The 116,541-nt window shown below is 46.4% G+C and overlaps 2 protein-coding genes and 1 pseudogene across 2 annotated transcripts; 2 read left to right on the top strand and 1 right to left on the bottom strand.

Moving 5' to 3' along the window:
• Positions 1-16,113: 16,113 nt before the first annotated feature.
• On the top strand, positions 16,114-50,655 carry LOC119536586 (annotated as a pseudogene).
• Positions 50,656-84,578: 33,923 nt separating this feature from the next.
• Positions 84,579-87,268, top strand: FTH1 (ferritin heavy chain 1). The gene is made up of 4 exons (XM_037839162.1): positions 84,579-84,861; positions 86,288-86,434; positions 86,726-86,851; positions 86,947-87,268. The coding sequence occupies exons 1-4, from the start codon at positions 84,748-84,750 to the stop codon at positions 87,109-87,111; spliced, it is 552 nt and encodes a 183-aa protein (XP_037695090.1). The 5' UTR covers positions 84,579-84,747; the 3' UTR covers positions 87,112-87,268.
• A 60-nt stretch (positions 87,269-87,328) lies between these two features.
• Positions 87,329-96,057, bottom strand: BEST1 (bestrophin 1). The gene is given in 9 exon segments (XM_037839164.1): positions 87,329-88,772; positions 88,774-89,409; positions 90,991-91,142; positions 92,918-93,077; positions 93,384-93,454; positions 93,811-93,965; positions 94,407-94,640; positions 95,073-95,167; positions 95,906-96,057. Coding segments are annotated over 9 exon segments (1,809 nt in total). The 3' UTR covers positions 87,329-88,618.
• Between the last annotated feature and the right edge of the window lie 20,484 nt (positions 96,058-116,541).

The following is a 116,541-nucleotide window of genomic DNA, read 5'->3' on the forward strand; positions in this document are numbered from 1 at the left end:
CTGGCAGTGCTCACTTTTGAAAACTGATTTGAAACACAGGCAAAATCTGAGCTCTGTAACTCTGAGTGTTATGAACTTGGTATAAATTATGCTTTTCCTTGAAAACTTTAATAAGTTTCCTCATCGGTAGAACTGAGATAATAATACCTTGTTTTGGTCGTGAGATGATGAATGGAAAGCCCTTAGAGAGCAGCCTATAACTTAGTAAGCCTTCACCCAATGTTAGGGTGGTTTTTTTTCTTCATTTTTTTCATTTTTTTATTTTTTTTAAGTGGAGTTTCCAACAGTTTATTCTAGAATAACATGTGACAGGAATTATTTTTATCTTACTATTTTCTTCTGCTGCTTTTGGGACAAAGAGCAGCTCAACAGAAAAAATCTGAGTGTCAGCAAATCATTTTGTAGACATGCTCAGCACTGGGGTAGTGGTAAAAAGGTTGGTAGTAAATTGCAGTTTGGTGCAATTAAAAATATTCTCATTGTTGCTTTTTTTGATAGGAATTGTGGTAGGCAGACAAATGCCCCACCCCCCCCCACCCCCAAAGATGCCCATGTCTTAATCCCTGGGATTTGGGACTATGTTAGGTTACATGGTGATGAGAAATTAAGGTAACACATGGAATTAAGGTTGCTAACAGGCCCATCTTGAATTAGGCAGGTTATCCTGGATTACCCAGTGGGCCTGAAGCAAGCACAAGGACCCTTATGTGTGGAAAGGGTAGGCAGGAGAGGAGTTTGGAGTGACAGCTCTCAATTTGCCATTGCTGGCTTTGAAGAGGGATGGGAACCATAGCCAAGGAATGTGGGCAGCCTCTAGAAGCTGGAAGAGGCCAAGCAAGGCATTCTTCCCTAGAGCCTCCAGAAAGGAATGCAGCACTGATGACACTTTGATTTTAGCCCACTGAGACTTTTGACCCACAGAACTGTAAGATAGTAAGTTTGTATTGTTTGAAGTCACCAACAATTTGCTGATTTTTTACAGCAGCAATAGAAAACTGATAGAGGAAGTAAAACCTTTTAAACTATTTAAGGCAGTAAGGTAAAGGTAATTAGTTAACATTCTCCTGTACTAGTTTCTTAACTAGTTTGCCAACTTACCTATAGGATTGTTCCACTTACCTACAGAATATCCCATTAAGCTTCTTCCCAGAGCATTAGAAAAATGGATTCCTTTAGAAAATGAGATTTGCGTGGTTTTAATCCTGAGTTAAACTATAGAAGAAATTTTTACTGATTCCTACTCATGTAAATTAGTAAAGCCCAATCTTAGGGGAGAGGATGGGGGAAGGGGTAGCATTCTTATTCTAGATTCCCAGTGGACTTCTAGAAACAAAGTTGGGATTCTCCATAGGTAGCCCTTGCTAATTTTAATCACTAGAGACTTCTCTAAATCTGTCTCTCTTCTTATTATCCTATTAAAGGCCAATATCTCTTTCCAAGCCATCCTTCCTGGCTCTGCAGTGTCCTATCTCTTCTAGGGTTACAGTTGGAGATATCAAGTGCTCTTCGTCCCATCCTTCAGCCAATCTTTCTGTAACCGATTTCCCTCTGTGAACTAGAGAGATGAGCTTCCAGTCAATGTCAGAAGGATTTTTAACCCCTACTCCACTCAAAATCCTCCTGGGCCTGTGCACTGAGGGAGTGGGGAGAGTAGAGTCCTTAGAAAGGTCAAGAAGAAATTATTAGTCAGCACCATGCCCAGGATTTTTCCTAGGCTCTGCTGAGGCAGAAACTAAAGAAAAATAAAATATGACATCATGTTCCCCATCCCTAGGAGCCCATTTGAAACCCTGGATGTGAGTCCCCATCAGAGATGGGTCTTTGTATACACAACAGCATTGACTTCCAAGAAACTTTGCATGTTCTCTTCTTTCAATAGCATCTGATGAATGCTCATATTGTTCAATGCACAAAATATAAACTCAGTGGCTCAGTCATAAAACCTAAGATCTGTTGTTGATACCCTGCTTGACTTGTTCCACACATCCAGTAGATCAGGAAGTCTTGTCACATCTATCTCCAGAACACATCCCGAATCCATCCTCTCCTCCACAACCACACACTGGTCCAAGCTGCCAGCACCCCTCTCTTAACTCATCTCCCTGCTTCTACACTTGCTCTTCTGCTGCTTATTTTCCCCTCAGCATCCAGAGTGAGCTTTTAAACACATAACTTAGCTTGCACGGCTCCTCTATTTGAAACCTAGTGGGTTCTCCTGACTCTTGGAATAAAAGCCAGGCTTTCTACCTGGTCTCTGATCCCCTGTGGTTTGGAGCTGTGTACCCCAGAAAAACATGTCCTTAAACGCAGTCCATTCGCATGGGTGTGAGTCCTTATAAATTGGACCTTCTGATGAGGTGTGGCCTGGCTGAGTCAGGATGGGTGTTAATCCTATTACTGAAGACCTTATAAGGAAGGTCAAGAGAGAGAAACAAAGCCACAGGAAGGAGCTGAGGTCAACGGAAACCAGAGAAGCCAGAACAGGCCACCACATGCATTGCCATGTGACAGAAAAGCCAAGGGCCAAGGATGGCTGGCATCCAGCCCCAGAAAGATATAGTCTTCTGGGAGAAAGCATCGCCTGATGGTGCCTTGATTTGGGGCTTCCCGTAGCCTTAAAACCGTGCACCATTACATTCCCATTGTTTCAGCCAACCCATTGCATTGTGGTTGCTTTGGCAGCCAGGAAGCTGGAACAGGCCCTACGTGACCCATCTCAGTCTCCTTCTCAGCCCCATCTCCTACCACTAACTATCTTGCTCCCACTGTTCTGGCCTCTCTGGCCATCTTTCTGTTCCTTGCATGTGCTAAGCTTGCTCCCAGCTTAAGGCCCTGCTCCTCCCATTTCTTCTGCCTGGTTGGCTCCTTCCCAGCACCCAGACTTTGGCCCAAGTATCACCTCTGCAGAAAGGCCTTGTCCTTCTAAATCTAAAATAGCCACCCAGTCCCTGCACCACACATCCCTTTATATTTTCATCATAGCCCTTACCATGATGTAGTCCTTTATTTGTCTAAAATGTATTATCCATTGCCTCCCCCTTGAATGTAAACTCCGTGAAGACAAGCACCTGCGCTGTTGTGTCTACAGGACCTCAAATCAATGAAAAGGATCATGTCTTGGGGAGATTTCCCATTCTCTGGTACAGGCCGGCTTCCATCTCCTTTCTATGAACAGTGGCCAGTTGCCTTATTCTCAAACAACCGACTATAAAATCAGGAAGAGAATTCACCTTTAAATTAAAGAGAAAGTCCCAGCAAAATATTGGCAAATCTCTCCCCATTTGACTCCCTCAGAGAGTAAAATGGCGATAAATGTTAGCTCCTTGTAGATGTGGCGCTGTCAAATGGCTCGTCTTGAAAGGCGTCTATGTCAGCTGTGACCTCCCCATGTCCGGGGGTGTATTCATTAAGGTTCTCTAGGGAAACAGAATCAACAAGAGATATCTATAAATATAAGATTTATAAAAGTGACTCACACAACTGTGGGTGTGCACAAGTCCAAATTCCATAGGGAAGGCAGCAAACTGGCAACTCCAATGAAGATGTTAGATGAACTCCTCAGGCAACGAATTGGCAACTTTGATGAATGTTTGATGAACTCAGGAAATGAACTGGCAACTTTGATGAACTCCTCAGGAAACGCTTCACTGGTCAGCTGAAGAAGAAGTGAAGGTCTTCTATCTGTCTCACTTAGAAGTCTTCAACTGATTGGATTAAATCCAGCTGACTGCATTCTCTCATTGTGGAAGACACACCCTTCATTGACGTCATCAGTCACAGCTGCAGATTTAACAAACCAGCCTTCTGCTTTATCAAGCAGGCACAAACATCCTTGCAGCAATGATTAGGCCAGTGCTTGCTTGACCAGGCAGCTGGGTACCATCACCTGGCCAAGTTGACATATGAACCTGACCATCATAGTCCACTCCTTGTCAACCTGGCAATTATACACATCACCTAAAACCATACTTTATCTCTAAGTAGAGAACAATAACAGACATGTATATTGCATAACAATACTCCACTGTCCCGTGTACAAGCAGAAACGCACTAAATCTCTCCAGAATAGGGTGCAAGTCCTTGGGTGACATTAACTCTTAAAATTGATTTCCTTTAGCTTACATACAGCCAAATGAACAACACAGCTTATGTTATATGATAAGGGGATAAGACAGAGAAGAAAGCAAAGATATTTGCTTTACAGACAAATAAAAACATAATCATAACAAAACAAGGAGGAAATATTCATGCCATCATAGTCCTCATTTCTGTAACTGGTTACATGGCTGTAGTTCATATTTATCACTACCTTCTTCCACTACCCATTCCATGTTCCCTTTACCCTCAGCAAGCACTTCAGCTGGCCATGGTTCTTTGCCTGGTAGGGTGACCCAAACCTTCATTCCTGAAGTTTCTTGGCCATTAGTAGTCCTACCTGGATTGGGTTGTTGCAGTTTTCCATTGACTTTAACCACAGGGCATGGTAGTACTAGGAGATGCCCTAGGGGATCTCCTTTATTCCAGGAAAACTCTTCTTTACCTCCATTGTGTAGCTGCAGTGCTATTTCCCTTTGACAGTCGGGATCAATCATCCCAGCCAATACAGTAATCCCCTTCCTTGCCTGTTGATTCAGAGGCATAAGAAGCCCAAAGTGGCCAGGTGGCAGTCTTAACTTACAGTTCAATGGGATTATTGTTGTGTCTCCTCGTGGAAGCACTCCTCCTTTTGGAACAAAGACTTGTACAACAGCAGAGCTTAAGCTTGCAGGGACAGGAAGCAAAAATTTACTTAGTGGATCACTAGACGTGATAGTGGTGCCACTCCTGTTTCCACCCCTTGATTCCAGGACCCATGAATCCTAGCTGTGGGAGAAACAGCACCATAGAGTGAATGCTGATTCAGAGCATACACAGCCTCCTGGAGCTGCCTCTGGATGATGGGGAACATGGTAAGACCGGAGAATTCCATGAGCATGTGCCCATCCCCTCACTTCATTTGCTGTGAAGTGGGTTCCGTGGTCAGAAGCAATGCTGTGTGGAATACTATGATGGTGGATAAGGCATTCTGTAAGTCCATGGATGGTAGTTTTGGCAGAAGCATTTCATGCAGGGAAGACAAACCCATATCTAGAGTATGTCTATTCCAGTGAGAACAAATTGCTGCCCCTTCTATGATGGAAGTGGTCTAATGCAATCAACCTGCCACCAGGTAGCAGGCTGATCACCTCGGGGACTCGTGCCGTATTGGGGACTGAGTGTGGGTCTCTGCTGCCGGCAGATTGGGCAATCAGCAGTGGCTGTGGCCGGGCCAGCCTTGGTGAGTGGAAGTCCATGTTGCTGAGCCCATGCACAACCTCCATCCCTACCACCATGACCACTTTGTTAATGAGCCCATTGGGCAATGACAGGAGTGGCTGGGGAAAGAGGCTGACTGGTATCCACCAAACAGGTCATCTTATCCAATTCATTATTAAAATCTGCTGAAGTCACCCTCTGGTGAGCATTCACATGGGACACAAATATCTTCATGTTTTTTGCCCACTCAGAAAGGTCTATCCACATACCTCTTCCCCCAACTTTTTTGTCATCAAACTTCCAATCATGTTCCTTCCAAGTCCCTGACCATCCAGCCAAACCATTAGCAACAGCCCATGAATCAGTATACAAACGCAACTCTGGCCAGTTCTCCTTCCAAGCAAAGTGAACAGCCAGGTGCACTGCTCAGAGTTCTGCCCACTGGGAGGATTTCCCCTCACCACAGTCCTTCAGGGACATCCCAGAAAGGGGCTGCAGTGCTGCAGCTGTCCATTTTCAGGTGGTGCCTGCATGTCATGCAGAACCATCTGTAAACCAGGCCCGAGTTTTCTCTTCCTCAGTCAACTAATTGTAAGGACCTCCCTAAGATGCCATAGCTGTGAGCTGGGAAAGAGAAGGTAAGGTGGGAGGAGTGGGGGCCATGGGCATTTGGGCCACTTCCTCATGTAACTTACTTGTGCCTTCAGGACCTGCTCAAGCTCTATCTCGTATATACCATTCCCATTTTATGATGGAGTGCTGCTGTGTACACCCAACTTTATGGCTTGGTGGGTCAGACAACACCCAGCTCATGGTAGGTAACTCAGGTCATATAGTAACTTGGTGGCCCATGGTTAAGCGTTCTGTCTCTACTAAGGCCCAGTAGCAGGCCAAAAGCTGTTTCTCAAATGGAGAGTAGTTATCTGCAGAGGATGGTAAAGCTTTACTCCAAAATCCTAAGGGCCTGCGTTGTGATTCTCCTATAGGAGCCTGCCAAAGGCTCCAAACAGCATCTCTATTTGCCACTGACACTTCCAGCACCATTGGATCAGCTGGATCATATGGTCCAAGCGGCAAAGCAGCTTGCACAGCAGCCTGGACCTGTCACAGAGCCTCATCTTGTGCTGGTCCCCACTCAAAACTAGAAGCTTTTCTGGTCACTCAGTAAATGGGCCAGAGTAGCACACCTGTGTATTATGTCCCCCAAAATGTCATTACCTTTGATGTAATCTTGTGTAGGCAGACCTGTCAGTGTTGATTAGATTGTAATTCTTTGAGTGTTTCCATGGAGATGTGCCCCACCCAACTGTGGGTGATGACTCTGATTGCATAGTTTCCATGGAGGTGTGGCCCCACCCATTCAGCATGGACCTTGATTAGTTTACTGGAGCACTATATAAGCTCAGACAGAAGGAGTGAGCTTGCTACAGCCAAGAGGGACACTTGAAGAATGCACAGGAGCTGAGAGAGAAACTGCAGTTTACAGAGACATTTTGGAGTCGGCCTTTGAAAGCAGACTTTTGATCCAGAGAAGCTAAGAGAGGACAAATGTCCCAAGAGCAACTGAGAGGGACATTTGGAAGAGAAGCTGAAGCCTAGAGAGGAACATCTGGGGAGAAAGCCATTTTGAAACCAGAACTCTGGAGCAGATGCCAGCCATGTGCCTTCCCAGCTAACAGAGGTTTTCTGGACACCATTGGCCATCCTCCAGTGAAGGTACCCTATTGTTGATGACTTACCTTGGACACTTTATGGCCTTAAGACTGTAACTTTGTAACCAAATAAACCCCCTTTATAAAAGCCATTTCTGTTTTTTTGTATTCTGGCAGCCTTAGCAAACAAGAACAACACCCAAATGAGGAATATGTTGTCTCCAAAATACAAAGAGGCCAACTAAGCATTGTGCCTCTTTTTTTGGTTGTAGAAAGGACCAGATGCAACAGCTTATCCTTCACTTTGGAAGGGATACCTCAACATGCCCCACACCACTGGACACCTAGAAATTTTACTGAGGTGGAAGGCACCTGTACTTTTGTTGGATTTATCTCCCATCCTCTGACACACAAATACCTTACCAACAAATCTACAATAGTTGCTACTTCTTGCTCACTAGGTCCAATCAACCTGATAACATCAATATAATGGACCAGTGTGATGTCTTGTGGCAGGGAGAAATGATCAAGATCTCTGTGGACGATGTTATGACATAAGGCTAGAGAGTTGATGTAACCCTGAGGTAGCACAGTGACTGTAAACTACTGGCCTTGCCAGCTTTATGCAAACTGTTTCTGGTGGTCCTTACTAATAGCTATTGAGAAAAAAGCATTTTCCAGATCAATACCTGCATACCAGGAACCAGGGATATGTTGATTTGCTCAAGCAATGATACCACATCTGGAACAGCAGCTGCAATTGGAGTCACCACCTGGTTAAGCTACAATAATCCACTGTCATCCTCCAAGACCTATCTGTTTTCTGCACAGGCCAAATAGGAGAATTGAATGGGGATGTGGTGGAAATCACCACTCCTGCATCCTTCAAGTCCTTAAGAGTGGCATTAATCTCTGCAGTCCTTCCAGCAATCCAGTATTGTTTCTGGTTGAATATTTTGCTAGGCAGGGGCAGTCCTAGTGGCTTCCACTTGGCCTTTCCCACCTGTTCTAGTCTCTTCAAAGCAGTTTGCTAATGCTGCCAGAATGCAAAATACCAGAAATGGATTGGCTTTTATAAAAGGGGTTTTATTTGGTTACACAGTTACAATCTTAAGGCCATAAAGTGTCCAAGGTAACACAACAGCAATCCAGTACCTTCACTGGAGGATGGCCAATGGTGTCCAGAAAACCTCTATTAGCTGGGAAGGCACATGGCTGGTGTCTGCTCCAAAGTTCTGGTTTCAAAAATGGCTTTCACCCAGGACGTTCCTCTCTAGGCTGCAGTTCCTCAAAAATGTCACTCTTAGTTGCACTCGGGATATTTGTCCTCTCTCAGCTTCTCCAGAGCAAGAGTCTGCTTTCAATGGCCATCTTCAAACTGTCTGTCATCTGCAGCTCCTGTGCTTTCTTCAAAGTGTCCCTCTTGTCTGTGGCTCCTCTTCAAATGTTCACTCTCAGCTGCACTGAGTTCCTTCTGTTATGTCAGCTCGTTTATATGGCTCCACTGATCAACTTAGACCCACCCTGAATGGGTGGAGCAACACCTCCATGGAAATTATCCAATCAGAATCATCACCCACAGCTGGGTGGGGCGCATTCCAAAGAAACACTCAAAGAATTACAATCTAATCAACACTGATAATGTCTGCCCACACAAGATTACATCAAAGATAATGGCGTTTGGGGGACAAAATATATTCAAACTGGCACACCACCTAATAGCCCTCACTCCACGAGTCAGAGAACCAATGTGAGGATTCTGCCAGTTGCTGAGTATGTCTATCCCAATTATGCATTCTGGCACTGGGGAAATAACCACAGAATGGGTCCGGGGACCCACTGGATCCACTGTGAGACGGACCTGAGCTAAATCTCCAATGATCACCCGACATCCATAATCCCCAACTCTGACTGGTGGACCAGAATGTAGTTTTGGGTCTCCTGGAATTAATGTCCCTTCTGAACCAGTGTCTAATAATCTAAGAAATATCTGATCATTTCCTTTTCCCCAATGTCAGTTACCCTGGTAAAAGGCTGTAGGTCCCCCTGGGGAAGGCTGGGAGGAAGATTAACAGTATAAATTTTTGACACTGTAATAGGGTCCTTCCCCAAGGGTACCTGGCCTCCCCCTCACTCAAGGGGCTCTGGATCGGTAAACTGTCTTAAGTCTGGGAATTGATTAAGGGGCCATGACTCTCCCTTTCATAATTCAAGGTAGACTTTTATTCACTTGACCCGGAATTCTGCTTATATACTTCAAACAAGAATTTAGTCAGTTGCCCATCTATTTTATTACTAGGTACTCCATGATCTACTAGCCAACACCATAAGTCTCTGCAAGTCATATTATTTTGAGTGCTGCTTTGAGCCTGTTTTCCATTATGGTAGCCATGCCCACCTTGTCTATGGTGATTAACTGCAGCCACTTGGCTTCTGCCGACTCAGGACCCGATTATCCCCATTGTGTTTAAGGATTCCAGTTCAGTGACAGCAGTTCCTACAGTAATATCTGACCTACAGAGAAGGGCGACTACAGAGCTCTTCAGGGATGATGGAGCTAGTCTCACAGTCCTGGTAAAAGGTGTGTCCTCTGGACATTCCAGGGGTGTGTGAGCAGGTCTTCCATGATAAATCCACTCTAACATTCCAATCTCTCTAAGCCTTTGAATCCCCTCCTCCACATTGTACCAGGGCAGTTCTGGCATTTCAACCTCAGGTAATGCCAGCCACCTTTTGATCTGTGTTTCAGCCAGCCACCCAAACAAGCTGTTAATGCCCTCTCTAACCCCTCGAGCTACAACACTTAATGAAGAATCTCTTCTTAGTGGGCCCGTATCAGTAAATTCAGCCTGATCCAACTTTATACTCTTTCCACCATTATCCCACACTCTCAATATCCATTCCCACACATATTCCCGTGGTTTCTGTCTGCAGAAGTTGGAAAACTCATACAGTTCTTTTGGAGTATAGCGTACTTCCTCATGGGTCACACTTTGTACCTCACCTTTCGGGGCCTATTGGGACTTTAGTCTAGTTATAGGTCTTGAAGCAAAGACTGGTGGTGGGGGTGGGTCATGAAAAGAATTAAAGTGTCCCTCAAACCATTTACTTCAGGACATCCTGTTGCAGTTCCATCTCGTAAAACAGGATTAATCTCTCCAGACAGAGGAGTGAGGGCTGCTTCCTCAGGGGATGTGATTACAGGTTTAGCAGACACTGAAGGGTTAATCTCTTTAGGTGGAGTTTGGATGGCAGGTTCCTCAGCACAGACTGGAGGTGGGGAAGCTGTTTCCTCAGGGCAGACTGGAGGTGGGGGGGCTGTTTCTTCAGGACAGACCACTACAGGTGTATCTAACAATGACTCAGCAGAATCCAGGGTTCCAGTGTCCTCACTGCCATTACTATCAATCCGCATGTCCCCATCCCAAGTTTCAGGATCCCATTCTTTTCCAATCAACGCCTTTACTTTAACAGCAGACACCCTGAGAGGTGTAAATCTGCTACACACACAATGAGACTCTGGGTCTGGTTTTCAGAAATGGAAAGTCTGTGGCCACAAGAAATAAGATTTTTTTTCAGGGCACACACAGAAACCTTTACATCTGTCATACAGTGCCTAAGTTTCAAATTTGAAGCCTTTAGCTCATCCCTTTCTCTTGATTAGTCTATTTTGGAGCTTGTTTTCTGTCTTTTACCTAGTGGTTTTCTTGTTGGTTGGCTTTGTTCTCTGGCCTCTGTTACTCAGTTCAACTTATTCTAGACCTCTAACTTAGGTTCTATTTAGTTGATCAGAATTTTTCCCCTCTTGTTTTTTCTGTTTCTTGCTCTGCCTCTATGTAACCTTTTTGTGAGTGGGTCTCCTCAGATATGATCGACCCCAGTCAGATTTTCCCAGTCTAATGAGGCCCATGTCTCATTGGGAGGGTATGGAGTTTTCCTGAGAATGAGACCCTCCTATGAGGCCTTTAGAATTGGTGCTTTTCCTCTCCTGTCCAGCAGGTGGTGGTAGCCAGCCTGCAGCTCCCCCACCAGTGGAAGGAGGTATGGAGCCTTTAGTTCTCCTGGTGACTCTGATCCTGTCAGGGACGTGGCTGACTGAAGCCGGAATCTGAATTCCAGCCCCTGGGGTCTGAATTCCCAGAAGGAGGACTGCCAGTTGAGCTGGACCTCCCTCCACTCTCCCAATCTTCAGAACTCCAGTTGTCTCTCAGGGGCACTATTCCCTTCTCCCCTCTCCTCTTTGGGGCCTCTCCAGGTAGATTCCTTGGTCAGCCTGAGTTGCCAATTAAAGACGGGGGTGGAGGCCTTCAGTAGTGAATACGGAACTCAAAGACACTGTGGGTACTCTGTCTCCCCCAAGCCCAGCCCAGTCCCCCAACCTGGGCTTTCCAATAGAAAATAACCACATATATTACTTTTAGATTTAAAAAAAAAAAAAAAAAAAAAGAAGTAGAAAAGAAATCAAGAAAAAGGAGAAAGGAAAAAAAAAAAAAAAAAAAAAGAGTCTCTTTTAAAAGTCTTTCCCCAGCCTGGAAGCTTTGTCAGTGCCAGAATAGAGCATTTAAAGATATGCTTTGGGCTATTGTCTGACAATTACTCTCCAACTGCTTCAGTTCCACCCCTGCCGGGGGCTACTGAAATGCAAAAAGATAAGGGATCAGTGAGAAGCCAGAAGGGACAAAATGAAGGGGGAAAAAAAATGGCTTTTTTGGAGTCTGGGAATGGGTGCCCGCTTTTACGTGCCCCCACTTCTCAGAGCCCAGCCCTTCTTTAGCACCCTAGCTCCCAAAGTTAGTTAATTAATTTGTTGATTAATTCTGCGGTTGAGGCTGGGTTGAGCCTCCCTTCTTGCCCTCAGAAGATTGCTGTTTTTTGGTGTTTTTCCCCCCCTTTCAGGGAGCCGGCAGCAAGACAGTCTGTGAGGTCTGGGTGGGGAGGGGCGCCAGACCCCTGGTCCGGGGAACTTACAGTGTTCGCTGCGATCTCAGCTTTTCCTCCAATTCCAAACTTGCGTCCAATGTGCGACTGGTTACTGGAGACCCCGAAAACACTGTTTCATATAGTTCTTGGGTAATTGCCAGCTGCTCTAGGGGAGAGACGAAATTCTGCTCCTCACCACTCCGCCATCTTGCCCCGCCTCCCATCCCTTTCTCTTATACCTTTATCCAGCATATCTAAGAGCAACCAGCCAACATCAGTACACTTCTTAACTCTGCAAAACTCTGTGAAGGTGTTGAAAACACTGTCACCCAGAGCCTGGCTTCATACAAGAGTATGATTAGGAGAATCAAACAGTGCTATTTTGCATATCTCCATTGCCAACTCACCCCATGGACTGTCAGTGCCATCTTGATTATTGGAAATGGACTCATTAGTGCCTTTGAATCTAATCAGAGTAGGAAACAAATTATAAAAGCCCATTTTAAGATTCTGCTTCTCAAGAACCACTCCCAGTACCAAGTTGTATTAGTTAGGGTTCTCGAGGGAAACAGTATCAACAAGAGATATCTATAAATACAAGATTTATAAAAGTGTCTCATGCAACTGTGAGTATGCACGAGTCCAAATTCCATAGGGCAGGCAGCAAACTGGCAACTCCAATGAAGATGTTCGATGAACTCCCCAGGCAATGAACTGGCAACTTTGATGAACGTGTTTGATGAACTCAGGAAATGAACTGGCAACTCTGATGAACTCCTCAGGAAACACTTCACTGGTCAGCCGAAGAAGAAGTGGAAATGCTTCATTGGTCAGCTGAAGAAGTGAAGGTCCTCTATCTGTCTCGCTTAAAAGTCTTCAACTGATTGGATTAAATCCAGCTGACTGCATTCTCTCATTGTGGAAGACACACCCTTCATTGACATCATTAGTCACAGCTGCAACCAATTGACTGATGATTTAACAAAGCAGCCTTCTGGTTTGTTAACCAGCCACAAACATCCTCACAGCAGTGGTTAGGCCAGTGCTTGCTTGATCAGACACCTGGGTACCACCACCTGGCCAAGTTGGCACATGAACTTAAACATCACAGTGGGCTAAGCGGGTCTTAGAGAATATTCAGATAGCTAGTTATTCAGAATGAAAAAGAAGCTGCCAAATATATTTGTTGAAGCATCCCTTTGAACATTCTTTAAGAATAGTGATAATCACAAAAACCAAGGCACTTCTTTTATTCAAACTTTAACAAATCTTCAAGTCCTTTCTCTGGACTAGGCACAGAGGATTAGAATTGTCGGGAGCCAAATCGCCACATCCTAAACCTGATGGCAAAGCCTCAGGTTCAACAGAAAACATTACTGTGGATGTGCCGCACAGCGGCGGGCGTGGCCCCTCGACGGATCCTGGCAAAGCCTACCACCGATGGACTATTGCAATGCTGATTCTTTTAATCTTTGTGCTTCTGCTTTCTCTTTTTCTTTACTAATGTAATAATTTGGGATATACTCTGGATAATAATCAAAGATATGACAAAGTGTTGGGCACCTTCCGATGATTTTACCTTTCGATGAACCCCCTCCTCCACCTATGAGAAAGCAGCCACCCCGTTTAGCCACCTAAAGCCCCCTTGCCCCTTTCCAGACATCCTCCTTTACACAAGTTCCCCCTTTAACATCCAAAAATATTTCACTGAGAAAGTGATTAGAAGGCCAAAGCAGAAGCAATGTAAACCACGTAATTCATCACCCAGTTCCTTGACAGGCCCCGTTGTTTGCCGAGGTTAGAACTGAATCAGGGTCAACACGCTCCACTAGTGCCTAATGGCTGGCCTCGGGCAGCCAGAGCATACAAGAAATTCTTTGGGCACCCACCCCACGGGCTTATGGTACGAGAGTAGTTCCTCGTATGAGCCCACAGCTAATTTACTTTAGGTACAAAAACAAGCCCTTCTAAATAATTAAAATAGCCAAAACAGAGATCATTACTGAGAACAAGGAAGAATATTATGAGGAACTTGGAAGGTCTGCACCGGAATAGAGTTGTCTTAACATAGGGATGAAAACACACACTGCTCGGTCCCCCCGCCCTGTTCGGACCCCAATGTCCCCTGGAATTGAGTAACAATGGTTTCGTGATTTATATGCTGTGCTTGCCAGCTCTCACCCGCGTGATCCAGGTGCAGAGCTTATGTAACTTTGAGCTATAAAAGAAAATCACTTTTTCATTAAAATTGTCGGAGCCCTGAGCTTCGTCCCAGACACTTTGCGTGTCTGTCTCCTTCCTTGCTGCGCCGACGCCGACCCCCACTTTAGGACCCTGTCACGTTTGCTGAGGCAGGACCTCGGCATAGAATGATACAACTAGGGGAACTCCTGGGGCATCTCAGGTCAACATGTCCTGGGTTCCAGTTCAATGACTTCTCACCACTACCACCTTCCCTTTACCCTGGGCATGTTTCCTTAAAGAGGGAGGCAGTTTAATAAAATGATCAAATACCTGGATTCGGATCTCACTCCCCCTCTCCCCTGGTTTATAGTGTGTGGCCTTGAGCATCTCTTCAACCTCTCTGTGCCTTAGCTACCTCATGTTTAAAATGAGAACAATGGGCCCTACTCCTAGGATTATATAATGAGATAATGCCTATAAAGGCACTGAGCACAGCCAACGCTAACCAAGCAGCCAATGTTGGCAAAATCCCAGTAGATGGGTGGGTAGTGTCTCTCCTTAGGGAATATCCATGAGAGGGTCATTTCCCCTTGATCTTGCATTCCCTGTATATTCGGATATAAAGTCAGTTTGCAAAACACGCAGTTAAGATTTTTTTAAAAAAAGTTAATTTGCTTGGCCTTATCACCAGAAGGACAGCTTCTTGTAAGTGGATGGGCAGGGACGAGTAGATGATTGCAGAACCACTGCAGCCCTCCTGACCTGTGAGGCTGTGAACAAGATGGGGAAGGGGAGGAAAATGTGAGGTCTGGAGCGGGTGGGGGGCAAAACACTGGGCGGCCTTGTAATCTTTGGCTTCAAAAGTCAGAGAATCTTATGTTTCACTTAACTTGTTCCTTCCTTCCTTTCTTTCTGCTCTTTCTTCCTTCTAACCTTCCTTTCCTTCCCTCTTTCTTCCTTCCTCCCTCCCTTCCTTCTTTTCTTTCTTTCTTCTTCCTTCCTTGCTTCCTTCTCCCATTTCCTTCCTTCCTTCTTTCTGTTATCCTTCCTTTCTCCCTTTCTTTCTTTCTGCCTCTTTCCCTCCCTTCTTTCTCTCTCTTTCAGAGGTGGGAAGGACAGTGGATATAATGGATCTGGGAAATGTCCCAGCTCTGACACTAACTAGGCACTGTCTAGCACAACAGGGAAACATGTACTAGAGCAATCAGAAGTGTACCAGAGCAGTCAGGAACAGGGTCCCCAGAGTCCAGCAGAGCAGGGGTCAATTCCTGGTTCTGGGACTTATAACTCTGGGTCTGTTTCTTCATCCTTATAAGATCCTTTATAGGGAACACTATCTCACAGTGTTGTTGGACAGATTCAATTCAGAAAGCTCTTTATGCTGCCTCTGATATACAATGACTTTGCACTGATATTATTATTTACTGTTACTGTTATTACCAAGAATTACTTTGAGCAGATCCGTTCAACTCTGTGACCTGCAGGTTTGTCATCCAAATAATCTATCTGTTTCTGTTGCGTACTTTAAAACGTATGCCTTGAGAAATACATCCTAATAAGCTGAGATATGCTTCTGCTTTCCTTCTTCCTACGAGGCTTCTCCTCTTCTCTATTTACTTTGGCATCTGAACTTGTTTCAGACAAGTGAGGTCAGTTGACATGAGATGGTTACTTGAGCCTTACTCCGAAGAAGCAAATGCACTCATTTTATGCTTCACCAAGAACGCACTGGGTGAAATCATCTCAAGAGAGATGATGATGTTCTTCAAATTCCTCTGAAAGTGAAAGCACTGGCCAAGGGCTAGTGGCATTTTTATTTCATTCCTGTAAGACCAGGAGCACCCCTGATTGGCAGCTGCACCGGGCCTTGAACCTGGGTCCTGACTCCCAGCCCATGGCCAAATTCAGTTGCCTAGTAGAGCACTTAACTATGTCTCACATCTTGGAATTTCTTCAATTCAAAGGAGCTTAAACTATTGCCCAAGAGGGAGACCATGCTGTCATCTACCTTCAGCATCAAGGGAAGAACCTCGGTCATTCTAAGGATGGCTCATAAGGGTAGATGGAGGCTGGGAGTGGAGGTGGGCAAGGGTGGGAGGCAAAGTGATTAAGAAGTCATCCAGGCAAGAGATGGCAAGGGGCTGCATTCCAGAAGTAACAAAGTGGAGGGGACCAATTTGAAAACTTTATTTATTTTGTTACATTCAACTTTCTGGTTGGGAAACACTCCAACTTACACAAAAGGAGAGAGTATAATATAATGAAACTCCAGGATCCCAACACCCATAGTCATCAACATTTATCAATATTTTCCATCTGAGAAGCTGTGGAAGATGAGCGTGGCAGGACTTGGCCAGTGATTTGATGAGGAGGGGAGATGGTTATGAGGGGAGGGAAAGTGAAAGAGAAGGAAGAACCCAAGCTGGCCCCAGGCTTCTGGCCTGGGTTGGATAGTGTTCAGGTTTGCTAATGCTGCCATTATACAAAATACCAGAAATGGATTGGCTTTCATAAAGGGGCTTATTTGGTTACACAGTTACAGTCATAAGACCACAGAGTATCCAAGGTAAAGCATCAACAATTGGGTACTTTCATCGAGAAAGGCCATTGGCATGCGGAAAACCTCTGTTAGCTGGGAAGGCATGTGGCTGGCATCTGCTTGCCCCCAGGTTGCGTTTCAAAATGGCGTTCTCCAGAATGTCTCTGTGCCAGCTTCTCGGGGCAAACTCTGGGCTAGTACCTCCAAAGCAATAGCAAAACTCTGCTTTCAACGTCTTCAAAATGTCTCTGTAAGTTGCAGTAGCAAGCTCCTTCTGTCTGAGCTTCTTATATAGTGCTCTAGTAAACTAATCAACCCACGCTGAATGGGCAGGGCCATGTCTCCATGGAAATTATCTAATCAGGGTCATCACCCACAGTTGGGTGGGTGCATCTCCATGGAAACAACCTACTCCAAAGGTTCCAGCTTAACACTTTTACATCTGCCCCCATAAGATTGAGTAAGACAACATGGCTTTTTCTGGGGACATAACATAAACAAACCAGTACAGGTAGGGAATGTCAGAAGCCAAGCCAAGCTGGAGGAAGACAATGAGCTGGGTGAGCAGGGGCTCCCTGGACTATGGGCGCTGCGTTCCTTGCACGTTCCACCACCCAGTTCCTCACACTGATATCTACTAAATGAATAAGCCAAGTACCCAGCAAGTGTACTCCTAGCCTCTTGTTAGTTGGGGCATCTGAAGACCAAGCAAGAGCGAGCTGGCTGAGCATCTGGTTTAAGCTTTCCCTCTCCAGTCCTTGAAGTTTGGCTTTGCCTTTGGAGGATTTCCGAAAATGAAAACTAACCACCCAGCTTTTTCTCAGACAGAGAAAGAGTTAGCACAGAGGACCTAAGAGCATTCTGGGATGAGACCTGGGTGATGCAGCCACCGAGGCTGGTGGTTCCACCTTCCAAGGCTCTGCTCTGGGGCCTCCCTGGCTGGGCATGAGAATAAAGCTCTCCCTTGCACAGTCACCTACAGCCTCTCCCCGCTGCATGGTGTAGGGGACAGGTGTGCCTCCCCATTGGTCCAGGGGTATCCTAGCAAACCACGGACACTGGAAGGCAAGTCACGCCCAGAGGAGGGCCTGGGATGGAGGGTAGCCAAGAGCAAGCCAATGTCTGCCACCAGGAAGAGCCATCCTGGGGGCCCAGCTCACTCCATGTGTAGGGGGTGGGGTCACCAGCCAAAGCACAACTCACAGGCCCTGCATGGAGCGCCGTTACTTGCATAGAGAAGAGACAAGGCAAGCTCAGCTTCCCTAGTGGACATCACTCCCACGTGGTCAGCAGTCAGCAGGTCTCAATGTGCAGCTGACACAGGGAGATGATCTACATGTGCCCCTCTTTGATGTTATGCTGTTGGGAGGGACCCCAGTGGGGTGGCCAGGTGCCATAAAACTTATGGACTCTTAGCTGAGCTGTCTCCAGTGGATGTTCACATTTGCAAAAGAGGAGGGAACATACCTGCAGGCCACTAGCTGCCAGGGGGTGGGTTTGACCCCCAGGCCCTCCAGGGAAGGGAGTCAGCCCCCATCTACCATCCTGATTAGGAGCCAGGCTAACCCATCTAGTCCCGAGCACCGTGTTTGGGTCACAGGAAAGGCGGCCAGTGGCGGCCAGACCTTCCACCTCCCACCTCCACCCCCGGACACAGTGACGGGGGTGTTATCACCCTGGTGGGCTGATCTGAATAATTCCAAAGTGACCCTTACTTATCACAACTCTCACAGATCTAGGCAACACCAAGGGTGCTCTTTGAGTCCAATTTTATAACCGCTTGGGTGTAAATAATGCTGAGATAGACACCTGAGTCATTTAATGTGTGTTCATTATGCAAGAAGCCCTGTGGCATTCTGGCCAGTCCCAAGGTATTGCATTCTTTCTTTGCATTCTAAAACCAAACAAACAAAAAGGAACAAATGACTTTCCCTCTCTTTATTAAATCCCTGCCAGAAAGTTCCTTCAAAACTCATCTGCGGTCTTCAAAGTAACCTGTCTTTACACAGTAATCTCGCTTGTTAATTCAGATCCAAAGCACCTGTTGCTTTGAGAAACCTGTTGGATGACATTTTTATCCATTGCCACATTGTTGCATGGCACTTCCTGTGCAGCGTTCAGTCTCCCCAGTTGGACTCGAAGCTCCCTGAGGACATGCTTGGTCTCTTCCCCTCCAGTGGCAGGTGTGTAAAGTTCACAAAGGTTTGATTCATTCAGAAGTGGATGATTTAATTTTTGATTTGTGACGAAACTGAAACGTAAGGAAGCAGCGTTTCCCTCGGGCTGCAGTCACAAAGCACACAAACCAGGCGGTTTAAAACAACAGAAATGTATTGTCCCACAGTTCTAAAGCTAGCGGTCCAAGATCAAGGTGTCAGCAGAGCCGGGTTCCCTCTGAAACCCATCGGGGAGAGTCCTTCTCTCTTCTTCCAGTGTCTGGTATTCCCAGCCTGAAGCTGCAGCTCTCTAGGCTCTCTGCTGTCTGTGTCCAAACTCCCCTCTTCTTACAGGATACCAGAGCAGACTTCAGCAACGGCGACCACCGAGACGGCGACAGCAGCCCGGAGGACCCATCTCAGCCTTGGGCAGACGTGGCGCCAGGTGAACCTATTCAGACAGTCTCATTTTGGTTACTAGCACTTTCAACCTTTCAAAGCTTCCATCTCATTTGATTCAGATCTGCCCTCACCCCCTCTAGAAGCTAGGGCTTGAGTTGGGGAAAGGCGGCAAGGGTGGGAGAGTGCAAAGAGGGATTAGGACAAGGGAGTGGAGATCTGGTATTTTTTTATGTGACCGCCCGTGGTGAGTTGTCCATTCTTTGTTCTTTGTGACCACCCCTCACACGTGGCCGTGGCTGCTTCTGTCTTCTCCGGCCACCACTCTTCTTCATAGGGTAGACATCCAAATGCTGCCTCTATGCCACGTGGTAAATAGCTTCCTGTTCACGCCTGAGGCTGATGAGAGGCCTTTGTTGTGGTTTGCAGAGGTGTTTTTATTCCTGATTAGCCAGCACAGAACCTTCGTTGTCTGCACTGTTCCCATGTAGTAGATTTCTACTTTCTCGGGAGTGACACTTTACTGGAGAAGGGCCGTTGGCGTCGGGAGGACTTCTGTTGGCTGTGAGGGCACATGGCTGGCATCTGCTTGCTCCCAGGTTTGTGTTTCAAAATGGCATTCTCCAAAGTGTCAGTGTCAGCTTCCAATGGCTGTTTTCAAAAGATGCCTCTCAGCTGCGGCAGTGAGCTCCTTGCATCTGAGCTTATGTAAGTCTCTAGTGAACTGGTGGAGGCCCATGGTGAATGGGCGTGACTTCTCCATTGAGACTGTCTGATTGGAGCTGTCACCTGCGGTTGGGTGGGTCACATCTTCGTGGAAACACTGAACCACTAGGTTCCAACTTAATCCACACTGGTGTGTCTGCCCACACAAGACTGATCAAAGAACGTGAGTTTTGGGGGACATGATACATCCAAACCAGCACAATCCTGCAAGGACATTTTTCTTTCCAAAAAAGAGGACTTACTTTGTCAGATTTAAGACCTGGGTGTACCATGCATGCATATGGAAATAAAACTTAGTTTGGAAAAACAAAACAAAACAAAACAAAAAACAAAATACAAGCCCCATTTTATCATCAGGTTCACAGACAGAAAATTACTCTGTCAAACTGTGATGAAACTTTCCAAAAAACATCTCTTAACTTGTGTGCTTTATTTTTTCTTGGACTGGGAACAAACAGTTAATGAACCAATGCCTGTTGCTGGAACAATTTGCATGGCACCAGTCTACTCACCTTGAAATCACTTGCCGTGTTTTAATAAAGCACATCATTTCTTATAATGGTACAAATTTAATATAATAATTTGATCATAATGTGGAACAGTCTTTATCACTTCCCGTTCTCTCCCAACACCACCCCACCCCACCAGCTCCACTCGCTTCCCTTTTCCTCTTCTCTCTCTATCCTCCCATTTTCTTTCCCCAGAATCCCAGTCGAGATCTAACTGGGTGGTTTGACCTTTATTATATATATAGGAATTAGTTTATCTCCAGGAGAGCAGGCGGGCTGGAGCAAGCCAAGGACTCACGACTGAGTGGGCGTGGCCTCCTGGCTCACATCTTGGGCAGAGAACTGGTGACAACAGCCGCCAGCCTTGTGGGAAGAGATAAAGGGGACATGTCCTTTGCTGAGCAACAGGAAGGCGTGTTCCCAGCTTCCAGCTTCCGGAGGTTCCAACCCTGCTTGCCTCCATTCCCTCCCAGCGGCAGAGCGTGGGTGTCTGCCATTCCTGAGGCTCCCTCCATCTCCTCCCCACCTGCCTCGACTCTTTCGAGGAGTCCAAATACCCCGGAGGCCCCAATTCTGGCTCAGCCGCTTTGCCGACCTGTCATCTTCCCAGACACCCAGGCCACGGCTTCCTCGGAGAGGCTCACGATTTCCTAATCAGCGCAGTGAGGCCATACCTGCCCTCCCTATCTCAGGGATGGTTGCCAGATAACAGATTCAGGGCCACATTTCTTCCTTCAAAGCCCACTCCATGGCCTGTGATAGACAGAATTATACAGATAAGACTTTGGAGGTGTTTAAAGTGCAGCGAGGAAATAGGCTTAGGGCAGGTATCGCATTTTATCCTTAAGTCATAAAAGTGGGGCCACCCAATTGCATGCTGGGATGCCTTGGGGGGCAGGGACCAGCCAAGATGGATTCACAGCGGACAGGAAACTCAAATAATGTTCTGAAGGATCAAAAAGTGTTTGCTGGATTAGGGGAGAGAGGAGAGCAGAAATGGAATAGAGACTGTGCAAGGGGGTGAGAGCAGGGATGGCTCAGAGACTTGCTCGGGTACCAGTAGCTGGAGCTGTGGATGCCTCAAGGGGAGAAGCAGATGATGTGCCGGAAAAGGTGGTCGAGGCCAGGTTTGAGAAGTTTGGGTCCAAGCCCCTGTCACTCTCATCGGACTCCAACAGTAGCCTTCTACCTAAAACCCACTCTCAGCGACCAGAGTGATCCTTTTTAAACCTAGCTCAGACTTGTCACCCCCTGCTTAATTCCTGCCACTGGTTTTTCTATTGCAGGTAGAATAAAATCCAAACTCCCCTCCTAGCCCCAGTGCCCTGTGCAGTACCTGTCAGATACCATCCTCCCTGGCTCACACAGCCAGCTTGATAGTGGTGCCATTTGCTACGATCTGGAATGGAAGGAAAGGAGAGGTCAGTGTGGCAGAAGGCTCAGGTCCTGTGGCGACCACAGATTTGTCAGTTTCCCCATGAAGAATATGCTCACAGACTTGTTTCCTTGAGAAGGTGAAATTTCACTTTTCCACATGCTGAATTTAAGGTTGGGAAAAGGATTTAAGACTGTGTGTATCTGGTGCTGCTAAAGATGGATTAACCCTACGACCCAACCATTCCACTTCTGCACAAACATTTTTGCATGTGCACCAGGATGCACGGTTAGCAGAGGTCAGCAAGCTGCAGCTGACAAGGAAATCCAGTCCCCAGCCTGTGGTCACACAGCCCATGGGCTAAGAGTAGTTTTTCCATTTTAAAAATGGTTTTCACATGTTTACATTTTTTACAATTATTTTTAAAAATAAAGGTGAATACGCAACAGAGACTATATTTGGCCACAAAGCCTAAAATGTTTACTATCTGGCTCGTTAACAAAAAATGTTTGCCAACCACCAATATATAGGAAGGCTCACGTGGGATTGTTTGAAATAACAAAACACTGGATACATCCCAAATGTCCATCAACAGTAGAATAAATAAATAAATTGTGGTTTGTTGATATAATAATTATTATAGAGCAATGGAAATGAACACACTCTAGCTATCGGTAACAAGTTGGTTCTCACAAACACAATACAGAGCAAATAAAACAGGACACACAAAAAATATAAACACTAAGATTCCATTCACATCAAGATCAAAAACAATCTATCTGGATCTGGGGGAAGGTGCGGATGTGTTGGACATCCTCACTTGGACTGGTGTTGATGTTGTCACAAACATTGGGACTGGCAGTTTGAGGTGCTGAGCCCTCGAGCATGGGACTTGCCCTTATGAAGCTCATTACCACAAAGGAGAGTCTAAAGTTGTATGTAATGGTGCCTAAAAGTCTCCTCCTGAGTACCTCTTTGTTGCTCAGATGTGGCCCTCTCTCTCTCTAACTGAGCCATCTCGACAGGTGAACTCGCTGCCCTCCCCCCTACGTGGGACCCGACTCCCAGGGGTGTAAATCTCCCTGGCAATGCAGAGTATGACTCCCGGGGATGAATGCGGACCCGGCATAGTGGGACTGAGAGTATCTTCTTGACCGAAAGGGGGATGCAAAATGAGATGAAATAGTTTCAGTGGCTGAGAGATTCCAAATGGAGTCGAGAGGTCACTCTGGTGGACATTCTTATGCACTATATAGATAACACCTCTTAGGCTTTAATGTATTGGAATAGCTAGAAGTAAATACCTGAAACTACCAAACTCCAACCCAGCAGTCTGGACTCCTGAAGACAATTATATAATAATGTAGATTACAAGGGGTGACAGTGTGATTGTGAAGACTTTGTGGATCACACCCCCTTTATCTAGTGTATGGATGAGTGGAGGAATGGGGATAAAAACTAAAGGACAAATGGGGTGGGATGGGGGGATGATTTGGGTGTTCTTTTTTCACTTATTTTTTATTCTTGTTCTGGTTCTTTCTGATGTAAGGAAAATGTTCAGAGATAGATTGTGGTGATGAACGCATAACTATGTTATCATACTGTGGACAGTGGATTGTATATCATGGATGATTGTATGGTGTGTGAATGTATTTCAATAAAACTGAATTTAATTAAAAAAAACTATCTAATTTAGGAATGCATATATGGGTCATAAACTATGGAGAAAAGTAAGAGATTATCAAAAAAGTCAAAACTGTGATTAATTCTTGGGAGGAGGGAGGAGGTGATGATTCAGAAGGGGCACATGAGGGTTTCTGGGGTGCCAAGCAATGTTGTATTTCCTCACCTTATTGGTGGTTACACAGGTTTTCCCTGCATAACTAATCTTAATTTGCACAGCTGCGCTTTATGCATTCATCTCTATGTAAGATTGTATTGATTAGCTATTGCTGCAATAATGCTGTGTAACAAACCACCCACCATTCAGGGGCTTGAAACCATAATCCTTTATTCTTACAGATCAGGGGGTTAGCTGGGCCAGTGGCTCTGATCAGGCTGCAGGAGGCGGCACTGCTCTGCTTCTTGCTTTAGGACAGCAGGTTGACCGGGCAGCTTTGACCATGTGTGTTCAGCAGGTAACAGCTACCTGGGGGAAGGTCTTCTCATGGCAAGGCCAGAGACTCAACTGTGGCACACTGTTACTTCCACCGGTGTCATCAGCCAAAGCAAGTTACGTGGCCAAGCCCCAAATCAGGGGTTGGTGGAGTACACTCTGCATGCAGTGAGGCCATGGCAAGCATGTGGGTACAAGGAGGGGTCAAGATTGGGGCCAACAGTGTGATTAGACATCTCACAGTAAGAGCATTAAGTAGGAAATGGAGGTTTCTTTGAGACATCCGGGTGAAAATGCCTAGTTAAGCAGTCAGAAATCCTGATCTGGAGCTCAGAAAGATCTAGAATGGAGACCAAGGTCTGGATCATGCATACATTGGTGGCAACCAAAGCCACATGAGTGACTGAGTTGGCCAGGGACAATGAACAAAGCTGAAGCAAGAGCATCCCCAACATGGGCTGGGCCCAGGAAGAAGGCCCTGCATGGAAGATTTCTGCAGGACAGTTATAGAGGCAAGGGGAGAGCCGGTAAGGGAGGAGTCTAGGAGCTGAGCAAGGCTGAACAGTGTGTTAGGCTTTTGCTCTTGGGAGATCACCTTTGAGAAAGGAATTGTGGTGGCTTCATAGGGACAAAATATCATTTGCAGTGAGTTGAGGCAATGGGAGGCAAAATGGGGCTGCCCTTTCAAGCAGTGCGACTATCGAGCAGTGATCTCAACCTTTTCTTCACTCTCTTCTACGTTGGAGTAGACCCTTACACCCCCATGAGTAGCTGTGGTGACTGTTGACAGTCGTCCTCTTCTAAGCAGCACTGTTTAAAAAAAAAAAAAAAGTCGGAAAAGCAATGACTGATAAAGGATGCTGTGCCCAGAGAGGATGTCATGTTTCCTGTAAGTAGAAGCGCTTAGTCTCTGCTCCACACAGAAGTGAACTCATGGTCAGTGCCCTTGAAAAATGTATTGTCTATGGGGGACATGACCTATAAACACCCAGTGATAATCCAAGGCGGGGTAACGTAAGGGCTGAGTCATGATGGCATTGAGGAACGAGCTACTGATCCTGACAGCAAGGACCAGGGAGGGGGCAGATTTACAAAGGAGGAAGCATTTCAGCATGGGTAGGGCTGGGGCACCGATGAGGAAAGGCATAGACTTATGGCAGCACACGGTGTATCTAGAGTTTAAGGGCCTGAAGGCAGAAGGTAGAGGATGAGGCTAGAGGAAGTTTGGGGCTCCCTCATGGAGAACCAATGTCAGGTGGATTTGGGCTTATGCACTGTAGGCAATAGGGAGCCACTGTGGGTTTTTGAGGAGGGGAGTGATCAACTGCACGTTTTAGAAGATAACCGGTAGCACTGTGAAAAATGGATTGGCTATCAGAATCCCAAGGAAGGATTACTAGGGGGCTGCTGCAATGGATATGGAAGCTCTTTGCAAACTATGAAGCAGGGTAAAGTCTGGAGTTAGGAGGTCTGACCAAGGAATCCTTTGAATTAGCTTCTCCTTGTCCTCTCCAGTATGGAGTCAGCACTGTGGGTTCCTCCAGGTCACGAGCCTTGGGGTGGCCTAATTGAGCCTCCCTTCTCCTCCTTGGTTTCCAGGAAGCAGGGCAGATGCTCCTAAGAAGGAGGACCTGGGCTGAGGGCTTGGGCTGGGAGCAGGCGGAGATCAAAGCCATGGCCCATGTTGGCCAAGTGAACCAGCAGGGGTTCTAAGGGAACTGTGAACTGCTGTGTCTTCTTTATGAGACTCTGGCCATGAGGTGGCACTACCAAGACTCCTCCACCAAGTTTGGCTCTAACACAGTACTTCCCAACCTTGGCTGCACAGTGGAATAATTACCTTTGGGTTGCTTAACAAAATCCTCGGGCCTGACTCCAGCCTCCAGAGATTCTGACCGAATTGATTGGCTGTCACCTGGGCATCAGGAGTTTTAAAAGCTCACCAGCTGTATTTTAAAACTTCAACTTCTGTGTGAAACCAAAGGTAGAAATGTTTATTTGGTGGAGAATCTTTATTTTGTGTAGCACACTATACAATTTAACTTGTATGGTCAGTTTATTCAAACACCATAATTACATGGAAACTTGAATAGGAAGTGAGATCTGGTCTGTTTGTTCAGGTTAGTGTGACGCCCCGATATATCCCAGAGTAATTCGGGCAGAGAATAAAGAAGTATTTAAAAAGCCCCTTTGGGGGTGACAGTATGATGGTGAAAACCTTGTGGATCACTCTCCCTTTATTCAGTGTATGGATGGTTGAGTAGAAAAATGGTAACAAAAGGTAAATGAAAAATAGGGTAGGGGTGGGGATGGTTTGGGTGTTCTGTTTTACTTTTATTTTTTATTCTTATTTTTACTTTTTCTGATACAAGAAAAATGTTGAAAAAATAGATTGGGGTGATAAATGCACAACTATACTATAGTACTGTAAACAGTTGATTGTACACCATGGATAATTGTATGATATGTGAATATATCTCAATAAAACTGAATTGAAAAAAAAAATTCCCCTTGAGGCACTTCAGAAAAATGTGGAAATATTAAATTTACCCACTTGGGGAATTCCTTACCTTCTAGCAAACATTGAGGACTACCAATTTAGTAGGTCAAGCCCTTGATCTTGGGGCATGCCCTTATGAATCCTGTTACTACAAAGGAGAGGTGAAGCCTACTTATAATTGTGCCTAAGAGTCACCCACAGAGAACCTCTTTTGTTGCTCAGATGTGGCCTCTCTCTCTAAACCAACTTGGCAGGTGGACATGCTGCCCTCCCCCTTATGTGAGATATGACTCCCAGGGGTGTAAATCTCCCTGGCAGTGTGGAACATGACTCCCAGGGATGAGTCTGGACCTGGCATCATTGGATTGAGAAAGCCTTCTAGACCAAAAGGGGGAAGAGAAATGAAACAAAGTAAAGTTTCAGGGGCTGAGAGATTTCAAATGAAGTTGAGAGGCCATTCTGGAGGTTATTCTTATGCATTATATAGATAGCCTTTTTAGTTTTCAGTGTATTAGAATACCTAGAAGGAAATATCTGAAACTGTTGAACTGCAACCCAGTCACCTTGATTCTTGGAGACGAGTGTATAAGTACATAGTTTATACAGTTCGACCATGTGATTATAGAAAACCTTTGTGGCTTACACTCCCTTTATCCAGTGTATGGACAGATGAGTAGAAAATGGGAACAAAAAAGTAAATGAGTAATGGGGTGGGGGGAGGAGATGGGAGAGATGGGTTGTTTTGGGTGTTCTTTTTTACTTTTATTTTTATTATTTTTTTTTTTGAGTAATGGAAATAGTCAAAAATTGGTTGTGGTGATGAATGCACAACTATATGATGATACTGTAAACAATTGATTGTAAACTGTGGATGATTGTATGGTATGTGGCTATATCTCAAAAAAATTGCAAAAAAAAAAAAAAAAAAACTCTCTGGGTGATTCTAGTGTGCAACCAGGACTGAGCCCGGCTACTCTGAAGGTTCACATAAAAAGACTATGCCCTCCGCGAGCAGAGTAGGAGCTGTACCGAGGCAGATCTCACAAAGCTAAGGAAGCCCAGACCCCAGAGACGTGACAATTTCACTGGGGAGTTGCCTGCAGCAGACAGTTCCCTGCTGTTCCTTGTGGTCAGAAGCTGGCCTGGTACCTGCACACACAGTGACGTGAACGTCCTGCCTTAGGTGCTGGAAGCGTGGTTTTGTAATATATACGATCGGTCCTCAAATGGTCACTTTTCTGCCAGTCACGGTGGCTGGGTTTCCCCTTGTGTTCGTTCTGTAACTGTTCAGAGGGGTGTGGGCAAAACAAACCCTGTCACATCCTGTGGGTGTCTGCTGACTGCAGAATGTTCTGCTGACTTCACTTTCTCGGTGTCCTAACAAAGCTGTCAGCTGTGCTTCTGCCTGAGACGAAGCCCTCAGTCCCTCCCGTTCTGAAAACCCATGTGTGGCAAGGCGCTGACTCACTTCCTTTGGCCGACAGAGTCCTACTAGTTCCTGGATCAGCTCTCCCTGATGCAACCATCCCCTCCAGAGTTCAGCGAGCAGGGAGAAACGATCAGATGTCACAGCAAGGGACCTGAACTTTGATTTTGATTATCCCACTATGGGTGGTGGTGGTGGAGAGGGTGGGGCATATTGACAGCCAGGTGACATTTCTGGGCTTTGAGGAAGGAAGATATGTAATTACAAAATGTGGCTAACCTTAATTGAGACTTCTGAAGAGAAAACCAGGAAAAAGAAAAATAAGAGAGAGATTGATTAGAAAACAGACTGTTTCTCCCTGCTGTGAGAAGTGAAACGTTCTGCCCTGTGTGTGTCTGTCACTAACTAGCTTTTTTTTTGTTCAGACATTCAGAACGTACTGCTGGCATATGACCTTGTGCCAAGAACTGTGCTGGGTGCCTGGGAAATGGCCGTGGAAGACACACATGGCCCCTACCCTTGCATGGAACTTACCAAGACATGTGCTTGGGGAAAAACAGTCACTGCCTTTGGACTATAGCTAGCAGGGAGTGCTTTCTGCATGCCAGCTGCTGGACTCAGTCTTTGGTTTGAATAGCTATTGCCTTTTATTACAGGGCTCCTACCCCTATCCCCCTCCCCAAACACACACAGCCATCCTAATGTTTTCAATGTGCACCCTCATTTATACGTGTTCTTGGAATTCTAAGTTGTTCTTTTCTATGCATGAATTCTAATTTATCTCTATGTCAGATATGCTTACGTAAATTAGAATATGTGCACTTCTCTCCAGCTCTGTGCTTGTCAGACCCACCGGGTTGTGTGCGTACATCTACCCTCTGGTTTCTCACAGCTACGTGAGTATAGCCGCCACATTTTCCCGGTCACTCACCAGTCTCAGATGCCCCAATTGCCCCCAGTTTCCTGCCCCACAAGTACCTCTGTGCTCTGATAAACAACCTCATGCCTGTGTCCTTCAGCCCCCGAGTGAGGGGTTTCAGGATCTATTCATTCCCAGGAGCGAACAACCAGTAATGTGATATACCTATAGACCGTCTGACTAAATAAGCCAGATTGCTCTGCATAATGGCTGTGCCACCTACCCATTGCCACCTGCAAGAGAGAGGCCTGTCATCTCACCTCCCGGCCCAACTTGGCATTGTCCAGCTTTGTAATTTTTGCCAATAGGTGGAAAGTAGTATCTCACTGTTGGTTTAATTTGCCCTACCCTAACCTTGGAACAATGAACATCTCTTTGTGTATTTGTTTAGCTGTTCAGGTTTCTTGTTCTGCAAATTGCCTATTCACACCCTTTGCCCATTTCCCATACCTTTCTTGTTAATGTATAGGAGTTCTTGCATGTTCTAAACATCAGTCTGTTTTTTGGCATTGCAAATATCTCCTCCCAATCTGTTATCTGCTTGTTACTTTTGACCACTGTGTCCTTTGTTTTACAGAAATCCTATATTTGAGGGGATCGAATTAATCGATTTTGTGCCTTATGATTGTGTTTCGAATTTTTTTAAGAAGTCCTTCTGCCCAGCGTTCATAAAGATATTATCTTACAGATAATCTCTGTAGTAACTTAATAGCTTATATTTCACAGGGCTTCAAACTATCTGAACTCTAGTTTTGCATATGGTGTTTGTTAGGAACCTGGTTTTGTTGTCTTAGCTTTCTCTACTCCCTGAATCTTCATAACAATTCTATTAGGTAGAGGAGGAAACTGAGGGCAAAGAAGGCCAAAATGCAAGCAAACGACAGAACCCCAATCTGATGGTGTTTCTTCAAATACCAAATAGCTGAACTGTCTACAGGTTTCCAGGGTGGGGACCATGAAGTCCAGGGCCCAAAATACAGACTCACTCACGGTTGGCATTTACTAATTACTTGGTGAATGGTTGGGCTCTTGGGTCAGTCTCTCGGACTTAGACCAGAAATGCCAGCACACCCCAGAAAGAAGGGCCACACCCCAGCTCCAGCTTCAGTAGGAAGCCCCTTCCCATCTCTGACCCCTCACCCATCTAGGCCACACCCACAGCCTACTCAAAAGTAGCTTCTCCTTCCTCAGCTTAGGGTCTCTTTCTACTTCTGTCCTAAATTTTGTGCTTATGACTTCTAATAAATTATGATTATTAAGACAGAGTGAGCACTTTATATGTGCCCAGGCACTGTTCTAAGCACTTAACTTGTACTAGCTAATTTAACAGCCACAGCAGCCTTGTAAGGGACTGTGGTGGTTTGAACCTGTATGTTCTCCAGAAAAACATGTTCTTTAATCCATTCCTGTGGGTATAAACCCATTGTAAGTAGGCTTTCTGAGGAGGTTACCCTCAATCAGGATGGGTCTTAACTCCTATTACGGGAGTCCTTTATAACTGAATGAAATTCAAACAGAGACAGAAAGCCACAGAAGCAAGAAGCTGAAACCAGCAAAATCCGGAAGAAAAGGGAGAGGCCAGCAGACACCGCCATGTGCCTTGCCATGTGACAGAGGAGCCAAGGATCACGGGCAAACAGTCTTCCAGATGAAAGCTTTGCCTTGATGGAAACTTGATTCAGATGTTTTCCCAGCCTCAAAACTGGGAGCAAATAAATTCCCATTGTCTAAGCTAACCCTTTTCATGGTATTTGCTTAAGCAGCCTAAAAAACTAAAACAGCTGGGAATTATCACTGTCCCCATTTTACAGATCATAAAATCAAGACCAGGAGAGAAACCAAGATGGCGGCTAGGTGAGACAGGGCTAAGGAACACCTCCGTGGAAAACAGTAGATAAGGACCAGAGAGTGACCCAGAATACTGGTTACAGTGATGTGCCAGCTGGACGAGATCTGCTAGTTCCCACGGGCTGTATACTTGGTGAAACGGAGAGTCTGCATTCTGAAACGAGTGAGTAAGCTGGCTGGAAGTCCCACAGCCGCGTGGCAGTCTGGAGAAGCCAGGGTTTGGTGTCTGGAGACCAACGGGCTCTTTTAATTAACAAAAAAAAGGAAAAAGGGGAAAAGCCAGGAGTGGCTGCAGGTACGATCGGCTGCAGGTGCGATCGGCTGCAGGTGCGATCATGGGAAACATGCAGTAAAACACAGCAAGAGGGGGCTGGGCCAGCCTCTTGGTGTCTGGCCTGGAAGATAGCCCACTGCAGATATCCCTGGGGCCAGGGTAACAGAGCAGAGAGCAAGAAGCCGAAAGAATCCCCGTGGCTAGCAGCTCGCTCCCGGGAGGGCTGGATAAACTCCTGCCTGGGGCCGTGCCCACAGCCCAGAGCCCCGCCAGTTGTCCTGGAGCTGGGAAGGAGGAACTGTGTGAGGAGAGGGGTGTGGAGACGCCCCTTTCGGCCTTTTTTGCATAAGGATGAAAGCGAGCTGGCTCGGCCCGGCAGCCCGGGGCTTCCCTTGAGGGACGTCACGCGCTGATGACGTAGCACTGCATTACCTCAGCAGAGGTCCTGGAGGATCGCGGCTGGGCGGGGGGACCTGCTCGGAGATCCCAGAGACACTACGCCAAGTCCAGTGGTTTGTGGGACATCGAGAGAGAGGGGCTGGGGCTGAAATGAAATGAAGTCTTGGACTCTTGCGGTGGCCTTGAATCTCCGGGAACTGGGGGGATTTGAATACTGAGGCTGTCCTTCCTCCCTGACCACACGTACAAGCGCCCCGCATTCAGGGCGGATGGCTCCAGCAACACACCCAGGCTGAGTTCTCCGGCTGGACCCCACAAGAATCATTTCCCCATATAACACGGGGACAAGGTGGAGAACTGACTTGAGAGGTATAGGTGACTCACAGACACCATCTGCTGGTTAGTTAGAGAAAGTGCATGTCACCAAACAGTGTTTCTGAAAAATCAGGTAGGTTTTTTTTTTTTTACAATTAAAAGAACCCTGTCGAGTGTGATTGTGAAGACCTTGTGGATCACACCCCCTTTACCTAGTGTATGGATGAGTAGAAAAATGGGGATAAAAACTAAAGGACAAATGGGGTGGTATGGTGGGATGATTTGGGTGTTCTTTTTTCACTTTTATTTTTTATTCTTGTCCTGGTTCTTTCTGATGTAAGGAAAATGTTCAGAGATAGATTGTGGTGATGAACGCATAACTATGTTATCATACTGTGGACAGTGGATTGTATACCATGGATGATTGTATGGTGTGTGAATGTATTTCAATAAAACTGAGTTTAACAACAACAACAAAAAAGAATGCTATCGAGCAGAGAAAATGCCAAGAGGCCAAAAACAACAGAAAATCTCAACACATATGATAAAACCAGACGATATGGAGAATCCAACTCCAAACACACAAATCAAGTTATCAGAAGAAACGAAGTTCCTCGCAGAATTAATCAAAGAAATACAATCGAGGAACAAAAGCATGGCAAAGGATTTAAAGAACATCAAGAAGACCGTGGCCCAGGATATAAGCTACATAAAGAAGACCCTAGAAGAGCATAAAGAAGACATTGCAAGGCTAAATAAAAAAATAGAAGATGTTATGGAAATAAAAGAAACTGTTGGCCAAATTAAAAAGACTCTGGATATTCACAATACAAGACTAGAGGAAGCTGAACAACATCTCAGTGTCCTAGAAGTCCACAGAACAGAAAATGAAAGAACAAAAGAAAGAATGGAGAAAAAAATCAAAAAAATCGAAAATGGATCTCAGGGAAACGATAGATGAAATAAAACGTCCAAACTTAAGACTCATTGGTGTCCCAGAAGGGGAAGAGAAGGGTAAAGTTCTAGAAAGAGTATTCAAAGAAATTGTTGGGGAAAACTTCCCCAACCTTCTACACAATATAAATACACAAAGCATAAATGCCCAGCGAACTCCAAATAGAAAAAATCCAAATAAACCCACTCCAAGACATATTCTGATCAGACTGTCAAATACTGAAGAGAAGGAGCAAGTTCTGAAAGCAGCAAGAGAAAAGCAATTCACCACATACAAAGGAAACAACATAAGACTAAGTTGTGACTACTCAGTGGCCACCATGGAGGCGAGAAGGCAGTGGCATGACATATTCAAAATACTGAGAGAGAAAAATTTCCAACCAAGAATACTTTATCCAGCAAAACTCTCCTTCAAATTCAAGGGAGAGCTTAAATTTTTCACAGACAAACAAATCCTGAGAGACTTTGCCAATAAAAGACCTGCTGTACTTCAGATTCTAAAGGGAACCCTACCAACAGAGAAACAACAGAAAGAAGAAAGAGATATAGAGAATTTTAACAGAAATATATAGTACCTTACATCCCAAAGCACCAGGACACTCATTTTTCTCTAGTGATCATGGATCTTTCTCCAGAAGGGACGGACCATAAGCTGGGACATAAAACAAGCCTCAAGAAATTTAAAAAAAAAGAAAAAATTGAATATAGTCAAAGCACATTCTCCAACCACAATGGAAGTCAATAATTTTTGAACTGTAGCTCCACTATTTACTTCCTACATGATATAAATTACACAAACCCTAATGACAAATCAGTGGTTTTGAACTCAATGTAAAATATGTAATTTTAGACAACTATATAAAGGTGGGGGAATGAAGGAGTATAGGAGCATAGTTTATGTGTCCTATTGAAGTGGAGGTGGTATCAAAGAAAAACAAGATTGTTATGGATTTAAGAGGTTAATTTTAACCCCCACAGCAAACACAAAGAAACTATCAGAGAATGTAACCATAGAGACGAATTGTAGAGTTTGGGTTACGAGAAATGGGGGATGGTGCAATGGGGAGTTAAGAAATGAGGGTGGGGTTGCTGTTGGAGGTGAAGGGAAATTTCTAGTAATGGATGGTGGGAAAGAGCATTACAACATTTTAAAGGTGATTAATCCCACTAATGGAAGGCTAGGGAGGGGGTGGAATGGGAAGATTTAGGCTGTATATATGTTCCCACAACTAAAAAAAAAAAAAACTCCAAATAGATGATTGAATGCCAAGGATGAACTTGGATTGAGTTAGAGGATAGGGGACAGGGGGCTCAAAGGGACACAGTTGAGACATAAGGTAAAGGAAATATAGAATGTAAGCTTTGTATCATTGTTGAACCTGCTGTACTTCTTAGCTGCGCTTAATGGGATTGCATAAAAGAATGTTCTTGTTCATGGGAAGTATATACGTGAATTATAGTATATGTTCAAGGGAAAAAAAAAAAATCAAGGCCAGAGAGGTTAAGCTTGCTCAAGGTTCTCATCACTAGTAAGTAGCAGAGCAGGGATATGAACCCAGGCCACAGAGCCCAGGGCCTGCACTCAAACCACCATGACACACCATCTTTCATAAGGTATATCACCATTCAGCTCAGATCAGTGACCACTATGGGAAAGTACAAAATATGAGTAACTAAAATAGTCTCAACTGTTTTATTTTGAGAATCGTCCTAAAAAATCTTTGCCATCGGCTATTCCAGCATCCAGGCTCACTTTGATGCAGACTTGCAGTCTTCTCAATGGCACTGCTAACTCACATCCCTGCTGGACCCAAAGACCCAGAACACCTTCTCCCTCTGCAGCCCACCTAATTCACTAAGGCTGGTGATGTCAAAACTCTTTATGATTGTGGTGCCGCATTTCCAAGACAGCAGGGCCCTTCTCACCCTGTTTGTGTAACCAAATCCTAGTGACTTCAGCTTCCCTGGAGGCTGCCCGGAGCCTTTGTTCTTCTCTCCCATGACCCATTGTTCTCCCGTCCTTTTCTTTCTGCTCTGTCATGTTGTTTTCACCCGTGTTGTTTACGGTTCAGAATCTACATGTCCTCCCCACCCCCTGCCCTTCTCTCTTCATCCCCCACTTTGAACTCTTCTCCTCCTTGCCCCTTCCTCTCTTGTGTTTGAATGACACCTTACCCACTTGTCCTTTCTTTGCCCTTCTTTTTTCTCTAACCTTGAATCCTAAACCATCTTGGCACTGGTTCTGTGCCATGTAACTTCATCTCCTTCCCTCCCATCCCCGTCTCTCTCTCCTTCCAGGAAAGCTCTTCTCACTGGCTGGGAGCCTCAGCACAGGCTCAGCCCCTGCAGCCCTCACCTCAGTCCTGGCCCTGCCATCTGGAGAACCGAGGGAGGAGGGCAGCCTCCTCTGGTTGAGTGTCAGCGGCTCTGAGTTGTCCTTGGCTCGGATTTGAACGTGAGCAGCGCAATAGTTCTGGCTGCTTCTTAAAGTTCCGAAAAACGTCTCTTCTTCAGGGAAGGTGACTGGGCATGAATTCTTGTCGGGGACTCTTTCATTTTCCTGGGAATAATCCCCTTTGCTTAACTCTTCCCATTAACCCTTAACACTTCAGCCTGTCCTGTGTGACCTCCAGTTGGAGCCTTTCCTCTTCCTCACCACCACGACTTTGAACATGTCATTTCCAGGCTGTCCCATGTTATCAGATGTTCCCTCCTCGTTTTCTTTTATTTGGTGCACCTGCCATTGCGAGATGCTGTGGAATGTCTGGAGTCCCGCATCCTATTTTTTTGAGCAGCTCTCCATTGAAAATTGTGCAAGTACTACAGGGGCACAGATACACCATTAAAGGCACACTAGGGTTTGACATGGGTTTAATTTAACGTATTTGGATTACATCCCAATGCAAAACCTGAGCTCCTCCAACAGCTACCTCCAGCCACCATTGACCTGCTGACAGCTGTGTACACCTTTGTGGTCAAGCCTGTGCTCATTCTGTCTTCTTTCCTCCTAGATCTCCAACCACACACACACACACACACACACCATGGCTGAGAATGCCTCCATGTCCCTTCCAGTACAAGTCTTGGGGGTCCCCCAGGACGTGAACCCCTGGCTTTCACTTCTCTGTCTCCTCGTAGCTCTCCCTGGCATGCTTAGGTGATTACGATAGTACCTGATACTGTTAGGAAATATTTTATTTGTCTGTGTTTGTGTCTCCCTAGCAAGATGCCACAGACAGTGTTTTCAGGGTTTGAGGTCTAGGTGGGCAGTTGGGAAATCAGTTTGGAGCCTCAGCAAGTAAGTGAGTGGGTAAGTATGAAACCTCAGCTCCCTCCCTCCTGCCACAATCACATCCTGCCTTGCAGTTTCCCCTGCTTGACTGTCAGCTCCTCAGGTGAGGGGGGCAGAGCGGCTCGGAAAGGACATTGCCCATCTCCCCCAGCACAGTTGCAGTGCTTAGCAAAGAGCTGCTGATTTGGCTTTGAGGTCAGAGAACCACAGTTCACTGCCAGCAACCTCTAGACAGCAGGAGAACAAGAAATTAGAGGGAATGGGTTGAGGGATTTGAGGGAATGGGATGGGAATCCACCTGCTGGAAAATCAGTCTTTTGTAAGGTCCAGAAGAGGAGGCCTGGGTCAAGCCCAGACCAGGGCCGTTTGTAGCTGGGCCCTAGGAGTCCTGGAGGAGTTAGTTGATGAGGCCACCACAGGGTGCTGATGGTGACTGTACCAGTCAGAGGTTTTGGTCCCATGACCCTATTGCATCCTTCCTTTCCTGCTCAAGTTCAAAAGCGCTGACTAGACTCTAGCTGAAGCACAGGCCTGGTGATTTGGGGCTCAGCCATGCCATCCATACCATCTTGGGTTGGAGGGGTGGCCCACTTGGCTTCCTTCCCTGCTTCAAAAAATCCTATCACCACCAACTGGCACAGTTGCTAGCCATGCCTGTGTTAGTTTCCTGTTGCCACGGTAACAAATAACCACTAGTTTAGTGGCTTAAAACAATACAAAGGTATTATGTTATAGCTCTGGAGGTTGGAAATCTGAACTGAGGCATAGCGGAATTAAAATCAAGATGCTGCAGAGAAACCAAGATGGCAGCTAGGTGAGACAGGGCTAAGGAACACCTCCATGGAAAACACTAGATAAGGACCAGAGAGTGACCCAGAATACCGGTTACAGCGATGTGCCAGCTGGACGAGATCTGCTAGTTCCCAGGGGCTGTATACTTGGTGAAACCGAGAGTCTGCATTCTGAAACGAGTGAGTAAGCTGACTGGAAATCCCGCAGCCGCGCAGCAATCTGGGGAAGCCAGGGTTTGGCGTCTGGAGACCAACGGGCTCTTTTAATTAAAAAAAAAAAAGGAAATAGGGGAAAAGCTAGGAGCGGCTGCAGGTGCTGCAGCAAAAGGGGGGCAGGTGCGATTGTGGGAAACATGCAGTAAAACACAGCAAGAGGGGGCTGGGCCGGCCTCTCAGTGTCTGGCCTGGAAGATAGCCCGCTGCAGATATCCCTGGGGCCAGGGGAATGGAGCGGAGAGCAAGAAGCCGAAAAAATCCCCGTGGCTAGCAGCTCGCTCCCGGGAGGGCTGGATAAACTCCTGCCTGGGGCCGTGCCCACAGCCCAGAGCCCCACCAGTTGTCCCGGAGCTGGGAAGGAGGAACTGTGCGAGGAGAGGGGTGTGGAGACGCCCCGCACGGCCATTTTTGCATAAGGATGAAAGCGAGCCGGCACGGCCCAGTGGCCCGGGGCTTCCCTTGAGGGACGGTGTGCACTGGTGACATAGCACAGCATTACCTCAGCAGAGGTCCTGGAGGATCACAGCTGGGCGAGGGAACCTGCTCGGAGATCCTGGAGACACTACACCAAGTCCGGTGGTTTGTGGGACATCGAGAGAGAGGGGCTGGGGCTGAAATGAAATGAAGTCTTGGACTCTTGCGGCGGCCTTGAATCTCCGGGAACCGGGGGGATTTGAATATTGAGGCTGTCCCTCCTCCCTGACCACCTGTACAAGCGCCCCACATTCAGGGCGGACGGCTCCAGCAACACACCGAGGCTGAGTTCTCTGGCTGGACCCCACAAACATCGTTTCCCCATACAATGCGGGGACAAGGTGGAGAACTGACTTGAGAGGTATAGGTGACTCACAGACGCCATCTGCTGGTTAGTTAGAGAAAGTGTATGTCAACAAACAGTGTTTCTGAAAAATTAGATAGGTTTTTTTTTTTTACAAATTAAAAGAACGCTGTCAAGCAGAGCAAATGCCAAGAGGCCAAAAACAACAGAAAATCTCAATGCATATGATAAAATCAGACGATATGGAGAATCCAACTCCAAACACACAAATCAAGTTATCAGAAGAAACGAAGTTCCTCACAGAATTAATCAAAGAAATACAATCAAGGAACGAAAGCATGGCAAAGGATTTAAAGGACATCAAGAAGACCATGGCCCAGGATATAAGCTACATAAAGAAGACCTTAGAAGAGCATAAAGAAGACATTGCAAGAGTAAATAAAAAAATAGAAGATGTTATGGAAATAAAAGAAACTGTTGGCCAAATTAAAAGACTCTGGATATTCACAATACAAGACTAGAGGAAGCTGAACAACATCTCAGTGTCCTAGAAGTCCACAGAACAGAAAATGAAAGAACAAAAGAAAGAATGGAGAAAAAAATTGAAAAAATCAAAATGGATCTCAGGGAAACAATAGATGAAATAAAACGTCCAAACTTAAGACTCATTGGTGTCCCAGAAGGGGAAGAGAAGGGAAAAATTCTAGAAAGAGTATTCAAAGAAATTGTTGGGGAAAACTTCCCCAACCTTCTACACAATATAAATACACAAAGCATAAATGCCCAGCAAACTCCAAATAGAATAAATCCAAATAAACCCACTCCAAGACATACTCTGATCAGACTTTCAAATACTGAAGAGAAGGAGCAAATTCTGAAAGCAGCAAGAGAAAAGCAATTCACCACATACAAAGGAAACAACATAAGACTAAGTTGTGACTACTCAGTGGCCACCATGGAGGCGAGACGCCAGTGGCATGACATATTTAAAATACTGAGAGAGAAAAATTTCCAACCAAGAATACTTTATCCAGCAAAACTCTCCTTCAAATTCAAGGGAGAGCTTAAATTTTTCACAGGCAAACAAATCCTGAGAGACTTTGCCAATAAAAGACCTGCCGTACTTCAGATTCTAAAGGGAACCCTACCAACAGAGAAACAACAGAAAGAAGAAAGAGATATGGAGAATTTTAACAAATATATAGTACCTTGCATCCCAAAGCACCAGAACACTAATTTTTTTCTAGTGATCATGGATCTTTCTCCAGAAGGAACCGTAAGCTGGGACATAAAACAAGCCTCAAGAAATTAAAAAAAAAAAAATTGAATATGCTCAAGACACATTCTCCAACCACAATGGAATACAAATAGAAGTCAATAATTTTTGAACTGTAACTCCACTATTTACTTCCTACATGATATAAATTACACAAACCCTAATGACAAATCAGTGGTTTTGAACTTAATGTAAAATATGTAATTTTAGACAACTATGTAAAGGTGTGGGAATGAAGGAGTATAGGAACATAGTTTATGTATCCTATTGAAATGGAGGTGGCATCAAAGAAAAACAAGATTGTTATGGATTTAAGAGGTTAATTTTAACCCCCACAGCAAACACAAAGACACTATCAGAGAATGTAACCATAGAGATGAATTGTAGAGTTCGGGTTAAGAGAAATGGGGGACGGTGCGATGGGGAGTTAAGAAATGAGGGTGGGGTTGCTGTTGGAGGTGAAGGGAAATTTCTAGTAATGGATGGTGGGAAAGAGCATTACAACATTCTAAAGGTGATTAATCCCACTAATGGAAGGTTAGGGAGGGGGTGGAATGGGAAGATTTAGGCTGTATATATGTTCCCACAACTAAAAAAAAAAAAAAAGACAGTCTAAATAGATGATTGAATGCCAAGGATGAACTTGGATGGAATTAGAGGATAGGGGACAGGGGGCTCAAAGGGACACAGTTGAGACATAAGGAAAAGGAAATATAGAATGTAAGCTTTATATCATTGTTGAACCTGTTGTACTTCTTAGCTGCGCTTAATGGGATTGCATAAAAGAATGTTCTTGTTCATGGGAAGTGTATACATGAATTATAGTATATGTTCAAGGATGTGTGCAGCTTGCTCTCATATGTTCAGAAGACAGAGCAATAGATGATGGATGATAGATAGGGAGGAAGGGAGGGAAAGAAATAGTGATGTGACAGCATGTTAAGGTTGGTGGATTGAGCTATCGGGGGAGGGGGGTCAGGGTATGATGGAATTCTTTGTATGGGGTTAGTATTGTTTTTGCAACTGTTCCTGTAACTTTGAATTTACTTCAAAATAAAAATTTAAAAAATCATTAAAAAAAAAAATCAAGGTGCTGCTTCTTCTGGAGGCTCTAGGGAAGAATCCATTCCTCACTGTTCTGGTTTGCTAATGCTGCTGGAATGCAAAACACCAGAGATGGATTGGCTTTTATAAAAGGGGGTTTATTTGGCTACACAGTTACAGTCTTAAGGCCATGAAATGTCCAAGGTAACACATCAGCAATCGGGTACCTTCGCTGGAGGATGGCCAATGGTGTCTGGAAAACCTCTGTTAGCTGGGAAGGCATGTGGCTGGCATCTGCTCCAAAGTCCTGGTTTCAAAATGGCTTTCTTCCAGGATGTTCCTCTCTAGGCTGCAGTTCCTCAAAAATGTCACTCTTAGTTGCACTTGGGTATTTGTCCTCTCTCAGCTTCTCTACAGCAAGAGTCTGCTTTCAATGGCCATCTTCAAACTCTCATCTGCAGATCTTGGGCTTTCTTCAAAGAAGCTCCTCTTCAAAATGTCACTCACAGCTGCACTGAGTTCTGCCTGTCTGTCAGCTCATTTATATGGCTCCACTGATCAACTTAGACCACCCTAAATGGACAGAGCAACACCTCCATGGAAATTTCCAATCAGAGTCATCACCCACAGCTGGGTGGGGCGCATTCCAAAGAAACACTCAAAGAATTACAATCTAATCAACACCGATAACGTCTGCCCACACAAGATTACATCAAAGATAATGGCGTTTGGGGGACATAATATATTCAAACTGGCACGCTCACCTTTGCCAGCTTCTAGAAGCCACCACTGTCCCTGACTCATGGCTGCTACACTCCAACCTCTGCTTCCATTGTCATTCTCCTTCTGACTCTGACCCTCCTGCCTTGCTTTGTTTGTTTGTCTGTTTTTAAAAACTGTTTATTTCAAAATATTTTCAAACTTACAGAACAGCTACAAAAATAGTGCAAACCCCATACAGTGAACTCCAGCATACCTCCAATCCCCAGAAACCTAGATCCACCAGTTTTGCCACATTAGCAAAAAAAAAAATCTATCCATCTATCTGTTGATTAGTCTGTCTATTTATCAGTCCTGTTTCCTGAAAACTCAAGAGTAAGTCCTGCCTCACTTTTATAAGGACCCTCATGGTTACATTAGGTCCACTCAAATAACACAGTATAATCTCCCCATCTCAAAATCCTTAACGTAATCGTATTTGCAAAGTCCCTTTTGCCAAGTAAGGTCACATAGTCACAGATTGAACCTGGACATCTTCAGGTGACATTTCTTCAGCTTACCACATTGCCCCGTGGCAAGCTACTTTTAATTATGAAATATTTCGAGCTTACAGAAAAGCACGGACGATAATTTAGTAGACACCTGTGTAGTCACCATCCAGCTCTATCCAATTGCAGCATTGCACCAGATTTGCTTCTCATTTTTTTAAGACATCAAACATTGACATAAAGCCTTTCAGATTAAGCTGACGCCCCCTGGGTCATTCTCCCCAACCTTTTCCTCTCTTCAAGAGAACTCAAGCCTTCTCTTAAATTTAGCACTAACATTCCCATGCCATGGTTTTATGTTTTTCTCAAATAATACATAGTGTTGTTTTGCATGTTTTAAAGCTTCATACAGTTTAATATGTATATACCCTCCTACCGTTTGCTTTACTCACTCAACATTGGTTTGCTTTACTCACTACACATTGTTTTTCGGACTACTTTTGTTGATTCTTGAAGCTTTAGTTCATTCATTTTAACTGCTTTATAGAATCCCATTGTTTTTATACACCACAATTTACTTGATGGGCTCACTTGTCTCTTTGTGTATACTGGGGAAGGTTGCTCCAGACAATCTACCTAGAAGACAGCCTGGAGCACTTCATCTTTTGGATGGGATGAAGCCCTTATTCCAGGGTATTCTGACTGAAAATATAGTATCTGGTAGAATAAGCTTCTTCCAGGTAACAGCTTACTTCTCCCTCACTTTTGACTCTTACCCAGGAAATAAAGCTTTAGGAGCTGTTGGCTGGCTGGGTGCACCTGGGCCCTCGACCTGGTACTGCCCAGCTGTAAGGTCATTGCCCCCGTGCTGGCTCCCATCCTCCTGTCCCATGGCTTTCCCAGTCATCCACCGGCTGGTGGCCCCTGCATGTTTATTTCCAGCCACGTTCTCTCTCCTAAGCCCGATTGGCCCAACAACCGCCTATCTGACAACTCTACTGGAATGTTCATCCCGAACTCTTGGTTTTACACCCCAAAGCCTGATCTTCCTGCAATCTTTTCCAAGCCAATAAATGGTGTCTCCTTTCATCCAGCTGCTCATGCCCAAAACTAGGCATCATCTTTGTTTCCACTGTCCCTCACAGCCCATGTCCAAGCCATCGACAAATCCATTTGTCTCTACTTTCAAAAAATATTGTGAATACAACCATTTCTCACCACTGCCAACACCACCAGCCTCCCACCCTGGCTCCCTGCTCCCGCTCCTGTCCCCTGCAAGGTTTTCGCCACCCAGCAGCCAGAGTCATGTTTCACAATTGTAAAGCTGATGAGCGAGTCACTCTCATGATTAAAACCCTCTCAATCTCCTTAAAATAAAAGTTCCTAAAGTATCCTGTGGGCATTTCACACCCACGTCTCATTTGAAATCAAGGGCCAGTGGTGAGTCAGCAAGAACTTGGAGTCAAAACACCAGGCCTCCAATATACCAAAGCTAAATGTGTGTGAGAGGGGGATAAAAGGGAGGGATATGGGATTCTTGGGAGTGGTGTTGTTGTCTGACCTTACTATTATATTGTATTACATGGTATTTCATTTTCCTTTTTATTATTTTTTAAAAAAGTTTTTTTTTGGCATAATAAATATGTTCATGTGCTGATTGTGGTGATGAATATACAACTATATTATGATACCGTGAACAATTGATTGTACACTGTGGATGATTGTATGGTATGTGAATATATCTCTATAAAATTGTAGGAAAAAATATAAATAGGGATAAAAGTGCTGGAGAAAACAGAGAGAGAGGGATGTACGTATTAACTGTTGGTTAGGAAACAGAATGGTGTAGCCTCTCTGGAGGACAGTGTGGTGGTTCCACAAGAAACTAAGTATGTGGGTGCCATAAGGTCCTGCAACCTCATTATGGGGGTTATGCTTGGAATATCTGAACACGAATGGACTTTTGCACACTGGTGTTTATGGAGGTAGTATTCATGATTTGCAATGGGTGGAGGTGGCCTAAGGGTACATCAATTGATAAACGGAATGGTGAACTGTGGTATATGCATACAATGGAACATTGAGCAACTGTGAGAAGGAGAGAAGCTGTGAGACACACAACGAGGTGAATGGATCCTGTAGACAGCATTTTGAGTTAAGTATGCCAGAAACAAAAAGACAAACATTATAATGCCTCACCAATATGGACTAATTACAATGTGTAAACTCAGAATTGAATCTTAGAGCACAGCTTATCAGGGGAGCACTTATTGTAATGGTCCCTAGATTATGAGCTCTTATAACAGTCACATCTATTCCTGAATTGTAAAGGCTATCTCCAAATTCTGAGATGCTGATCCCTTTGTGTATAACCTGATTGGTCTCTGGAACTTTAGGTATTTGTGTGATGCCCAAAACTCAGAGCTAGAGCTCGGCAGATAAGAATGTCAGTATTAGCACATATAGCAATATTTTAAAAAAGTGAAAAAGAGTCTAGACTTCAATTAGAGATATGAATGAAACAGATCTGGTTAAGACTAGGGCAAATCGGGCCAAAGGGTAAAGGACGATACTGACTGTGTTTTAAAACTTCAACTTCTGTGTGAGACCAAGGGAAGAGATGTTTATTTGGTGCAGGATATATATCTTCTATAGCACACTAAATAATTTAACTTGTATGGTCAGTTTGTTTATTCAAACACCATAATTACATGGAACTTTGAATAGGAAGTAAGATCTGGTAGGTTTGTACAGTTTAATGTGAAATAGCGTTACATCCCAAAGTAATTTGGGCAGAGAATAATAATATATATGCAGGGCCCCCCTGAGGAGCTGGGGGAAAATGAGGAAATGTTGGACATCCCTACCTGAGTTATTACTGATATTCTCACAACATTGAGGACTGACAATTTGGTATGCCAAGCCCTCAATCTTCGGGCTGCCCTTATGAAGCTTGTTACTGCAAAGGAGAGGCCAAACCTGCTTAAAATTGTGCCTAAGAGTCTCCCCCTAAGTGCCTCTTTGTTGCTCAGATGTGGCCCTCTCTCTCTCTAACTAAGCCACCTCAGCAGATGAACTCACTGCCCTCCCCCCTATGTGGGACCTGATTTCCAGGGGTGTAAATCTCCCTGGCAATGCAGGATATGACTCCCGGGGATGAATCTGGACCTGGTATTGTGGGATTGAAAAAATCTTGACCAAAAGGGGGAAGTGAAATGAAACAAAATAAAGTTTCAGTGGCTGAGAGATTTCAAATGGAGTCGAGTAGTCACTCTAGAGGCCATTCTTATGCACTATACAGATATCCTTTTTTAGGTTTTAGTGTATTGGAATAGCTAGAAGGAAATACCCAAAACTATCAAACTGCAACCCAGTAGCCTTGACTCTTGAAGATGATTGTATAACTATGTAGCTTACAGTGGGTGACAGCGTGATTGCGAAAACCTTGTGGATTGCACTCCCTGTTTCCAGAGTATGGATGAATGACTAGAAAAATGGGGACAAAAACTACATGAAAAATAGGGTGGGATGGGGGGTGATTTGGGTGTTCTTTTATACTTTTATTTTTTATTCTAATTTTTATTCTTTCTGGCATAAGGAAAATGTTCAAAAATTGATTGTGGTTAGGAATGCATAACTATATGATGGTACTGTGAACAGTTGATTGTACACCATGGATGATTATATGGTATGTGAATATATCTCAATAAAACTGAATTTAAAACAAACAAACAAACAAAAAAACACCAGGCCTCCTGTCTAGACAAGGTCCCTTCTGTGGCTTTGGACAGGTTGTTCAGATTTGCCGGCACTCCCTTCAGGGGCTACTAGGACGATTCACTAAAATGACGTTTGTGCCAATGCTTTGGAAACTATGAACTGCTGTATTGTTAACATCTTCCTTCATGGAACACTTATTTTTGATGATGCAAGGAGTATAGAAGGCATTGCAGCCATCAGGTGAACCAGAGCCTACTGAGCCCCTTAAGCTGGAGGTGGACCCCAGCATCTATTGCCCCCTCATTCTCCTATCACTGAAACTCTCCCCTTCTCCCTGTCCTAGTCCCCAGCCTCACTCCTTTGCTCCTCTCTCTGATTGCTCACTCATGGCCGGCCAGGCTCTGTCGGGGGCTGCTGTGGTCTCAGCCAGCAGCAACCTGCCTTGTGGCCGAGACACTCCATCATGATTATCACCCAAGTATAATCTCTGGGTAAAGTCTGGGATGTGAACAGAGGGGAAGGAGCTGGTCTAGATTCCAATTAAATTCAACATTCTCGAGTTTCCCTTTGTGCTAAACACAAGTCATTGAAGTCAAGTAAGTTACATGAGTTGATCCCACTGTAGTCACCTCCAGGAAGCTTCCTTGGCCCCCACCCCTCCAATCCAGCTCACATCCCAACCAAGAGCATCATCCCAGGTGGTGAGGGGGGGCCTGACTCTGCCATTTCCTCAGGGACAGCACAGTCACCATGCTGAGAATAATTCCAATGCATAACATGCACCTAAATGCAAGTCACCCCCTCATCTGGTGCTCAACAGAAGAAAGGGCAGGTGGGTACAATGCTGGAAGAAACACTGGCTGAGCCAGCTCCATCAAGGAGCAGTGTGACGGCAACCCGGCAAGATTCCCACCTTACCCCTGACTTTGGATCTTCACCCTCACTCAACTTACAAGCAGGAAAGAACTGAGCCTTGTGGACTGATTAGAATTACCCAAGCATGGGGAGAGAGGGGTGGGGGTGATGAGGGCTCTCCAGGCAGAGGGAACAGCATGTGCAAAGGGTGGTGTGGGGGGGTGCAGCATGGCTGAGGGTTTGGAAGGAAAGAAGACCCTGCTGGAACCAGACCCAAAAAGGCCCTGGGTGTAATGCTTTGGAGTCTGGATTTCACCCCCAGTGCCTGGAGACCATCATCCTGAAGTAGGGGGGAGAGTGCAAGAAGCCTGAATGGGAATTCTGGGCAGCCACATCTTGGCCAGTGTGACCCCTTAACAAGTTACTCAGTCTCTTTGATCCTGTTTTCCCCATCTGTGCTGGTTGGATGTATTATGTCCCCCAAAACGCCATTATCTTTGATGCAGTCTTGTTTGGGCAGGAGACTTTTGATTGGATGTTTCCGTGGAGATGTTGATCATTCAATTGCGGGTGATATCTTTCATTGGATAATTTCCATGGAGGTAGGGCCCAGCCCATTCAGCATGGGCCTTGATTAGTTTACTATATAAGCTTGCTACAACCAAGAGAGACACTTTGAAGAATGCACAGGAGCTTAGAGAGGAGCTGCAGATGAGAGACAGTTTGAAGATAGCCGTTGAAAGCAGACTCTTGCTCCAGAGAAGCTAGAGAGAGGACAAACACCCCAAGTACAACTAAGAGTGACATTTTTTGAGGAACTGCACCCTAGAGAGGAATGTCCTGGGAGAAAGCCATTCTGAAACTAGAACTTTGGAGCAGATGCCAGCCACGTGCCTTCCCAGCTAACAGAGGTTTTCCAGACACCATTGGCCATCCTTCAGTGAAGTCACTCGATTGCTGATGTGTTACCTTGGACGCTTCGTGGCCTTAAGACTTATAACTGTGTAGCCAAATAAACCCCCTTTATAAAAGCCAATCCATCTCTGGCATTTTGCATTCCAGTAGCATTAGCAAACTAGAACACCATCTGTAAAACCAACGCAGTATTTTTAGACTTACTGAGAAAACTAAATGAGATAATGTCTGTAAAAATTGTACAAGGCTAAAAGCAATCACCGAATGGCAGCCACTCTCCTGTCTGTCATTACTGGTATTGAAGGAGGCCTTCACCAGGCGAGAAGCAGCAGGTTTATTCCTGGTTCATCCCTGGGTGCCAGGGGGAGAGAGCATTTGTCGCCCCAGGGACCTGTGGGCAGATCCCTTCTTGGCTGCACTACAGAAGTTTCCAGGAAAGGCAGGAAGCACACTGGGTGGTGGCAACTTCCCAGCAGCTGAGCCTCCTGGGGAGCCAGAGAGAAACCCTGAACGCTGCCTTTTCAGAGGCCAGCACTCCCAGCTTTCTGCTGGCTCTCCTAGCCAGGCCTGGCCCCATCCACACCACCCCAGTGGCAGGAAACAAGCCAGAGGGAGCTGGCTGCACTCTTAGGAGTCCTGCTCTCTTCATCTTTACCTTCCACCTGGCCCTCTGCCCCCTACTGGACCTTGCCTCAGGAAACCACGTGGCTTTGGGCTGCTCAGTCATCCCAGGTCTCGGGTTTCGTTTCCAGGCAGTGGGCCAGTGAAGGATTCCCTCCTGTTAAATTGGAAGCTTGCAGAATGGGCACTTGTTGACTGCTGAGTTTGGGCAAGGTCTTTCGCCATCCCTTGGGCCCCTCACCCCTCAGGATTACTCATGCTTCCAAGAAGAGGCTCAGAGGTCAAGAGGACAGGGGACTGGAAGTTCCCTGAGACCATACAGTGCCTGTCCATAGATGAGGGCTCAAGTTACTTGCCTCTGGGGAGTCAGTCAAGGTGCAAAGACACACGGCAGTTAGTGACAGAGCTGAGACCTGTCAGTGTCCCAGGGAGCTCCCTGGTGCTTGGTTCAGGGGAAGCATCTCTGGCTCCCCATTGCCACAGGCCCAGGAACTGGGGCCACAGAGACCATTGGGCTCTGTAACCACACTCAACCTTACCCAGGGACGTCAAGGCCAGAACCCCCACCCCCACCCCAGCTCAAGCCCCAGGCAGACGGACCTTCCCTTCCTCCACCTGAACTCCAGCTACTGGCTCAGCATGGAAGGCTTCAAGGGGGCATGCTGGTTTGTATACATTATGGCCCCCAGAAAAAACCATATTCTTTAATGCAATCTTGTGGGGGCAGATTGATTAACCTTTTTGATTAGGGTGTGACTTCTTGAGTGTTTCCATGGAGATGTGACTCACCCAACTGTAGGTAATGCCTTTGATTAGTTTATTTCCATAGAGGTATTACCCCACCCATTAGGTGTGGGTCTTGATTAAATCACTGGAGTCCTATAAGAGCTCACAGACAGAAGGAGCCCAGTGCTGCAGCTGAGAGAGACATTTTGGAGATGGCTGTTGAAAGTAGACTTTTGCTAGCCCAGAGTTTGCCTGGGAGAAACTAAGAGAACACCACTAAATGCTTAGAAAGAAATGTCCTGGGAGAAAGCCATTTTGAAACCAGAACTTTGGAGCAGATGCCAGCCACATGCCTTCCCAGCTGACAGAGGTTTTCTGGATGCCATCACTGGTCTTCTGTGAAGGTACCCTATTTTTGAGCCCTTGTTTGGACACTTTTATGGCCTCAGAACTGTAACTTTGTAACCAAATAACCCCCCTTTTTTAAAGCCAATCCATTTCTGGTATTTTGCATAACAGCAGCATTAGCAAACTGGAATGGGGGGAGGATCCCCTCCCCTTACTTTAGGAAAAATGAGGAATTTTTTTGTCTCTAAAGTGGACATAATTAATGTCACAGTTAGGAATGCATTCAGCTGCAAGTAATAGAAAACCTGAGGCCAGCACTCCCAGCTTTCTGCCATCTCTCCCAAGGCTAGGCCTGGCCCCACCCACACTGCCTCAGCAACAGGAAACAAGCCAGTGGGAGATGGCAACAGTCTTATGGGAGTTTATTTTTCTCATATAAGATGAGAGTCCTCTGAGCCATGGTCTTTCTGGTTCTCTTAACTTTCCCCTTATGGTCTCAAAATGGCTGCAGTAGCCCCATATATCACATCCTCATACCACGTTCAGAAGCAGGAAGCAAGGGGTGATACCAGACAAAGAGTTTCTCCTCCCAGCTTTTTTCCCTATGCGTAAGGAAAGACTGTTTCTAAGAACCCAACAACTGGCCTCATAGCATTAGCCAGAAATGGATTGCAAGTCTTCCCTGGTAAAGCCTGAAAGTGTGCATCTCACGTTACAGTGAGAGGAGGACAGAAAGAAAGGTTTGAGGAACGGCTCTTCATTAGTCAACCAAAAGTACCTGCTACAATTGACCAGCCCAAAGACTGCTGGTTTTAAGCAAGTAGACATGGGTACAAAATTCATGCTACTGTACCTAGAAGCTGCTTCTCAGCTCCTTCTGAATCTCTGTCTGGTTCAGCCCTCCCGCCTCTCCAGCCTTGTCCATCAGGGGTGACACAGAAGTTCTACAAGGTGTCCACCTCTGGCCCCAGCCTTCAGCAGCTACTCGTACACGAGTGGGCCTGGCGCCCACATCAGCTCCTCAGCCTTCTCTTGGGTGGGCAGCAGCAGGAGCTTCCAGGGCAGCCTGGGCACTGGCATGAGTCTGGTCAGAGGCTACGGTGGGGCAGAGGGTATAGGGGACATCACAGCCATCGCGGTGACCCAGAGCCTGCTGAGCCCCCTTATGCTGGAGGTGGACCCCAGCATCCAGTCTGTGTGCACACAGGAGAAGGAGTAGATCAAGACCCTCAACAACAAATTTGCCTCCTTCATTAACAAGGGTGGCTCCCGGAGCAAAAGAATGAGATGCTGGAGACCAAGCAGGGCCTTCTGCAGCAGCCAAGATGACTCGGAGCAATGTGGACAACATGTTTGAGAGCTATAGCATCAATATTTGGTAGCAGCTAGATGGACACACTGGGCCAGAAGAAGCTGAAGCTGGGGACAAAGCTCAGCAACATGCAGGGGCTGGCAGAGGACTTCAAGAGTAAGTCTGAGGGTGAGATCAACAAGCAAACAGAAGTGGAGAATGAATTTGTCCTTATTAAGAAAGATGTGGGTGAAGCTTATATGAACAAGGTAGAGCTGGAGTCCCATGGAAGGGTTGACTGCTGGGTGAAGAGGAGATCCATGGGCTGCAGTCCCAGACCTTGGACACCCATGGTGATGTACATGGACACAAGCTGCTCCCAGGACATGGATGGCATCAGCACCAAGGTCAAAGCTCCATAGAAGGAGATTGCCAACCATGGTGGGGCTGAGACCATTAGTGTGTGTCAGGTCAAGCAGAAGGACCTGCAGATGCTGAGTGGGAAGCATGGGGGTGAGCTTCCCCACATGAAGTTGGAGATCTCCAAGATGAATTGGAGCATCAGCCAACTCCAGGCTGAGATCAAGGGGCTGAAAGGTCAGAGAACTCCCCCAGAAGCTGCTATTGCTGATGCTGTGCAGGTGGGAAGCAGTCCATTATGGATGCCAACACCAAGCTGGCCCAGCTGAAGGCCACCTTGCATCAGGCCCAACAGGACATGGTGCAGCAACTACGTGAGTACCAGGTGCTGATGACCGTCAAGCTGGCCCTGAACATTGAGATTGCCACCTACCACAAGCTGCTGGAGGGTGAGGAGAGCCTGAGCTGCAGAACACCAGTATCGTGAAGATCACCAGTAGCTACTCAGGAGACCTGAGCTCTACCCATGAGGGTTTCATAAGCCCTGGGCTCAACTATGGCCGGAGGTCCTTCCAGTTCAGCTTCAACTCTTGGAGGGGCTCCAGCTCCTTCAGCTGCACCAGCTCCACCAAGGCTGTGGTTGTGAAGGTGATTGAGACCTGTGGTGGGAAGCTGGTGCCTGAAACATCAGATGTCCTGCCCAAGTGACCTCCCACCCCCACCCCCTTCCGTAGCTGCCCCAGACCCTGGGGGCAAGGAGCTTGGAACAGGAAACCTAGGGTACCCCCTCTTGCCCATGTCCCCAGCTGAAAGCCAATTGTCTTTTCCAAAATAAAGCCTCAGTTGGTTCTGCCAACCACCACCACCCCCTCCCCAAGAAAAAATCATACCATTTTCTTGTGAAGGGACCAAAAATAGGCCTGCAAACAGAAAAAGAAAATCTTCTGGCTTTGGCTGAAGAAGAGAGGGCTTAAACCCTATACCTGAGTGTGACAGAAAACTTCTTGATGAGCATCACTTTTGGGTGGAGTTCCAGTTATCTATTGCTGTGTGACAAACCAACCCCAAAAATGTGATGCCTTAAAACAACAATCTATTATTCTCTCTCGTGTTGTGGGAATTGACTGGGCTCAATGGGATGCTTCTCACTTGGGATCTCATGAGGTTGGGGTCAGATGGCGGCTGGGGCTGGAGTTCTCTGAAGGTTTGTTTGCTTGACTCTCTAGCTCCTGGTCTGGAGAGCTGGAGGGGCTGGGGGATGCCCAGCACCTCTGTATTCCCACGTGGTCTCGGGTTCAAGGCAGGGGAAGGAGACGTCGGGCTCCCAGCTCCTGATATGAGGGAGGGAAGGGATCGATGGTGGTGCGATTCTTCAGCGATGTGTGGGCTCTCACGTGCTCTCGATGTGGACATGTCTGGGCTAATCTTCAGTGAGGGAGAAAGAAACCGTGAGACCTGGGACTGTGGCACACAGAGGCCCCAAAAGGAAGGAAGTAACAGGTAACAAGGAGGAAGGGGAGCAAAGGAACTTGAAGAGTCTAGGGAGGTCCAGTGCTGAAACACTGACCTACCCCAAGGGGCTGCCACAAGATGGACCCTGAACAAGAGGTTCCGAGAGTCTCTGATCCTGGAAAAGGAAGTGTGGTGAAATCTCCCACAAGATGCGTGGGGCATCAAACAGAGGCAGCGAGTGGCCACTGTGGGCTGGGATGGTGACGGTCACTTGTACCCAGGAGCCCCATGTAACACCCTCCTCTCCTGCCTCCTTGGGGAGCCGCCTTTCTTCTGTCCATCCTTTTCAACCAGGGGTTGGCGAACTAGAGCCTGTGGGCCAAATCTGGCCCTGGACCTGTTTCTATACAACTTGGCACTGAGAATGGTTGTGAGAGGAGGAGGAGAATATGCAACAGAGACCAGATGGTACTCAAAGTCTAAAATATTTAATATCGGGCCCTTTACAGAAGAAGTTTGAGGACTCCTGCTTTAAATAAAAGACACAAGTAAGCTGATTTTAGGTAGTGTAAATTTTTGCAAAGACCTCTACCAGCTCTTGACACCAACTGCAAATACTGCAGGAACTCAATCCAATTCACTTCTGACTCTACCAGGAGTTAGGGCAAACCCCACAGGTCAAGGGCTATCCCCTATAAGACTCCCTTCAGGCACCAGACGCATGGTCAGGGGCCCAGGCCACCCAACCTTCTGACCAACTAGTTTGATAATTCACTAGAACTTCTCACAGAACTCACCGAAAGCACAATACTTAGGATTATAATTGTATTGCAGTAAAAGGATATGAATAAGCAGAAGGCAAAAGAGGAGGCACAGAGGGCAAGATCTGGGAGGGATCTCAAAAACAAACTACCATGTCCTCTCCAAGTGGAGTCAGAACAGTGTCACGCTCCAGCACAGAGACGTATTTTCTCCATCAGGGAAGTCCTCTCGAGCCTCAAGTGCCCTGAGCTCACATGGGGTCTCATTACATAGACACGCTTGAGCATCACTGTCCATGCGTTGAGCTCAATCTGCAGCTCCCCCTCCCCTCCCAGAGGTCAGGGTGGTGGGCCACTGTGGGCTGACGGGGGTGGTGTGACATGGCTCAAAGCCCCAACCCCCTAATCACATGGTTGGCCTTTCTGGTGTGACTAACCCCCCACCCCAAGACAGCAGGTGTGACTGGTTCCACCTTGTAACAGGTATGGTCCTGGGTCAAAGAACAAAAAACACTCCTATCACAGGAAACTCCAAAGATTCAGAGGTTGCTTTCCCTGGTACCGGGGACAAAGACCTGCCAAGTTTTTCATTACACTACAAGCAGCAACAGGAAAATGTCTCCCTCTTCAATTCTCTCCCAATCCTGATTTCTTCCAGGAGCAAGTCTCAGTTGGGTGCTGGTGTGATGTCAACTCAGCTCTGACATTTGCCGATCTCCTGTTGAACAAAGAAAGGGAGCAACGGCGTCTGGCTAGCCTTGAGTAATGCTGTTTTGTTTTCATTGAATTTATCTTAATGTTTATGTCTGTTCATGGCAGTGACGCTGATTTTTTCATTTATGTAAATTTTGCTTTTAAAGAAATTCATTTTGTTGAAAATGAGACAATTTAAGGGAAAAATATTAAATCCAAAATAACAGAGACAGTACGTGGATACAGCAAATATAGTAAGGGTAGTAGGTTAACGACTGAAGTTAAATACTGGGATTCTTGGGGCTCTACCTTAGGCCTTCTTTCCATCTTGCTCTACCTTCTTCCTGGGTCAGGTTCTACTCCTAAGGCTTCTTCTTATTATTTATGTGCTGGTGACCTACAAGCCAGCATCACCAGGTCAACTCTCTCCTGAGCTACTAAACAGAGAATCTACCAGAACAGAGACTCTAACTGCCAACAGGACTTCTCCACTCAGATGCCCCATGGGCACCTAAAATAGAATGTTTCCAATACCAAACTCCTGACCCAGCCCTCCCTCTGTGTCCCTCATCCCCAGGAAAAGCATCATCAGTGAGTCAGCCTTGAGCTCATTTTCCCCACGCTCCCCATCCAAGCCATCTCCAGGGCCTGTTGGTCCTGCCTCCTAAATATCTCTCAAAACTGTCCACTTACTGGTGGTTTGATGGGTTGAGCCCTCCACCACGGGATTTGCCCTTGGGAAGACTGTTGCTGCAAAGGAGAGGCTAGGACTCCCTATAATTGTGCCCAAGAGCCTCCTTCCTAATGCCTCTTTGTTGCTCAGATGTGGCCCTCTCTCTCTGGCTAAGCCAACTTGAAAGGTGAAATCACTGCCCTCCCCCCTACGTGGGATCAGACACCCAGGGGAGTGAATCTCCCTGGCAACGTGGAATATGACTCCCGGGGAGGAATGTAGACCCGGCATCATGGGATGGAGAACATCTTCTTGAACCAAAAGGGGGATGTGAAAGGAAATGAAATAAGCTTCAGTGGCAGAGAGATTCCAAAAGGAGCCGAGAGGTCACTCTGGTGGGCACTCTTACGCATACTTAGACAACCCTTTTTAGGTTCTAAGAATTGGGGTAGCTGGTGGTGGATACCTGAAACTATCAAACTACAAACCCAGAACCCTTGAATCTTGAAGACAATTGTATAAAAATGTGGCTTATGAGGGGGGACAAGTGGGATTGGGGGGCCATGGGGATCACAGCTCCCCTTTGTCTAGTTTGTGGATGGATGAGTGGAAAGGTGGGGGAAGGAACAAACAAACAACAGACAGACAAGGGCGCCCAGTGTTCTTTTTTACTTTAGTTGCTCTTTTTCACTTTAGTTATTATTCTGGTTATTTTTGTGTGTGTGGTAATGAGGGTGTCAGGGATTGATTTTGGTGATGAATGTACAACTATGTAATGGTACTGTGAACAATCGAATGTACGATTTGTTTTGTATGACTGCGTGGTATGTGAATATATCTCAATAAAATGAATATTAAAAAAAAAACTGTCCACTTATTCTCCCTGTCACTGCCAGGCTCCAGGCCCCCACCTTTTCACACCCAGCTCACTGTAACTGGCTCCCTCTGGGCAATCCTGAGTAGTCTTTCTCAGTGTCACCCCCCTGCTTGCCCACTGCCCTCAAGATAAAGGTTCTTGGTCAGCATAAGAGACCCTTCATGAGCTAGCCCCTGGCCACCTCACCAGGCTCAGCTCCCATCTCCCTTCCTTGAACTTGAGACTCTGGCTGTACTGAAATACACTGAAATCTTCAGTTTGCTGAATGTGTGATGCCCCTCTCAACTTCAGGCCTTTGCACCTGGTGGTTCCTCTTCTTAGAATACTCTGTACCTGAAGTGCACTAACTCTCACTCACCCTATAGAGCCCTCCAGGTCCTTTGACATCTGTCTCAATTTCTAGGCTGCTAAGACAAATACCACACAATGGGTTAGCTTATCCACGGGAATTTATTGGCTCACAGTTTCAGAATCTAGAAGGCTTGCTTCTGCTGGGGTTCTCACTGGCTAGCAATCCTTGAGTTTCCTTGGCTTTCCCTTCACATGCAATGTTCTCTCCTTTCTCTTCTGAGTTCCAGATGACTTCTAACTTCTCCCTGTGGTCTTCTCCATAAGGCCTCCACTAATGGGATTTAGATCCATCCTGGTTCAGTTGGCTAGACCTTAACTGAAAATAACATCTTCAAAAGGTCCTATTTACATTGGGTTCACACCCACAGGAATGGGATTAAGATTAAGAACACTTTTTTCCCCCCTGGGGTACTGTTCTAGTTTGCTAAGCTGCCAGAATGCAAAATACCAGAAATGGATTGGCTTTTATAAAAGAGGGTTTATTTGGCCAGACAGTTACAGTCTTAAGGCCATAAAGTGTCCAAGGTAACATATCAGCAATCGGGTACCTTCACTGGAGGATGGCCAATGGTGTCCAGAAAACCTCTGTTAGCTGGGAAGGCATGTGGCCAGTGTCTGCTCCAAGTTCTGGTTTCAAAATGGCTTTCTCCCAGGACATTCCTCTCTAGGCTTCAGCTCCTCAAAAATGTCACTCTCATTTGCACTTGGGTCATTTGTCCTCTCTCAGCTTCTCTGGAGCAAGAGTCTGCTTTCAATGGCCATCTTCAAACTTTCATCTGCAGCTCCTGTGCTTTCTTCAAAGTGTCCCTCTTGGCTGTACCAGCTTGCTCCTTCTGTCTGATCCTATATAGTGTTCCAGTAATTTAATTCAGACCCACCCTGAATGGGTGGGCCAACACCTCCATGGAAATTATCCAATCAGGGTCATCCCCTACCGTTGGGTGGGGTGCATCTCCATGGAACCACTCAAAGGATTCCAATCTAATCAGCACTAAAATGTCTGCCCCACAAGATTGCATTAAAGAATATGGCTTTTTCTGGGGAACATAATACATTCAAACTGGCACGGGTACATAATTTCATCTACTACAATTTCTAGGGAACAACTTCTATAATTTGCAGGCAACATATCAGTTTTCCCTTGCCCAATCAAATGGAGCATTTTTTAACTCTAGAAAGTCAAATACGAAAAGAAGTCAATTTGTTGGCTATATAAATAAGAAGAAAATGAAAAATGCCCTTTATTTCCCAATCCCCCATTTTCCTATCCCTGGTCCTGGGCAGGGCCTCAGCTGGTTTCAAGCATGCTTTCCCTCAAGATAGGGATCTCTTCCAGTAGACTCAGCACTAATGACCCCACTCAGCTACCTGGCCCCCAATTCTAGGGGAGAACCAGATAAATGGGTTTCGTTCTTAAGAAGCCAACTTAAGGAGATGGATGAAAATCTAACCCTTGTTCTGGTCTATAACTAGACCTACCCGCTCCCAACCCCCTGACGGTTTCTCTCCATTAGTAGAGAACCAGACTCTCACAGGTGCTGTCCCCAAGCCAGTGACTTAACCATTGTGTGACTATTTCCCACTCATGTCATGGAAGAGGCACCACCTCACAGTGGTTAGAGTTCAAGCTCTTGAGTCAGGCAAACAGAGATTCAAGTTTCAGCCCTGCCACTAGGTAACCTTGAGCCAGTTACATAAACGGAATGTCAAATGGGCTTATTGAGAGATATGCATGATACACTGGATGCATATTAGTATGCCATCGGGCATAAATGTCAGTCATTTATTATTATCACCATTAACTTTTTAAATTTTTATCTGAAAAATTAACATACAGTAAAAATGACTTTTTTCTATTGGTGTACAATTCTATGACTTTTAACACATTTATAGATTCTTGTAAACATCACCATACACGGATTCAACAAACCCCTCCTCCAAAACTCCCTCATGCTATTCCTTGAGATTCTTCCCCTTTTCCTACTCAAAATTCCTTACAACCACTCATCTGTTCTCCCTCTCTATAATTTATCATCAAGAATGTCATATAAGTAGAATCGTACAGAATGTAACCATTCGAGACTGGCTTCTTCCATTCAGCACACAGTGCCTCTGCAACTCGTCCAAGTCATTGCAGGTAACAATCGTTCCTTCCTTTTACTGCCAAGTCATATCCCCTTGTATGGATGTACCATTACCTTTAACTTCCTTTTTTTTTTTCTTTTTAGGTAACATTTACATACCATAAAATTCATTCTTTTAGCCATTTTAAAGTACAATTCATTGGCTTTTAGGACATTCACAATGGTGTACAACCATCACCACTATTTAGTTCCAGAATATTGTGATCACCCCAAAAGTAAACCCCATACCCCTTAAGCAGCCATTCCCCATTCCCTGCTCTCCCCAAACCATGGTCCCCACTAATCTATTATCTCTATTCATTTCCCTTTTCTGGATAGTTCATAGAATTGTACAAATGCCTTTTTCACTTGGCATAATGTTTTCAAGGTCTATCCAAGTTGTAGCATGTATCAGTTTTTCATTCATTTTTAAGTCTGAATAATATTCCAATGCATGGATATACTATATTTTGTTTATCCATTCATCTGTCAACAGACACTTGGGTTGTTTCTACCTTTTGGCTATTGGGAATCATGCTAGGATGAACATGGGTATACAAATTTTTGTTTGTTTTGTCTTCATTTCTCGTGGGCATATACTTAGGAGTACAAATAATGGGTCATATGGTAATTACATGTTTTAAATTTTTGAGGAACCACCAAACTGTTTTCCAAAGCAACTCTACCATTTTACCTTCCCATGAGCAGTATATGAGCATTTTTATTTCTCATATCCGTGCCAACACTTATTTTCCCTTTTCTAAAATGGTTATTATTACAGCCATCCTGGTTGGTGTAAAGTGTTATCTAACTGTGGTATGGATTTGTATTTCCCTAATGGCTAATGATTGGATCATCTTTTCATGTGCTTATTGGCCAGTTATATATCTTCTTTGGATAAATATCTATTTAATACTTTGCCCATATTTTAAATGCAATTTTACTGAGATATATTCACACACCATATAATCCATCCAAAGTATACAATGAATGGCTCACAGTATCATCATATAGTTGTGCATTCATGACCACAATCAATTTTGGAACATTTTCATTTGTCCAAAAAAAAAAAGAAAAAAGAAAAAAAGGACATCCAAAACATCCCATACCACTTATCCCCCCCATTATTATTATTTTTTTGTCTTTATTTTATTGCTCATCTGCCTATACATAGGATAAAGGGAGTCAGTCACAAAGTTTTCACAATCACACCACAGTCACACGATTAAAGCTATATAGTTATACAATCATCATCAAGGATGAAGGCTAGTGGATGACAGTTCAGTTTTGGGTATTTCCTTCTAACTATTCTAATACACTAGAAACTAAAAATAAATATCTATATACTGCAAAATAATAACCTCCAGAATGACCCCTTGACTCTATTTTAAAATCTCTGCCACTGAATCTTTATTTGGTTTCATCTCTTTTCCCTCTTTTGGTCAAGAAGGCTTTCTCAATCCCATGATGCAGGGTCCAGGCTCATCCTTGGGAGTCATGTCCCACATTGCCAGGGAGATTTACACCCCTAGGAGTCATGTCCTACACAGTGGGGAGGGCAGTGAGTGTGTTTGTAGAGTTTGGCTTAGAGGCAGAGAGCAGCAAAAGAGGTTCTCTGATGAGGGGTGACAATGTGATTGGGAAAGCCATGTGGATCACACTCCCCTTTGTCCAGTGTATGGATGGATGAGTACAAAAACGGGGGAAAAAAAAAACAAAAAACAAAAAACACCCAGTGTTGTTTTTTTTTACTTTAATTGTTCTTTTTCACTTTAACTTTTATTCTTATTACTTTTGTGTGTGTGGTAATGAAAATGTTAAAAAATTAATTTTGGTGATGGATGCACAACTTAAGGTGGTACTGTGAACAATTGATTGTACACTTTATATGACTGCATGGTATGTGAATATATCTCAATAAAATTGAATTATTAATTTAAAAAAAAAGATTCTCTGGGAGTGACTCTTAGGCATAGTTATAAGTAGGCTTAGTTTCGCCATTGCAGAGATGTTTCATAAGGGCAAGCCCCAAAATTGAGGGCTTGGCTTATTAAATTGGGAGTCCCTAATGCTTGCTAGAATATCAGGAATTCCCCAGTGGCCTTTGCCCTTTTTAATCGGCTTTTTGGCTTTTTTTGTTCTTGAGTTGTAAGAGGTTTTTAATATATTCTGGATACCAGACCCTTCAATGTATGCTTTGCAAATATTTCCTCCCATTTTGTGAGTTGTCTTTTCACTTTCTTGATAGTATCCTTTGATGCACAAAAGTTTTTAATTTTGATGATGCCCAATTTATCTATTTTTTCTTTTGTTGCTGGTGCTTTCGGTATCATAGCTAAAAATCCATTGTCAAATCCAAAATCATGAAATTTTACTCCTATGTTTTCTCCTAAGAGTTTTATAGTTTTAATTCTTACATTTAGGCCTCTGATCAATTTTGAGTTAATTTTATATAAGGTAAGGTCCAACTTCATTCTTTTGAATGTAGATACCAGTCACCTCAGCACCATTTGTTGAAGAGACTATCCTTTTCCCATTGAATGCTCATAAGAGGCAACCTTGTTGGAAATAAATTGACCACAAATTTATTTCTAGATTCTCAATTCCATTCTATTGATCTGATACATTAACTTTTCAGGCACAGGAGAAAGAGCCAAATGAACACAGGTCCAACTCTTAACAGAGACAGATTTAATAAGGCAGGACACTCTTCTCACTGGACTGGGCTGACGGGCAAAATTTATTGCAGTTGTAGTAGATCTTGAACCAAAACATCCTATCTTAACCTTGCACACTGGGATGACTTGGGTTTCTATCTGATTCCCAGAGGAAAATCTCTTCTGGGGGAGGTTGCCATACACATGCCGAAAACTGCTTCTCCTTTTTCATGGCAGGACACACAAACAGAAAGAGATTCTACAAGGCTTGGCCTGGAAGTCAATTTCCCTGGGGACCTGTGCAGCCCCCGTATCTGGTCCAGTGACCGTCTAGCAATCCCTCATAAGCCTCCTGAAAGAAAAGGTTCTGAGTGCAATTGTGTGGTTTGGGAGAGAAAAAATTCCTTGGTCCCCTTGGTAGTAACTAAGGCTGACAGATAGCATCCAGGTATGTCTCCTTGAGTCTGCACCCCCATGTCCTCCATGATCCACAGTTTGCAGCCAGCTGGCCGGGCAGAGCGGGGCGGCCCGTTCTCCCCTCCCCACCCCCATCCCCACCAATCATGAGAGAGAAAAAGCTGCTGCCTGTGTGTGGGGAGAAGGATTTCAGATTGAGGGGGAGAAGAAGCAGGGGAGGGAGGCTGCCTGGCGCCCTGAACAGCGTCTTTCTTTGTACTAGTTTCTTCCTCCAGATTGGTCTGGAGGCAGAGCCCAGCTGCTCCCTTGGGGAGTGTCGTTATCCACGACCCTTCCTTTCTTAGCACTGGGAGAGAACGGAGACAGGACGCTGGCCTCCAAGTTGTCCAGGGACGTTGTCTTGTCTTTCTTCCGTCTGTCCTTCTGTCCATCCCTGGGTGTCATTACACCCAGGTCCTAGGGCAACCATTCATATGAAAGAGAGGGCGGGGGAGGGAGGTGGGGATTGAAAGAGAGAGAGAGGGACCTTCTTTGGGTTCTAAGTGCAGTACAGGGTCAGCGGTAAGACCTCAGAGACTTTCTAGGGCCCCCCCGAACCCTCGGGGAGCACACCGTGGCAGTAGCTCCGGCATGTGCCCTGTTCTGTGGCATGCTGAAGGGCTCATGAGCTTTGGCTCTGGGCAAATAGACTTGTTCTGCACAGCAGGACAAAGCCAGCCCGGGGGTGGGCTATGACCAGCTGCTCTGGGGGTTCTGGTTGGTGCTGAAGTGGAGCTTTCACTTCCTCTGGAAATCCCACACCCTTGACCACTGAGGCTTCTGCAATATGTGTATCTTAATTCCCCTGGGGGTTTTGCCTCCTGGGTCCCTGAGCGGTGGATCAACTTAAGCAAGTTTACACACAGAGCTCTCCTTCCAGGAGACACAAAACACATTGACCCCAGGTAAGTTAGAAAACATGGACCCTAATCTCGATTTGCCAACCAGGGAGGATTCAAGTGGCATCAGAGGTTCTAGTCCCCACTCTGCCAGCTGGGAGGTCTTGGGTGAGCCACGGGCCTCTGGGTCATGGCCTCCTGAGCTTAGCATCCTCTGAGCTTAGTGGCGTCCACTTTGAGTCACCTCATAGGCGTCCAGCTCTGTGTGGGGCCCTTGGGAGATACAGAAGGAAAGATGGGAGTGAAGGACTTGTTAAGACAAGGCCCCCACACCAGATGGAGTAGGAGAGCAGAGAGAGGAGAACACAAACGGGATCAGCAAGCACATTGGATTCAAAGGGTTTGAGGTGGGTGTTGGGTGGGACTTTCAGGAGAGTAGGAAGGGGACAACCTTGGAGGCAGGGAAGATGCCAGAGGCAAAGGCACCTCCAGGGAGAGGTGTGGTTCATCATGGGGCAGTAAAAGGTAAGCCGGGAGGCTGTAGGAGAGGCCCCACCCCAGCCCCCCCACCAGCCGTACACCCTGAGAATTGCTTTTGGCTTATGGGAGCCAACCAGGTACACCCCAGGAGGTGAGCTTGCCACCCATGACAGAGTGACACAGGGTTACAAAGACACATCTCCTTCCTTGTCTCAAGTCAGAGCAGCTCTGCAGCGCCGTTCACACTCCAGAGCTCCCTGCAGGATCAGGCTGTGGTCAGACTTCATCTGAAAAGAGCTTTGCTTGGCTTCCTCACCTGCCCTACCCTGCTTCCCTTTTCTTGCAGGTTTTATCCTGGGAAGTTTCCCTCAATAAACCACTTGCACAGGAATCCCCATCTCAGGTTCTTCCCCTGAGAAACTCAACCCGTTTTAGAGACAGCATGAGGCAATGTAAGGGGACATTAGATGCTGGAATAACTAGAAGGAGCAAGTGGGTAGATGGGATATAGGGACACCTGTTCCCACCTGTGACACTTACTTTAAAAATTCAGCAAGTCAAGTGGGCCCACCCTGTCTTTCCCAATCTGGGGTTCCCTGGGTCCCAGCTGCACACAAAGAAGAACTTCCAATGAATTTGCTTCCAGGGCTGGAAGTCTTTTGGTTTAGATAAAGAACAGTGGCTGGTATGAATCTGCTGCTCCAGAAACACCTCTGTTGGGAGAGGCTCCATCTGCCTGACCCCCCACGCACCCCAGACTACAGGGAGAGGGCCAGCTGGGAGCATGTTGGGGGGCATCCTTAAAGGCACAGAGGCAGGTGAGATGATGGCCAGCCCCTCAGGAGGCATAGATGGAGAGCAAGGCTGACAGGAGGGGAAGGCCACCTGCCCCCTGCAGCTCCACTTCTCTCCCAGCCATTGTCTTCCTTTCTCCACCCTAATCCAAGTACCATCCACCAATTCAACAGGCTGCAACTGCACACTTGCCAGGCACCACTCCAGGCACTGGGACATTCCAGATCACGGCAATGATCACAACCAGACTTCTGTTTTCTATTCCGTGCCTCATGCCCAGTGGTGGCTGGAAAAAGGAAGTAAATACACTAAACAGAAACAGTATAAAGGAAAAAACAGTAATGGCTTAGAGAGAGACAGAGACTTGGGGCGAGAGGCCACTGTGGATATGGGTTGGGGAAGGCTCCAAGGAGCTGACATTTGAGCTGAACCTCAAGGCTGAGAAAGGGCAACTTCAGCAGAGATCTGGGACAAGAGCCTCCAGGCAGAGGGAACAGCAAATATGTAAGTCCCAAATATGCCAGAATCAGGAGATCCTGGCAGATCTCAGGGGAATCTCTTGGGATCATTTCCCCTTTCCTCTGGTTCCTGACAGGGATGATTTTGGGAGCGTGAAATCCCACATAACTCTGTGTTTTATTCACTGCCTCATGGAACCAGATGTCCCAGTTGCTCGTCGTACAGCCTGCCTGACTCCCCAGTGCCAAGGATGAGGATGACAAAACTTCCTCTCCGTATGAAGTTGTTCCAATTTATTTCTCTGTGAACACACAAGGCTATTGAAAACTTACAAATCAAAACAGTCCTTTTTGGCAAGGTAGGCCCAAAACACCGCTTAGAGCAGAGGGGACCGGGGGCTGATCTCTTGTCCCAGGAGACATGGGGCCCCATGAGTACAGATTAACCTCCCCAGACTCCCTCACCAAGGCCTCCCCCGGAAGCATCGTTATGTGATGCTCAGAGCAGCCCCAAAGCCGGGCTTCCCTCAACCACCGGCGTCTGAGCAACCACCCCACACGGCCTGGTCCCTGGCTTGGCTCCGGATGGCTTGTTTCACTTAATTGATCAAAAACATGCTCAGGGGTCTGGTGGTAGGTAGAGATGAGCTTGGGAACTTTGAGCTCCCATGTCCCCCTCTCACTCCTCCTGCTGACCGTCCTGAGTTGACTCCAGACACCAGCACTGTGAGATTCGGTCCGATAGGTGTGGCTTTCTCTATGAAAATCATAATGATAACTGCATGAAGGGGGAGGGAGAATCATACATGAGCACCCTCAGCCTCCCAGTTCTCAGGGTAAGCGTCTCTGCCCAAACGTGCCTATTTGGCTCCATCATTCTGTGAAGGTTTCGTGATCATTGCTCTTCAGGGTCCTGCAAAACCCGCCGGGACAGCCCTTCTCTGCCAGCCAAGGCCCAAGAGGCAAAGAGGCACAGACGCCACTGCCCATGTCTGTTTTCTGCACCGGGCACCGCTCTGGCAGGCAGGAGAGTGAGATCAGGACAGGGAGGGCCCTAGAAAGGAGCTGACAGAGGTGAGGGCAGCAGGAGTGGCACAGAGAGCAGGAGTGGGCGGGCACCAGAGCAGAGGTGCCAAGATGATGTGGGTGTGACTCCTGAGGTGGGTCAGAGCAACAGGCAGGGATCACTTCATTCTAAGAAGGAAGGGGCCACTTCCGCTGGCAGAGGCCCCGCCCAGCCCCACCCGGCCCCCTGCCTCTCGTTCTCCTGGTCTCAGGGCTCGGTCAGTGGCGCTGGGTCTAGATGAGACCTACCCATGGTGGCAGCTGGACTGGACCACGGAACCTCAGCAACTCCTCCTTCCATGCACACCTGAGGGACAGGATGCATCCTTTAGCATCCCAGGCTTCCCGGGAAAGTGAGCTGCAACAGAGCCGGGGTGGGGGCCGGCCCTTTAATGCTTAAGCAAAGTTTGATTCTATGAAACAGAAGCTCCAAGAATCCCCAGGGGCACCGAGAGAGGTGCAGGGCTCAGAGCTGCTGAGCGAGGGACGGCTGTTTGATGGGGCAGTGGGGGGTGCAAAATCTAGGCCAGGTGAGTCACAACTGTATTGTGGGGCTCTCGACAGGTTATAAAGTGTCTTCGGGTCTCCACACATGTTGCTTCTCACCACGACGACCCTGCAAGGTGGGGAGAGCAGGGATTCCCTTGTCACCCTCCAGAGAGGGGAGTAAGACGGACCTCTGCTTCCTCGGGCCTCTCTAAAGTGCTGGAGGGAAGTGGGAGCTGTGACGCTCCTAAAGGAATCTGTCCACACCCTGAGCCTATGCTGCACGCAGACCAAGTCACTAAAAAGTAACCTGTCACAAACAACTCACCAAAAAATTAACTTGCTGCAAATCAGTTTGACAAATTCACCCTCATGCCCCTAGGCTGCCAATGACTTCTCCCCATCTAGACATCAAGCCTCTCTTCCAAAAAGTGTTTTTTGCTTCTTTCTTTGTTGATTAAAAAATAATAATAGTAACTCGCAAACCATTAAATGTTTGTCCCAGTCATTCCATTCTCCTTGCCTTTGCCTCCTCCTAGAACTTGTATTTTCAAGCCAGTGGAGTTTGGATGTGAGACTCTTACTTTACTTAGCAGATCTGTTTGATGATGCCTTTGGCTCACACTCAAGCCAGGCAGGAGGTATCCTGATTCTCCCCCCACAGCACAGACCATGGTGTCTGCTGTGGAGTAGAAGTTAAGTAAATATTTATAAGATGGATGGGTGGGTAGATGGATAGATGCAGGGGAGGGTGGATGGATGGATGGATAGATGGGGGAGTAGGTGGATGGTGAACAGGCAATTATTCTGTCTTTCTTACTAAGAAATGATCCTTCAAGGGCACCATTAGCCAGGCATTTGATCACCCCACCTCCATCATCACCTCCCACCCCCTTAACACACACACTAGTTGTGAGCATAGAATGTTTGGTCTCCTCCGTCCCTTTCCCCAAGGACAGAATAGAGGCCTCCACCTGCCAAGGTGATTCTCCAGGAACACCTCTCTGTCTGCCCATTGTGGATCTGTTTGGATTTGGATCTTGCAGCTCTCCCTCTAAGCCAAAGCTTTATCACTGCCCCTGGGGCAAAGGGCTTTGTAGAAGGGTGGGAGACTTCTCCATCCCTAAAATTGAGCCCTGTCCCTCCCCCGCAACAGCTGCCATATTATCCCAGAGAGGTGGAGAGGCCCTTGGCCAGCAGATCCCTGAATCTGGGAAGTGGACTTTTTGCTGAATGAAAGGAGGTGATTCCTTTGGGGGAACAGGGTAGAAAACACAGAAACAGCCCAGACTGCTTATAGAAACCTGGTGTATGATAAGGCAGCATCAGATACTGTGGCAAAAGAATGGGTGATTTAGGAGATGATGTTAGGATCACCGGAGAGCCCTGTGGAAATGGAAATAATGGGAAGCACTTGTGCTGTTTACCTGTCCAAAGGAATTGGAGATTGAAACGTAAAAATGAAACCACACCAAGTACTAAAAGAAAAAACATGGATAAATTCTCCTATAATTTGGCAGTGGGGAAAACTTTCTTAACCCTGACTCAAATCCAGAAGCAATAAGGGAAAAGATTAATAAGTTTAAAGGAATTGAAGTTTTGTGTGGCCAAGAATAAAATTGATCGATCGATTGATAAGCAAAATTAAAAAGTCAACTCACAAACTGGTAAAAAAAAATAATCTACAACCCATGTTACAGACAAAGGGTTAATATTCTTAGTATGTAAAGAGCTTCTGAAAATACAGATTAAAAGGACCAACAAACAATCCTATGGAAAAAATGCACAAAAAATAGGAATGGTTTACAGAAAAAGAAAGGCAAACGTCTCCAAGCTATATGAAAGGATGCTCAACCTCATTTAGAATAAGAGAAATGCAAATTGCCCCACGGAACAATTTCTGGCTAATCAGATTGGCCAAAATCCAAAAGTTTAACAAAATACTCTCTTGTTCAGGCTGTGAGAAAACAGACATTCTCACACATTGCTGGAGGGAATGTGAAATGGTACCGCCCTCAGGGAAGGGACTTTGGCAATATCCAGCAAAAGATATGCATTTGCCCTTTGACCCTGCGACCCCACTTCTAGAAATCTATCCCAAGGGGTGGGGAACTATAATTAAAACAAAATCTTCGAACCCAGGAAACCTCTCCACAAAGGTAGAAGAGAAAGAAAAACAATGTTATTACCGGATAAGCTTGAAACCAGAATGTGATGTGTCACAGGCTATCCTCTAAAGAGATTTCAAAGACAGAAAGTTCTTTTATATAGCCTGGTTGATACAGCCCATTCATTATATACATGTTTTCAAGATAAACGATAGCTAGTCCTCACATAAGAGGACTTGACAGCACCATCACTCAGAATTTATCCTAAATTTACCTACTAATTAGGGTGACCTCTGTGTTTGCTAATTGCCTCAATCCAAAGAAATAATAAAATTGCTCATTTTGCTACAACAGGAGATAGGTTTGAAACTTGGAGCCAGGCACTAGCTAAAATTAGGCACCTACAGAAACTTGGAGATTCAGGGCACTATTTTTCTCGATGTTCACATTTCAAAGACGGGACTCCCAGGTCCCTGAGAAAGATGTTCCTGAATTGTGAAGCTGGCAAAAGCCTTATTTAGCTTTTTTAAAAATTTTTACATATATCTGTAAGGGGCAGAGAAAAAATTTACAGCTATAAGTTTTCAAAAGTATGCTCTAAGAAAAGGGGAAGGGGGTGTGGGTCTTTTTGTCTTTTTCTCTTTTTGCACCAGAAAAAAATTATTTTTTTCTTTTCTGATTTTTATTTACCATCACAAAAGATACACTGGACACAATACAAAAAGATGCATGCACAAGGTTATTTATTCGGGCTCTATTTGTAACAGCAAAAGACTGGGAAGAGAGCCAAATGTCCATCAATTGGGGCCTGGCTGAATAAACAATAGTACATCCACACAATGGAGTAATTTGCAACCATACAAATTATGAGGCAGGTCTCTACCCACTAATACAATGTAATCTCCAAGATATATTGTTCAGAGGAAAAAGCAAGGTGGAGAGAAGTGTGTTTAATATACCATATATCTAAGAAGGGAAGATAAAAATAAAATACAAATACAGAGATACATATTTTCTTATATTTAAAAAATAAACACTGGTGATTTAAACCAAAAGAAGGACTAGGGTATAGGGAACAAGGTTAGAAACTCAACCTCTTTAAATATATCTTGTTTTATAGATTTGACTTTGACCATGCACATTTTTTAAAAACAGAATTATAAAATGAAATTAAATGTTGAAAAAGCAATTCCAAAAAATTGAAAGCAAATGAAGCCAATGTCCCTAACTGTATTGAACTGATGGCAAAGACACACAGGGAGGAACTATGACAAGTGACTTTAAAACACAGCAATTTAATCACCCATTCCTAGTGAGATTTACCCTAAGAAGAAAAAAACTACAAAAACAAAATATTAAACTGTTTTCAATAATGATTTTTTTCGTGGTGGTGTGGTGGCATTGTTATTCTAAAGCTATCTTTTTTGGTGACCGTCAGACATTTTCAATAATGAAAAGTTTTTTTTTAAGTGGCTTTTTTTTGCACTGGAGCAGCTGACCTTTAACCTTGGGCTCCTTGTGGCGACCGTCCCCATGCTGAACAGCTGGAGGAGAGGAGGCTGGGCTGATTCAGCTCCAACAAGGGCACAGCCTCCAGCCACAGCAGGTCCATGCTGCCCTGCCCAGGGCCAGGCCTGCAAACCTGGGTGCCTGGGTGGCCCACGGGAGCCATGATGGGCAAATCCAAGAAAGCAGGAGGTCCCTGCACTGGGACTAAGACAGGGCTGTGCAGCCCTGCCCTTTCACCCTGGCACCCCCAGGCCTCTTCCTGAATCACAGCTGAATTGACTCGGTGTTGGTATCTCATCTTCCATCGTGAGGAAAGGGCCAGCTCTTCCAAGGCTCTCTTGGGCCCTCAGCCCACTTGCCTGATGCTTACCATGGCTTTTACTGTACATCTCCGCTGATGACAGGTTCATCTACCCGGGCTACTGTGAATATCAGAAACTCATTCCCAGCAAGCTCCACCTCTCCAGAACCTGGCTGGGGGCTTGGCTTGCAGTGGGGAGTCAACAAGCAGCTGTTGAATAAACCCCAAGGGGACTGCGTCTACTTGGCTCTACAGCAGGACTCAGTTAATTGCCTCTGCTCTCAGGAGCCAGAAGGAATGTCCCTGTAAGTCTGCAGGGAAGAAATGCAGGCATCTTTACTTCCAGTTGACGAGGGCCCAGAGAGGTTGGCAGCTTGCCTAAGGTCACTCAGCTAGCTCATCGCAGGGCTGGGATCAGGTCTGGCTGGCTCCAGGCTTGATGTTCTTTCAGAAGCACATGCACAAATCCGTATCACTGGCCTCAACCAGGGTGCTGACTCCATTAGGCATGACAGGCCCAGGCCTAGGGCCTGTGAGCTTTGCAAGGGCCCAAGAACTGCACTGACTCCCAAATATGAAAAGAAAACAGCAAAATCAGTAAAAGTAAATGCTTACAAACAATGACATTGTCACCTGCTCAATGGCGATTGAGCTTGACTCATTTTTTTCCCCCCTGATTATACAGGATGTGGGGTGTGGACACATTTCAATGTGTTTGATGTGATTTGCGGTGGAGCCTCCACAATCTGAGAGCTGGCCCCTCGTGGGTCTCAAACAGACCCACATACAGTGCTGAGGTCTGAGGGGTGCAGACCTGGTGTCCCAGCTCCTGTGTCCTGGCCACTGGGATGATTGTATTATTTGGGAAGATCAGGTACCAGCAAGTTAGGGCAGAGAGCGCTTGGCGGAAAGTTGTGTCTCCATTGAGCCCTGGAGCCCAAATGCCTTTTAGAAGTCCTCATCAACTCCCTCTCCTCGGTTTGCATAAACAGCCTTTTAGAATCAGACAATCCAGAGGGGCAGCAATGGCTTAGGTGAGAGCCTGACGAAGCTCAGAACCTTTTAACAAGGCTTGTGAGATGGGGGTGGAGTGAGGGGCAGGGGTCTGATTCTACTCCTGGAAGGAGGAGACCTGTCATCCTGGATGTGGCTGGAAGATACCCTGAGGATGAAGCCCTTGTAGATGAGAAGAATTCCAAAAAATCTCTTGGATCATAGAGAAATGGGGCCAGCGCCCAGACAGAACCATGCCTGAAGCCTTTTAGATTACATGACCCAACAAATATCCTCTAATTACTTAAGCTAGGGAGAGTTGGTTTCTGTTGCCCAATCCCAGCTCTCTCATTCACTCCCCTAGGGCCCAATTTCTCCCCAGGGTGCTTTCATAGGGGCTGGCCAAGAGGTAATTGCACACTGGCCTCCAATCCTACAGGGACAGCCATGAGAGCCAATCTGAAATCCGGGACTTTTCAGAAACATCCCCCTCCTTGGGTATGGCAGAGAGCAATGGGGGTGTCCCCAGATGCTGGGCTTGGGGTGGGAGTGTTTGAGCTGGGACAGGGATGCTGTATCCAGCATTTTTTGTTGTTTCCTCTCATTCCTTCCATGCCCTCCTGGGGATAAATTGGCAAACAGACAGAATTCCCCAGTGCCAGTCATCCCTTCTCTGCCAGAGGCCCCATGTTTGGTCCTGGACAAGCAGAGCGGGGTGATCAGCCAAGGCTGGGCTGGAGCAGAGGGTCCTCTGATCTGGGCAGTAGGAGAGGGGTGAGGGGTCAAGACTATGGGCTCTGGATTCTGAACCCCAGCCTCTGACACTTCCTAGTTTGGTGTCTGTCCTAGTTTACTAACGCTGCCAGAATGCAAAACACCAGAGATGGATTGGCTTTTATAAAAGGGGATTTATTTGGTTATACGGTTACAGTCTTAAGGCCATAAAGTGTCCAAGGTAACACATCAACAATTGGGCACCTTCACTGGAGGATGGCCAATGGTGTCTGGAAAACCTCTGTTAGCTGGGAAGGCACGTGGCTGGCATCTGCTCCAAAGTTCTGGTTTCAAAATGGCTTTCTCCCGGGACATTCCTCTCTAGGTTGCAGTTCCTCAAAAATGTCCCTCTTAGTTGCACTTGAGATGTTTGTGCTCTCTCAGCTTTTCTGGAGGAAGAGTCTGCTTTCAACAGTCATTTTCAAACTGTCTGTCATCTGCAGCTCCTGTGCTTTCTTCAAAGTGTCCCTCTTGGCTGTAGCTCCTCTTCAAAATGTCACTCACAGCTGCACTGAGTTCCCTCTGCCCATCACCTCATTTATATGGCTCCACTGATCAAGGCCCACCCTGAATGGGTGGGGCCACACCTCCATGGAAATTATCTCATCAGAGTTATCACCCATAATTGGGTGGGGCACATTTCCGTGCAAACAACCCAATCCAAACCTTTCAACTTAATCCCCACTAATATGTCTGCCCCACGAGATTGCATCAAAGAATATGGTTTTTTCTGGGGGACATAATACATTCAAACCAGCACATTCCACCCCCTGGACCCCAGAAAAACATATTCTTTCCAAATACAAAATACATTCATTCTCATCACAAGATCACAAAAACTTTTTCTCATTTCAGTAACAATAGGTAAGTACAAGATCCCATCAAAATCAATTATAGGCGTGGTCAGTCCTAAGGCATAATTCCCCTCTAGCTGTGGATCTGTGAACTTAGAACAAATTATGTGCTTCCAATATACAAAGGAGGGACATTCATAGGAAAAACATTCCCATTGCCATAAGGAGAAACAGTAAGGAAAACAGGGTTAACAGGACCAAAACAGTTCCTAAAACCTGCAGGACAAACTCCATTAGATTTCAAAGTCTGAGAGTCATTAACAGAACGACATGGCATCCTTGGGGCTTGAGAGAGCAGGAGTCTAACCCTTCCTAAGGCCCTTTTCGGCAGCCCTTTCATCTTCAAACACTGGGGTGAGTACTCCAACATATCCACACATTGGGGAGACCACCTACTCAGCCCCACCCTCCTCAAATATCGGGGCAGCACCCGGATTCCCTTCCATCTCCGGGGCACATGCTCAACCCCTTCAGAACAGTACGGTGGCAGCCAAGCTCTCCCCAATTCCCAGGGAATGTGCTCCACCCTCTTTGGGGCCTGGGGTGGCAAAACTCTTCCAGAGCATCGAGACGGAAGGCCCACCCTCGACCTCTGGGACAAACTCACCCTTTCCATGCATGTGGGCCACTCTGCTCTCCCAGCCCAAGGCCTCTTGACTCCAGACCTCAACCTCCATGGCTCTGTCTTTGAAGAAATTTTTTCTTCAATGTTTTCCTTGTCTGTCCCCTCCAGTCCATACCGGCAACGGCTCTGTCTACAAAGATCTCACAAAAATTCTGTTGGCTCCGCATGAAGCACACAGGTGTCAAAGCCATCAGACAATAGGACTTTCCACAAATCCTTTCTGTTTAACTCCTTTTCCAATCTTGGCTTGTACTGAAATGGCATCTGGGTTTCATGTTTGGTAACATCCTCACGTTGGGCTGTAGCTTCTGGGATTCCACCCCCTGGAAGCCCATAACTTTCCAAGCCATCAGCTTCTGGTTTCTTTGAACCCAAGAGTTCAGTTCTAAGTTTATCTCTCTCCACTCTCATTTTACTATAAGTTGCAAGGAGAAGCCAGGGTACCTCCTCCACACGTAGTCTGGAGATCTCCTCAGCTAAGTATTCCAGGTTGTCACTTTCAAATTCTTCCTTCCATCCAACATCAGGACTCAATTTTGCCAAATTCTCTGCCACTTTAAAACAAGGATTGCCTTTCTTCCAGTTCGTAACAACACATTCATCATTTCTGCTCAAGTCCTCATCAGAAGTATCTTTAGAGTCCATATTTCCACAAACAGTCTCGTCAAAGCAGTTTAGGCCTTTTCTATCAAGCTCCTCACAATTCTTCCAGAACATTCCCCCATCTATTTAAAAAGCCACTCCAACATGTTTGGTATTTGCAAATTCAGCAGCAAAAGCACCCCACTTCTGGTACCAAAATCTGTTCTAGTTTGGTAATGCTGCCAGAATGCAAAACACCAGAAATGGATTGGCTTTTATAAAAGGGAATTTATTTGGTTACATGGTTACAGTCTTAAGAACATAAAGTGTCCAAGGTAACACATCAACAATCAGGTACCTTCACTGGAGGACGGCCAATGGTGTCCGGAAAACCTCTGTTAGCTGGGAAGGCACGTGGCTGGCATCTGCTCCAAAGTTCTGGTTTCAGAATGGCTTTCTCCCGGGACATTCCTCTCTAGGCTGCAGTTCCTCAAAAATGTCCCTCTTAGTTGCACTTGGGATGTTTGTGCTCTCTCAGCTTCTCCGGAGGAAGAGTCTGCTTTCAACGATCATTTTCAAACTGTCTGTCATCTGCAGCTCCTGTGCTTTCTTCAAAGTGTCCCTCTTGGCTGTAGCTCCTCTTCAAAATGTCACTCACAGCTGCACTGAGTTCCCTCTGCCCGTCACCTCATTTATATGGCTCCACTGATCAAGGCCCACCCTGAATGGGTGGGGCCATACCTCCATGGAAATTATCTCATCAGAGTTATCACCCACAATTGGGTGGGGCGCATTTCCATGCAAACAACCCTAATCCAAACCTTCCAACTTAATCCCCACTAATATGTCTGCCCCACAAGATTGCATCAAAGAATATGGCTTTTTCTGGTGGACATAATACATCCAAACCAGCCCAGTGTCCTTGGGCAGGTTATTTTGTAAGGCTGTGCCTCAGTTTCCTCATCTGACAAATGGCATGTTTGGCATAGATAGAAAGGACTCAATAAGTATTAGCTGTTATAATTAAGAATTAGTATAAGGAAAATGTTCAAAATAGATTGGGGTGACAAATGCACAACAAATGGTACTGTGAACAGCTGATTGTACACCATGGATGACTGCATGATAAGTGAATATCTCTCAATAACACTGAATTTTAAAAAAAAAGAATTGGGGATAAGCAAGAAATCACTCCTTTTAACTCTAGAGCCACCTATATAGACATGGAGAGTTATATTGTGCAATCCCTTTTGATGACTTGTAAGTTTGCTCTTGCATAGAGATAGTGAAGTTTTTCCTTTAAAATTAAAATTAAATAGAAGGTCATGGTAAATTATCCATTTCATTTCTCCTTGCAGAAATAAGGCACTTGAGCCTTAGTACATGCATTTATGTCACAGTAGCTCATTTATACTGTTGCTTATTGGAGTTTTTATTCTTTTAACTTAGTAGGGAGGATTTGCGATCTTTATTACCCCAATAAATCTACAAAATGACAAAAAAAAACAGAATTAGTATTATTAGATGTATGTTATTATTATTATTGGGTTCATTTTAAGAAAAAACACAGTGCAACCCATCCAGATGGGTGGATCTTGGGATTAGATCTCCTTACCCAGAAATACAAGAGTTTTCAGTTAAACGACTGACTAAGCTGGCAGGCTTAAGGCAAACTCCAGGACCAATCCCAACTCCTGAGGAGGGTCCCTCCCTTACCCTTAGTTAAGTGCAAACAACATAGCTCACGGCCTGAAAGAAACTCCTGGGGCAACGGTACCTCCTTTTCACCAAGACTCAGTTACACTCAGCCCGAGGTTGACCTGAGGCCCTCTGTGTGCCAGGGCCCGAGGCCTGGGTCCAGAACAGAGATAAGACGAGGTCCCGGTGTCCATCGAGCCCCCATCTCCTCATGGCCATGGAGAAACGATGATGAAATGGCTCAAGTGCCTACTGTCACTCAAGAAAGGCTAAAGGAACAAATGAACCTTAGCAGGAGAATGGGGAGAGATTAGCTACCAGTCAGGGAAGCCTCCCTGGCAGAGGCAGCCTTCCAACTACAGTTTGGAGAGAGGGTAGGTCTCTGATAGAAGGGGGCAGCTTTGGGACTGAAGCAATGGGACAGAGGTGGGGGGCATTGCAGAGACTGATGTGGACGAAGCAGAGGCTGACAGGGCCAGGCAGGAGGGACACCAGGAAGTGAGAGCCCATGCGGCCCCAGTCTGCTTTGCCACCTGCCACCTGTGTCTGGCACGTGGGAGCAGCTGCTGAAGAGCAACTGTCCCGAAAGGCAGGTAAAGCTGAGCCACGGGGCTTGCAGCACCAAAGAAAAGGGTAAGCCAGGTGAGGGTTTCCCACTCTCATTCCCATTGGTCTGACTCCTGGTTAGAGACGAGGGCATTTGGGACGTATCCTGATCAGTTATGGACTCTGTTCGCTCAGGCCCCACCCACAGTTGCTAATCGCAGCTGGCCCACTCGGGGCTCTGTGCGGGAAGGTGGATGCCCGAGCCAGAAGTACCCAATGTACCCTTAGAGCAAGCAGGTGTGGCGGGCAAGGTGGTTATTAAACACATTTACAGGGAACACGTGTTAAACACGCCATGAGTGCCTGAGGGCAGACACCCGGTTGTATTCACCCCTGGGTCTCCATGGCCTGGCCCAGGGCTCAGCACAGTTCTCCATTGATAGATATTTGCAAAATAAGTAGTTTGATAAAAGGGTTTCCTTCTAGGCATTCTCTCCGGATGGAAAGGAAGTCGTGTAATTTTCATATACATATGAAAACTTCCATACATGGGTGTTTTTGTCATTGGCACTATTTTTTACCTCTCCTTTCTCTTTCTCTGCAACCCTTTACTACCTCTGCCTTGCCTAGGAAACCATTATAACCACGTGGTCCACAGTCCCCGATGCATTTTCATACCTGCATAATCGTCTGTAAACAAGGCCGTAGGAATTTAATCTCGGGAAGCAGAGGAATCTAATGCAAGAGTGTTGGCTTGGGGGTCAGAAGGTGTGGATTCTGGTCCTTTGCTCAGCCACAAACTTTCTGTACAACCCTGGGCTGTACAATCCTCTGCCCTGTACCCATCCCATCCCCCAGGCCTCAACTTCCTCATCTAGCCCAGGGCCTGGTACAAAGCTGGCATTTTAAAATGTTAGTTGAATGACTAAGTGAAAATATTAGATTAGATAATCTCAAGGGTTCCTTCCTGGCTTGAAAATTCTATGGCCCATGAAGGAATTAATTGCCATTTAGATGATTTGAAAGGTAAGTCAGATTGAGAAATGTGTCGCAAGTGACAGAAAACATGCCTATCCCTCAATCTGGACCTGGGGGCAGCTCTAATCATGGCACATAGGAAAGTGCAGTAGGGTAAGGGGAGAGGAAGCACTTCCCAGAGGAAAATCCAGATCTAATACCCAGAAGAGGGTGGGTAGGTGTTAGGCAATAGGTGTGGATCTCAGAGAAATCACCAATCCCAGAATAAAGCAAAATATCAGCATTCCCACCACCACATGCACATGTAGAACATTGAAAGGATGGCTGGGCAGGTGAGCAAATAGCAAAAAAAAAAAAAAATAGAACGCCTTAATTCTTAATTCCAGCTAATGATTCCAGGGAATTATAAGAGGTAGGGATGTTGGGAAGGGGGCTGGAATTCCATCCATGCAGATAGAACCAAAAAGAAGGGAATGAAAAGTAGTATGTAAGTGAGACCCCCGTCCTTGGGATGGCTTTCCAGGTTCTGACTCCGATGCAGGCCTCTAGTGTTTGTCTGGAACCACAAGCTCTGTCAGGTGGGTGAGTCCTCCGCTGAGAAGGCCAAGGGTGGGCCAACGCCCCTACCCAGGAATTGGTATCGCCCCAGTTTGGAGATGGTTCATATGATCCCTGTCATGTCATTGGCTTTGGCTTCAGGGACCCAGAGGCTCCTTTTGGAGAAGCATGCATGATTCTCAGATCCCCACGCCAGGCAGGCAATGAGGGGCTGTGAGCCCTCGGGGGAGATATTGCCACCTGATGCTGTCCACCTGTCTCTAAGGCAAGGCCTCCAGGCCACAGGGGCTCTGTAGGTCTGGAAGAGCCAGGCTTGGTTCCCATTATAGTGTACTCTGAAGTACCCCTAGTTCTCAAGAGTGGACCTGGACCCAGCTGCCTGGTGCAAGAGTCTCTAGGCCTCCCGGTCGTCACTGAGGCCTGCTAGCCACTAGCACCAAGCTTGAGAGAGAAGACCATGTCCACCACCTGAGCCTGGCACAGGGTCCCCACTAGTGCCCTCCAAAGAACCACAAACCCTCGCCAAGCAAACTGAGTCCAGTTATGAATCAAATCAACCTGTTAATTTAAAAATCACCAGTTACAGCTGCTGGTGGATTCACAGCCTCTCCTTTGAAAGCGCCAGCTGCCAACTCAGCTACCCCGAAGCTGGCGAAGGGCAGGCGCTGACTCGCCTTCATCTGGGATTCCGGGCTGAGTGAACTGCTCTCCCAGAGCTGTCCACCCACAGGGATGTTTCCAAAGTCTCCAGGCAACTGGAATCTCAAGTGTCTTCTTACTCCACATCTCGAGGCCAGGGGCTGTGTACCGTCAGCTGTGCTGATTTTCAGAATTGCAGTGGCTGCGTCAGGGCACCAGATTTGGAAAGTTAGCCCGCAATTAGACTGCCCTGCCTTTTACCAGCCATGTGACTTCAGACAAGGCAGTCCCTTAACCTCTCTGACCCTCAGTTTCCTCATTTGTAGAAGGGAGCCTCTACTTACAGGGCAGGCACCCTGCCTCACCTGCCTCTCAGAGGTGTCGTCAGCTTGAGCCTCACCCAGGTGTCAACGTGCTTTGAGTCGACTCCTGGCATCGTGCTCGGCATAGTATGTTTATGGAATGACAATGACTCCAAGAATGTTCTAGTCTCATCATGAGGAAGCTCGACGTTTTCGAGTGGCGAGACAGTCTTACACCACACTTCCTCTCCTGGCCCCTCGTGACAGCACACAAAAACGTTGTGGCAACACTCTATGACCACAAACGCAGGTCAAGGGCAGGAGTGTTCCAGGCAGGGGAGCCTGGGACCACAGCGTCTCTATCCCCATGGCCCTACAAGCCTCAGACCCGCCATCTTGTCGCGTTCTCAGGTCTCTGCCGGGGAATAATCCTCAAACCCCAGAGGGACTTCACGTATCCCCTGCATCCCTTCCTGTGGGAAGTGAAAAGAGCTAGTCTTCCTTGGAGAGAGATGGAAAATCCAAACCTATGAGGCAAAGGGTGGGGGAGGCCTGTCCCTCAATAACAGGGGAAGTGAGTAAGAGGCAGGCTAGAAGCTAGGTCCAAATTAAACCCACCATGTATTTCTTGGTAGTCTGAGAGCCTGGCGCTTTGCTGGGGGCTGAGGTGGGGAAGGGAAGGGCCTTGCCAAGACGACTAGGGCAGGAGTTTCCCCTGCAGTGGGGAAGGCAGATACCTACCAGGTAATTATAGCACCACTGCAGAAACATTCAAAGGCAGCACTGAAGGGCGCCAAGAATGGAAATTCCCAACTCTGCAGGGGAGTGAGGGGAACCTTACAGAGGACGCTTCAGCTGCCTGGTAGTTTTCCTAGCAGAAAAGCCAGGGGAAGGCATGGGGCAGAGGGACCAAGGGTGCCAAGTCCTGTGGTGTGAGGGGAGGGGGCCGCCCTGGGGGGGCTGTAAGGAAGAGCTGGAGAGGAGGCCCGGGACGCGAGTGAGTGGTGAGCAAATGGGAAGGGTTTGGGGACCGCACAGAGGACTTACGCTTTTTTTTTTTTTTTAATTTTATTGTGTAGCATACATGCAACCTAAAATTTCCCATTTCAGCCACTTTCAAATATACAATTCAGTGGCGTTAATTACATCCACAATGCTGTGCTGCTCTTACCACCATCCAATAAGGGTTACAATTTATATCCCTCAGGCAATGGGGGGCCCTTGAAGGGTTTTAAGCCCAGGAGTAAAGTGGCTTGCGTTTGTATTTCCTAAAGCTGGGACAGGAAGAAAGGAAGATAAATTAGGGAGGGGCCAGGCTGTAGATGGGGGTACGGGTAGGAGGCCAAGAGCTGGGACGCTGGTGCAGCCAGAGGTTGGCTGAGGCCCCTTCCATGGGCCGCGCATAAGGGACTCCCCTGTGCTGACCATTAGGCCCTGTCTGGTGGCCCAACCAAACTAGCTTGGCCATATTGCATCTAAGGGACCTTAATGGGTAGCAGGACAATCATTTAGTTGCTCCATCCAGCTGCCTCTTTCTGCTGACTCCAGGCTTTGTCAGTCCCCAAGGCTGTCCTTCAGGCTCGCCACCCCTTTGCCTGAGGCCGCTGACCTCTGACCTCTCAGATTCTTGACAAGTTTCTCTCTTGCTCCCGCAAGGGAGTCTGGGATTCCATCCTAGCGTCTGTGCAGACTGAAAATAGCTCAAGTCTTCTCCCTCAACTCTTCAGCCTTCAGCAAGCAGACAAGGCACTGTGCTTGCACAGCCTCCCCAGCAGTAGCCAAAGGAAGTGATTTGTCTACACCACAAGAGCCCGGGGCAGCCATAAGTCCCCTTACCCATGAGGAGGCATTCCCAGCCCCTGGCTACCGAGGCTCCTTCCCTCTCTGAGGCTGCTGGCTGCTGTTCCCACCCACCACCTTTGCTGAGCCGGCCTCTCCTGATTTGGCAGAGCTTGGACTGGGTGACACAGGCATGCCATGTGGCTGGGTACCAGCCGATGGGGTACAACTTGAATTGTGGTGAAGAGGGCACCCAAAGGGAGGATACCCATAGTAGTTCGGGGGAGGGCTAGCTCTGCCAGTTACTGTAAATGAATACAGCTATCAAAGTTCAGAAAGGCCAGGTGACCTCTTGGAAGCTTCTGGGATGTGGACAGATAACCAGGGGGTCTGATGTGTGCAGGATTTTGGTCTAGACTCTGCTGCAAGGATACAGCAGGGGATCATCAAAGACACAACCCTTCCCCACTGAGGAGCTGGGGAAAAATGCAGAAATGTTGGACATCCCCACCTGGGTTATTACTGATATTCTCACAAACACTGAGGACTAATAATTTAGTAGGATGAGCCTCAATCTTGGGGCTTGCCCTTATGAAGCTTGTTACTGCAAAGGAAAGGCTAAGCTTACCCATAATTGTGCCTAAGAGTCTCCCCAAGTGCCTCTTTGTTGTTCAGATGTGGCCCTCTCTCTAGCTAAGTCACCTCAGCAGGCGAACTCACTGCCCTCCCCTCTACGTGGAACCTGACTCCCAGGGGTGTAAATCTCCCTGACAAAGCAGGACATGACCCCCAGGGATGAGCCTGGACCCAGCATCTGGGATTGAGAAAATCTCTTGACCAAAAGGAAAGTAAAATGAAACAAAACAAAGTTTCAGTGGCTGAGAGGTTTCAAATGGAGTCGAGAGGTCACTCTGGAGGGCATTCTTATGTGCTATATAGATAACCCTTTTTAGTTTCTAGTGTATTGGAATAGCTAGAAGGAAATACCTGAAACTGTAGAACTGCAATCCAGTTGCCTTGATTCTTGAAGATGATTGTATGACTATGTAGCTTACATGGTGTGACTGTGTGATTGTGAAAACCTTGTGGCCCACACTCTCTTTATCCAGTGTATGGACAGATGAGTAGAAAAATGGGAACAAAAACTAAATGAAAAATAGGGTGGGATGGGGGTGGAATGATTTAGGTGTTCCTTTTTAATTTTATTTTTATTTTTGGGGGGGAGTAAGAAAAATGTTCAAAATTTGATTCTGGTGATGCGTTTGTATTTCCTAAAGTACTATATGATGGTACTGTGAATAGTTGATTGCACAATGTGGATGACTGTAGGGTATGCAAATATATCTCAATAAAACCGTATTTTAAAAAAAGATACAACCCTTGACCTCCAAGGCCTGTAGTCTGAAGGCAGTGACCAGTCCTCCCACTGGGTATGGTGATTCCAGAGGAGAGCTACAGGGCTGCAAATTGTTAGAAATGAAAGGTCCCCCAGCCTGTGCTTGGGTCTAGGGACACAGGATCAAAAGGGGTCCAAAGTCCAGTGGAAAGGCAGAAGAGCAAACAAACGGCCAGTGCCCCATGCAATGCGTACTCTGGCAGAGGTGCAGGGTACAGGGCTCTCCCTGCAAGAATCTAGGTAGGCTTACTAGAGGCAGTGTGGCCTGAGTTATCCTAAAGAAGTAGGTGTTCCATCCAAAATTGTCCTCTAACATTCCCGAGCGTGGCTGTCTCTACACCTTGACCTTAAGCTCCTGGAAGACGGGAAGACGGGGCTCCTGGGTACATAGACTTTGCATCTACAATGCCTCGTGGGCTTTCAAGAAATGCTTCAAGGACAAGCTCTCTGAATCCTGATTGCATCATCCAGAAAGGTACCCAAATCTGATTCAGTATTGTTTTTTCCAATTTCTGGATTTTTCCTGCACACTGAACTTCAGGGGGTATCCTACAGGGTTAAAATATTGGCTGTTAAGTTAAAGCATCACACTCCATCCTGTCCCAATCCTTATCCATGTTTCTAGCCACATGATTTCTCTTGTAATTCAGCTTACGTGGACTATCTTGGGCTCAGCTTGTTCACGTGACACTACATCATATCCATAGTCTAGCAACAAATGCATCATTTTAAACGGCCACGCCATTTTCCATTGTGTGACTGCTCCCGTATTTCAAGCTTAGGTTTCTGGTGGTGATGCTTTTTGTGGCCTTGGCCTCTTTCCACTCCTTAACCTCCAGAGTGGCTACAATTTCCCAGCTGTGGAGGCCTGCACTGTAACCCCAAAGAATAAACCCAGGAAGGAAAGAGGGACCCAGGCTCTGTTGAGAACTCACAATTGAGTGGGAAGGCATGGAGGAAGAAATAGGTAGGAAAAGAGACATCTCCCTTTCCCACAAAAACTCAGCCCGACTTCTGGCTGGATAATCCAGATCCTTTTCCTCCCTGGCCCAGCCTCCAGTGTGCCCCATTAGGAAATGGGCGTGCTCTTTCTCCTTGCACTGTAGAGAAGTAACAGGCCTCCAGGCTCCGCCTTCCCCCTCCGTGACAAAGCACTTTTGGAGCCCAAGTCTAATCCCTCAGGCCCAGCAGAGTGCTGAGTCATGGTGGGGCAGCAGATCTCCACCACAACCCCCACCACTGTCCCCTCCAGCTCTGGGATGGGCCGGCTTTCTCCGGAATCAACCCGCCGGGCTCTTCTCTCCCCTCCCCTGCGGCCCCTCCCGCAACTCCTGGCCCAGGGAGGCGGCTGTCCTCGGAGGCCAGCCAGACTCCAGCCTCCTAGAAGTCACGTGGAGCAGAGGGGCGGGGGCGAGGGGGTGTGCTCCTGGTCAACAAAGGTCCAAAGGCCAGGCCACAGCTCTGGAAGAATCTAGAGACTCGGCGATGGCAGTTCTGACACCCCTCCCCCCAGCCCGCCCTGCAGGTGGCAAAGCAGCATGCGCGCGCACACACACACACACACACACACACACACACACACACACACACACACACGCAGAGTTTACCTTCCGTTCTTAAGCCCAGCCTCCTCCCGTGACTTTTCTACAGCACAAAATATTCCTCCATTTTGCTCTGAGGTTCACTGTAGCTGCCTGTGTCTTTAACCAAGCATGGAGCCAATACTGATGCACAAATCCTGCTTTCTGCAATAGGCAGACTTCTCTCCTCAGGATCCAACTTTACGCTGGCATTCCCCCTGGAAAGCCCCCTGGGAGGTTTTCAAACTCAGCACCTCCAGTCTAAAACAAAGCTGGCCATCTCCAAGGATTTCCCCCAAACCTGCATTTCCTCCTGTGCTCCAAGGTTAAGTGAACGGAAGCCGCAACCCAGCTGCCCAGGCCAGAAAGCTAGGAGGCTTTCTTGCCCACCCCACCGGATCAGCCGCCTCGACCTGCCCATTCTGTCCTCTCCATGTTTCTCAAATCTGCTTTCTGTCTCCTCTGCTCACTGAGGATTACCGTGTTGCCTCCCAACTGGTTTCCAGCTCTCTTGCCTGCCTTTGACCCATACTCCACACTCAAGCACTCACTCATTCATCAGGTCAACAAATACTGAGCACCAAGGAGCACCTTGCAAAATGCTGGAATGCAGGGATGAAGAAGACAGAAATGATGTCTGCCCTCTGGGAGCAGGGGAGATAATCAGAGTCATTACCAAAAGGTGTGAGTTATATGTATACAACATACACAATATATAATTATACTATATATTATATAATTACATATATACATATATATTATGCTTATTAACCTTCATCACTTACATGAGCTACAAATACTGTCAACCTACCGTGCCATTTGTCTTTTAACTTTGTGGCATCTTTTGTCTTATAGCATTTCATTTTTCAGTAGTCAAATCTGCTAACTCTCCTTTTAAGATAGTCTCAGAAGAGCACTCCCTACCCCAAAACCATAAAAGATAATCTTCTATATATTCTTCTTGCACTTTCATAGGGCTAGGTTTTGTTTCTTGCTTTGTGTTTTGTTTGGTTTTGTTTTTTTTTTTTTAGTGCTTGGAATTTTAATCCATTCAGAACATATTTTTCAAATACAGAGTGAGTCATTGTTTTCCAAATGACTACCAATTGTTTCCACATCATTTATTGAAACCATTCTTTCTTCCCTAATTTGAAATGCCATTTTACCATATACCAAGTTTGCATAAATTTGTGGATAGGACTGTTTTGTTGCACTGATATGATCACCTGTTCCTGGGCCACACTGCTTATAACATTTTATAGTGCTTTTTTGTTATCGGGGAGGGCAAATCTACCCTCAAAGCTTTCTTTTCCCAAGTGTTTATCAGCTACTCTACCCACTTATTCTAAGAAATGAACTTTAGAATCATTTTGTCCAGTCCCAGGAAGTTTTATGGAAATTGCTCTGGATTTATAAATTTATCTGGGGGTAACGGACATCTTTACAAAATGGAGTCTTCCCATCCGGAACATGGTGTCTCTCCATTTCAGCGAGTTTTCTTTTCTTTCTAGCAGTAATTGTTCACAGTTTTCTTCATACATTCCCTGTTCACTTTATTCCAAGGTATTTTAAGCTTTTGTTGCCAATGTAAATGAATTTTTTTTTCCTTTCATTGCATTTTCTATGTGGTGGTTCCTGTGTCTCCATGTTGTCTCCAGGATAGTTTAACCCCTTTTTATGGCACACAATGTGTCCTGACCTTGCCCCTGGATCACCCTTGCATGATTCTCCAACATGAACTTTACTCTCCAGGCCAACACACTTTCTTAAGTTTCCCTTGAACAAGCAATGCATCTCCACACCTTCATACCTTCGCATACGCTGTTTCTTCTACTTCGAATTCTACCCCCCCACCCCCACCCTGCTTCACCTTCCTTTTAAATAACTTCTCCAAACTCAAGTATCACTTTCTTAGCAGAAGCCTGCATCGCCTATCCCTGATTGGGTAAGAAACCCCTCATCTGTATCTCACAGCAGCCTTTGGCTGACCCCACTAAAAATGTTTCCTGAAACTAGTCTATATTCATTTTGAAATGAATACAGTAAAGACCTAAGAAAGAGAAATCTCCATAACTCCATCAGCAAACTTGTTTTAATATTTTAATGGAGTTCCTTTTTTTTTTTTTTAAAGCTTGCAAGCCCAGCTTCCAGTTGCAAATTTGTATCTTGAAAAGGATCTGGCTACGTCTCCACACACATAGAAGGAACTGGCTGAGAACAGCGGACCTCAAAAGCAGCAGGCGAGGGGGTAGGAGCCAGGAGCCAGGAATTCACGCCCACTCTGCTTCACAACTGCGAGCCACACACGTGGCCCTGCCCCTTCAGGGTCCCCTGAACCTGTCACCCCACCATTCAGCCGTATCAGCTTCTCTCCAAGGAAAAGCCTTGCAGGGCCTCCTCGGCCGTGCCCCTGTGAATGGGAAGGCTGAGAGGCCAGTCCAAGTCGCTGTAAGTCGCTTCTCCTTTCTTTTTAAAGCTGAGCTCTATTTCTGAGTTTTAAGCGCCACCAGCGATTTTCTCAGGTCAGGCGGCTTACCCCCAGGACTGTCACGGAAGGCCGTCTCAGTCTCTAGGGAAACAACGAACAACGCCCATCCCAGCCTTTCTTATTAAACTGCACAAGGAGCCATATTTGCTTTCAACAAAAGGCGGACAGGATAGCCTGGAGGAGCAAGGGCGAGCGCGGATCTGAAACCGGCGGTGGGCCCCACTCCTCCGCAATCTTGCTCCTTCCTAGTCTTTGGGGAAGAGCAAGTGAGCCGTTTCCCAACCCAGCCTCTGACTCACTCGGCCAACGAAGGCCCCCGTTTCCACCTTCCATTATCCCATCTTGCGTAACCAGGCAAATGCCTCGAGATGTGAGGTAACTGCTTCTACGCTGCCCTGATTTTTTAACAGCCTGCCCTTGCCCAAGAGCCTCGGGGTGCCCGTTTGGGACCTGAGAATCGCCCCAACCACTCGGGGACCGTTTCCCGCTGGTTCTGCGGCCCCGGGGGCCACTGGAGTCAGGGCTCCGTGGTGGACGTTTCACCCCTCCAAGCCCACCATGAGGGCCGAGGGGGAAAGCTGGGTGCCTCCCCCCACGACCCCCGCTCCCACAGGGGCCGCCCCTCCCCCGAAACAGCGGGGCGGGACGGGGCGCGCGCGCCCACCGGAAGGGGCGGGTCCCATAACGGCGGCAGGGCGGTGCTGATTGGCCGGGGCGGGCCTGACGCCGGCTCCCGCTATAAGAAGCCGGCGGAGCGGCCGTTAGCGCCAGACGTCTTCGCGGAGAGTCGTCGGGGTTTCCTGCTTCAACAGTGCTTGAACGGAACCCGGCGCTCGCCCTCCGTCGGCCCGCCACTCCGAGCAGCCCTCCGCCACCGTTCCAGCGCCGCGCAGCCGCCGCCGCCTCCTCTCCTCAGCCGCCACCATGACGACCACGGGCCCATCGCAGGTGCGCCAGAACTACAACCAGGACTCAGAGGCCGCCATCAACCGCCAGATCAACCTGGAGCTCTACGCCTCTTACGTCTACCTGTCGATGGTGAGGGCGGGGAGCGGGCGCCGGGCGCGGTCTCCCCGGGGTCCGCGGGCTGCGGGGCGGGGCGGGGGAGTGGCCACCAGGCGGGCTTTCCCGCCTTCGTGCGCCCTCCGGGAAAATGGAAGCTGCTCCAAATCTCCCCAGACTTCTATTGCGCAGAAATTCTGATTCTGGACATTTCGTCCCTTCCGGGTCACCCTCGGAGGGCTCCCTCCTGGGCCAGCGCCGCCACTGCGCACTTCTTTTTAAGGAGAGCCAGATGTCCTGGTATTCCGGGGTTGCAAGACTTGCAGCCTGTACGATCAAGCCTACAGTTCAGAAGGTGGATTTGGGGGCTCCCGTCCCTTCCTCTGCCCAAAAGTCACGTGTGTGGGCCTTCCATTTCTCTGGCTAATGGGGGCGAAGAGCCCCAGCTCCCATCCCCCAGGGTATGGCGGGGCCTGCTGGGTAATGGTATCGAATAGCAACCTTGGGGGCTGGTGCGAAGTGGCTTATCTCCCGTGGGCGGACCCCTCCGGAGCAGCCATCTCCAGCCCTCTGCTGTGCTTATCTGTAAGTCCCACTTCAATGGAAGCGTATCTCTGGAAATCTCCCCTTCTGCCCTCACCCGCCCTTGCACCCGGAGACTTTGTCCTTTGGATGTCTTGACTGTACAGTTAGGGAGTTAAACAGTTAACTAGGCAAGAAATTTGCCATGCAGTAAGTTGTCATGCTGGGTGGACTTGTTTTCCAAAATCCTTGTTTTAGGCCCCGTGGTGGGAGTCTTGACCGCAACTGCCTTATAGTTGGAAATTGTTCCGGGTTGCAAATTATTCCAATCATTTGGAATTGGAAACAGGCCTGGATTTCTGTGACACCTGAGTACAGCAAGGGTCTAAAACTGAAAAATTAACTTTTGCTTTGTACAGTAATATGGTAACATCATTTGCCCACAACCAGCACCTTTCCTAGTGGGTTAATTTTAGAAATCTGGGAATCTGCTGTACAGCTGACAAGGTTATGACCGCTTTAAAATTCATGTTTTAATATGGGGAATTGGGAAGGGAGGGTAAGGAAGGTACTGATATTGCAGGGTAAAGACCCCAATACCATCTCTTCTGACAATCACAGTCAAATTTGGTATTGGCATTAATAAATTATTTTCTGCACTAATAGAGTTTTTAAGATCCTCTGTGCTGAAGGCAGATTCCCAGGATATTCTGAAGGTTCCCTGAAGTAGTAAACTTAACTGAGTTTCAGTTTTGTGTTTTAGGGTAACAGCTAATTACTGTTAGGTACGATTCAGGAACACAATTGACCCCAGTCTCTTTAGGAACTATCTCCCCTTGATGTGCTTTGGAAAGGAAGGCGTGGCTACCAGACTTGACTACTTAGTCTGTTCAAGCCACCTTCCTTTGGGAATCCCTATATGTATATGTTATACTTTCAGTCCTACTACTTTGACCGTGATGATGTGGCTTTGAAGAACTTTGCCAAATATTTTCTTCACCAATCTCATGAGGAGAGGGAACATGCGGAGAAACTTATGAAGCTGCAAAACCAACGCGGTGGCCGAATCTTCCTTCAGGATATCATGGTGAACAAATGGTCTTGGGGGCATCTTGTGGGCTTCGTAATTAGCTAGCAGTACTCAGGTGTCAGCAGTTGCTTGTAGATAAGCACTAAATGAGGATACGTTCAAGTTTGCCCTTTTTGTGCCTGTCTTAGGTCTACCATCTAAGCTGAAGTAGGCAAACAGTTACGGGCAAGGATTTTAAATTGGAAACTGTTGCCAAAGTGTGGTTTAGATGCTAGGTGCTTGCTGTTTGGTTGAGTGGGCTAATTGCTGGACGTGGCAGATGTGTTGACCTAACCACATCTCATTCAGAAACCAGAACGAGACGACTGGGAGAGTGGGCTGAATGCAATGGAGTGTGCATTACTCTTGGAAAAAAAGGTGAATCAGTCACTACTGGACCTGCACAAACTGGCCACTGACAAAAACGACCCCCACGTGAGTGTTGGGAACTAGGGGGTAAATGGAGGAATCGGTTGCCTTGGGGACTAGAAAGGCTTACCAATAACTTTCTTCCCCATTCTGTTTTCTAGTTGTGTGACTTCCTTGAGACCCATTACCTGAATGAGCAGGTAAAGTCCATCAAAGAATTGGGTGACTACGTAACCAACTTGCGCAAGATGGGGGCCCCGGATTCTGGCTTGGCAGAGTATCTCTTTGACAAGCACACTCTGGGAAACAGTGATGATGAGAGCTAAGCCTTACACTGTCTTCCCCAGAGCCACAGGGTGACTTCCATGGTCACCATGGCAGTTGCATGCATGTTGGGTTTACCTTTACCTTTTCTATAAGTTGTACCAACATCCAAGTTCTTTCACTTGTACCATTCCTTCAAATAAAGTGATTTGGTACCCAGCTGTTGTCTTGGAGCTCTTGGAATTGGCTAGAAATCTCTAGGCCATCTTGGCAGTTCTTTAGGCACCACAATTTAGTTTTAGTCATATTAATCAAAATGAAACTCCTGTAAGGATTTACATTTATTAAATTTCTTAGTTTGGGAAAGATCTGAGGTGTAGGTTTGTTGAATTTAGACAGGACCAAGTATTCCTGATAATTTCTGAATTAGGTTTTGGAATTACTTGTTTCCAGTGGTTCATTCTAGCTCACAGTTTGTATAGAAAGCATTTGAAACTTAAGTAGTTCTGGGACTACCACTTTTTTTCTGTTTTCTTATTATCCATTAAGCTATTCATGTTATGCTCTCGTAGGAACATTGTTCAATGTGGACAGCTGAACAGCTTGACCGGATCAGTTGTCCTCCTGGTGTACACACAAGTAAGGACCATATAGGTGAAGATCCTCTTTGGGAAACAGGGATGTGCTTCATTTCTATTAGAGAAATGGAGAAAGATAACATGAGTGTGGAGTGTACCTTCATTTCAATACTATAGTGCTGCAGAAGCTAGTCTCAGCAAAGTTTGAAATATTTTAAGTATTAAAAGTAGTGAACAGGGTCAATAAGTTGCAGAGCAAAAGATGTCCATTCTAATAGTTACATTAACATCCTTTCCTAAACAAACCACAGATGACTTGTACTAATTCCCCCACTCATCCCAGAGGCAAGGCAAGATTGTTGCCTTTTTAAGTTTTCAATCACAGTAGCTATGTATTCTGACCACAAAAGCAAGTGCTTGTGAAAGTCTAGAAATAGGAAGTTAAACTTCCTCACACCATGCTTGGGGGTGGGGTAGGGTGTCCCTAATTGGGTGTAAGTTTACAGAGTGTCCAGGAAATAGTCTGGGATAAAGGGAAGCATCTGTTTTGTGACAGCTTTGGGCTGCCCCCACGGTGGTCTGGAGAGGACATTTGAGGTACCCCAGATGGTGAGGGGGATGATAACCCAGGGGGCCTTGGAAGCCCTTAGATCACTATCTGCGAGTTTCTGGGAATGTGGCTGTTCCTGCCATTTCTTGCAGTGCTTCAGTCTCCTGTGAAGGTTTATGGGGAGGTGTTTATTTGTCTCCCAGTTAAGCACAAGCAGTGGGTGGAGTTCTTGGGTTGCAGCCTGGAACCCTCGGTTGTACCCCAGAATTTTGTCAACCACCCCTTCTCCGAAGTGAGCTGGGCCCAGTGAGAACAACTGCCCATCTGAGCCTAACTACCAGCTTCCTTTCGTTTGGTCCCGGGGTAGTCTTCCTGATGATATGTTCTCAGGTGAGGTGGACAAAAGTCCCCAAGGCTTCCCTAGAACCCCTGCAGAAGGGATCAGGTGTGGACCTGAGCTAATGCTGGGCCTTGGACCAGCATGCTCTGGCATTGAAAGGGGCGGGGAGCACCCACAGGGGAAGTGCAGTGACCCTTGTTTGGATGAGAGACAGACCTGTTTTCCAAGGCTCCATGAGGATCTCCATGATCTCTGAGTAGTGTGCATGTTTGCCGATTGTTCCAAATTTGATGGATGTCCATCGTCCCCCTCTGGCACTTCCATCAGCTTAAACTCGACAGTTTTCCTCTTCATGGGATGTACTTCTGGGTGCTCCTTTGAGTCCTCACCCTTCTTTGGGAGCAGTTCAGTAGTACTCGTAGCCCCAGGAGTCACAGGGTCTGGGCTTTGGTCCTTGATGGTGACATCAATGTCTGTAAGGCTGGAAGGACTTGACACTGACTCTGCAGATGGGAAGATGATGGGGTTGTGCTTGAGGGGTGTCTGTGGGGAACTGTGGTAGCCTGACTTCTCGTACAGTGGAGTGGACTCAAAGACGCCCACCCCCTTCAGCTTCCAGGCTTTGCTGTCTTCCTGGTCCCCAAGGTGCTGCCTGGCATCCTGGAAGGACAGAGACCCTCTGTGGTCCCTGGGCTGGCCTGGATAATAGTCCAGCTTGTGAGAAAAGCTTTCCTTCTTGGGAGCTAGTAGTTTGGTCTTCGAGTTTGTCTTGGTGGCGTGGTCATGGGATGGCCACCCTAGGAAGCGGCCAAGGATGCCAGTGGAAACACCTTCGACCTCCTCCTCATTCTTGGCCCGATTTGGCTGAAACTCCATCTCTTCTTTCTGCATGCTGGAGAGAAGGAAAGACTCAGCTGACCTCACTTCTCCCTCACCCCTCTGGCCTCACAATGCCCCAAAACTCCTTTCCTCTCTTCCTCTGATCTATCCTGTACTTCCCTTTAATCCCTCAAGGCACACACAGCTCACCTCACTGCCCTGGGGCTCCCTCCTGCTCACAGTAACATCCAAACCCCCTAGCCTGACCTTGAAGGACCTCCTCTTTGTCACCCACTTCTTCCATTTAATACCCCTCACTCCCGGCAAACTGAACCACTGGCCCTCAGGTATGGTGGCTGGGATGAGATCCAAGAGCACCTCTGGGCAAGGACAGGGATGTGTGGTCCCTATGACGGAGCATGACCCACAAAGAAGGAAGTTTGGCTTCCTGAGAACCCATGGCCTTTCCTCTGTGAGAGAAATCCCACCTACCCAGTGTGCCTGCCCTTGCCCATGCCCAAATTCTCCCCGTCTCCCAAGGCCCAGCTGGAGGCCACCTCCCAGGCAGCAAAGATAACCTCTGTTCTGTGTCCTGTCCCTTTCCCAGGCATTCGGTACTTTGGGGCCTTGGCTTTGAGCTCCCTTGCTAAACTGTGGGCTCCTTGGAGGGAAAGTCTATGCATTATTATTCTCAAGTAACACCCCACCCCCACCCCCTCACTCCACTGCCCTATAGAGCTTGAAGATGGCCTTCAGAAGTGTTTCTGGCCTAAGCAACCTGTCCTTCATTTGTCCAAACCATCCTCACCCCAAGTAGGGCTCTTTGTAGAGGATATTTGTTTCTTACAAGAGCAAGGACAACAGTGCTTGATACTATGGAATAAATCTTGATGGGTGGATCCTGACCCCTGCCAAACACTCTCCAAAGCCCTCCCTAGTCTGTCATCCTGGGAGAGAGGGCCGGGGTGGCCTTTCAAGCCAGCACAGTCCAGCTGCAGCTCAAGGGGGATTCTCATGGACCCAGGGAAGCGTGCAGAGGTGGGTTTGGCTGCGGTGGGTGAGCCGAGGCCCCTTACTCTGTAGGACAGTCTGCTCAGGAGGTACCTGGGATGCTCCAGCCTCCTGCTGGGACATGCTTGCTGCCTTCCTGCACCCCAGGAACATCCCAGGGACACTGCCCCCACCCCCATCAGAACACTCTGACTTATGAGAACCAGAGGCAGGAGCTGGCCCTAAAATCCCAACTGCATCACTGATCACTGACTCTTTGAGCAAGTCTCTTCCCTCTCTGGTCGTCAGTTTCCAGCTCAGGGCAAGGGAGGCTTATACTCAAGTTCCCTAAGAGCCCTTCCAGCTGATGAGCCCCTAAGCAGTATAGGAAAGGGTTAAGAGGACAGAGGTGGAAACAAACCTAGCTGTTCACATTCACACATGCCCTTGCTGGCTATATGACAATTCACTTAACCTCACTGATCCTGCACTTCATCATCTGAAACCTGAGATGACAAACCAGTATTACTGGGAAGAAGAAGATAGAGAGCTTAGCACAGTGCCCACCACTTATTAGGCACTTAGTGCTATTCTAAGTTCTTAGGCAGGGCCCTACATTTGAGGGGTCTTCCACCTGCCCTGGTGGTTCCCTGGCACTGCCCACCTGATGTTGAAGGTGGAGCCGAAGAAGGAGGGTCGGCGGGACTGGGCAGAAGCAGCTGTGTAGGGGGTTTGTGGTTCTGGCTCATTCCAGTACAAGTCCCGCCCCAGTGGGGGTAGGTTCTGGTGCATCTCATCCACAGCCAACAGCGATACCTGGTCACCAGGACAGAAGGAGAAGTTCCATAGAACGCTCAGCCCAGGTGGGACCATAAACTTGCCTGATGACTTGGAAAGGTCACTCCCCTCTCTCTGGACCCGTTTTCCTGTCTGTGAAATGGAGAGACTGAGGCCTACCTGCAGCCTCAAAGCTAGAGTAAGGGTCATGAGTGACGGTTGGCTGGAGTGGGCATTTGCTGGGAGGACTCCCTGCAGAACTGTGGGGTCCCCCTTGCTGGGTCCGGTTTGAAGAGGGAGAGCCTCCCTCATGCCCTCCATACCTGCAAACACCTGTCGATAATCCAGTTGGTCTCAAAGTCATCATCGTCCTCTCCAAAAGGGTTGATGAGCTGCTCTGCCACCTTGGCATTGGGTGAGGCTTAGGAAATCCTTAGGCAGGACTCCTCGAAGCCCTGCTTCCCACCCTCAAACCTTGGCTCCTACCATTTCCGTGCCCTCATGACATCCTGCTGACTTCTGTCATCAAAGGCACAGTGTAAGGGCTCCAGCCACCCACAGATGTGGGCACCCACATGCATACACTCCCCTCCCCTCTAGACACCGAGCCCCTGTGACTCTCCTAAACCAGCGCTGCCCTGAGTGTGTCCTTCAGGTGAGTCACCTCACTGTGTCTCTCCCAGAGCTGTATAATGCTATTCATTCCTTCATTTACTCATTCATGTCTTCAAACATTTGTTTATTCATTATTTTCCAATACAACAGAGATACGTGTTGAGGTCTGTGCTGAATTAAAGGGTGGTCCAGGCAGGCAGATTCCTGGGCACCAATTTTTCAAACACCCTGACAAATCCCTACAGAGGTGATGAGATGTGCTAAGGATTCAGGGGGCACCTGACAGGGCATTGGGGCACCACTGGAGAATTCACACAGATAATTGGTATGAGCTGGTTTGAGCCACAGAAACCAAAAATAACAGGGGGTGGGTGATCAGAGGAGCAGCAGTGTGTGTGTGTGTGTGTGTGTGTGTGTGTGTGTGTGTGTGTGTGTGTGTGTGTGTGTGTGTGTGTGTGTAACATGGACAGGAGAGAGAGACAGATCCACCACCAGCAGCAGCAAAAAAATAAAGGAAGGCAGGCAGGATGGGTGGGAGCTGGTTGGAAGGACAGATAAAGGGGTGGAGAGAAAACCGTATTATTCAGAACTCTTGTTAGGAAGAACACTGGATGTGGATGGAAGGGACATTTTGGGAAGCAACTTGGAGTGGAGATGGGACCTGAGTAAGGATCTTACGTCTTGAGTAAGGAAAAGTGGTGTCAACCTGCCTTCTAAAGAAGTAGGAGTTAGTTAACCTCAGGACTTCTGTTTTGAGCAGAGGGGACAAATGTGGGGCCAGGGCCAAATTCCCAGGGATGGTGAGATGATGCTCTGCCAGCAGGGTCTGCCACTGCCTCTCGGATTGCACACGTTCCCCTCATTCCAGACAAGCATTTGAAGAACATTCTCTGGAAGGGATGTCAAATGCTTAGACTGACTGAGCTTTCCCACTGTGTCTTGGGTCTGCTAAGTTCTCACCCTCGGAGGAAGCATTGGAATCAGACATAGGCCTCAAGCAGGTTCTCCCCTCTTTGGGTATCAGTTTCTCCATATGGGAAAACCTGGGGGAATGCACAGACCGGAGACTTTTAAGACCCTTCCAGTGGGTTGTGGTCAGGGGCAGGGCTCAGCATCCTGCTTCCCTCACTGCCATCCTCTGGGTTGGGCCTGACCCCTCTGGCTGTGCCCACAGCCCGGCCATGCCCCGAGAGACTCACCTTCAGCCAGCCTGCATAGAAGAAGAACTGCAGGAAGGTGAAGACAGGCACATAGAGGTCCAGCTCATGGCCGGGGTAGCCCTTGGCTGGGTCCAGAAACTGCCGCCCAATCAGGCAGGCCAGGAAGAAGCTGTATACTGCCACCATCACGACCTGGCAGGAAGAAGAGGAAGAGGCAGAAATGGGCTGGGTGGGGACCCTTTGGGATCAGGAAGCTTCCTCGGCTGGGAGTCAGGGGCTTTGCTCTAACTCCTCCCTCAGGTGACTTTGGGTCTCCATCATCCCCTTCTGTAAAACAAGGATGAACACACTGTTTCCACTGTGTTGGACCAGGCAGATGCCTGGGCCCCTCAAACTTGGCACTAGACAGCTCCTTCCAAGTCCAGACCTGACCCCCTCTTACTCACCTCTAAGTGAGCCCTCGTGGCCTCAGTTTCCCAAAGGGGCAGCTTCACTGGCCTAGACCTATACCAACGGGATACTGATCCAGGCATAGGCATATAGCTGTCCACACTGTGAAGGCAGGATGTTCCTCTCCTGGGGGGCAGGAGGGGGGGTTGAGGGTATGGCCACCACCTGCTCTCCCGGGGTTATCCCAGCTCTGCCCCAGTCACTGGGGGTCTGGTGCTCTGGTCCAGCCCTGACTGTGTGGTCATGGGCAGCTCCCTCAACCTCTCTGTGCTTCAGCCTCCTCATCTGACTAAGAGGAAACAGGAGCTCATGGGCTCGCTGAGGGAGGGGATGGAAGGAAGCTTCAGGCTGGGACTCCTGTTGGCAAAGGTCCTGCAACCCGGGAAGAGCCTCAGGGGCTCGAGTCTTTGCAAGAAAGCTCCTTCCACCTGGGCTCCGGCCCGGCCCACCCAGCAGCCGCCCCAGCTGAGATGCAGACTCACGATCATCAGGGTCTGCAGCAGGGCGGAATCTCGGATTCGACCTTCAAGCCAGGCCTTCACTGACAGGTTGGCGAACCACACCCAGGGCACCCAGAACATGTTGTGTGGCGTGTTGATGTTTTCTAAGTACTTGTGTTCCTCGGGGGTCATAAAGCCTGTGGGGCCAGAGTAGAGAAGGCAGTGGGTGGGGGAACCCGTCACCCAGTGGTGGCCAGGCGGATTCCAGCCAGGTCTGTAGGGTGCGCCTTTGCCGTCCTCTTTTCTTTCAAGAAATAGTCACTGATATGGGAGAGGTCTGTCTGTCTTATTAACCAGGATCAGGTCAGGCAAAGGCGAGGGTCACAGATGTCCAGGCTGGAAAACGGAGATTAGGAAGGTGAAGGGCCGGGGGTGGGGACGGGGAGGGGAAGTAGAGCCTTGCCCTTCGCCAGTTTCCCAGGCCCCGGCCCCGGCCCCTCTCCGCGCAGCTGAATTCGGCCCCGGGTCCCACCCAATCCTTGGTGCCGCCGGGCCTCGGGCTCCACCCATCGGCCCCGCCCCTGCGCCCCGCCCTTCCCGGCCTCTGGCCCCGCCCCGCCCCGCCTGACCCCGCCCACCTGCTCGCACCGGGTGTTGGGTGCTGGGAAAGCGCTTGTAGACGGCGGCGCTGACGCTGCGCAGGATGGGCACGTTGCCCAGGTTGGCGTAGCGAGTGAGCGTGCGCCGCAGCATCCGGCCTTCCTCGTCCTTGCCCTCGGCGAAGCACGACACCAGGTTCATGAGGCGGTCGGGCCACGGCAGGTTCTCGTACTGGTTCCACCAGCGCGTCACGACCAGCGTCACGTAGAAGCCTGGGCGGGGAGGGGAGGGGTGGGGGCCGAGGGGCCGGGCTGCGGCCGGAGCCCAGCGCCGGCGACACCTCGGCCTCTCCATCCTAGTGATGGGGAGCGGGCCAGCCCCATCCCTGCGGGGGTGAGGCCGTCAAAGCCTCACCGGGGGAGACCCCCTGTCTATCCCAGAGCTCCCCCAGACCCTCTCCCCTCCTGCGCCGGGGATCAGGGACTATAACGTCAGCGCTTCCCTCCGAAGGGCTTGAGTGCTAATAGCAGGAGGTGCTTCCTAATGTCTGACTTAAGTGCTTCTGGCTGCCGTTTCCCCATTTCCCTGAATTACAGAAAGGCATAGACAAGCCACTGGCCTTCACCCCCGCACTCCCCCCAGTCTGCCCAGGGACTTTCTGGAACTTGTTGAGACCATGGGGACCCCGGGAAAGGGGAGCTCACCCAGCACGAAGGAAATGGGGATGAGCTGTATGTAGCTGTCACAATACAAAGTCAGCTTTTCAAACAGCAGCTGCTGCTCTTTGGTGAGGGCCTGCCTGGGGGTGGGAGGTGGGGGTGAGTGGACACTGAGGAGACCACTGAGGCTGTTCCGGGGTCCAGCCAGGCCCAGCGTAGGAATGGGGCTGCCTCTATGTCACCCCACAACCTCTCTGTCCCTTTTACTGGCTCAGCCCCAGGGTTCCTCCCCACACAGCCCTGAGCTCCACCAGGGCCTCTACCTGGGGGCTGGAGGAGGCCGCCTCAGTGGTTTCCTAAGGAGAATCTTTATACTGACCACTGGGGGAGTTTGTCATCTTCCCCCAGGGGAAGGGAGTTCCCTGCAGAAACTGTCCATTCCAGGCACCAGGGACCATTATGAAGGATCCACGGGACAGTTATATAAAAGCAAGTTGAAACTAAGGGTGTTTGGTCTTTAAAAAATGGATGGTCTGGCCTGTGCGCCTGCCCAGGGCTACCTCGGGGATTTGGGCACGCAGGCCTGCTGAGTGGGACCCGGCCAGGCCAGGCCTGGGTTCCAGGGCCCCTCCCTGGGTTGGACGAAGGGGTGCCTGGGCGTCTGAGACCCTGTAGCCTGGGTTGAGCCGCCCTCCACAGTCCCACTCCCCTTCTCTCCTCCCTAGCCCTCTCCCCCCAACCCCCAACCCTAGTCCCCACCAGGAGCCCCCTTAGCCTGAAGTTCACTGGTGCCTCGGCTCTCTGGCTGACTGGGAGGTCCCCTCTAGGAGCTCCGAGCCACACTGCACCCCTCCCAGGCCCAGGCCCTGCCACCTCACCTGTAGATGAAGCGGATGAGGTAGTAGCTGAGCAGGAATAAGACAAACTCGCCGTAGAACAGCTTGTAGATGCTGCCTTTCCAGCACAGCAGCAGACGGGAGAAGGCGCCTAAGTGGGCATTAGCCACTTTGTTTGCATAGGTGACAGTCATGGCTAGGCACTGGGCTGCCAGCAGGTGTGCTTGGGCCCTGGTGGGCAGATAGAGAGGGTTGCTGGCCTTGTTCAGAGCCAGTCTAGGACTCATGCGTGCAGCTCTACCCAGGACCCTTCCCTGCTCTGGGCCTCAACTTCCCTGCCTGGACGCTGGGAGGGAGATGAAGGGGTCTCAAAGGACTTCCCAGCTCTGACCGCCCTTAGAGGGTGAGAACCCAGGGAAATGAGCCCAGAGGGCACCCACAGCCTTTGCAGGGAGGACACAGACAGGCCTGTGTGTTGGCATGTGCCCTTAAGTACGTACGACGACGAAGACGGTGACCGCAACAGCGTCCGCACACTGAGCTCGGGTCCTCTGAGCCGGGCTGTGCCTTGAGCCCAGCTTGTTCATTAGCTCCCCAAACTCCCTCAACCACCCCAGAGCGAGAAGGAAGTTAAGGAGCGGGTTAGACTAGTCCACTGCCATGTCCTCAGTGCCCAGAATGGAGGCCGGCTGGCAGAGATGCTCAAAAAGTTTCCTGAATGGTGGCCCCAGGGTCTTTGCACCCTCCTGCCTGGGTCATGCTCTTCCCCGAGATAACTGCTTGGCTCACTCTCATTTCAGGTCACCTGCTCGGAAAGGATGTCCCCAACCTGGAAATAGCGCCCCACTGCCACCGGCACTCTTTGTTCCTTTACCTTGCTTGATTTTTTTCCTACATTGCACTTATTGTTACTTGAAATTATGTTATACAGGATGTCTGCTTGTTTGCCACCTGTCCCCTCAGCATGGAGGCTCATACTGTGTTCTCATAGGGGGTACTCTGTAAATAGTTATTGAAACAATGATTGACGCCCCCAGTCTCCCCCCAGTGGCTGTTTGTCTGTGCCTGGTACACACCAAGCTCATTCCCACCTCAGGGCCTTTGCACAGACATATAGGGGGCTCACACACCTGCACACGTGCTGCCAATGTGTAAACAGCACACACATTTGAAGGCCCGCCTGGGGCAACCCCTCCTCACAGGTGGGATTCCCGACCAGCCAGGAGATCCCACAAAAGGTCTGGCCACTGGGCTCTCTAGGGTCCTGTGCCCAGTGCCCCTGCCCGCACTTAGAGTGCTGGCACTCCCCAAGGGTGTGCTCCGTGGTCACCTGCCTCCCTAAGTTTCCTTCTTGGGGTTGGAGATCAGGCCTGGAATTTAGGACAACCCCCTTTCTGCCTTGGGCCCTGTCAATCCTGCCATTTCCTCTAGGCCTGAAAATCTGGAATTTCAGGGGTTTGTTCCACCTGTGTCCTGAGTCCTGAGGCCATGCAGGGAGGGTTTGAGGGGAAAGGAGCTAGGGCCCCGGGCCTTGACTCCTGCACCAGGAGCTACTGAGGGAGAAGGAGCCTCTGCTTAGGGCTCATGAGGCTTTAGCTGCAACCCAGGCTTGGGAATGAACCCTGGGCTGTAGTCAAAAGTCCTGAGTTCTAGTCCTGGCTCTGCCACCTGTGTGTGGTGACCCTGGTTGGGCCTCTGCCTCTTGCTAAGCCTCAGGGTCCCCATCTGAAAAGGGTAGTGTTGCTTTGGAATTTCATCATCTCAGTAAAAGTGACAGAATTCAGCATATCCTGGTGAGGATCTCTGATTGGCTGCTGGTGACATCATTGGATGTTCTGGGCTGGGACTGGAGCTGCCTCTGTGTGTGTGTGTGTGTGTGTGTGTGTGTGTGTGTGTGCTGGGACTGGAGCTGCCTCTGTGTGTGTGTGTGTGTGTGTGTGTGTGTGTGTGTGTGTGTGTGTGTGTGTTGGGCTCAGGGTTTGTGCTGCTGGCTCCCAGCCAGATGGTGCAAAATGGGAATCTGCCCAAAACCCCAAGGGCGACTGGTTAAAATCTCAGCAGCTGGTTCAATAAATTTTAATACATGCATCCATAGCAAGGAGTCTCCTAGGGCACTGGAAATGAGGACATGCGCATCTTGTATTTTTAAGTGAAAAGAGTAGGGTTCAAAACAGCAATGATTCTTGGTCTTTAGTGGGCATGAGAATCGCTGGAATGCTTTTTAAACATGCAACTTCTCAGGAAGTCTGATTCTGTGGCTTGGGGGATGCTGCATTTGTAACAAGCACTGAAGGGCATTCCAGTGTGAATGACCAATGGACCCCACTTCAGAAGCCCTGATTTAAAATATGATCCTGAGTCTGAAAATAAATCCAACACCCCTCCACCTCCCATACTCCTAAGTAGTAACAATACTGAGATTGCAGGTGATTTTTGTACACACCGCTTTTGCCTTTATAATTCTCTGCCTGGAAAAAAAAAATATTTCATAATGACTTTTGGTCCTTTTCTAATCACATCAAGCAATAAAGCTGTTGCAATTACGAGGGGGTCTCTGTGGAGATCAGAGACAGCCTTGAAGGAGCATCTGCTGCAGCTCTGCGACTTGTGCTATGTGGCCGTCTTTCGCATCATTCTCCTTGACCCAGACAGGGAAAGAAAGAGGTTTGCTTGAGCCTCGTCTTGCCTGTGAAATGGAACCATGACACCTACCTCGGGGGCTGGGTGGGTGGCTGGGTGAGAATGACGGATGGGAAATGGGTTGGTCGGCTCTCCAAATCAGTGGTTCTCATACCTGGTTGCCCTGTTAACTCTACCTGGGAGTGTCCAGACAGCACTGGTGCCCGAGTCCCACCCCTACAGGTTCTGATTCATTTGGTCTGGGTGGGGCCTGGGCATTGGTATTTTTCTCAAGTTCCCCACATGATACTAATGCACAGCCTGGGTTGAGAAGCACTGATGTAAGGGATTATTTCCCTTTGTTTCATTCGTTCTTCCCCCACCAAGACACATATCGACACTCAGGAGAGAGCTTTCCACTTAGTGGATGATGAATACATGTTTGTTTTAGATTTAAAAGGAAACATGCTTGGCACCATGCTTGCCAGGTGGTGCGCACTCTGTTAGTTGGGGGAATGAATGAGGCCCTGTGTTTGGGGGGACGGGGTCCTGCCCTCCCTGTGGTGGCCACTGGAGGGCTCTCTTGACCAGCTGACTCTGGCCAGGGAAGCCTGGTTCCGGGAACTGGCGCTGGAAGGCTGCTGCACCCACAGATCCATGAGAGGGAGCTGGGAGATACTGGAGTTCCCCTTCCCACCCACCAAAATGAGGTTCGACTTCAGCAACCCTGACAATATCCCCAAAGTCCCTGCAGGACCAGCTGACAGTGCTGCCCCAGTCCCCCCTTTGCCTCCTAGGATATCCCCAGAGACCCACCATGTGCAGCTGCTCCTGGCTGCCCCCCCACCCCCAAAGGGCTGAAACAGGCACATCCCCGGCACAAGTCATGGGCTCTCCCTCTGGGTCTCGGCAAGAAAATGTCCTCAGCCAGAGGCATGGTGGCACGGCTCCAGCACCCGTAGGACCAACGCAATCCCTGACTGACTCAGCCAGGCCAGGACACAGAGTCCCAGAACCAACCCTGCAAGGACAGGGGCCAACCCAATCTAAAAAGCCCTCGTCTGCTTTCTGTTCCAAAAAAGAAACCCGACGGACTGCTTCGGAAGCCAGGCCCTGGGCTTGAAATGAACCTAATCTGGTTTCTGCCTCCAAGAATTCACAGTCAAATAAAAACAGGAGAGACGCTTAAGTAACACTACCCAGAAGGGCAAGGCCCAAGGCCTTTCGAGTGCACAGGGGTCAGGGAAACCTTGGCAGAGAAGGAGCGTTTGAGCTGAGTCTCAAGGCATGAGTGGGAGCTCACCGGGGCCGAGAAGGATGGGAGGGTGTCACACAGAGGCAGCTGTCCCACGAAGAGTCGCAGAGGCCTGATGGGAGGGACGGTCCAGTATAGCATGAATGATCCCCATTTTACAGAAGGGCTGAGGCCCAGGGCCTCCCTGCCCAAGGTCATGCAGCTTATGAATGGCTAGGTTGGGACTGGAACCCTGTTCTGTCTCCCACCATCTCTCTGGTGTAGGGCAATTTCTGATGGGTAGAGACTTGCCTGTTAGGGGTTTGGTCTCTGTCGGGATTGTGGGGAACTCCAAGGGATGGAGGGTGCACAGAAAAGACTCCAGCTGCAGCAGAGCCTGTGCTCTCGAGCCCTCCTGCAGAGAGCCATCCCCGGGGCAGGCAGAGCAGAGCGGGGCAGTTGGGTGGGGGTTCCAGAGGCAGAATGACACGGCCTTCTCATCTGGGGTCACCGTGGCAACAAGAGCATCACAGAGGGCCTTCCAGGCCCTGGCTCAGCCTGCAGGAAAAAGGGGCACCAGCTTGGCCGGGAGCAGTGGGCAGGGGGCCTGGGGTAGGCCAGCCAGGCCTTGATGCTGCCTCCAGGCTCCATGTAGGGCACCCACCAGCCCACACCCCTCCCTTGGGCCAATCACCGGAGAAAATAGACAGGGCAAAAGCCAAGAGAGAAAAGGAGGGGGCTTGGCACAGCTGGACAGCCAGTCCAGGGCGCAGAAGCAAGACAGACAAGCCATCTGCCCTGGGGCGTGTAGACTCAACATTCAAGGAAGTGAACATGTAGGCTCTGGTCCCTGCAGAAAGACATCAGGGACCAGGGGAGGCAGGGAGAGGCTGGGGCACACTTGGGTCCAGCATCACCAAGCCCAGTCCTGCCAACAACCACAGAACAGCATGGAATGAGCCAGAGTCTGCCCAGCCGGAGACACGAAGCCAGAGGAATCACTGCAGCCTTGGGAGAGAGCACTGGAATCCCCGAAACACCCCATGTGCCATGGACCCTGCCCAGCTGAGGCCAGCCAGGTGAGGTGCAGACCCCATCCAGCACCTCCACCCCCATCCCCAGTTTAGAGCTGGGGTTAATGGGTTGGTGGGGGGGGGGGGACATCAGGAGTCAGACTTCTCCTAGAGCACTGCAGAGGCATGTAAAGATCTGAATCTGTTACCAGTTCTCAATGAGTCAGTAGCCTCAAGTTTCCTCATCTGTCAAATGGGCGTTATAATGCTCCAGTTATAATGAGAGGATGTTAATGGTCTTCTCATCCAGCTGCTCATTTTACAAAGAAACCACATCCCGCAGGGAAAGAAAATGACTTGCCTAAAGTCCTAAGAACTAGGGTCGGAGCTGGGTGGTCAACTAGACGTGTTGGTGAATCACACCTGTCCCCAGCTCCAGGATTTTCCTGCGGTTCAGTTCTGCAAGTAGGCACTAAATGCCTTCCGTGGTTCACCATGTACTGGGCGTTGTGGGGGTGAAACAAGAAGAAATTACGGTTCCTCTCATGTCTTCAGTACCTACTGAGTGCCAGGCAATGCACTGAGCATTGGCAGTGGAGAGGGCATTAAAACCCAGAGAATTTAAGAAATTTGCCCAGGCCTCAGTCCTAACCCAGCTCTGCCTAGCCCGAAAGTCTTTGCAGTAATGACTGTGCAAAACTGTGTCCTACACAATAATTGTAATAGTACCTAGATTGTAAGCTCTTACAGCAGTTAACTCTATCCCTTAATTGTAAGGCCTATCTCTAAACTTTGAGATGCTGATCCCCTAGCGTATGTTGTCACAAACATTGAGACTGGTGGTTTGATGTGCTGAGCCCTTGAGCATGGGACCTTGCCCTTATGAAGCTCATTACCACAAAGGAGAGTCTAAAGTTGTATGTAATGGTGCCTAAGAGTCTCCCCCTGAGTACCTCTTTGTTGCTCAGATGTGGCCCTCTCTCTCTCTAACTGAGCCATCTCGACAGGTGAACTCGCTGCCCTCCCCCCTACATGGGACCCAACTCCCAGGGGTGTAAATCTCCCTGGCAACGCAGAGTATGACTCCCAGGGATGAATGTAGACCCGGCATCGTGGGACTGAGAGTATCTTCTTGACCAAAAGGGGGGTGCAAAATGAGACAAAATGGTTTCAGTGGCTGAGAGATTCCAAATGGAGTCGAGAGGTCACTCTGGTGGACATTCTTATGCACTATATAGATAACACCTCTTAGGCTTTAATGTATTGGAATAGCTAGAAGTAAATACCTGACACTACCAAACTCCAACCCAGCAGCCTGGACTCCTGAAGACAATTATATAATAATGTAGATTACAAGGGGTGACAGTGTGATTTTGAAGACCTTGTGGATCACACCCCCTTTATCTAGTGTATGGATGAGTGGAGGAATGGGGATAAAAACTAAAGGACAAATGGGGTGGGATGGGGGGATGATTTGGGTGTTTTTTTTTTCACTTTTATTTTTTATTCTTGTTCTGGTTCTTTCTGATGTAAGGAAAATGTTCAGAGATAGATTGTGGTGATGAACGCATAACTATGTTATCATACTGTGGACAGTGGATTGCATATCATGGATGATTGTATGATGTGTGAATGTATTTCAATAAAACTGAATTTAAAAAAAAAAAAAAAAACTGTGTCCTAGCCCTTAGGAGGTGACTGCAGGGTTGGGGTGAGAAGGACGCCTGGCAGGGTTGCTGTGGGGGGTACCCCTGTACTGGATGGGCAGTTGTTCAGACCAGGTAGCCTGCTCTGAGACTCTGAGTTAATTTCCAGGAGGCTCTTCCTCAGGAGGTGACTAAGTGGGTGGGGAAGATCCTGCAAGAGCTGGCCCAAAGAGGCTAAGCTGTCAGGTGGACAGGACCACCAAGCCACTGCCTTCACCTGCCTCAGGTGCAGGTTGGCTGGGCTACCGGGGCTCCAACCCTTTTCCACCCCAGAAACACTCCCAGGCTAGGGATGCCAGATTTAGCAAGTAAAAATACAGGACAGCCAGTTAAAAATGATTTTCAGATAAACAATGAGTACATTTTTATTACTCTATACAATATAGCCTTCTGGGGGAGGGGCTCCAGAAGCAACAGCCTTTTCTCTGTTGGCTCCTCAGTCCCCAGCCTCTGGCTGCTGACTTCTAGAGCCTGGCTTCTCTGCTCTGGGTACAAGCTGCATCAACATCATTTGGAAACTTGTTAGAAATGCAGAATTTCAGGCCCCACCCCGGAACTACTGAATCAGAATCTGCATTTTAACAGGATCCCCGGGAAATTCAGGTACACATGAAAGTTTAAGAGGCATTGCTTTACACATGACAATAGAGATTGAAGTTTATTATGGTTTCCAGGCAAATGTACTACATGCTTATTGTAAGCAATTAGGAAACTAGGGAACAGTGAAAAACAAAATCACCAAAGGTGATCATTTTGATATATTTCCTTCCAGTCTTTATTTTTTATAATACTGAGGTAGAATTCACAAACCATAAAATTCACCTCTTGTAACCATTTTTAAGTATACCATTTAGTGGCTTTTTGTGCAATCAACCATCATCACTATCTAATTCTGGAATGTTTTCGTCGCTGCAAATGAAACCTGAGTACCCTCTTGCAGTTACTCTCCATTCTTCCCTGCCACCAGCCCCTGGCATTCACCTGGTACTTCTGTCTCTATGGAGTTGCCTGTTTGGGGCATTTCGTGTAAATGGAGTCAGACTATTTGTGTCCTTTGTGTCTAGCTTCTTTCACTTAGCCCAGTGTTTTCAAGGTTCCTCCAGGTGGTAGCAGATATCAGAACTTCCCTTTTTATGGCTGAACAATACTCCATTGCATGGATAGACCACATTTTGTTTATCTACTCATCTGTTGATGGACATCTGGGCTGTTTCCACCTATTGGCTAATGGGAATAATGCTGCTGTGAACATTTGTGTCCAAGTTTTTGTCTGAATATTTGTTTTGAGTTCGCTTTGGTCTACCTAGGATTGGAATTGCTCGTCATATGGTAATTCTGTGGTTATCTTTTCGAGGAACCACTAAATTGTTTCTCATTTTTCATTCCCATCAGCAATGTATAGGGGTTTGAATTTCTCTACATCCTCACCTACACTTTTGTTATTAGTAGTAGTAGTAATAGTCTGGCCATCCTAGTGGGTGGGTAGTGGTATCTTATGCTTTTGGTTTGCAGTACTCTCATGACAAGTGATGGGCATTTTTTCATGTGTTATTGGCTATTTGTATACTCTCATTGGAAAAATATCTATTCGAGTCCTTCACCCATTTAAAAATTAAGTTGTCTTTTCATTGTTGAGTTGAAAGAGTTATTTATATATTCTAGATACTAGACCCCTATTGGTATACAATTTGCAAATATTTTCTCCCATTCTGTGGGTTGTCTTTTTACTTTCTCGATAGTGTCTTTTGATACATAAAAGTTTTTAGTTTTGAGGAAGTACAGTTTAACTAATTTTTCTTTTGTTGCTTGTACTTTTGGTGTGATATCTAAGAGACCATTGCCAAATCCAAGGTCATGAAGATTTACTCCTGTTTTCTTATTATATAATGAGTTTTATAGTTCTAGGTCATATTTATCTTTGATCCATTTTGAGTTGATTTTTATATATGATATGATGTAAAGGTTTAACTTAATTCTTTTGCATGTTGTTATCCAGTTGTCCAAGCACCATTTATTGAAAAGACTATTCATTCCCCATTGAATGGTCTTGGCACCCTTGTTGAAAATAAATTAACCCATAGATATATGGGTTTCTGTTCCAGTTTGCTAATGCTGCCATTATGCAAAATACCAGAAATGGATTGACTTTTATAAAGGGGGTTTATTTGGTCACCAAGTTACAGTCTTAAGGCCATAAAGTGTCCAAGGTAACACATCAACAATCGGGTACCTTCACTGGAGGATGGCCAATGGTGTCCAGAAAACCTCTGTTAGCTGGGAAGGCACATGGCTGACATCTGCTCTGGAGTTCTGGTTTCAAGATGGTTTCTCCCACAACATTCTTCTCTAGGCATCTGCTTGCTCCTGGGTTGCATTCTCGAAAATGTTTCTGTAAGTTGCAGCTCCTCCAAAATATCACTCATAGCTGCTCTGCCTCTGGGCCTGTGTGGCTCTTTCTAAAGTACAAGAGTGATCCAATAAAGACCCACCCTGAATGGGTGGGGCAACACCTCCATAGAAATAATCCAATGAAAGGTCTCACCCACAGTTGATTGAGTCACATCTCCATGGAAACACTGAACCAGTAGGTTCCAACCTAATCAACACTAATAAGTCTGCCCCCACAAGATTGCATCACAGATAATGGCGTTTGGGGGGACATAATACATCCAAACTGGCACAGTTTCTTTCTAGACAATTCTACATCATTGATCTGTATGTCTATCCTTATGTAAGTACCACACTGTTTTCATTATATAGCTTTGTGGTAAGTTTTGAAATCAGTAAATGTGTGTCTTTCAACTTTGTTCTTCTTTGTCAAGATTGTTTTGGCTATTTGGGGTCCCTTGAAATTACATATGAATTTTAAGATTAGTTTGCCATTTGTGTAAAAAAAAAAAAGGCTTTTAGAATTTTGATAGGGATTGCATTGAGTCTGTAGAGCTGTTTGGTGAGTATTGGCATCTTAACAATATTAAGTCTTCCAATTCATGAATGTGAAATGTCTTTCCATTTATTCAGATCTTTTAAAATTGCTTTCAACAATGTTTTGTAGCTTTCAGTGCATAAGTCTTGTACATCCTTTGTTAAATTTATTCCAAAGTAGTTTATTCTATTTGATTCTATTTTTAATGGAATAGTTTTCTAATTTCATTTTTGGATCATTCATTGTTAGTGTATAGAAATACAATTGAATTTTGTATGTTGATCTTGTGTACTGCAGCTTTGCTGAATTCATTTATTGGCTCTAATAATTTTGTGTGTGTGGGTTCTTCAGGACTGTCTACGTTTAAGAACATGTCATCTGTGAATAGAGATAGTTTTACTTCTTCCTTTCCAATTTGGATACCTTTTATTTCTTTTTCTTGCCTTATTGCTCTGGCTAGAAATTCCAGTACAGTGTTTGAATAACAGTGATGACAGTGGGCTTCCTTGTATTGTTCTTTCTCTTAGGGGAAAAGCTTTCAGTCTTCCACCATTAACTATGATGTTAGCTGTGGAATTTCATAAATGCTCTTTATCTGGTTGACGACGTTCCCTTCTATGCCTAGTTTGTTGAGTGTTTTTTGTCATGAAAGGATATTGGATTATGTCAAATGCTTTTTCTGCATCGAGGTGATCATGCTTTTTTTCCTTCAACCTCTTAATGTGGTATATTACACTTATTTTCATACATTGACCCACCATTGCATTCCTAGGATAAATCCCACTTGATCAGATACAAATCCTTTACATACATTGCTGAATTTGGTTTACTAGCATTTTGTTGAGGATTTTTGCGTGGTATTCACAAGGGATATTGGTTTATAGTTTTCTTTCCTCTTGATGTCTTTTTCTGGCTTTGGTATCAGGTTAATACTGGCCTCATAGGATGAGTTAGGAGTGATCCCTCTGCCTCTATTTTTTGAAGAGTTTGAAAAGGATTGGTGTAATTCTTCTTTAAACATTGGATAAAATTCACTAGTGAAGCCATCTGGTTCTGGGCTTTTCTTTGTTGGAAGTTTTTTCATTACCGACGCTATCAGTCTACTTTTTATAGGTCTATTCAGATTTTCTATTTCTTTTTAATTCAGAGTTGGTAGTTTGTGTGTTTCTAGGAATTTCTCCATTTCGTCTAGGTTATCTAATCTGTTAGCATACAATTATTCATAGTATTCTCTTATAATCATTTTATATTCCTGTAAGCTTGGTAGTAATGGGCCTAGTTTCATTCCCAGCTTTAGTAATTTGTGTCTTCTCTGTTTTTCTTTGTTATTCTAGCTGAAGGCTTGCTGATTTTGATGGCCTTTCCAAAGAACCAGTTTTTGTTTTTGTTTATTCTCTCACTTGTTTTCTATTCTCTATTTCAAATAGCCCTACTCTAGTCTTTATTTCCTTCCTTCTGCTTGCTTTGGGTTTAGTCTGCTCTTTTTCTAGTTCCTTTAGGTGGGGGGTTAGGTTATTGATTTGAGATATTTCTTAATTTTTAATGGAGACTTTTTTAAATCCCTTTTTTATTAGAGAAGTTGTAGGTTTAATGTAGACATTTACAACTATAAATTTCCCTTTGAATGTTTTTGTTTTAATTCACCTCAAATTATACTCTAATTTCTCTTGTGACTTCTTTGACCCGTTGTTTAAGAGTATGTTGTTTAATTTCCCCATATTTGTGAATTTCTCAGCTTTACTTATGGTGCTAATTTCTAATTTCATTCTGTTGTTGTCAGAGAAGATACTTTGTATGATTTCAACCTTTTTAAATTTATCAAGGTTTGTTTTATAGCCTAACATATAATCTATCCTGGCAAATGTTCTACACGCATTCTGCAAGAGAGTATATTCTGCTGTTGTTGGGTGGAGTGTTCTATAAATGTTAGGTATAGTTGGTTTATGGTGCTCTCCAAACCTTTTATATCTTTGATTTTTGTGTAGTTGTTCTATCCTTTATTGAATGTGTGGTTTGAAGTCTCCAACTGTTATTGTTGAACTGTATTTCTCCCTTCAATTCTGTCAGTTTTTACTTCATATATTTTGGGGCTCTCTAGTTAGGTGCATATATGTTTCCAATTATTATATCTTCTTAATGGCTTGACCCTTTTATGGTCTTCTATGTTTCTTATAACAATTTTTGCCTTAAAGTCTATTTTGTCTGATGTTGATATTGCCACTGAAGCTCTCTTTTGGTTATTGTTTACATGGAATATATTTTTCCATCCTTTCACTTTCAACCTGTTTGTGCCTCTCATGGAGCTGGATCATGTTGGATTTTTAAAATCCATCCTGCCGATATCTGCTATTTAATTGGAGATTTTAATCAATTTATATTTAATGTAATTACTGATAAGGAGTTATTATTTGTTTTCTATATATCTTATATCTTTTTTTGTTCCTCAGTTCCTCTTTTACTGCCTTTGTTTTATGTCAGGTAGATATTTTCTAGTGCACCACTTTAATTTCCTCTATCATAGTTTCCTAGGGCTGCCATAACAAAGTACTACTAACTAGGTGGTTGAAAAAACAACAGAAATGTATTGTCTCACTGTTCTAGAAGCTGTACGTTCAAAATCAAATGTTGGCTAGGCCTCGCTCCCTCTGAAGGCTCAAAGGAAGAATCTGTTCCATGTCTCTTTCCCAGGCATTCTTGGCTTGTGGCAGCATAATGCTTGTCTCTATTTCTGTTTTCACATGACTGTTTTATCTCTTGTGTCTGACTCTGTGTCCAAATTTCCCTCTTTTTATAAGGATACCAGTCATATTGGATTAGGGCCACCCTAATGCAGTTTGGCCTCATCTTAACAAAGATGTTATTACCAATGTCACATTCAGAGGACTGGGGGATTAGGAATTGAACATACATTTTGAATGGATACAAGTCACCAATAACACCCTTTTTATTTCTTTTATTATATATACTTTTAGTTATTTTCTTTGTGGTTGACCTGAGATTACAATTAACATCTTAATTTATAGCAAACTAGTTTGAATTAATACCAACTTAGTATCAATAGTATATAAAAACTGCTCCTAATTAGTTCTGTCCCTCAGCTTTATGTTGTTATTGTCAAAAGTGACATCATTATACATTGTATGTCCATTGACATAGAGTTTTTATTATTGCTTTACGTAGCTGTCTTTTAAGTCATACGGGAAAAATAAAGAGGAGTTACAAACCAAAAATAGATCAATACTGGCTTTTATATTTGCCTATGTACTTATCTTTGCTGTTTATGTATAGTCAAGTTACTGCCTAGTGGCCTTTAATTTCAAACTGAAGTATTTTTTGTAGGGCAATGTATTAGTTAGGGTTCTCTAGGAAAACAGAATCAATGAGAGGTGTCTCTGATTATCAAATTGTAAAAGTGACTCACGCAACTGTGGGTATGCACGAGTCCAAATTCTGTAGAGCCGTCAACAAACTGTCAACTCCAAGGAAGATGTCTGATGAACTCCTCAGGAAATGAACCAGCAACTTCGACGAACTCCTCAGGCAATGAACTGGGATCCTCGACGAACATGTTCGATGAACTCCTCAGGAAACGAACCAGCAACTTTGACGAACTCCTCAGGAAATGCTTCACTGGGCAGCCGAAGAAGTGAAGGTCCTCTATCTGTCTTGCTTATAAGTCTTCAACTGATTAATTGGATCAAATCCAGCCAATTGCATTCTCTCATTGTGGAAGGCATGCCCTTTGGTGAGTCATCAGTCACAGCTGCAGTCAATTGACTGATGATCCAATAAATCAGCCTGTTGGTTTATCAACCAGCCTCAAACGTCCTCACAGCAATTGTTAGGCCAGTGTTTGCTTGACCAGACAGCTGGGTCACCTGGCCAAGTTGACACATGAACCTAACCATCACAGGCAGGTCTACTAGTGAGAAATTCTCTATTTTTGTGTATCTGGGAATATCTTAATGTCTCCTTCATTTAAAAAATTTTTATTGTGGTAAATTATTTATAACAAAATTTTCCATTTTAACCACTTTGAAATATGTAATTAAGTGGTATTAATTGTATTTGCAATGTGCTGCCATTACCTCCAGCCATTACCAAAACTTTTCCATCATTCCAAATACAAACTCTGTATCCATTAAGCATTACTCCCTTCCCCCTCCCCTCAACCTGGTAACCTGTAATCTACTTTCTGTCCCTGTGGATTTTCATGTACTAGTGTTTTCATATAAGTGTAATCATACAATATCTGTCATTTTTGTATCGGGTTTATTTCACTCAATAAGACATCTTCAAGGTTCACCCATGTCATCCCATTTATCAGAACTTTATTCCTTTTACAACTGAGTAATATTCCATTATACATAGATACCACATTTTGTTTATCCATTCATCTGGTGATGGACTCTTGGGTTGTGTCCTAGTTTGCTATTGCTGCAGAATGCAAAACACCAGAGATGGATAGGCTTTTATAAAACGGGGGTTTATTTCACTACACAGTTACAGTCTTAAGGCCACAAAGCATCCAACTACACAGTTACAGTCTTAAGACCACGAAGCATCCAAGGTAACACCTCAGCAATCGGGTACCTTCACCGGAGGATGGCCAATGGCGTCCGGAAAACCTCTGCTAGCTGGGAAGGCAGCCGGCGTCTGCTCCAAAGCTCCGGCCTGAAAACGGCTTTCTCCCAGGACGTTCCTCTTAGCAAGCTTGCTCCTCTTCAAAACATCACTCCCAGCTGCACTCCGTTTCCTCCCCCCGAGTCAGCTCATTTATATAGCTCCACCAATCAAGGCCCACCCTGAATGGGCGGGGCCATGCCTCCATGGGAACCTGTCATCAGAATCATTACCCACAGCTGGGTGGGGCACATTCCAAGCAAATCCAACCAGCACAAAAACTTCTGCCCCACAAAACTACAAAGATAATGGCATTTGGGGGACACAATACATTCAAACCGGCACATGTTGCTTACTCCTTTTGGCTCTTTGGAATAATGCTGTTATGAACATTGGTGTGCATTATCTGTTCAAGTCTCTGCTTTCAATTCTTTGGGGTATATGTCTAGAAGTGGGATTGCGGGGTCATGTGGTAATTCTATACATAACTTTTTGCCAAACTGCCAAATTTTTCCATAGCAGCTACACCATTTTACATTTCCACCAATAATGTACAAGCATTCCTATTTCTCTTGTACATCTTCACCAACATTTATTTTCTTTTTTTTTTTAAATAATGGCCATTCTGGTGGGTGTGAAATGGTCTTGATTTGCATTTCCTTAATGACAAGTGATGTTGGGCATCTTACACGTGTTGTTGACTATTTCTATAGTCTCACTTGTAAACTGTCCATTCAAGTCCTTTGCCCATTTTTAATTGTGTCATTTGTCTTTTTGTTGTTGAATTGTAGGAACTCTTTATATATTCTGGATATTAAACCTTTTCAGATGTATGGTTTCCAAAAATTTTCTCCCATTCTGTAGGTTGTATTTTCACTTTCTTGATAGTTCTTTTGATGCACAAAGGTTTTTAATTTTTCTTTTTTTGGTCATGTTTTGGTGCAAACTCTAAGAATCCATGGCCTAAACAAGGTCCTGAAGATATTCCTTATGTTTTCTTCTAAGAATTTTATAGTTTTTGTTCCTATATTTAGGTGGTTGATCCATTTTGAGTTCATTTTTGTATATGGTGTGAGGTAAAGACCTAAACTTCATTCTTTTGCATGTAATATCCAGTTTTCCCAATACCATTTGTTGAAGAGACTATTCTTTCCCCATTGAGTGGAATTGTCACTTCTTCATTTTTGAAGGACAGTTTTGCCAAATATAGAATTCTTAGTTGACAGGTTTTTTTTTTCTTTCAGCACTTTGAATATGTCATCCAAATGCCTTCTGATCTCTGTGGTTTCTGATGAAAAATCAGCTGTTAATCTCATTGAGGATTCCTTGTATGTGCAAGTTGCATTTCTTTCAATAGTTTAATTCTAATAATGTGGTTTTCTTTTTTTTTTTTTTTTTTTTTTTTTAGTTCATCCTACTTGTTGAGCTTCTTAGATGTGTGGATTCATATCTTTCATCAGATTTGGGAAGTTTTCAGCCATTTTGTCTTCAAGTATTCTTTCTGCCCTTTTCTCTCTCTCTTCTCCTCCTGGGCCTCCCTTTTTGCATTTAGTAGTATGTTTGATGGGTCACACAGGTCTCAGACCATGTTCCTTTTTTTTTTCATTCTTTTTTCTTTTCTCTTCCAAGACTGGGTAATCTCAATTGACCTATCTTCAAATTTGCCAGTTCATTCTTCTGCATGCCAAAATCTTCTGTTGAACCCCTCTAATAAAATTTTCCTTTCCATTATTCTATTTTTCAATTCCAGAATTTCTACTTGGTTCCTTTTTATAATTATTGTCCCTTTATTTGGTGAGATATTCTCATTGTTTCCTTTAGTTTTTTGAGCATATTTAAAATGGTTGATTTAAGGTCTTAGTCTACTAAGTCAAATGTCTGTGCTTCCTCAGATACAGTTTCTATTCATTTCTTTTTTGACTGTGTATGAGCCATAATTTCTTGTTTCTTTGCATGTCTCATGATTTTTTGTTCTAAATGGATATTTTGAATCTTACAATGAGGCAACTCTGGAAATCAGATTCTTCCCTCTCCCTGTGGTGTGCTGGTTTGAAACTGTTATAGACCCCAGAAAAGCCATGATCTTTTAACCCAATCTTAGGGTGGAATTTTTGATTGTTTCCATGGAGATGTGACTCACCCAACTGTGGGTGATGACTCTGAATTATTTTCATACAGTGTGGACCTTGCCCATTCAGAGTGAGTCTTGATTAGTTCACTGGACTATTTCAGAGAGAAGCTAAGAGTGGACACAGACCCAGACTGTTACTGATGCTTGGAGACACTTGGAGATGCAGACAGAAGGATGTTTGGAGATGCTAAGCTAAGAGATGAAGCTAGAGTTTGCCCCAGAGAAGCTAAGAGAGGACCCCTAGATGCTTAGAGAGACATGCTCTGGGAGAAAGAAGCAAGGATGCATAGGATCTGAGAGAGAGGAACTAAGACAGAACCCAGAGACATTTTGGAGAGCACTTTTTTGAAACCAGAATTCAGGAGCAAAGGATCAGCAGATGCCAGCCATGTGCCCTCTCAGCTAACAGAGGTGTTCCAGGCACCATCGGCCTTTCTTTAGTGAAGGTATCCTCTTGTTGATGCCTTAGTTTGGACACTTTTATAGCCTTAGAACTGTAAATTTGTAACTGAATAAATCCTCTCTGTAAAAGCCAATCCATTTCTGGTATTTTGTACAACGGCAGCATTAGCAAACCGGAACACGTGGTTTTTTGTTACTGCCTGTTGTAGTAGTAGTTGTTTATTTAGTGACTTTTCTGAACTAATTTTTTAAGGTCTGTATTCTTTGTCATGTGTAGCCACTCAAGTCTCTCTTCCGTTAGCTTAGGGGTCAATTGGTGACTCAAAAGGGATTTCCTTAAATGCCTGGAACAACATCAACAACAACAAAAAAACCTCCTAGTCTTTGCAGATGGACTCTGTGGGTGTGTTGGGGTATGTCTTCAACACTCAGCCAGAGAGTTTATAAATTGGCTTTAGCTTTCGCTTCTTGCTTGCACAGAAGTTCAGCCAGAGTTGAGCACTTAGGTCTTCTCATGTTTTTTCTGAGCATGTGCCCAGCCCTGCATATGTGCATGGACTTCTAGATTCCCAGGAATATGTGGGAGCTTTTCAAAGTCCCTATTCCCAAAGCATCTCATTCCCCAGGCTTCCCTCCTAAGCTTTTCATTTTATCTACTGTATGCCCCACCTGTTTTCCCTTGCTGCAGGTAAGCAGTTCATACATTTACCTTAAATGTTTTTGACAAATGCTCCATGGGTAGCCCTCTCAGACCTCAGGCAAAATTAAATCCAGGCCTTTGAAGTAGACCTCCAGGGAGCCGTCAGACAGGTCAAAACAAGGAACCACAATTCTTTAAGAATAAGGTCCATTCGACTTCCTGTGGGTTGTTGTCTTCAAGGCTGCTGCTGAGATAAGGGGCAGGGGGTGGTGTCAGAGTAAGTTAAAATGCCACAGAGCTCTCTTACTGAGATTCATCTTTTTATCTGATTGTTTGCATGGTTGCTGTAAGCATTTGATTGATTTCCAAAGCTCTGATAAAGTTGATTCTGACAGTTTTGTCAGTTTAATAGCTGCTTTTGTGGAGGGATGGACTTTTGGAGTTCCCTATTCCACCTTTTTGCTGGCATCCCAGTCTTTTAATTTTTAAAATTTTTTTAGCACAGGAGCCTTCTACATAAAAATAATTGTTCAGTATACATAATTTAACATTCTGGTTTTTTTAAATGCAATGTTAAACCATAAGATTTTCCATTTACCAATATTAATCTTCATAAATATCCATTATTTTAGTTCATTTGACAAATATTTATTGGGTATGTTTTACCTGGCAGTCACTCTCCAAGGCCCTTGGTATATAGCAATGAGCAAATCAAGGCCCTGCTTTTATGGAGTTTACGTTTTAGAAGGGGAGACAAATAAGAGACACATAAATAAATTAAAGGAGAGTAGAATAGAATGTTAGATAGTAAAATATAGTGTCCTAGGGCATTTTCTGTGTCCATCAACATTATGTCTCTAAGATTCACCTGTATTGTATGTAGCTGTAGTCCATTTGTTTTTACTGCCGTGTGATATTCCATTGTTTGAACATAACTGCAGTAGTCTGAAAGATGCCCCCCAATCACATCAGGTCCTAAGCTCTGGAACCTATAAATATTACCATGTGTGGAAATGAGGGTCTTTGCAGTGTGATTAAGGAAAGGATCTTGAGACGGGAAGATTATTTTGGATTATTGGAGTTAGCCCTAAATGCAACAACATGTAACCTTAGAAGAGGAGTGCAGAGGGCAATTTGGCCCAAACGAAAAAGGATAAGGTGATGCGAAGACTGAGAAAGAGACTGCAGTGAGGCGGCACTAAGCCAAGGACGGCCGGCAGCCACTGGAAACTAGAGGGGCAGGAGATGGCTCGCCCAGAGCTTCCCGAGGGGAGCATGACCCTGACAACATTTTTATTTTGGACCAGTGATACCGACATCAGACTCCTGACCTCCAGAATGGTGAGCATATAAATTTATATTGCTTTAATGCACTCAATCTGTGGTGATTTGTTATAGTAGCCACAGGGAACTATCTTAGTTTGACCTGTTGTCACAAATACCTTGCAATGGGTTGCCTTAAGCAATGGTAATTTATTGGCTTGCTGCTTTGAGGCTAGAAGTCCAAAATCAAGATATGTGCAAGGCTTATTTTTCTCTGAAGACTGTTCTGATGCTGGTTGCTGGCAACCCTTAGGGTCCATGGCTTGTATCTCTGTCCCCCATCACATGGCGTGGTCCTCTCTTTCTAGCTTCTGGGACTTCCAGATTCTCTTTACAAGGCCTCTGGTAATCTGGACTAAGGCCCACCTGGTTCAGTTCACAGCATCTTAACTAAAAATAATATCCTCAAAAGGTCCTATTTACAATGGGTTCACACCCACAGGGACGCAGATTAAGTACATGTGTTTGTTGGAGGCATAATTCAGCCTACCACAGGAACTAACACATATTTTGAGATCAAGAGAGGGGAGCTCAACATTGTGAACCTAATTAACAGCACTGAATTATATATTTGAATGTGGTTAAAAGGGGAAATTGTACGTTGTTTATTTGTTACTAGAATAAAATTTTTTTAAAAAACCGTAAGACTGTGCAACACAAATGGCGAACTCTATTGTATAATGGACTATAGTTAATAGTACAATAGTACAATTAAATAGTACAGTAGTACAATTATTAAAATGTTCTTTCGTGAATCGTAACAAATTATTATTAACACTAATGCAGGGTGTTAATAGTAGGGTGGCATGTGGGAACTCTGCATTTATGCATGGTATTTCTGTAAACCTACAACTTCTCCGAAAAAGAGATTTGTTGCTGTAACAAATACCTAAAAATGTGGACGTGGCTTTGGAATTGGGTAATGGGTAGAGGCTGGAAGGTAAAAAAAAAAAAAAAGAGCCCAGATTGCCTTGATGAGATCATTGGTAGAAATCCAAGTGTAAAGACTCTGCTAGGTGAGGGCTCAAAAGGAAATGAGGACAATATTATTGTAAACTGGAGGAAAGATTTGTGTGCTACATTCGTGAGAAAGCAGAACTTGTAAGTGATGAACTTGGATATTTAGCTGAGGATATTTCCAAGCAAAGTGTCAAAGATATGGCCGTGATTCTTTTGCTGCTTATAGTAAAATTCAAGAGGAAGACATAAGTCGAAGAAAGAACTGTTAAGCAAAAAGGAACCAGCACTTGATAATTTGGGAAATTCTCAGCCCACTTGAATTGCAAAAGATGCCAAAATTAGGAGGGAAAGTCAAGGGTGAGGCTGGAAAGCCTTTGCTAATGCTGAGGAGGTTAGGTGTGTGCCTTGTGGACTGGCTCAACCCTTTCTGCAGAGGCAGGAATAGAGGTGGAATTTTCCAGGAAAGGGCAGTGGAGGACCCTCTCGTCTAATGGTGTGAACCCCTATGATGTGCACAGGAGACCCACACACAGGTTTTTGATAATGTTATGGAAGGAGAAGCAAGACCAGCTTGCACTGGAAGCGATGAAGATTGAAAGGAAGGAAGGTGGTTGGACTCCTAAAATTCTACAGGCAGTAAACAGGCTGATTCCGCTGCAAACACGTGCTGCTTTCAAGAAAAAGGAACAGCGACTCCAAGGGCAAAACCATACTGGAGTCTTTAGATCCGGATGGTGGAGCATCCAGCTACACAGGATTTACTCCCAGGCCTTGAAACCCAGAGACCTTTTTCTTCCATCTGTTTTCTCCCTTTTGGAATGGGAATGTCTATGAATGTTAAACTACGCTGGTCCAGCCATTGTATTTTGGGAACAGATGACTTGTTTTCTGGTTTCCCAAGCCCAGAGGTTGAGAGGAATTTTGCCCCAAGATGGATCATACCCAGCCATGCCTGATTTAGATGATTTGGATGACGAGATTAGGGATTTCAAGCTGATGATATTTACATTATATTTTGGACTTGATGCTGTAATGGGATGAGACTTTTGGGGGCCAATGTATTTTGCATGTGGGACAGGCATGAATTTTGGGTACCAGCAC

Source organism: Choloepus didactylus, chromosome 6 (genome assembly GCF_015220235.1).
Source record: "Choloepus didactylus isolate mChoDid1 chromosome 6, mChoDid1.pri, whole genome shotgun sequence".
In the NCBI taxonomy this organism is placed as follows: Eukaryota; Metazoa; Chordata; class Mammalia; order Pilosa; family Megalonychidae; genus Choloepus; species Choloepus didactylus.

Coding starts and splice junctions, on each gene's coding strand:
- FTH1 (XM_037839162.1), top strand. CDS start 84,748: ATGACGACCACGGGCCCATCGCAGGTGCGCCAGAACTACAACCAGGAC. Junction 86,435..86,725: donor TCTTCCTTCAGGATATCATG/GTGAACAAATGG, acceptor CATCTCATTCAG/AAACCAGAACGAGACGACTG. Junction 86,852..86,946: donor CTGACAAAAACGACCCCCAC/GTGAGTGTTGGG, acceptor TCTGTTTTCTAG/TTGTGTGACTTCCTTGAGAC.